This window comes from Dendrobates tinctorius, unplaced genomic scaffold (assembly GCF_039654945.1).
Source record: "Dendrobates tinctorius isolate UK_male_01 unplaced genomic scaffold, ASM3965494v1 ptg000276l, whole genome shotgun sequence".
Classification (NCBI taxonomy): Eukaryota; Metazoa; Chordata; class Amphibia; order Anura; family Dendrobatidae; genus Dendrobates; species Dendrobates tinctorius.
In genome coordinates this window covers 4,528,704-4,650,599 of record NW_027361943.1, presented here as the reverse complement: position 1 = coordinate 4,650,599, position 121,896 = coordinate 4,528,704, and the positions used below count along the sequence as shown (strand labels likewise).

Sequence of the window (121,896 nt, the reverse complement as noted above, 5' to 3'; positions counted from 1 at the left end):
ATCATATAGGAGGCAGACTGCTGTATACATCACATTGGAGACAGAATGCTGTATGCATCATAGAGGAGACACTGGGGCACATACATAACAGGATAGGCTGGGGCTTGTGCTGTTGTCGGTGGGACTGGAGTGCAGAGTGCATTGACTCTGCCCACAAAGTATGTCCTGATGCAGGATGAAATCATTTAGGCCTCTTTCACACTTCTGTTTTTGACAATCAGTCAAGATCCGCCGATTTGGAAAAAAAACGGATCCGCCATTTTTTTTGCGGATCCGTTTTTTTCCCCATTGACTTTCATTATTGGCGGATCTTGACGGATTGCCGTCCGTTGCATCCGTTTTTGTGCGGATCCGCCAAAATGTTGGTGTCCGTCAACATCCGCAAAGATTTCCAAATGGAGCTTGCAACTTTTTTTGGGCGGCGGATCCTCCAGACACTGATTTAACCCGAAATTCTGTCTGGGTGCCGGATAAAAAAAAAATTCTCTCTCTCATTCTCTCTCTCTTTCCCGGCCAGCAGTTCCTTTAAATTTCCTCATTCTGCGGATCCGTCCAAAAACGGATCCTGTGGCATCCGTTCACATCTGTTAGGAACGGATCCGCTTGTCCGCCTTTTTGGCGGATTTTAACTGACACAAAAAACAAGTGTGAAAGAGGCCTTAGTCCACACACCAAAGTAGTGAAATACTGCATGCAGTGTCAGGAGCAATTTAAGGGCCAGCGTTTTGACAGCTACTGGCCCAAGCACTGTGATCCGTGGTCCGATAACTGCGGTCCCTGGGAATCTGCCAGGGGCCAGAGAAAAGAATGTTACGAGCCTTAAAGGGCCTGTGGCTGGATGTACCACACCCATGAGCTAAAAAGTGAATTTGCTGGAGATAGATGCTCCTGATTCATTACGAGGCATACATGAATCCAGAGTGGCATGCGCCTCGCCACAAACGCTTACTCCAGAGGCCACTGAACAACAGTCGATCAGATACATGTATTACAGCCGCGATCTACAAGCAGCAAAACACTGGAGGTCAAGTGTTGGCTATGCGTCCATAAGAAATCAACCATTAACCGTATTTTTTTTCAAACCTTTTATTTACACTTTTGGTCGTGGCTTTTTTTGCGGGTCCCTTCCCCCCTAACAAAGCTTAGTTCTTGGTGTGTTTTTATATGGTTCCTCCCCCCCCAGTCATTATAAAAAAAAAAAAAATACTACACATACATTTGTAAAAAGATAAACAAAACACATTAAAATCAGTGATTTTACGTGACAGAAAAGAAAGTGGAATAAAAATAGTGTGTGAGAGAAAGACTTTACTGGACCTTTATTGTCTCTACAATCTCAGAAAACCATGTAGCACGAATTCTTTCATTAACTGACTGGTTGCCAGAGTGGTAAAAAAATACTAAAACCATCAAATACAGGCAAAACCAAAATATATCAATGTTTTTGAGAAGTCTTACCACGCATGTAATGTAGCACCAGCATTATACGGAGTCTGTCTCCAGGTTTATGCAACATAATCGGAGAGCACCATAATGAGACCCTGATAGAGGGATGTGTCACTTATTGGGCTGCTTACTATAGCATTGATCATATTCAAATGAAAAGTAATATCACTAGAGGACCAGTAAACCTGCTACCGTGCAGTCATCCATATTCAAGAGCTCTGTATATCCCCAGTCTTACCAATGATTAGCAGTTTCTGCCTGTGCACAGTGTATATAGAAAACTGCCTATCAGTGGTGTGGACAGATTTACAGAGCTCAGCTTTCAGAGAACTGCAGCAGATAAAACAAGCGATTATCAAAACTACAGCAAGCAGCCCAGTAAGTGATGCATCCATGAACTCAGGGTCTCTCTCCCTACATAATGCTGGTCTCCGATAGCAAAAAACCTGGGAACAGATTCTCTTTTAAAAGAAAGTCAAATGTAAAACATTTACTAACTTATCAGTGTTTTAAAGATACACTCACTATCGCAATAGGGGAATTCTACACGATTACCTAGTCCATTTTGGATTCCACGAGTGACCACAGTCTTGTAAGTATTAGTTATGTCTCAGCTCAAAACCCACAAAACATTCTGATTCTAAGAGTATCTGAACCTACACGGACTCTTCAGGGTGAAAATACTGTGGCCTGCTTTGGGGACAATTTTATTATTTGATTTAAATGCATGCATTTCAAGCTAAATCATCAGTTTTGCAATTGTGATACACTAAACATTTTGCACCGTTCAGTTCTTTGTTTCCCGCTATACTTTGATGTGGTCTACGAGTGGAGAAAAACAAGAAGAGTTAAACTCTCCTAACAGACCAAAAGTATGAGCTCACTGACCGATTCTTACTTAACTCATTCTACAGCCAGCAACAGACAGTGGCAAAAAAAATCTTATGAAATCCAATTGCAAAAAAGATTTTTTAGGACAAAATACAAGTACAGTATTTACTCGTGGGAGCAAGTTGTAGTACATGTAGTATGTTTTACCTTTATGCCCTATTTGAGCAGTAATGTAGTAAAAAAAAAAAAAAAACAACCATTTAGTGTCATCTTCAGGAAGACATTTATGGGTGATCAAGAAAGGTCTGTGCTTCTGCAATGCACTCATATTACTTTTATATGTACTTTCTGGCAACAACTAAACATACCATTATATTTAGCGACTGCAAGAGGTTGTTCCATGCTAAAATAAGGTTTGGTTTTCTACTTTCACAATAATTTTGTGATAAAGACACAAAACAGTCCATTATATGTACATGACAATAGAATGCCTTTATCTGCAGATCAACTAGGCCTTGGTGAGATGGATGGAAAGGGAGCTTGGTTATTGTAGGGTAAAACTATTCACATCACTGTAGAGAACCATGTCTATGTCCATCATGTTTATGATCCAAACAACCTGAAAGGAAGAAGAGAGGAGAATTAATACATGTCATTTATTCTCAGACACACATTACAGTGCAATAAAGTCACTTGTGGCTTAGTACACATAGAAACAGGTTATTACCGGGGTGGGCAGCTAGGTTTTAAAGTATATGGATACCTTGAGGGGCAATTTTTCCCCACTTCTATACCTGTATTTTTGGCTGAAAGTTATTTTTTGCAACTGGGTTTACTTAAAAATGCTGCAAAAACTGCACACATACAATCACTGTGCTGTTTATTGCTGACTGATTTTTCTGAGAATCAGTCAGCGAGCTTGCTGGCTGGTGGGAGCGGTTGTAACAGTTATCTTCCAACTGATTTATAACTACAAAGTTCAGTTAAACTTTCTTGTGATAAAAAAAAAAAAAAAAAAATCAGCTGAAAGGAACTCAGAAAACAAAATTTAACCATTAAGAATTCTCCCATCAGAACGAGCTCACTGACAGATTCTCTGCTAACTCATTCTGTGACAACAAACTGCAACACAAAGGCTATATTTCTATACAGAATGTGCAAAGTTTCTAGGAAACTGTTAAGAAAAAGCAATTGCAAAAATGATCCTTAGACAAAAATACATGCATTTAAGGAAAAAAAAATACATGAAAATCTGCCCACAAAGATGTTTGTGTCTTTTAAAGGGGTTGTCCACCCCTGAGGGAACTGTACACTGTTGGGATTTGGCTTTGCTTGCCGGATGAGAACAGGGCGCATGCAAAGTCTAACGTTAACGCACCGGAGACACGGATGTAATAAAATTCGAGAATATCCCAGCTCGTCACCGTGTTAGCCGGTTGTCAAGAACATGCCCGACAGCTAGCACATGATGTGAAAATCCCAATTCTCCGCCTTCGGGTAGGGTCACACGGCTGTTTTCTCTCCATCTGATTCTGATCAGAATTCTCCATCCTCAGTCCATGAAAATCGGACCATCCTCGGGTGTCATTAAGTGTGGTCCGATGTCTATGGTGCAGTCCCCTACACTTGCTTTGCCAATTTTGATCAGAGACTCGGATAAAAAAAAAAAGTGGCAAGTCTCCGATTTTTCCCTTGGACTGGACGTGTGCACAACCCATTAGCACTCGTACTCATAACATTCGTGGTTTTCACAGAATAGCACTCGGCCAAGGTAACTGGTCATGTGCCCTTCCAAAGAGATTCTACATTAGCAATCATTATGATCTCATGGACATTGTAAGATTAAATGCAGACTTGTGCCAAGAGACAGAGCTGGTCACAACTAGTGATGAGCGAGTATACTCGTTGCTCGGTTTTCCCGAGCATGCTCGGGTGTCCTCAGAGTATTTTGGTGTGCTCGGATATTTCGTTTTCGTCACCACAGCTGCATGATTTGTGGCTACTTGACAGCCTGAATACATGTTGGAATTCCCTAATAAACAGACAATCCCCACATGTATTCAGGCTGTCAAGTAGCCACAAATCATGCAGCTGCAGCGACAGAAACTAAATCTCCGAGCACACCAAAATAATCGGTGGACACCCGAGCAACGAGTATACTCGCTCATCACTAGTCCCAATCTACTAGCCCAACACTGTACCTATTGAGCAGCGCAGCACATAGATCTGATGGGGACACCGCTTGGCAGTCAAATATTGGTCTATGCCACTGCTACATAATGCAGGTCAATCAGAAGGTGCTGCAAGGAAGTTGGAAAATACAGAACCAGTTGGGATTCTTGGCAACTTGCTGGTCACTGTACTTTGCCAGGTGCAATACGACCCCATTCAGCTGCACTGGAATTTTTGGCTGCCTGATCCGTGTTGCCGGCCAAAAGCGCTGTCTGGCCCCAGCCTAACTCTAATCAGAAATTCATTTATAAATTATTACAGTAAACAAGTGCCTTCTAAAATGTTGGAAAAAAAGAAACCCTACTTACACAATCATACAAAACATCATAAATATGTTCCACATGGCAATAAAAATTCTGAAGTAGCGTAAACTGAGAAGAAATTCTCGAATATTGTCACCTGAAAAAAAAGAAAAACATTATTAGTTTGAAGTGGCACACATACATGAACTACTGTAAGTGTATATACAGAACATGCCTAAATCAAAATTCGTGCGACTCCTGGGACTCCCACCGATCCCAAGAATGGGTCTCTGTATTGCACCATCACTCCATTTATCCTCTATTGGACTGCCAGCAATAGCGGCAGTCCGCTATATCCAGCAGTCCCATGGAAAATGAATGGAGTCCTGGTACAGGTTTCAGGAGCAGCTCCCGTTCTTGGGTTCCTATTGATAGAAGATCATGTCTAAATAGTAGTCCAACCCCATGAGTAAACCTCATTTTACTAATCCCCTACCAGTTCTGTATGGATGCATAAAAATAAGCAAGCAAATCAAGCTTTTGCCATAAGCATAAGCCATTGAAACAGAATCCTGCAAAAGCAGTGCCAAAACCATAAATCCACGGCTCGTGTATGTCAGGCACATGGTCAGGTGTCCATCCAAGCATGACGCAAGGCTGTATAGCTGCCACCTCTTCCCACCATACATACGGGTATACTCAGTGCACATATATGGTGTTTTACCACTCACCAAATGTGCCTAATACAGGAACGTGGCACCGGCTTATCAGAGAAGGACCAGCCGGCTGTGGAGATCTTCCAAATAGGATTATGTTAAGCATGCTTACATCTCATCTGTGAACATCCACTTAATGCTGCAGATGGAAACTGATTTGTAGCAAATACATAATGTGGGAGAGCTGGGAATCAGTCACACAAATGGAGTCAGGAAGCCAAAATGTGATGTATTCCGCCATTGCTTAAGTATTAGAGCATTTATTGATGATCAGTACAATCACGTTGGAACCGCACATCCTCAGTATAGATGATAATTATTGGTTGTACAGGAAGTTTAGGAGAGTAAGGGGTATGTGATCAGAAAATCACCAAGGGGTTTATGTTCAATGTCGTTTTGCAAATGTTGGATTTTTTTTACTGGCATATCACCATCTACTTGGCCATAGGCTGCATGACTGAGTTATGCAGGAGAGCTGTCTTGCCATCCTCTGGCCTGGGGAAAGGTCATTGTGAAGGAGCAGGGTCAGCTGTGACATCGCCCATTGTTATCAGCTGTTTGTAGAGATGTCACCTGGCATTATAATCCTGTCTGTCTTCATAATAAGAAGGTTCTGTACACAACAAAGTTTTGTGATGTACAGTACACACACAAGAAAATTTTGCACATTTTGCACATTTTCCAAGCTACAAAGAATGGAGAGTTCTGAACCCTTCAGGTTTTCAGACAAATCAAAAGACAAATGATTCTTCCATAGGATGAACGTTAACAATTGTCCTGGCTGAACCTGCCAAACTGGTGTTATGCAAGATCTATGAGGACATATCCGAAACTGCAGGTAGATGTAGGATCTCCAGTCCTGTGTGTAAGGCAGAGCTATAAACAGAAACAAATTCACATAAACTACATCAAGCTATTACAATCCCTTTAACAACTTATGACGTACTATGTCCATCATGTGTTGCCTCCCTGCCTTTAATGCGGGCTCGCAACCTGAGCCTGCTTCTTTCCCAGCAGATAAATGCTGAAGAATTCAGTTATCTGCCTTTAACAGCCACTGACAGACTGCAATTTATGCCACATACAGCAATGCTGTGGCGTTGCTGTATATAGTACAAGCTATCAGACGATCGCAGGTTCAAGTTCCCTTAGGGGACTAATAGATGCTAAGCATATACTGCCAGATTTACAAGATTATAAAAAAAAAAACTAGATCCAGTCCAAGATACAAATAATAAATCAGATTATTAGAGAAAAGTCACTTAATTTGAACAGATGTCCCAGCCATATAAGATGGATCGCTCACTAGATGCAGGAAAGAATAAGCTGATGGCATGCGTTCCTATGGTCAGATGTTCTATAGTCAGAGAATAAGCTGCATTCAGACCGGAGCTGCAGAATGCGCAAGTTAGAACCGGTGAGTAACCCAAAGTGGATGTAGACGTTTACCAACATATTTCTGCACACCCTCTGTTAGGCCTGTTTCACATGTCCTGATATTTCCGGTACCGGAGATATCCATGTTCATTTATCTGTGTGCATAATACCAGTGGCACACATGTGGAAACCATATGCCGCATCGGTACCACACACACCGGCTCCTACGAAAAAGCAGTACAGTTAGAGCTGTTCCCTGTTGATGAAGACTGCTCTCATCATTCTCCCCTGCGATTCTGGCAATCAGCATGAGCAGAGGAGAATGATGAGAGTTATATTCAAGTGATAACAATGAGAGCAGGCGGTGGCTGATGGGACTATTACTCCCATCAACCTACTGCTAATAATAGTAAGAGCAGAAGCGGCTGATGAGAGTATTCCTCAGCCGCTGACTACGATATAAATAAAAAAAATCCAGCGTGGGTTCCCTTGTATTTTCAGCCAGGCAAAACTGACAGCTGGGAGCTGCAACCCTCAGCTGTCATCTTATGCAAGGCTGGTTATTCAAGAATACAGGGGTCCCTACGCTTTCTTTTAAATTATTGAAATAACTTAAAAAGCAGTGTGGGGTCCACCCCCACTTTTGACAAGCCAAGGTAAAACTGACAACTGGGGGCTGGTATTCTCAGGCAGGTAAGGGGCCATGGATATTGACCCCCCCCAGCTTAAAAATAGCAGTTCACAGCCACCCAGAAAATGCGCATCGATTAGATGTGCCAATTATGGTTCTTTGCCCAGCTCTTCCCACTTGCCCTGGCAAATGGGGTTCATATTTGTGGGGTTGATGTGACCTTAGTATTGTCAGATGATATCAAGCCCACAGATTACTTATGGAGAGACATCTATAAGACACCCATCCATTACTAATCCTATAATTATACGGTAAATAAAGACACAGCCAGAAGAAAGTCTTTATTTGAAATAAAAACAAAACACAGTTTTCCGTTTTTATATAACTGTTTATTTTTAAACTCACCCACCGCCTAATTACACTGAATCCCTCGTCTCCTGCAATAAAACAAAAATAAAAACAACAATATCCCTCACCTGTCCTTCTTTCTGTCCCATGCCGTAATGCATGTCTGGGGGATAGTTTTCAACCTGGACAGTGCCAAGTTGCAACCGTCCAGGATGAGAACCACCGGTGAATGAGCTGTTGCGAGCGCAGCCTCAGTGACCGGCGGTGACATCATCAAGGATACCGCCGGTCACTGAGGCTGTGTTGCCAACCAGGCTGAACTCAGCGACTTTTTCCCACGGTGCTCTCACTGTTATCACTTGAATAGAACTCATCATTCTATCCTGCTCCTGCTAATAGCCGGCAAAGCAGAAGAGAATTACGAGAGCGGTCTTCAGAACCCGGCACTGGGGAACAGCGCTCACTGTACCGCTGATTCTCAGGCGCCGGTACATGTCACACGGATGACATCCCTGTGTGTCATCTGTGTGCACGTGTGCGAGACGTTTTGCAGCCCGTACTGCCAGTAAAAGAAAGACATGTCAGTGTATTTTGCCCACAGACACAAGGTCCAAGGAAACACACCGACATGTGCACAGAACCACTTGAATGGGTCTATGTGTGTAAGTGTCTCCCGTATGTATGGCGACTGTCACACATACCGGATACACTGACGTCTGAAAGAGGCCTTAAACATATCACAATAGGAACACTGCCATGAACAAATACTGTTCACTATATTTATCGAGTGATCCATCATATTTGGCTGGGACATTGGTTCAAATGTAAGGATTTTCTATTTTTCAGTTTTAATTTTTATATTTTTCCAAAACCTTTTTAACATCTTGAGAGTCGGCACACAATTTACTAGACTGGAAATCATAGAAATTACCAAGAAAAGCCCATAACAATCATGTCACGACTCAGCTGTCGGGTGACCCAGGACAAGGGGCTCCTTCCTTGTCCGTAACACTAAGGGGCACCCTAGCTTGCGCTATTCCCCGGGATACTTCTGAAGGTGAAGATGTCAAAGGCACGTACTTTGCCTTAGCTCCTGAATCCGATCTCAGTTTGTACCCTTCCCTCACCCATGGAAGTAGTGTACTGTAATACACCAACCAGATTAACAAGGTAATATGAACAGGGGTAACAAAAATTCCCAAACATACAAATATACACACACATAACAGAGGAATGCACCGTGGAGTGGAGGATGGTGTTAAACCAAAGTAGGAGAAGAAAGGGAATTATCACACTCAAAACCAAGCAACAGTCACAGATAACAGTCTCCTTTCTTTATCTCCTGTATCAGCCCTCAGTCTGTACTATTCTCCCACCCAGGGAAGTGGGGATCTGCCGTGCACCGCAGTACACCAACCCGACAAACAAGGCAACACAAACGAGGGTACCTGGGATCCTAGGGTCAGCCATCGTGGAGCGGGGCGCCACAACGTTCCCCCCTAGGGTGCCAACCTCTGCAGTCAGGAAGGCGACAGCCTAGTTGACGTAAGCGGGACTTCTAGCTTACCCATTTTAATTGGTATTTTTGGAACACAGTTTCGTTTGTGTACTTTTTTTGCTGTGAACTATTGAATATGGTTTATTAATCAATAAAGAAAATTTGTAGGGATATATATGATCTAAAGGAAGGGAATCACACTTTCAAACCCAAGCAACAGTCACAGATAACTCCTCCAAACTCCTTCTCATATAAACAACTCTCCTCCAAGCCATGTAGCATAAGCTAGCTCTGACATGGGTTTCAATCACGACCCAGATTATGAAGGGGATGGGAGTAGATAACCGAGCTCAGACTCCCAGAGCTTTCACCATGGCCGATTAACCCCTGTTCTGCCAAAAGAAATAAACACTAATTAAAAAAGGAGGTGATGTGCTTCTTTTCAGCGCAGGAGTAACAGCAATCAGACGCTGCGGTCTTCTGGCTCCTTTCTGTTGCGGTAACCCCGTGACAGATCAAATTAGACAGGTATACAATCATGAACGAGTCTTCCTGCGTACGTTCATTTCCCAATTATTGGCCTACTGGGCAATGCTTGTTTGTTAGGTGACAAGATTCAAGCGTAACCTTCACTTTAATTTATATTTCATAATCAACATGGAAGTAAGCAAATTTGTAATACTTGTGAATACTTTCCCATTACGGAGATAGGAGATGGCGGCTGTTACGGATGAGATTCTATGAAAACCAAAAGCAAAACACAAAACAAATATCCTGGAATAAAAAAGTAAAAAAATATATTGCAAAAATTGCATGAAGGTAGTAATAATAGTAATAATAATAAGGGTATTTAGTTAACATAATTTTGATCAAAATAATGTAGAAGCCATCCCGCCACGTCACGGCAACCCTTGTGGGACAGTCCTAACTCTTGTATTTAAAACCTTTCCACTTGTCAAGTGACGTAAATGTGAACAAGGACAGAGGGACTGAACCACCAGTAATAGTATAGGCCAGACAGGATGGATTTTCCAACTCAGAAACAGGGCGGTCACACCCTTATATGCACAGAATGCACAATGAAACAATTGAGAAACTGGGTCTGAGCAGAAAAAGTAAATTAATGTGCATGCAAAATGTAATTGCATATGAACACATGACCTTTACACAGAGAAAACCAAAAGCAAAACACAAAACAAATATCCTGGAATAAAAAAGTAAAAAAATAAAAAAACATATTGCAAAAATTGGATGAAGGTAGTAATAATAGTAATAATAATAAGGGTATTTAGTTAACATAATTTTGATCAAAATAATGTAGAAGCCATCCCGCCACGTCACGGCAACCCTTGTGGGACAGTCCTAACTCTTGTATTTAAAACCTTTCCACTTGTCAAGTGACGTAAATGTGAACAAGGACAGAGGGACTGAACCACCAGTAATAGTATAGGCCAGACAGGATGGATTTTCCAACTCAGAAACAGGGCGGTCACACCCTTATATGCACAGAATGCACAATGAAACAATTGAGAAACTGGGTCTGAGCAGAAAAAGTAAATTAATGTGCATGCAAAATGTAATTGCATATGAACACATGACCTTTACACAGAGAAAACCAAAAGCAAAACACAAAACAAATATCCTGGAATAAAAAAGTAAAATACTATTACTGGTGGTTCAGTCCCTCTGTCCTTGTTCACATTTACGTCACTTGACAAGTGGAAAGGTTTTAAATACAAGAGTTAGGACTGTCCCACAAGGGTTGCCGTGACGTGGCGGGATGGCTTCTACATTATTTTGATCAAAATTATGTTAACTAAATACCCTTATTATTATTACTATTATTACTACCTTCATGCAATTTTTGCAATATGTTTTTTTACTTTTTTATTCCAGGATATTTGTTTTGTGTTTTGCTTTTGGTTTTCTCTGTGTAAAGGTCATGTGTTCATATGCAATTACATTTTGCATGCACATTAATTTACTTTTTCTGCTCAGACCCAGTTTCTCGGATGAGATTCTATGTAGACAGAGGGGGAAGAGATAGGAGGAGCTCTGCTTTAAGCTTCTCCCTCCTTCCATGAACATAAAATTGTATGTGTAATTTCAAAGAAATATCATCGTTCTTGGCTGCACATCAGTCTGTGTAAACAGGGCATATTCTTCCAAGAACATGATGTTCTACTGAAACAGAACGATCATCTAAACGAGACAATACAGTCGTGCCGCCTAGTTAGCCCTAAGTCCTGGGAAATATGGTGGCCAGTCCTTAGGCTTGCAGAGAAATGGCCTAACTCTCAGTCTCTACAATAGTGGTCTCCAACCTGTGGCTCTCCAGATGTCGTAATACTTTAAAAGTGTAAACATTTCTACTAAATGGAAAAAATATGGGGCCCAGTAGTCAGCCTGGAGGACTACGTGGGGCCCAGTATTCAGCCCGGAGGACTACGTGGGGCCCATTATGTGTGGGGATCACAGTTGGGACATCAAACTTTGTTGGAGTCACCATACTTTGCTGGGGGAGTTAAAGGGTTGGGGAGGGGGGTACAGTAGGGTCATCATACTATGCATGTACTTGGTTCATGGGACAACCCCTTTAAAGTTTGTTTCCATATGAAAAGGTTCATTATATTTGATAAGGAAAAACTTCCTCAATTGTATACATTTTAATAAATTTCAAGATTGGCCTGCGATTTTATCCAAGTTTCTAACTTTGACCCTCTGTGTCTCGGAGTTTGACATCCCTATGTTAGAGCATTCTCAGCATTGTGGTTTTGCAGCAATTAGACAGTGACAAAGTGAAAATCTCAGTTATAGAAGAACTTGGAATGTTTCTTTATACATTAAAAGGATTGCATCAAATAATACCCATCACTTAAATCTGGTTTTGTTAAATTTATTTTTGAAACTTTTTTGGAGATTTTTTTTTTTTACCACATCACACAGAAAGAAACAAACTATAAAAAAAAAAAAAAAAAAAAAAAGTTTAAAACTTGCAATTTTCCATTAACTACTAGGGATATTTTAGCATCAATGACTTTTCAGCAGTCCCATTTTCTTCACAGACTGGATTACAAAGACAGCTAACGCCTCTATACATAGGATCCACCAGTCACAATAGGGGGTGTCACCGCTGCACAATGACCTTTGCACATGCTGATTAGAAGTATCAATACATTGACTGGGTCGAATCTGTTCATTGTGGATCTCCTGAAACAAGTTTAAAAATAAAAACTTGATTCAAACAGGCAGCCATCTTCTGATGACACATTCCCTTTAATGGTGGCTGGACAGCACAGCTTCCAGAGGGTCGTAGCAGTCTAGTGCCAGTATATCCTTATCAATGTGACTACATAGTATTTTCTGCTACTAAGAAAACCATTTTAGAATAATCTTAGGACCTTTCCACCATGTGTGATGCTCCTCATGGAGAGTGCATTTGTGGCTTTGAAGCTGCACCTTCAACATCACTCATTTTAGGCTGCCTCGACAATTTAGGCTCACCAAACGAATTAATGATTAGATTTGATGCTTTCCATGAGCACTCACTGTGTAGAATATGTTTGGGAACTTGTACACACCTGTAGTTGCTTCTGAGGGATCATCTCCAAATCCCTGGGAATCTTTCTTCTTTCTGTGATTAGAAAGGGTGAAAACATTGTGTGAACAAGTAATAAAGTTCCTATCATTTATCAGAAATCTTCACCCTTCATGATAAGCTGTGCTGCTGTGCAACAATGCCAGACAAGCCATATGACATGCATGGTGACTAATGCGACACATAGCCATAGGTCACAGTATGGCAATGCTGCATCACAGCACCATGTCAATTAATATGGGCACATTGCTGGAAATATGACATGCAAGTAACACCCTAACATATCTGATGGCTAGGGTCTCCCACTGCAAAATACAATGATTCCATTAGTGGGGTTTATTAAACAGGGAGCCGTAGAAGTGATCAGTCTTTTAATTGGGTTTTAGAAGATTTCTCCATTCACTGCCATAGAAAGCTTAAAGGGAATCTGTCACCCTTTTTTCGAATATGAGCTGCTGGCACCGCCATCAGGGGCTTATCTACAGCATTCTGTAATGCTGTAGATAAGCCCCCAACATAACCTGAAAGATAAGAAAAAAAAGAGTTAAGGCCCCGTCACACATAAAGATGCACCAGCGATCCCAACAAAGATACGACCTTGTCAGGATCGCTGATGCATCGCTACATGATCGCTGGTGAGCTGCCAAACAGGCAGCTTCACCAGCGATCAGCACGAGTGAGGACGCTGGTCTCTAAGGTAAATATCGGGTTACTAAGCGGCGTGCATGACTTAGTTACCCGATGTGTACCTTAGAAACCTGCATGCTCGCGCCGGGAGCTGCCAGCACGCAGGTTTCTAAGGTACACATCAGGTAACTGTGTGACTCGCGTCGCTTAGTAACCCAAAATTTACCTTCGATACCAGCTCCCAGCGCCTGCTTAGAGTGCTGGGAGCCTCGCTGATCGTTGGCTCCCGCCGCCACACGCAGCAATGCGCGCTGGCCAGCGGGAGACCAGCGATCAAAAAATGGCCCAGGCCGATCGAGCACGATCAGCGATACCCGGCATCTTCATACGATGACATCCTCTTCTTTCTTTCCTGTTGTGGCTCCGGCACAGGCCCACTGCACTGACCTGTTGAGGGCAAAGCAGAATACTGCAGTGCGCAGGCGCCGGACCTCTCCCAGCACTGCAGGACTCTGCTCTGCCCTCAACAGGGCAGAGCAGTGCGCCTGTGCCGGAGCCACAATAGGAAGGAAAGAAGAGGATGTCATCGCTACAAGATGGGAGGTGCCGGACCGGACCGCAACACCCATCGGACCAGACCGCCCCCCCGGTGAGTATAATCTAACTCTTTTTTCTTGTCTTTCAGGTTACATTGGGGGTTTATCTACAGCATTACAGAATGCTGTAGACAAGCCCCTGATGTCGGTGCCAGCAGCTCATATTCGAAAAAAGGGGTGACAGATTCCCTTTAAAGGCATATTTCCATAGGAAACACTTATGGTATATTGACAGTATGTGTTATAAATGTCTGACAGTTAAACCAGCACTCCTCCTCCCATCAAAGTTTTTATCTTCGTAACCCCTTCATGACCCAGCCTATTTTGACCTTAATGACCTGGCCATTTTTTGCAATTGACCAGTGTCCCTTTATGAGGTAATAACTCTGGAACGCTTCAATGTATCCTAGCGATTCTGAGATTGTTTTTTCGTGACATATTGGGCTTCATGTTAGTGGTAAATTTAGGTCGATAATTTTTGCGTTTATTTGTGGAAAAAAATCAGAAATTTGGCGAAAATTTTGAAAATTTCGCAATTTTCAAATTTTGAATTTTTATTCTGTTAAACTAGAGAGTTATGTGACACAAAATAGTTACTAAATAACATGTCTCACATGTCTACTTTACATCAGCACAATTTTGGAAGCAAAATATTTTTTTGTTACGAAGTTATAAGGGTTAAAAGTTGACCAGTGATTTCTCATTTTTACAACAAAATTTACAAAACCATTTTTTTTTTAGGGACCACCTCACATTTGAAGTCACTTTAAGGGGTCTATATGGCAGAAAATACCCAAAAGTGACACCATTCTAAAAACTGCACCCCTCAAGCTACTCAAAACCACATTCAAGAAGATTATTAACCCTTCAGGTGTTTCACAGCAGCTAAAGCAATGTGGAAGGAAAAAATGGACATTTTAATTTTTCCAACACAAATTTTCTTTCACCATCAATTTTTTCATTTTCACATGGGCAACAGGATAAAATGGATCCTAAAATTTGTTGGGCAATTTCCCCTGAGTACATCGATACCTCATATGTGGTCATAAACCACTGTTTGGGTGCACGACAGGGCCCGGAAGGGAAGGAGCGCCATTTGACTTTTTGAATGGAAAATTAGCTCCAATCGATAGCGGACACCATATCGTGTTTGGAGATCCCCTGTGTGCCTAAACACTGGAGCTCCCCCACAAGTGACAACATTTTGGAAACTAGACCCCTTAAGGAACTTATCTTGATGTGTAGTGAGCACTTTGAACCCCCAAGTGCTTCACAAAAGTTTATAATGTAGAGCAGTGAAAATAAAAATCATTTTTTTTCCTCAAAAATGATTTTTTAGCACGCTATTTTTTATTTTCACAAGGGTAACAGGAGAAATTGGACCACAAAAGTTGTTGTCCAGATTGTCCTGAGTACGCTGGTACCCCATATGTGGGGGGGCCACTGTTTGGGTGCACGGCAGGGCGCAGAAGGGAATGAGCGCCATTTGACTTTTTGAAATGAAAATTAGCTCCAATCGTTAGCGGACACCATGTCGTGTTTGGAGAGCCCCTGTGTGCCTAAACTTTGGAGCTCCCCCACAAATGACCCCATTTTGGAAACTAGACCCCCTAAGGAACTTATCTAGATGCATAGTGAGCACTTAGAACCCCCAGGTGATTCACAGAAGTTTATAATGCAGAGCAGTGAAAATAAAAAATCATTTTTTTTCCCCAAAAAAAATTTTTTAGTCGGCAATATTTTATTTTCACAAGGGTACCAGGATAAATTGGACCCCAAAAGTTGTTGTCCAGTTTGTCCTGAGTACGCTGGTACCCCATATGTGGGGGGGAACCACTGTTTGGGCACACGTCGGGGCTCGGAAGGGAAGTAGTGACATTTTGAAATGCTGACTTTGATGGCATGGTCTGCGGGCGTCATGTTACATTTGCAGAGCCCCTATGTGCCTAAACTGTGGAAACCCCCCACAAGTGACCCCATTTTGGAAACTAGACCCCATAAAAAACTTGCCTAGATGTGTGGTGAGCACCTTGAACCCCAAAGTGCTTCACAGAAGATTGTAACGCAGAGCCATGAAAATAAAAAAATCTTTTTTTTTCCTCAAAAAATGAATTTTTAGCTCGCAATTTTTTATTTTCACAAGGGTAACAGGAGATATTGGACCCCAAAAGTTGTTGTCCAGTTTGTCCCGAGTACGCTGATACCCCATATTTGTGGGGGAACCATTGTTTGGGCACATGTCAGGGCTCGGAATAGAAGTAGTGACATTTTGAAATGCAGACTTTGATGGAATAGTCTGCAGTCGTCATTACGTTTGCAGAGCCCCTGATGTGCCTAAGCAGTGGAAGCCCCCCACAAGTGACCCCATTTCGGAAACTAGACCTTCCAAGGAACTTATGTAGACGTATTGTGAGTACTTTCAACCCCCAAGCGCTTCACAGAAGTTTATAATGCAGAGACGTGAAAATGAAAAAAACATTTTTTTTCCACAAAAATAATTTTTTAGCCCCCAATTTTTTATTTTTCCAAGGGTAACAGGAGAAATTAGTCCCAAAAAGTTGTTGTCCAGTTTGTCCTGAGTACGCTGATACCCCATATGTTGGGGTAAACCACTGTTTGGGCACACGTCGGGGCTTGGAAGGGAGGGAGCACCGTTTGACTTTTTGAACGCAAAATTGGCTGGAATCAATGGTTGCACCATATCGCGTTTGGAGAGCCCCTGATGTGCCTAAACAGTGGAAACCCATCAATTCTAACTTCAACCCTAACTCCAACACACCCCTAACCACAGCCCTAACCCCAACACATCTCTAACCCTAATCCCAACCCTAGCCATAACCCTAACCCCAACACACCCCTAACCCTAATCCCAACCCTAACCATAACCCTAACCCCAACACACCCCTAACCACAACTCTAACCCTAATTCTAACCCTCTTTCCAACCCTAACCCTCTTTCCAACCCTAACCCTCTTTCCAACCCTAACCCTCTTTCCAACCCTAACCCTCTTTCCAACCCTAACCCTCTTTCCAACCCTAACCCTCTTTCCAACCCTAACCCTAACCCTCTTTCCAACCCTAACCCTAACCCTAATGGAAAAATAAAAATAAAAATATTTTCTTTATTTTATTAGTTATGCCTACCTATGGGGGTGATAATCGGGGGGTTAATTTACTTTTTATTTCATTTTGATCACTGTGAGAGTGATCAAAATGAAATAATGGAATCTGCAGCCGGCAGATTCGGGCGGGCGCACTGCGCATGCGCCCGCCATTTTCCAAGATGGCGGCGCCCATGAACCGGACCCGCCGGACACCGGGAGCGACAGGGGGACATAGAAGGTGCCGGGGGGGTGAGAAGGGGGGAGGGGGTTATCGGAAGCTGGCGGGGAGCGGAGGGAATGGGAGGGGGGGCAGATGACAGCGGCGGCAGATCGACGCTGTCATTCAGTGGCGGGGGGCGATCGAATCGGTGTCTTCAGCCATGTCCGATGCTACTGCAGCATTGGCCATGGCTGGATTCTAATATTTTGTCAATTTTCATTGATGAAATATTACTATCGCTCTGATTGGCTGTTTCACTTTTAACAGCCAGTCAGAGCGATCGTAGCCACGTGGGGGCGAAGCCACGCCCCCTGTGGTGAATTACAAAGCCCCGTGTATCTGCGGGTCAGGTGACCTTTCACTGACCCCGGTCATCCGACCCGCAAGGGGGCTTTGAATTCATGACACAGGGTATGCGTCATAGGTCGGGAACCGGTTAATATATTGCAGTCATCACATTATATAGCACTGTGTACTTACAATTGCTCATTCTGGCTTTCTACCCAGTAAAATCTTCTCTTTTCCATTAGATCTATAACATCAGATAAATAAAAACTGCCTAGCTGAATCCTTCTAATCTCTATGTAGAAACAGGAGGTGAATTTTTCCTGTATGAGTCATGAGTCAGTGCAAAAGTCCCATGAGGAGGGAGAAGCTGGGTCAGGAGGTGAAGATGGGAATGATAAATGGAGAGACAAGAGACTTCCTGTCGCTACATAGAGCAGAGAAAAAGAGAAGAATTATCTGGCAGAAAGGCAAAATAAGCAATTTTAAGTACACACTGTTATATAATAGGATGATTGCTTCCATGCTTGACGATAGGGTATCCTGCTTCCCCGTCAGACACACGCACACGGGACGCTTAAAATGAATCTGTAACCAAGTGTGTGCTACCCAATCTGAGAGCAGCATACAGACCCCCAGTTGGACATTTAGTACATCACATCTAATGTGGTGTACATAATTATTTGTACCAAGTGTTCAACTGGGGGTCTGTGTTGGAGACCAGGCAAAAACTGAGAACAAGGATGAATTCTCATCACCACACAATAAGAAAAAAAAAAAGAATGGATCTACCTGTGGCAAAACATTTTTGTATTTCCGGTCATAGTATCATAGACATTAAATTACTTGCACTAAAACGTAACTTCAAGTCTCAGAGAGACAGGAAGGTCTGGGAGTATAAATTTATGACAACCTTTGACACGCAGGAATGAATGCGTCGCATGGATTTATGTCTTTTTACATTAATTAAGGAATTTGCTCCTAAGACCTTGTGGGGGCATCACAACACAGAACCAGACCCCAATCAGAGGACTATAAAACATTCACACTGCTTATCTATGAACTGTTCCAATATTTATGTTTATCTCTCTCCCATAATGACAATTCTGCTTCACGTCACTTGTCTATTGCGTTATTTCTGTACAGTGTTGTGTATAAATGTGATTCTTCAGATGTTGTATTAGTCATTGCCTGATGAAGAGACCTGAGTAGTCTCGAAAGCTTGCAATTTGTTACCATCTTTTCAGTTAGCCATTATAAGGTATCAACCACTGAGGACGCTCAATCCTGAATATTATACTTATGCACATTACTCCTGGCAGATTATCTATGATGAGAACTTACAATTTGAAGTTCAGCACCGCTCCAGCATTCACCAACAGTGTCCTGTAATAGAGGAAAGACAAAAAGGACAGATTACTATAGTATGCACAAGCCCAGTATTATAATAATAATAATGTTTATAATACAGGTAATGAAGGTTTTCAAACATATAAGTCATTCTTTATCTCAAGACTTCTGCCTCAACGGAATTTTGTGACATCAGAAAATGACCTATTGTTTAAAAAGAACCCGTCAAAAATGGTTACCCTACACCCCTCTCCAGATCCTATCCTAAACCAATAATATAATTTCGTAGCCCTTTATAAGATAATAAGGCAGTCCATTTCTTTATGACTCCAGAAGCAAAAAAATTACATTTTGAAGAAGTTGTAGCTGGAAGTGCACTGGGGTGTGATGGTGCACTTACAGTTTCTCAGCTTCCACTATAGTGCATACATGGAACACTCGCTCCTGGATGATTGACAGGTCTTAAGCGCTGGAACACTGGCCACTAACCTGTCAATCAGCTGGGGCAGAGAGAGTGTCGCTATGTAGGAAATATAAACTGCCGAAACTTGTAATCCCAGTGAGTGTGTCCCATAAGGCACTGTATAAATCAAGAAAACCAAAAACCAGTATGGGTCAGGACAAAAATGGCGTCTCCAATTAGTAAAGCATAATAAGCTTTATTAAAACTATTGTGTGTCTGTATTGCTGAGATTATTTATACCAGTTGTTTTGATGAACTGTATTTAATAAAGTTTATTAGGTCTTAATAATTGGAAGCGCCATTTCTGTCCGACACATACCGTTTTTGATCTATGTAGAAAATCTAGCTGAGGCCGAGCAGCTGTAAGTGCATCATCAAGCCTCAATGCACTTTCAGACGCCTGTATATACAGTGCCTTGCAAAAGTATTCGGCCCCCTGGAACTTTTCAACCTTTTCCCACATATCATGCTTCAAACAAAGATACCAAATGTAAATTTTTGGTGAAGAAACAAGTGGGACACAATTGTGAATTTGAATGAAATTTATTAGTTATTTTAAATTTTTGTGGAAATTCAAAAACTGAAAAGTGGGGCATGCAATATTATTCGGTCCCTTTACTTTCAGTGCAGCAAACTCACTCCAGAAGTTCATTGTGGATCTATGAATGATCCAATGTTGTCATAAATTGCTAATGATGATAAATATAATCCATCTGTGTATAATCAAGTCTCCGTATAAATGCACCTGCTCTGTGATAGTCTCAGGGTTCTGTATGATGCACAGAGAGCATCATGAAGACCAAGCAACACAACAGGCAGGTCCGTGATACTGTTGTGGAGAAGTTTAAAGCCGAATTTGGATACAAAATGATTTCCAAAACTTTAAACATCCCAAGGAGCACTGTGCAAGTGATCATATTGAAATGGAAGAAGTATCATACCACTGCAAATCTACCAAGACCCGGCCGTCCCTCTAGACTTTCATCTCAAACAAGGAGAAGACTGATCAGAGATGCAGCCAAGAGGACCATAATCACTCTGGATGAACTGCAGAGATCTAGAGCTGAGGTGGGACAGTCTGTCCATAGGACAACAATCAATTGTACACTGCACAAATCTGGCCTTTATGGAAGAGTGGCAAGAAGAAAGCCATTTCTCAAACATATCCATAAAAAGTGTCGTTTAAAGTTTGAAACACCTGGGAGACACACCAAACATGTGGAAGAAGGTGCTCTGGTCAGATGAAACAAAAATAGAACTTTCTGGCAACAATGCCAAACGATATGTTTGGCGTAAAGGCAACACAGCTCATCACCCTGAACACACCATCCCCACTGTCAAACATGGTGGTGGCAGCATCATGGTTTGGGCCTGCTTTTCTTCAGCAGGGACAGGGAAGATGGATAAAATTGATGGGAAGATGGATGGAGCCAAATACAGGACCATTCTTAAAGAAAACCTGTTGGAGTCTGCAAAAGACCCGAGACTGGGACGGAGATTTTTCTTCCAACAAGACAATGATCCCAAATATAAAGCAAAATCTACAATGGAATGGTTCACAAATAAACGTATCCAGGTGTTAAGGCCCCGTTACACATAACAATGTCCCAGCGATCCCACCAATGATCCGACATGGATGGGATCGCTGGGACATCGTTAGACAGCCCCTCCAGCGATCAGGACTAGCGAGCAAGCTGGTTTCTAATGTAAACATTGGGTATCCAGGAGTCGCAACTTTTGGATACCCGCTGTTACCTTTGAAACCGGCGTACACGCTGGTTTCCAAGGTAAACATCGGGTATCTAAGAGCTGTGCGGCTCCTGGATACCCGAGGTTTACATTAGAAACCAGCGTCGTTGATCGCTGGTCTCTCGCTGCCACACGCAGCGATGCGTGCTGGCCAGCGGGAGACCAGCAATCAAAAAATGGCCCAGGCCGATCGAGCACGATCAGCGATACCTGGCAGGGGGGCCAGTCGCTGATCCCCGTCACACACAGCGATCTCACTGGCGAGATCGCTGTGGCATCACAAAATCAACGATCTTGTTAGCAAGATCGCTGTGTGTGACGGGGCCTTTAGAATGGCCAAAGTCCAGACCTGAATCCAATCGAGAATCTGTGGAAAGAGCTGAAAACTGCTGTTCACAAACGATCGCCATCAAACCTCACTGAGCTCGAGCTGTTTGCCAAGGAAGAATGGGCAAGAATTTTAGTCTCCCGATGTACAAAACTGATAGAGACAAACCCCAAGTGACTTGCAGCTGTAATCGCAGCAAAAGGTGGCGCAACAAAGTATTAAGTTAAAGGGGACAAATAATATTGCACGCCCCACTTTTCAGATTTTGAATTTCCACAAAAATTTAAAATAACCAATAAATTTCGTTCAACTTCACAATTGTGTCCCACTTGTTGATTCTTCACCAAAAATTTACATTTGGCATCATTATGTTTGAAGCATGATATGTGGGAAAAGGTTGAAAAGTTCGAATGCTTTCGCAAGGCACTGTAGTACTTCAATATGTGATTTCTCGCTGCTGTTGCCTCATTTTGGGGTCATTTTTAAAGGGCTACAAAGTTAGGCCCCCTTCATATGTCCATATTTCCAGTACGTGTGGTTTTTTTTCCCTTTCTCCATGAAGGCCGCATATACCCATTATAACCCATGCTGCTATGCACATGTCTGTGTTTTTCCAGCAGCACGAATGACAAGAGCTAATAAAAATATATGGGTCCGTGACAAAAAACATACAGCATCTGTGTGCTGTATGTGTATAACATTGCAAAGGATAGGAGAAGCTTTGTAATTTAATTCTTTCTGTAAAGCGAACCTGCCTCCACTTTGTCCCATATGAGATACGGCCGCCACCTTTCAACCTCAATATACAGCATTCTATAATACTGTATATAAGCCCCAACCCGACGTGAAAGAGAAAAAAAGAACTTTATTATACTCATCCGGGGGGAGGTCCGGCCCGAGCGGTGTCAATGTTCTTGGTCCGGCACCTCCCTTCTTCTTGCTTCGTGTGGATGTTGCGTCCCTGCGTCATCCATGTGACGTTCAGGAGCGGACAACGTCCAAGAGTGGACCCTCTGGGTCGCGGATCTGGAGCCCCTGGGCCGAGCACGCCAGGTGATGACCGACCCCTATACAGGGATCGTTAGGGGCAGGACCGCAGAAGTCAGAACCGCGACAGCCGGTACCAAGAGGGACGGCTCACAGGAGGTACAGATGAGTGAAAGGTACAGGACTGAGGATAGAATGCAGAACGGGGTAGGAAGTGCAGGTCAAGGTATAGAACGGAGACACGGAGTACAGGACTGGGTGCTGGAGTACTGGACAGAGATACGGAGTACAGGATTGGGCACTGGAGTACCGAGTGAAGACACTGAGTACAGGACAGGGCACTGGAGTACAGGACGGGGATACAGAGCACAGAACTGGGCACTGGGGTACAGGATGGGGAGCGAGCACCAGACGGGAACAAGGCAGGAATAGGAGGAAGGTTACAGGAAGGCTCCTGCAACCCGGCCAGAGCACCGCAGGCAAGGCACACGATAATCAGGCGTCTCTACCATCTTGGAGACGCCTGATATAGCCTGTGCACAGCTCTCATTGGTGGCCTCACAGCTCTGGGCGGGCGCTGCAGGGTTAAGGAACCCTCAGGGCACGCGCCCGCGCCCTAAAGCGAGTGCACATGGCCCGTCGGCACCAGGAGGACGGGAGAGAGGAGGAGGCGGAACCAGCGCGAGGGGAGGACGGGTGAGTGCTGGCAGCGGCGGGCGCCGCCGCTGCTGGAGCGGCGGCGGCTGCCGCCGCAGCCGTGACAGTACCACCCCCCCTTTACGTCTCCCCCTCCTGAGGTTGGACAAAAACTTCTTTAAAAGAAGAGGAGCATTAACATTCTCTCTGGGTTCCCAAGACCTCTCCTCAGGACCAAAACCCTTCCAATCGACAAGGAAGAAGGTTCGCCCCCGAACTCTTTTCATGGCCAAAATATCTTTTACTTCAAAGATATCATCGGCCCCTACAGGTTGAGGAACGGGAGGTGGAAGCGGGCGATACCGATTAAGAACAACAGGTTTAAGGAGCGAGACATGGAAGGCGTTAGGAAGCCGGAGTGAAGCAGGCAACCTCAATTTGTAAGACACGTTGTTAATGCGTCCAAGAACCTCGAATGGACCAATGTACCGGGGACCCAGTTTGTAAGAAGGCATCCTCAGGCGGATATGCTTAGTTGACAACCAGACTTTGTCACCAGGTTGGTATGGCGGAAGGTCCCTGCGTCTCTTGTCTGCATGTTTTTTAATCCGGATGCTGGATTTTTCCAGTGCTTCTCGAGTCTCCCTCCAGACTTGAGAAAACTCAGAAAAAAGGGCATCCGCAGCGGGAACACCAGAAGGCGAGGAGAGCGGTAGCGGAACACCAGGGTTCTGGCCAGAAACTACGAAGAACGGTGTTTTGGTGGTAGACTCGTTGGGGTGGTTGTTATGGGCGAAGTCTGCCCATGGCAGAAGGGACACCCAGTTGTCCTGATGGGCGTTGGAAAAATGGCGCAGGTAAGCTGCTAGTACCGGATTGATCCGCTCCACTTGCCCGTTGGACTGAGGATGATAGGCAGAAGAGAAGTCCAGAGATATCCCCATGAGTTTGCTGAGTGCCCTCCAGAACCGGGAGGTAAATTGGACCCCTCGATCGGAGACAATACGTCGAGGGAGTCCATGCAGCCTGAAGATCTGGTGGATAAAGACCTTGGCTAACTCGGATGCCGTGGGTAAACCAGCCAACGGGATAAAATGGGCCATCTTGGAGAAGCGGTCGACCACCACCAAGATAGTGGTACATCCAGAAGAGCGAGGTAAATCGGTAATGAAGTCCATACCAATCTGTTGCCAGGGGGCGTCAGGAGGAGGCAGAGGATGAAGCAGGCCGGATGGCAGACCCCTCTTGGTACTTTGTTCTGGGCACAAGTCGTGCAGGAGGCTACGAAATCTGTCACATCCTGATGAAGAGAAGGCCACCAGTAGTAGCGAGAGAGAAGGCAGAGAGTTTTCTTGACCCCAACGTGGCCCGCAATCTTGGAGGAGTGCCCCCAGTCTAGGATTTCCGACCTCTTACTCAATGGAACGAAGGTCTTGCCTGGCGGAGCGTGGGAGAGCGTCACGGGTGCCACAGGATCACTTTGGCAGGCTCAATGATATATGAATGAGCCTCCTCAGAATCTGGTGATTGTAAGGACCTGGATAGGGCGTCCGCCTTGGTATTCCTATCCCCAGACCGAAAACGGAGTTCGAAGTCAAAGCGGGAAAAATACAGCGACCACCTGGCTTGCCTGGAGTTGAGTCTTTGTGCGGACTGAAGGTACGCCAAATTCTTGTGGTCCGTGAAGATTGTGAATGGATGGACTGCCCCTTCCAGAAGATATCGCCACTCTTCCAATGCCATCTTAATGGCCAGTAATTCACGATCTCCGATAGAATAGTTGCATTCTGCGGGGGAAAAGGATTTAGAAAAGAAACCGCAAGGCACCAAGTGACCAGAAGACGACCGCTGAGAGAGGACCGCCCCGGCTCCAACGGAGGATGCATCCACCTCCAAGGTGAAGGGCCTATTAGCTGTCGGCCGATGTAAAATCGGGGCGGAGGCAAAGGATCGCTTCAAGGCAAGGAAGGCCTCTTCGGCCTCTGGTGGCCAGGCATTTGCTTTGGACCCTTTTCAGGTCAGGGCAGAGATGGGCTTGGTCACAGAAGAAAAGTGGGGAATGAACTGCCTGTAATAATTTGCAAAACCCAAGAACCGTTGGATAGCTTTTACTCCGACCGGACGTGGCCATTTGAGTACTGCCGACAGTTTCTCAGGGTCCATCTTCACCCCGGAGTCCGAAATAATGTACCCTAAGAAGGGTAATGAGGTTTGCTCGAACCGGCACTTCTCCAATTTAGCATAGAGTTGGTTCTCCCGTAGGCGTTGCAGAACCAGTCGAACACTCCTCCGGTGGGTGGATAAATCAGGTGAGAAAATGAGGATGTCATCAAGATACACGACGACACAGGAGTATAGTAGGTCTCGGAAGATTTCGTTAACGAACTCCTGGAAAACCGCCGGGGCATTGCAGAGACCGAAAGGCATAACCAAATACTCGTAATGGCCGTCCCGAGTATTGAACGCCGTCTTCCACTCGTCCCCGGCACGGATTCGGATCAAGTTATAGGCTCCTCGCAGATCCAACTTGGTGAAGACCCGGGCTCCTCTCAGACGGTCAAAGAGCTCAGGGATCAGTGGAAGAGGATACCTATTTTTGACTGTAATGCTGTTAAGACCTCGGTAATCAATACATGGTCGAAGGGATCCGTCTTTCTTCCGGACAAAAAAAAGAACCCTGCTCCGGCAGGGGATGATGACTTCCGAATGAACCCTCGAGCCAAGTTCTCCCGAATGTAGTCTGACATGGCCGTGGTCTCTGCTGGAGATAATGGATAAGTTCTCCCCCTGGGGGGATTAGCTCCTGAAATCAGCTCAATTGGGCAATCAAAGGATCGGTGCGGCGGTAGGGTCTCTGCCTCCTTCTTACTGAGGACATCGGCGTAAGAGTGGTAAGCCGAGGGAAGCCCCGGGAGATCGAGAGGAGCATGCCGAGGTCCAAGACGAGGTACCGATAGTAAACAATTCTCCTGACAGGAGTGTCCCCAGCGTAGAATCTCCCCGGAACGCCAGTCCAGAACAGGCTCATGAGAACGTAACCATGGTAGGCCGAGAAGCACGGCATGGGACAGATTAGGCAGGACATAAAAAGCGATCTTTTCCCGGTGAAGAGCTCCAACTTGTAGTTCCACTTCGACAGTGGCCATGGTGACGGGTTCTGGTAGCGGTTTGCCATCCACGGAGGCGATACTGCGAGGATTTTCCAGAGTCACCACCGGAATTCGGAACTGGTCCACTTCCCTAAGCCGGATGAAATTACATGCCGCACCCGAGTCCACATACGCCTCCACAGATCTACGCTCCCGACCTGCAACAATTAGAACAGAAATGGTAAGGGGCAGAGAGGAATCGGTATCACCTAGGGAGGCCTCTCCTACCTGGCCTAGGTGGAAGCGTTTCCCGGCTTCACTGGGCAAGTACGCACAAAATGATTGGCCCCGCCACAGTAAAGGCACAACCCTTGCGTTCTTCTCTCCCGGCGTTGCTGCTCGGTCAACTTTACACGGTCCACCTGCATGGGCTCCGGGACGGAGCTACTAGGAGAGGCCGGAGAGCGGGGAATAGGGCTTGGTATAGCCTAAAGGGTCTCCTCTCCCTAACTGACTCCCGAGAGCGTTTTTGAAACCGTAAGTCAATACGGGTGGCTAGAGATATGAGATCCTCCAGGGTGGTAGGAGTATCTCGCCCGGCAAGCTCATCTTTTATTTTGCCTGAGAGTCCCCTCCAAAAGGCCCCAACCAAAGCCTCATTATTCCACCCCAGCTCCGAGGACAGCGTGCGGAAGCGAATGGCATACTGTCCTACGGTGAGAGGACCCTGACGCAGATTGAAAAGAGCCTCGGTGGTGGAGGCCACGCGTCCAGGCTCATCAAATACCTTGCGGAAGGTGTCGAGAAAGTTCTGTATGTTAGACACCACGGGGTCATCTCTCTCCCATAAGGGATTGACGCAAGCCAAGGCCTCCCCTTCAAGATGGGACACAATAAATGCCACTTTGGCTCGATCAGAGGGGTATTGCTGAGGCAGGAGCTCAAAGTGCAACCGACACTGATTCAAGAACCCCCGACACAACTTGGGGTCTCCGCTGAATCTGGGAGGTTTTCCCAAGCGGGGTGGCGGGTGAGATACTGGATCCCGTGGTTGAGCTGAAGCGGCTGCAGCAGACTGCAGGGACAGAAGGCGATCATCCACGGATGCCATATAGCTCAGAATATGGGACTGGGCGTCACGCTGCTGCGCGAGCTCCTGCTGGAGCCCAACTAGCAACGGGGCGTTCCATGGGTCAGCAAGTTTGTAAGGCGGAGAGACGAGTATCCATGGATTTCATGAAGGACATTATTCTAGTCTGGTTCTCACGTAAAAAGAGCAACTCTTTTTGTGTGGCCGCCGAGGCACTAGCGGGGTCCATGGCCTGATTATACTGTGACGTTCAGGAGCGGACAACGTCCAAGAGTGGACCCTCTGGGTCGCGGATCTGGAGCCCCTGGGCCGAGCACGCCAGGTGATGACCGACCCCTATACAGGGATCGTTAGGGGCAGGACCGCAGAGGTCAGAACCGCGACAGCCGGTACCAAGAGGGACGGCTCACAGGAGGTACGGATGAGTGAAAGGTACAGGACTGAGGATAGAATGCAGAACGGGGTAGGAAGTGCAGGTCAAGGTATAGAACGGAGACACGGAGTACAGGACTGGGTGCTGGAGTACTGGACAGAGATACGGAGTACAGGACTGGGCACTGGAGTACCGAGTGAAGACACTGAGTACAGGACAGGGCACTGGAGTACAGGACGGGGATACGGAGCACAGAACTGGGCACTGGGGTTCAGGATGGAGAAACAGAGTACAGGACAGGACACTGAGTACAGGACGGGGATACGGAGCACAGAACTGGGCACTGGGGTACAGGACGGGGAGCGAGCACCAGACGGGAACAAGGCAGGAATAGGAGGAAGGTTACAGGAAGGCTCCTGCAACCCGGCCAGAGCACCTCAGGCAAGGCACACGATAATCAGGCGTCTCCACCATCTTGGAGACGCCAGATATAGCCTGTGCACAGCTCTCATTGGTGGCCTCACAGCTCTGGGCGGGCGCTGCAGGGTTAAGGAACCCTCAGGGCGCGCGCCCGCGCCCTAGAGCAAGTGCACATGGCCCGTCGGCGCCAGGAGGACGGGAGAGAGGAGGAGGCGGAACCAGCGCGAGGGGAGGACGGGTGAGTGCTGGCAGCGGCTGGCCCCGCCACTGCTGGAGCGGCGGCGGCTACCGCCGCAGCCGTGACAATCCACACAGTCTACTCAGCTTTGCGCTCCTGCGCAGGCGTACTCCTCAGCGCCTGTGCACTGAAGAGCAAAGTACTGCAAGTGCGCAGGCGCCGGGAAAGGCCCAGTACATGCGCAGGGAGCAAGGAGGAGGACAGCATCACGAGAAGAGAGGACTGCCTCACAGGTGAGTATAAAAGCCCTTTTTCTTCTCTCTCACGTCGGGTTGCGGGCAGATGCACAGCATTATAGAATGCTTTATATTAGGGCTGAAAGGCGGTGGCCTTACCTCATAACGGCGGTGACAGGTTTCCTTTGACCACAATGGAAAAACAGCAATGGTAAACACCGATACTGGTTTTTCAAGTATGTGTTTAAACACAGGTGTGTGTAGGAGGCCTTACACCAATGTTTTGGCTGGCTAAAGTTTCTGATAGGTTCCCTTTAAATCAGGATTTTGTGTTACATGTTTAAAGGAGTTGTCCAAATTTAGCACATAAATCTTCTTCAGTCACTAAATGACTGCAGATCTGTGACTCCTCCTATCACACACAGCAATATATAGAGATATGCATACTCCCGGCCACATTGCAACTAGACATGCAGGGGTTTGCTCAATACAAGTAAAGTGAGCAAGGCTGCACACTTCTAGTCGGAATGTGGCCAGAAGGATGCATATCACATACTTACAGTCCCATGACCCCAGAGAGTCCTGACAGTGTAAGAATTCACATGTCTGCCAAACTTGGACAACCTTTTTCATATCACAAACCTTATTAAAAGGTTTAAAATTTTCACATTGGCCACTAGACCTTTTTTTTTTTAGCTTTAGGCTATGTGCCCACGTTGCGTTTAAATCCAGACACTGAAAACCGGACTCCTTCCCAGAAATCTCGCGTTTTTTTCAGCGCGATTTTACCGCGATATTCAAGCACTTTCCAAGAGATTTGAAGCATCGCTTGGAAAGTGATTGACAGGTTGGTCACACTCATCAGACATAGTGTTTGACAAGTGTGAGCAGCTTTTTACTATTGAGGCCGCCTATGCAGCATCAATAGTAAAAGATAAAATGTTAAAAATGATAAAAAAAATAAAAAAATCGGGGTATATTTACCTTCCGACGTCCCACGCTGCATTCCCGGGCCTCAGCGTTCCCAGTAATGCCTTGCGAGACCTGTGATGACGTTGGTCTTGCGTTGCTATAGCGATCTCGCGAGACTACGTCATCACTGGACCTTGCCGCAAGGCATTACTGGGAACGCTTAGGCCGGGAATGCAGCGCGCGACACCGGAAGGTAAATATACCCCGATTTTTTCTTTTTTTTTTACAGGGGTATGGTACCCAGGGCCTGGAGGACAGTCTCCTCTCCTCCACACCGTGGGTACCAACCGCACATGAGACGCTTAACTTCCCGCATGGTGGGTATAGCCACATGCGGGAAGTAAGCGATTCTCATGCATTCCTATGGGTGCCAATTCTTTGTGAGTCCGCACAAAAGAATGAGCATGCTGTGATTTTTTCCGCGATGCGATTCCGCCGCGGAAAAAAGCGCAGCATTAGCACAACATGTGCAGAATGCCATAGGAATGCATGGGGGGGCGTTCTGTACAAGATTTTTAAACGTTTTCGTGCCGAAAATCGCGGCAAAAACGCTTAAAAATCGCATCGTAGGCACATAGCCTTATACTTCCTGTCCCTTCAGGAAGCACAGGCTCCTTATCAGTGACAGGTAATACCGCTACACACCGTTGATAACTCAGGATCCACAACTTACAATAGACAGTGTCACAGCTGCCCCTGCTCCCCTCCCTTCACAATCACCTGTGCACACACTTATAAGAGGCTTCAGTTATTTCCTGAAACTACGTTAGAGTCTAAAAACACCCAAGTGGGCAGTGTCAAAAAATTGTATGATTTTTTTCTAATTTTTAATAAAGATTCTGATATGGAAAATAAAATTGCCCAAAATGTTTTTAAGTGTCAGAGTTCTCTGAATAAAGTAAGAATAGTTTATAGTCATCTCCAGCACCAATGCTGTTCCAGTGATTGTTATGTCACGTGAAAGCCACAGTCAAATCAGCGTGTCAGTGACTGTGGCGCTCATGTAACTGGATAATATCACGTGAGGGCTGGGAGATCAGACATCTGTGCTCATACAAAGGTTTCATTCATTCAAAGTTTCTGTACATTCACAGTAATAAAAGGGAACCTGACATGAAATTCATTGTCTAAACGGGTGAGAACATAAATCAGAGTCTAGCTTCGTGACTAGCCACAGTAGGTATGTTTTCTCTGAAGAGCCCCTGAATTTCTGAGAAAGCAGTTTAAGAAGCCAGCCGGGGTCTATAGGGAGCGAGCTAACCAGTCCGATGATGCCCATGGACAGCTTCACCCCGCCGCAGCTGATTTGACAGGTCTCTATCATGCACTTACATAGGTAGAGACCTTTCAATCACCTGGAGAGAGGAGGGGAGAAACCAGCCAGAGACGTCAAATTGTCAGGTCTCTCCCTATAGTAAAACTAGGGGTCCTATGAACCACCACAGCGTTTCAGAAAAAGGGGGCCAACATAGATTGGGAAGGTGTTGTCCTAGTAGTGGATAACCCCTTTAAAAACCCTTTGTTCTCAAGAATGGAGAAAGTTTTCATTCACTCTATAGTAGCTTACAACTTGTTGTCCTTGCCTTTGTTTTCTTTTTTTTTAAATGCAGACTATCAGTCTCTTGGGCATGTGCTTACAAGGTCTTTGCTCGGCAGCATGTAGGTACAGAGCTGGCTGTTAAAAGGTTGGGTCACACAACCAAGCTCTCCATTCAAGAAAAACAGGGCGATAATTCTGATCAGAGTGGCATCAGTTTTTCTCAAAAGATGGAAAAAATCCCCACATCTCCACCTTCTCCATTACGTCAGTACGTGTGCACTCTGATGTTTTCCACGGACCCATAGACTTGTATTGCAGATATCCATCCAAAACTCAAATCAATACCAGGTCAGAGGCCAAAAAAATAAAAATAAAAATAATCAGACATGTGCATAGCTCTATAGAATATCATGGGTATAAAGGCTATCGGTCAAATCCACTGATAGCATGTGTCTGATACAAGCAGTCGTTTACATGAGCCCAAACAATGAGCTGGGGAGGGATTAAAGGGAATCTGTCACCCTTTTTTTTGGCTTTGCAGCTGCTGGCATAGAGATTGGGGGCTTATCTACAGCATTCTGTAATGCTGTAGATAAGCCTCCGATGTAACCTGAAAGATAAGAAAAACACGTTATATTATACTCACCACGGCGGGTGTTGCGGTCCGGTCCGGCGCCTCCCTTCTTCATGCGATGATGTCCTCTTCTCCCGTCCTGTAATGGCGGCCTCCCTCCTTCATGCGATGATGTCCTCTTCTCCCGCCCTGTAATGGCTCCGGCGCAGGCGCACTGCTCTGCCCTGTTGAGGGCAGAGCAGAGTCCTGCAGTGCGCAGGCGTCGGGAGAGGTCTGGCGCCTGCGCACTGCAGAACTCGAGTATAAGCTGACACGAGTATAAGCCGAGGCACCTAATTTTGCCATGGAAAACTGGGTAAGCTTACTGACTCGAGTATAAGCCGGCAGTGGCGTATCTAGGGGGGGCAGCCGGGGCAGTTGCCCCGGGCGCAGCCAGCAGGGGGGCGCAGTCGGGCCACCTAATGCAGCGGTCCGCAGTGTCCTCCCTGGCGGCTGCGTTCTGCCGCCCCCCGCCTGAGAGTCGGCGGTTCTGTGTCAGCTGTCAAGCTGACAGCCAGGGCAGAGGAGGCCGCGCCGGCTCCCAGGGAGCAATTGTACTGGCGTCTATACAGACGCCTGTACAATTGAAGCTCTGACCGCCGGGCCAGAGCGACGTCAGCAGCGTGATCAGGTCATGTGATCACACTGCTGACGTCACTCCCCGGCGCCCAAAGCAAACGCTGGTGGTAAGTGTGCTCCTCTGTGGAGCTGAAGAACCACCGAAGATGGGAGATAATGAGTGGAGATGGGGGGGATTTGTAGAGGGGATGGCGGTTAATGTGTGGGGGTATTTAGAGTGGGGATGCCATGGGGTTAATGAGTGGGGATGCCATGGGGTTAATGTGTGGGGGTATTTAGAGTGGGGATGGGGGTTAATGAGTGGGGATGCCATGGGGTTAATGTGTGGGGGGATTTAGAGTGGGGATGGGGGTTAATGAGTGGGGATGCCATGGGGTTAATGTGTGGGGGGATTTGGAGTGGAGATGGGGGTTATTTAATGTGATGGGGGTTAATGAGTGGGGATTGGGTTAATGTGTGCGGGGGTTAATGAGTGGGGATTGGGTTAATGTGTGCGGGGGTTAATGAGTGGGGATGGGGGTTAATGTGTGTGGGGGTTAATGAATGGGGATGGGGTTAATGTGTGGGGGTATTTGGAGTGCAGATGGTTATTTAATGTGTGGGGGGATTTGGAGTGGTGATGGGGTTAATGAGTGGGGATTGGGTTAATGTGTGCGGGGGTTAATGAATGGGGATGGGGGTTAATGTATGGGGGCGTTAATGAGTGGGGTTGGGGTTAATGTGTGGGGGTATTTGGAGTGCTGATGGGGGTTAATGAGTGGGGATTGGGTTAATGTGTGGGGGGAATGGGGATGGGGGTACTTAATGTATGTGGGGGATTGGGGATGGGGGGATTTAATGTGTGGGGAGATTTGGAATGGGGATGGGGGTACTTAATGTATGTGGGGGATTGGGGATGGGGGGATTTAATGTGTGGGGAGATTTGAGGACACAAAATAAAGAGTATGTATGAGGAAACAGTATGGGGGATTGGTGCAGACAGTATGGGGAGCGAATGGGTTAATGTGAGTGGACACAGTATGGGGAGTCGGGGATATGTGTGAGCAGACAGTATAGAGAGTGGGGGGGTAAATATATGAGGAGACAGTATGGTGAACAGGTGGGATGCTAGAGGGGAATAGTGTGAGGGGACAGTATATTGCAGACATTTTTTATTTAGGAGCATTATAATGACACTTCTATCTTTAAGGGTGTCGTGTGGAGATTTGCTGCAGAAGACCGGAGAAGATGGAAGTCTACAGAGATGGCTGTGGATGAGAAAACTCATCATGGGGTCTAGAAGAAAAGGAGACTGACTGCAGAGACGACGTCATCTATAAGGTACCTGGATGTAAATGTTATTTGTGATACTGACTTATTCTCATGTTTTTATTTGTTAGGAACATTAAAGGGGTTGTCCAGGTTTGTACGGAGTCTGCTGTCATTCTATGTGACTGCAGACGTCTGAATTCTCAGTGCTCACTGAACGCTGTTAGGATTCTCTCATGCCGGTAATTTACATACATGTGGTCACATGCTGACTAGACATGTGTGGCCTCACTCAATGAAAGTGAACGGAGCGAGGCCGGGCACGTCTAGTCGGAATGTGGCCAGAAGTATATAAATCACATGCTTGTGCTGACATGACTGTACATCGGCAAGGGAGAATCCTAAATGTGTGCAGTGCATTCGTTGTGAGAATTCAGAAGCTGCAATGTCAGGATTCAGCGCTGCAGGTTCCAGTAGTCATCACATGGACACTTCACTCATGTGCGATTTTCATACTTGACAATGAGCTTCTCTTCCTGCTTCTCTCAGTTTTTTACTGAACATTGAGAGCATTAGGAGCAGCTCGTGGGTACATGGCTAAGTGTGCAAGTCGCATATGTACTTGGGGGGGGGGGCGCCGAGCCGAATTCTTGCCCCGGGTGCCAGAGAGCCTAGATACGCCTCTGTAAGCCGGGTATGCATGGCTCTCTCGTCCCTGTAATTGTATTCATGGCTCCCCGATCCCTGTCCTGCTATTCATGGCTCCTTATCCCCTATCCCAGGGTTCCCCAACTCCTCAAGGCCCACCAACAGGTCAGGTTTTCAGGATTTCCTTAGTATTGCCTAGATGATAATTGCATCACCTGTACAATACAAGGGAAAGTCTGAAAACATGAGCTGTTGGTGGGCCTTGAGGACCAGAGTTGGGGAACCCTGCCCTATCCTACTCACCCACCAGTGTGCCCTTGCAGCATGTCGGTGGTCCTGGCATCTTCATGGATGTGGCTTCCAGCAGCTCTTCCGGCACGATCACATTGAGCAGGGGGTTGGACATGATGACCCTTAAGGTCCCTTCCAACTCTAACTTTCTATGACTAATTTTCACATAGGCCACTTAGGGTTTTTTTTTTTTGTTTTTTTTGACTCTTTTGTCCTGTCCTTTCAGGATGACAGGAGGAGTTTTCAGCAGGCTATATATATTTTCGAGTATAAGCCGAGATTTTCAGCACTTTTTTTGTGCTGAAAACGCCCTCCTCCTCGGATTATAAATGAGTCAGACATCAATACTCAACCTCCGTCGCTGGATCTCCATCCCTGCATCTCCGTTGCCTGGCAGTTTCTTCCTGTGCTGAGTGGTCACATGGTACCGCTCATTAATGGAGTGATGGTCTATCCCATTTTTTTCAGAATGTGATTGCGTGGAATCTAGAATATACAGTGGATAGCTTTTCTCACTAATCCTAGTGATCATGTCCAATGCTTACATGACAGCGTCTGTGATGTCTGAACAGTTCCTCCTAAGGCGCAAAAAAAATGGCCTTTAGGCATTTCCTTTTTCAAAGGGGTAGGGTGATGGCTATCCCACTTTAGTAGGTTGTTGGTGCTTGAGGGCTAGCGATACATCATTGGGCCCAAAGTGCCATCCTACTCGTTTTTGATTAGTACAGCCAGGAAAGCAAATTGACAAAGATTAAGTTCTGCTGTGAATCAGATGTATTTAATTGACATTTAGCTCACTGACGAACTCGAGAAACTGGTGACTAGTCCCAGACCAAATGCTAAAAATGTGGCGAATATTCCATAGTCCAATGAATAGGTGCCAGCACATATGCTCATCCCCAAAAACAGCAGTGCCTTTCCACCAGTCCAGGGATAGGTTAGTGTACGACGAGGTACGTGGGCGCTCCATTGCAGTTCCCCTGAAGCTGGTGGAAGAAGGGTATGTGGGCGCTCCATTGCAGTTCCCCTGAAGCTGGTGGAAGAAGGGTATGTGGGCGCTCCATTGCAGTTCCCCTGAAGCTGGTGGAAGAAGGGTATGTGGGCGCTCCATTGCAGTTCCCCTGAAGCTGGTGGAAGAAGGGTATGTGGGCGCTCCATTGCAGTTCCCCTGAAGCTGGTGGAAGAAGGGTATGTGGGCGCTCCATTGCAGTTCCCCTGAAGCTGGTGGAAGAAGGGTATGTGGGCGCTCCATTGCAGTTCCCCTGAAGCTGGTGGAAGAAGGGTATGTGGGCGCTCCATTGCAGTTCCCCTGAAGCTGGTGGAAGAAGGGTATGTGGGCTCTCCATTGCAGTTCCCCTGAAGCTGGTGGAAGAAGGGTATGTGGGCGCTCCATTGCAGTTCCCCTGAAGCTGGTGGAAGAAGGGTATGTGGGCGCTCCATTGCAGTTCCCCTGAAGCTGGTGGAAGAAGGGTATGTGGGCTCTCCATTGCAGTTCCCATGAAGCTGGTGGAAGAAGGGTATGTGGGCGCTCCATTGCAGTTCCCCTGAGCTGATGAAAGAAGGGTATGTGGGAGCTCCATTGCAGTTCCCCTGAGCTGATGAAAGAAGGGTATGTGGGCGCTCCATTGCAGTACCCCTGAGCTGATGGAAGAAGCGGCATGCAATTATTCAGGACATATACCATAGCCATCTATTACCCTCTGATGGTCTTTTGTGTCATACGGTGTACTGCGGGATGCAGCTGGCCCCATAAGTGTATTCATGAGAGGCATTTAGGCACAATAAGGTTCTGAGGGACAGCAGCTGGTGAGCGGGGCACCACCATCGCTAACACTAGGGTGCTACCGCCGCGGCTCGGCAGTATCAGACCGTGTGGGTGCAGCGTTACGGTAGAAGAGGACTTGTGCTATTCATTCAGCATGGTCTGGTTTCATCAACTTTCGGGCCACAACAAGGCACACCGCGGCGTGGGGTCTTCAGAAAGTGGCTTTTTCTTTATGCATTGGGGGTCCATGTGTTTAATGCATACGTAACAAGTGTGCAATATTTTATAGAGGGGTTTCATGTTAGCATTATAGCTTCGGACCCCGCTGACAGACCCTGCTGCACCATCTCCTATGAAGACAGCCGGGGGTTCTGCCATATAACAGTCTGGAAAGGTAAAATTTGACAAAACAAACACCCCACAACATACCTGGTATTTCCATACAATCCAGATGTATGAACATGCAGTAAATAATGGCGCAGACGAAAGACAAAATTGTATTTTTGTGGTAACCGAAAAATGGAAATCTGACCGTCATGTACACCGAGAGTGGCACCAACAAACCCTGCCTGGCGAGCTGTGGACAAGCACCGGAAAAACGACAGGATAACGGCCCCGTACAGCGCCACCATTACAGGAATTATGGGTATATGACGAACTGGGGCTGGAACGGGTTAAGGATTGCAGGACACGGCTGTACGGAACCGTGTGCTACGTCACAGCTGCCATCTTCCTGTGTAGAGACGTGACGTCATACAGAGCCTGGGGTCCCAGCCCGCTCTTACCCGAACAGCAATAGGTCCCCGATCATCCTGCCACAGTAGGGTAGCGTCTAGTTTGGAGTTGAATTCTTGTGGGGGGAGGAGTGATTTGTTGAAACCATGACGTCACCGGAAGGGGCGGGACCTCCGCACTCCGGCCGGCGCGTGCAGCAGTGCTCACCTTCTGGCGGGACAGGAGGACTGTGTGCAGGATGCTGGTGTTCCTGAGTTGTGCTGTGGACTCTGAGATTCCTGCACTGAGCTGTGTGCAGCAGCGAGTGCTCTGGGGAGACTCTGCTGAGGAGCTGTGCTCAGCGGTTTACTGTGAGGACTGATCCTGGGCTCGTCTGCACTGAGGTGGGGAGACCATGGGAATAAATGTTATTGAGGCACCCAGGGGGCTGTGTGAGGAGGTATGGGGTACGCAGAGGTGGGGAGACCATGGGAATAAATGTTATTGAGGCATCCAGGGGGATGTGTGAGGAGGTATGGGGTACGCAGAGGTGAGGAGACCATGGGAATAAATGTTATTGAGGCACCCAGGGGGCTGTGTGAGGAGGTATGGGGTACGCAGAGGTGGGGAGACCATGGGAATAAATGTTATTGAGGCATCCAGGGGGCTGTGTGAGGAGGTATGTGGTACACAAAGGTGGGGAGACCATGTGAATAAATGTTATTGAGGCATCCAGGGGGCTGTGTGAGGAGGTATGGGGTGCACAGAGGTGGGGAGACCATGTGAATAAATGTTACTGAGGCATCCAGGGGGCTGTGTGAGGAGGTATGGGGTACGCAGAGGTGGGGAGACCATGTGAATCAATGTTGTAGAGGCATCCAGGGGGCTGTGTGAGGAGGTATGGGCTATGCAGAGGTGGGGAGACCATGTGAATAAATGTTGAGGCATTCGGGGAGCTGTGTGAGGAGGTATGGGGTACGCAGAGGTGGGGAGACCATGTGAATAAATGTTGAGGCATTCAGGGGGCTGTGTGAGGAGGTATGGGGTACGCAGAGGTGAGGAGACCATGTGAATAAATGTTGTTGAGGCATCCAGGGGGCTGTGTGAGGAGGTATGTGGTACACAAAGGTGGGGAGACCATGTGAATAAATGTTATTGAGGCATCCAGGGGGCTGTGTGAGGAGGTATGGGGTGCACAGAGGTGGGGAGACCATGTGAATAAATGTTATTGAGGCATCCAGGGGGCTGTGTGAGGAGGTATGGGGTACGCAGAGGTGGGGAGACCATGTGAATAAATGTAGAGGCATCCAGGGGGTTGTGTGAGGAGGTATGGGGTACGCAGAGGTGGGGAGACCATGTGAATAAATGTTATTGAGGCATCCAGGGGGCTGTGTGAGGAGGTATGGGGTACACAGAGGTGGGGAGACCATGTGAATAAATGTTATTGAGGCACCCAGGGGGCTATGTGAGGAGGTATGGGGTACACAGAGGTGGGGAGACCATGTGAATAAATGTTATTGAGGCACCCAGGGGGCTGTGTGAGGAGGTATGGGGTACGCAGAGGTGGGGAGACCATGGGAATAAATGTTATTGAGGCACCCAGGGGCTGTGTGAGGAGGCATGGGGTACGCAGAGGTAGGGAGACCATGGGAATAAATGTTGAGGCATCCAGGGGGCTGTGTGAGGAGGTATGGGGTACGCAGTGGTGGGGAGACCATGGGAATAAATGTTGAGGCATTCAGGGGGCTGTGTGAGGAGGTATGGGGTACACAGAGGTGGAGAGACCATGGGAATAAATGTTATTGAGGCATTCAGGGGGCTGTGTGAGGAGGTATGGGGTACACAGAGGTGGGGAGACCATGTGAATAAATGTTGAGGCATCCAGGGGGCTGTGTGAGGGGGTATGGGCTATGCAGAGGTGGGGAGACCATGTGAATAAATATTATAGAGGCATCCAGGGGGCTGTGTGAGGAGGTATGGGGTACGCAGAGGTGGGGAGACCATGTGAATGAATGTTGTTGAGGCATCCAGGGGGCTGTGTGAGGAGGTATGTGGTACACAAAGGTGGGGAGACCATGTGAATAAATGTTATTGAGGCATCCAGGGGGCTGTGTGAGGAGGTATGGGGTGCACAGAGGTGGGGAGACCATGTGAATAAATGTTACTGAGGCATCCAGGGGGCTGTGTGAGGAGGTATGGGGTACGCAGAGGTGGGGAGACCATGTGAATCAATGTTGTAGAGGCATCCAGGGGGCTGTGTGAGGAGGTATGGGCTATGCAGAGGTGGGGAGACCATGTGATTAAATGTTGAGGCATTCGGGGAGCTGTGTGAGGAGGTATGGGGTACGCAGAGGTGGGGAGACCATGTGAATAAATGTTGAGGCATTCAGGGGGCTGTGTGAGGAGGTATGGGGTACGCAGAGGTGAGGAGACCATGTGAATAAATGTTGTTGAGGCATCCAGGGGGCTGTGTGAGGAGGTATGTGGTACACAAAGGTGGGGAGACCATGTGAATAAATGTTATTGAGGCATCCAGGGGGCTGTGTGAGGAGGTATGGGGTGCACAGAGGTGGGGAGACCATGTGAATAAATGTTATTGAGGCATCCAGGGGGCTGTGTGAGGAGGTATGGGGTACGCAGAGGTGGGGAGACCATGTGAATAAATGTAGAGGCATCCAGGGGGTTGTGTGAGGAGGTATGGGGTACGCAGAGGTGGGGAGACCATGTGAATAAATGTTATTGAGGCATCCAGGGGGCTGTGTGAGGAGGTATGGGGTACACAGAGGTGGGGAGACCATGTGAATAAATGTTATCGAGGCATCCAGGGGGTTGTGTGAGGAGGTATGGGGTACGCAGAGGTGGGGAGACCATGTGAATAAATGTTGTAGAGGCATCCAGGGGGCTGTGTGAGGAGGTATGGGGTACGCAGAGGTGGGGAGACCATGTGAATAAATGTAGAGGCATCCAGGGGGCTGTGTGAGGAGGTATGGGGTACAGAGGTGAGGTGACCATGTGAATGAATTTGGAGGCACCCAGGGGGCTGTGTGAGGAGGTATGGGGCACGCAGAGGTGGGGAGACCATGTGAATAAATGTTTTAGAGGCATCCAGGGGGCTGTGTGAGGAGGTATGGGGTACACACTGGTGGGGAGACCATGTGAATAAATGTTATTGAGGCATCCAGGGGGCTGTGTGAGGAGGTATGAAGTACACAGAGGTGAGGTGACCATGTGAATGAATTTGGAGGCATCCAGGGGGCTGTGTGAGGAGGTATGGGGTACGCAGATGTGGGGAGACCATGTGAATAAATGTTATTGAGGCATCCAGGGGGCTGTGTGAGGAGGTATGGGGTACGCAGAGGTGGGGAGACCATGTGAATAAATGTTATTGAGGCATCCAGGGGGCTGTGTGAGGAGGTATGAGGTACGCAGAGATGGGGAGACCATGTGAATAAATGTTATTGAGGCATCCAGGGGGCTGTGTGAGGAGGTATGGGGTATGCAGAGGTGGGGAGACCATGTGAATAAATGTTGTAGAGGCATCCAGGGGGCTGTGTGAGGAGGTATGGGGTACGCAGAGGTGGGTAGACCATGTGAATGAATGTTGTTGAGGCATCCAGGGGGCTGTGTGAGGAGGTAAGGGGTACACAGAGGTGGGGAGACCATGTGAATAAATGTTATTGAGGTATCCAGGGGGCTGTGTGAGGAGGTATGGGGTACGCAGAGGTGGGGAGACCATGTGAATAAATGTTGAGGCATTCAGGGGGCTGTGTGAGGAGGTATGGGGTACGCAGAGGTGGGGAGACCATGTGAATAAATGTTATTGAGGCATCCAGGGGGCTGTGTGAGGGGGTATGGGCTATGCAGAGGTGGGGAGACCATGTGAATAAATATTATAGAGGCATCCAGGGGGCTGTGTGAGGAGGTATGGGGTACGCATAGGTGGGGAGACCATGTGAATGAATGTTGTTCAGGCATCCAGGGGGCTGTGTGAGGAGGTATGGGGTGCACAGAGGTGGGGAGACCATGTGAATAAATGTTATTGAGGCATCCAGGGGGCTGTGTGAGGAGGTATGGGGTATGCAGAGGTGGGGAGACCATGTGAATAAATGTAGAGGCATCCAGGGGGTTGTGTGAGGAGGTATGGGGTACACAGAGGTGAGGTGACCATGTGAATGAATTTGGAGGCACCCAGGGGGCTGTGTGAGGAGGTATGGGGTACGCAGAGGTGGGGAGACCATGTGAATAAATGTTATTGAGGCATCCAGGGGGCTGTGTGAGGAGGTATGGGGTACGCAGAGGTGGGGAGACCATGTGAATAAATGTTGTAGAGGCATCCAGGGGGCTGTGTGAGGAGGTATGGGTTACACACAGGTGGGGAGACCATGTGAATAAATGTTGTAGAGGCATCCAGGGGGCTGTGTGAGGAGGTATGGGGTACGCAGAGGTGGGGAGACCATGTGAATAAATGTTATTGAGGCATCCAGGGGGCTGTGAGAGGAGGTATGGGGTACGCAGAGGTGGGGAGACCATGTGAATGAATGTTGTTGAGGCATTCAGGGGGCTGTGTGAGGAGGTATGGGGTATGCAGAGGTGAGGAGACCATGTGAATGAATGTTGTTGAGGCATTCAGGGGGCTGTGTGAGGAGGTATGGGGTATGCAGAGGTGAGGAGACCATGTGAATGAATGTTGTTGAGGCATTCAGGGGGCTGTGTGAGGAGGTATGGGGTACGCATAGGTGGGCAGACCATGTGAATAAATGTTGTAGAGGCATCCAGGGGGCTGTGTGAGGAGGTATGGGGTACACACAGGTGGGGAGACCATGTGAATAAATGTTATTGAGGCACCCAGGGGGCTGTGTGAGGAGGTATGGGGTACGCAGAGGTGAGGAGACCATGTGAATAAATGTTGAGGCATTCAGGGGGCTGTGTGAGGAGGTATGGGGTACGCAGAGGTGGGGAGACCATGTGAATAAATGTTGTTGAGGCATCCAGGGGGCTGTGTGAGGAAGTATGTGGTACACAAAGGTGGGGAGACCATGTGAATAAATGTTATTGAGGCATCCAGGGGGCTGTGTGAGGAGGTATGGGGTGCACAGAGGTGGGGAGACCATGTGAATAAATGTTATTGAGGCATCCAGGGGGCTGTGTGAGGAGGTATGGGGTACGCAGAGGTGGGGAGACCATGTGAATAAATGTAGAGGCATCCAGGGGGTTGTGTGAGGAGGTATGGGGTACGCAGAGGTGGGGAGACCATGTGAATAAATGTTATTGAGGCATCCAGGGGGCTGTGTGAGGAGGTATGGGGTACACAGAGGTGGGGAGACCATGTGAATAAATGTTATCGAGGCATCCAGGGGGTTGTGTGAGGAGGTATGGGGTACGCAGAGGTGGGGAGACCATGTGAATAAATGTTGTAGAGGCATCCAGGGGGCTGTGTGAGGAGGTATGGGGTACGCAGAGGTGGGGAGACCATGTGAATAAATGTAGAGGCATCCAGGGGGCTGTGTGAGGAGGTATGGGGTACAGAGGTGAGGTGACCATGTGAATGAATTTGGAGGCACCCAGGGGGCTGTGTGAGGAGGTATGGGGCACCCAGGGGGCTGTGTGAGGAGGTATGGGGCACGCAGAGGTGGGGAGACCATGTGAATAAATGTTTTAGAGGCATCCAGGGGGCTGTGTGAGGAGGTATGGGGTACACACTGGTGGGGAGACCATGTGAATAAATGTTATTGAGGCATCCAGGGGGCTGTGTGAGGAGGTATGAAGTACACAGAGGTGAGGTGACCATGTGAATGAATTTGGAGGCATCCAGGGGGCTGTGTGAGGAGGTATGGGGTACGCAGATGTGGGGAGACCATGTGAATAAATGTTATTGAGGCATCCAGGGGGCTGTGTGAGGAGGTATGGGGTACGCAGAGGTGGGGAGACCATGTGAATAAATGTTATTGAGGCATCCAGGGGGCTGTGTGAGGAGGTATGAGGTACGCAGAGATGGGGAGACCATGTGAATAAATGTTATTGAGGCATCCAGGGGGCTGTGTGAGGAGGTATGGGGTACGCAGAGGTGGGGAGACCATGTGAATAAATGTTGTAGAGGCATCCAGGGGGCTGTGTGAGGAGGTATGGGGTACGCAGAGGTGGGTAGACCATGTGAATGAATGTTGTTGAGGCATCCAGGGGGCTGTGTGAGGAGGTAAGGGGTACACAGAGGTGGGGAGACCATGTGAATAAATGTTATTGAGGTATCCAGGGGGCTGTGTGAGGAGGTATGGGGTACGCAGAGGTGGGGAGACCATGTGAATGTTGAGGCATTCAGGGGGCTGTGTGAGGAGGTATGGGGTACGCAGAGGTGGGGAGACCATGTGAATAAATGTTATTGAGGCATCCAGGGGGCTGTGTGAGGAGGTATGGGGTGCACAGAGGTGGGGAGACCATGTGAATAAATGTTATTGAGGCATCCAGGGGGCTGTGTGAGGAGGTATGGGGTATGCAGAGGTGGGGAGACCATGTGAATAAATGTAGAGGCATCCAGGGGGTTGTGTGAGGAGGTATGGGGTACACAGAGGTGAGGTGACCATGTGAATGAATTTGGAGGCACCCAGGGGGCTGTGTGAGGAGGTATGGGGTACGCAGAGGTGGGGAGACCATGTGAATAAATGTTATTGAGGCATCCAGGGGGCTGTGTGAGGAGGTATGGGGTACGCAGAGGTGGGGAGACCATGTGAATAAATGTTGTAGAGGCATCCAGGGGGCTGTGTGAGGAGGTATGGGTTACACACAGGTGGGGAGACCATGTGAATAAATGTTGTAGAGGCATCCAGGGGGCTGTGTGAGGAGGTATGGGGTATGCAGAGGTGGGGAGACCATGTGAATAAATGTTATTGAGGCATCCAGGGGGCTGTGAGAGGAGGTATGGGGTACGCAGAGGTGGGGAGACCATGTGAATGAATGTTGTTGAGGCATTCAGGGGGCTGTGTGAGGAGGTATGGGGTATGCAGAGGTGAGGAGACCATGTGAATGAATGTTGTTGAGGCATTCAGGGGGCTGTGTGAGGAGGTATGGGGTATGCAGAGGTGAGGAGACCATGTGAATGAATGTTGTTGAGGCATTCAGGGGGCTGTGTGAGGAGGTATGGGGTACGCAGAGGTGGGCAGACCATGTGAATAAATGTTGTAGAGGCATCCAGGGGGCTGTGTGAGGAGGTATGGGGTACACACAGGTGGGGAGACCATGTGAATAAATGTTATTGAGGCACCCAGGGGGCTGTGTGAGGAAGTATGAGGTACGAAGAGATGGGGAGACCATGTGAATAAATGTTATTGAGGCATCCAGGGGGCTGTGTGAGGAGGTATGGGGGTATGCAGAGATGGGGAGACCATGTGAATAAATGTTGAGGCACCCAGGGGGCTGTGTGAGGAGGTATGGGGTATGCAGAGGTGGGGAGACCATGTGAATGAATGTTGTTGCTTTCAGGGGGCTATGTGAGGAGGTATGGGGTACGCAAAGGTGGGCAGACCATGTGAATAAATGTTGTAGAGGCATCCAGGGGGCTGTGTGAGGAGGTATGCAGAGGTGGGGAGACCATGTGAATAAATGTTATTGAGGCATCCAGGGGGCTGTGTGAGGAGGTATGGGGTATGCAGAGATGGGGAGACCATGTGAATAAACGTTATTGAGGCACCCAGGGGGCTGTATGAGGAGGTATGGGGGTATGCAGAGATGGGGAGACCATGTGAATAAATGTTATTGAGGCACCCAGGGGGCTGTGTGAGGAGGTATGGGGTATGAAGAGGTGGGGAGACCATGTGAATGAATGTTGTTGAGGCTTTCAGGGGGCTGTGTGAGGAGGTATGGGGTACGCAGAGGTGGGCAGACAATGTGAATAAATGTTATTGAAGCATCCAGGGGGCTATGTGGGGAGGTATGGGGTACGCAGAGGTGGGCAGACCATGTGAATAAATGTAGAGGCATCCAGGGGGCTGTGTGAGGAGGTATGAGGTATGCAGAGGTGGGGAGACCATGTGAATAAATGTTATTGAGGCATCCAGGGGGCTGTGTGAGGAGGTATGAGGTATGCAGAGGTGGAGAGACCATGTGAATAAATGTTATTGAGGCACCCAGGGGGCTGTGTGAGGAGGTATGGGGTACGCAGAGGTGGGGAGACCATGTGAATAAATGTTGTAGAGACATCCAGGGGGCTGTGTGAGGAGGTATGGGCTACGCAGAGGTGGGGAGACCATGTGAATAAATGTTATTGAGGCATCCAGGGGGCTGTGTGAGGAGGTATGGGGTACGCAGAGGTGGAGAGACCATGTGAATGAATGTTGTTGAGGCATTCAGGGGGCTTTGTGAGGAGGTATGGGGTATGCAGAGGTGGGGAGACCATGTGAATGAATGTTGTTGAGGCATTCAGGGGGCTGTGTGAGGAGGTATGGGGTATGCAGAGGTGGGGAGACCATGTGAATGAATGTTGTTGAGGCATTCAGGGGGCTGTGTGAGGAGGTATGGGGGAGACCATGTGAATGAATGTTGTTGCTTTCAGGGGGCTGTGTGAGGAGGTATGAGGTATGCAGAGGTGGAGAGACCATGTGAATAAATGTTATTGAGGCACCCAGGGGGCTGTGTGAGGAGGTATGGGGTACGCAGAGGTGGGGAGACCATGTGAATAAATGTTGTAGAGGCATCCAGGGGACTGTGTGAGGAGGTATGGGGTACGCAGAGGTGGGGAGAACATGTGAATAAATGTAGAGGCATCCAGGGGGCTGTGTGAGGAGGTATGGGGTACGCAGAGGTGGGGAGACCATGTGAATAAATGTTATTGAGGCATCCAGGGGGCTGTGTGAGGAGGTATGGGGTACGCAGAGGTGGGGAGACCTTGTGAATGAATGTTGTTGAGGCATTCAGGGGGCTGTGTGAGGAGGTATGGGGTATGCAGAGGTGGGGAGACCATGTGAATGAATGTTGAGGCATTCAGGGGGCTGTGTGAGGAGGTATGGGGTACGTAGAGGTGGGGAGACCATGTGAATAAATGTTGTAGAGGCATCCAGGGGGCTGTGTGAGGAGGTATGGGGTACACACAGGTGGGGAGACCATGTGAATAAATGTTATTGAGGCATCCAGGGGGTTGTGTGAGGAGGTATGAGGTACGCAGAGATGGGGAGACCATGTGAATAAATGTTATTGAGGCATCCAGGGGGCTGTGTAAGGAGGTAAGGGGTACGCAGAGGTGGACAGACCATGTGAATAAATGTTATAGAGGCATCCAGGGGGCTGTGTGAGGAGTTATGGGGTACGCAGAGATGGGTAGACCATGTGAATAAATGTTATTGCATCCAGGGGGCTGTGAGAGGAGGTATGGGGTATGCAGAGGTGGGGAGACCATGTGAATGAATGTTGTTGAGGCATTCAGTGGGCTGTGTGAGGAGGTATGGGGTACGCATAGGTGGGCAGACCATGTGAATAAATGTTGTAGAGGCATCCAGGGGGCTGTTTGAGGAGGTATGGGGTACGCAGAGGTGGGGAGACCATGTGAATAAATGTTATTGCGGCACCCAGGGGGCTGTGTGAGGAGGTATGGGGTACGCAGAGGTGGGGAGACCATGTGAATAAATGTTGTAGAGGCATCCAGGGGACTGTGTGAGGAGGTATGGGGTACGCAGAGGTGGGGAGAACATGTGAATAAATGTAGAGGCATCCAGGGGGCTGTGTGAGGAGGTATGGGGTACGCAGAGGTGGGGAGACCTTGTGAATGAATGTTGTTGAGGCATTCAGGGGGCTGTGTGAGGAGGTATGGGGTATGCAGAGGTGGGGAGACCATGGGAATAAATGTTATTGAGGCATCCAGGGGGCTGTGTGAGGAGGTATGGGGTACGCAGAGGTGGGGAGACCATGTGAATGAATGTTGTTGAGGCATTCAGGGGGCTGTGTGAGGAGGTATGGGGTATGCAGAGGTGGGGAGACCATGTGAATGAATGTTGAGGCATTCAGGGGGCTGTGTGAGGAGGTATGGGGTACGTAGAGGTGGGCAGACCATGTGAATAAATGTTGTAGAGGCATCCAGGGGGCTGTGTGAGGAGGTATGGGGTACACACAGGTGGGGAGACCATGTGAATAAATGTTATTGAGGCATCCAGGGGGTTGTGTGAGGAGGTATGAGGTACGCAGAGATGGGGAGACCATGTGAATAAATGTTATTGAGGCATCCAGGGGGCTGTGTAAGGAGGTATGGGGTACGCAGAGGTGGACAGACCATGTGAATAAATGTTATAGAGGCATCCAGGGGGCTGTGTGAGGAGGTATGGGGTACGCAGAGATGGGTAGACCATGTGAATAAATGTTATTGCATCCAGGGGGCTGTGAGAGGAGGTATGGGGTACGCAGAGGTGGGGAGACCATGTGAATGAATGTTATTGCATCCAGGGGGCTGTGAGAGGAGGTATGGGGTATGCAGAGGTGGGGAGACCATGTGAATGAATGTTGTTGAGGCATTCAGTGGGCTGTGTGAGGAGGTATGGGGTACGCATAGGTGGGCAGACCATGTGAATAAATGTTGTAGAGGCATCCAGGGGGCTGTTTGAGGAGGTATGGGGTACGCAGAGGTGGGGAGACCATGTGAATAAATGTTATTGCGGCACCCAGGGGGCTGTGTGAGGAGGTATGGGGTACGCAGAGGTGGGGAGACCATGTGAATGAATGTTGTGGCATTCAGGGGGCTGTGTGAGGAGGTATGGGGTACGCAGAGGTGGGCAGACCATGTGAATAAATGTTATTGAGGCATCCAGGGGGCTGTGTGAGGAGGTATGGGGTATGCAGAGATGGGGAGACCATGTGAATAAATGTTATTGAGGCACCCAGGGGGCTGTGTGAGGAGGTATGGGGGTATGCAGAGATGGGGAGACCATGTGAATAAATGTTATTGAGGCACCCAGGGGGCTGTGTGAGGAGGTATGGGGTATGCAGAGGTGGGGAGACCATGTGAATGAATGTTGAGGCACCCAGGGGGCTGTGTGAGGAGGTATGGGGTACGCAGAGGTGGGGAGACCATGTGAATAAATGTAGAGGCATCCAGGGGGCTGTGTGAGGAGGTATGGGGTACACAGAGATGAGGTAACCATGTGAATGAATTTGGAGGCACCCAGTGGGCTGTGTGAGGAGGTATGGGGTACGCAGAGGTGGGGAGACCATGTGAATAAATGTTATTGAGGCATCCAGGGGGCTGTGTGAGGAGGTATGGGGTACGCAGAGGTGGGGAGACCATGTGAATAAATGTTGTAGAGGCATCCAGGGGGCTGTGTGAGGAGGTATGGGGTACACACAGGTGGGGAGACCATGTGAATAAATGTTATTGAGGCATCCAGGGGGCTGTGTGAGGAGGTATGGGGTACGCAGAGGTGGGGAGATCATGTGAATAAATGTTATTGAGGCATCCAGGGGGCTGTGTGAGGAGGTATGGGGTACGCAGAGGTGGGGAGATCATGTGAATAAATGTTATTGAGGCATCCAGGGGGCTGTGAGAGGAGGTGTGAGGTACGCAGAGATGGGGAGACCATGTGAATAAATGTTATTTAGGCATCCAGGGGGCTGTGTGAGGAGGTATGGGGTACGCAGAGGTGGGGAGACCATGTGAATGAATGTTGTTGAGGCATTCAGGGGGCTGTATGAGGAGGTATGGGGTATGCAGAGGTGAGGAGACCATGTGAATGAATGTTGTTGAGGCATTCAGGGGGCTGTGTGAGGAGGTATGGGGTACGCAAAGGTGGGCAGACCATGTGAATAAATGTTATTGAGGCACCCAGGGGGCTGTGTGAGGAGGTATGAGGTACGCAGAGATGGGGAGACCATGTGAATAAATGTTATTGAGGCATCCAGGGGGCTGTGTGAGGAGGTATAGGGTACGCAGAGGTGGGCAGACCATGTGAATAAATGTTGTAGAGGCATCCAGGGGGCTGTGTGAGGAGGTATTGGGTACACACAGGTGGGGAGACCATGTGAATAAATGTTATTGAGGCATCCAGGGGGTTGTGTGAGGAGGTATGAGGTACGCAGAGATGGGGAGACCATGTGAATAAATGTTATTGAGGCATCCAGGGGGCTGTGTAAGGAGGTATGGGGTACGCAGAGGTGGACAGACCATGTGAATAAATGTTATAGAGGCATCCAGGGGGCTGTGTGAGGAGGTATGGGGTACGCAGAGATGGGTAGACCATGTGAATAAATGTTATTGCATCCAGGGGGCTGTGAGAGGAGGTATGGGGTATGCAGAGGTGGGGAGACCATGTGAATGAATGTTGTTGAGGCATTCAGTGGGCTGTGTGAGGAGGTATGGGGTACGCATAGGTGGGCAGACCATGTGAATAAATGTTGTAGAGGCATCCAGGGGGCTGTTTGAGGAGGTATGGGGTACGCAGAGGTGGGGAGACCATGTGAATAAATGTTATTGCGGCACCCAGGGGGCTGTGTGAGGAGGTATGGGGTACGCAGAGGTGGGGAGACCATGTGAATGAATGTTGTGGCATTCAGGGGGCTGTGTGAGGAGGTATGGGGTACGCAGAGGTGGGCAGACCATGTGAATAAATGTTATTGAGGCATCCAGGGGGCTGTGTGAGGAGGTATGGGGTATGCAGAGATGGGGAGACCATGTGAATAAATGTTATTGAGGCACCCAGGGGGCTGTGTGAGGAGGTATGGGGGTATGCAGAGATGGGGAGACCATGTGAATAAATGTTATTGAGGCACCCAGGGGGCTGTGTGAGGAGGTATGGGGTATGCAGAGGTGGGGAGACCATGTGAATGAATGTTGAGGCACCCAGGGGGCTGTGTGAGGAGGTATGGGGTACGCAGAGGTGGGGAGACCATGTGAATAAATGTAGAGGCATCCAGGGGGCTGCGTGAGGAGGTATGGGGTACACAGAGATGAGGTAACCATGTGAATGAATTTGGAGGCACCCAGGGGGCTGTGTGAGGAGGTATGGGGTACGCAGAGGTGGGGAGACCATGTGAATAAATGTTATTGAGGCATCCAGGGGGCTGTGTGAGGAGGTATGGGGTACGCAGAGGTGGGGAGACCATGTGAATAAATGTTGTAGAGGCATCCAGGGGGCTGTGTGAGGAGGTATGGGGTACGCAGAGGTGGGGAGATCATTTGAATAAATGTTATTGAGGCATCCAGGGGGCTGTGTGAGGAGGTATGGGGTACGCAGAGGTGGGGAGATCATGTGAATAAATGTTATTGAGGCATCCAGGGGGCTGTGAGAGGAGGTATGAGGTACGCAGAGATGGGGAGACCATGTGAATAAATGTTATTTAGGCATCCAGGGGGCTGTGTGAGGAGGTATGGGGTACGCAGAGGTGGGGAGACCATGTGAATGAATGTTGTTGAGGCATTCAGGGGGCTGTATGAGGAGGTATGGGGTATGCAGAGGTGAGGAGACCATGTGAATGAATGTTGTTGAGGCATTCAGGGGGCTGTCTGAGGAGGTATGGGGTACGCAAAGGTGGGCAGACCATGTGAATAAATGTTATTGAGGCACCCAGGGGGCTGTGTGAGGAGGTATGAGGTACGCAGAGATGGGGAGACCATGTGAATAAATGTTATTGAGGCATCCAGGGGGCTGTGTGAGGAGGTATAGGGTACGCAGAGGTGGGCAGACCATGTGAATAAATGTTGTAGAGGCATCCAGGGGGCTGTGTGAGGAGGTATTGGGTACACACAGGTGGGGAGACCATGTGACTAAATGTTATTGAGGCACCCAGGGGGCTGTGTGAGGAGGTATGGGGTACGCAGAGGTGGGGAGACCATGTGAATAAATGTTATTGAGGCACCCAGGGGGCTGTGTTAGGAGGTATGGGGTACGCAGAGGTGGGGAGACAATGTGAATGAATGTTGTAGAGGCATCCAGGGGGCTGTGAGGAGGTATGGGGTACGCAGAGGTGGGGAGACCATGTGAATGAATGTTGTGGCATTCAGGGGGCTGTGTGAGGAGGTATGGGGTATGCAGAGGTGGGGAGACCATGTGAATGAATGTTGAGGCATTCAGGGGGCTGTGAGAGGAGGTATGGGGTACGCAGAGGTGGGCAGACCATGTGAATAAATGTTATTGAGGCATCCAGGGGGCTGTGTGAGGAGGTATGAGGTATGCAGAGGTGGGGAGACCATGTGAATAAATGTTATTGAGGCATCCAGGGGGCTGTGTGAGGAGGTATGCAGAGGTGGAGAGACCATGTGAATAAATGTTATTGAGGCACCCAGTGGGCTGTGTGAGGAGGTATGGGGTACGCAGAGGTGGGGAAACCATGTGAATAAATGTTGTAGAGGCATCCAGGGGACTGTGTGAGGAGGTATGGGGTACGCAGAGGTGAGGTGACCATGTGAATGAATTTGGAGGCACCCAGGGGGCTGTGTGAGGAGGTATGGGGTACGCAGAGGTGGGGAGACCATGTGAATGAATGTTGTTGAGGCATTCAGGGGGCTGTGTGAGGAGGTATGGGGTATGCGGAGGTGGGGAGACCATGTGAATGAATGTTGTTGAGGCATTCAAGGGGCTGTGTGAGGAGGTATGGGGCACGCAGAGATGGGCAGACCATGTGAATAAATGTTGTAGAGGCATCCAGGGGGCTGTGTGAGGAGGTATGGGGTACACACAGGTGGGGAGACCATGTGAATAAATGTTATTGAGGCATCCAGGGGGCTGTGTGAGGAGGTATGAGGTACGCAGAGATGGGGAGACCATGTGAATAAATGTTATTGAGGCATCCAGGGGGCTGTGTGAGGAGGTATGGGGTACGCAGAGGTGGGCAGACAATGTGAATAAATGTTGTAGAGGCATCCAGGGGGCTGTGTGAGGAGGTATGGGGTACGCAGAGGTGGGCAGACCATGTGAATAAATGTTGTAGAGGCATCCAGGGGGCTGTGTGAGGAGGTATGGGGTATGCAGAGGTGGGGAGACCATGTGAATAAATGTTATTGAGGCATCCAGGGGGCTGTGTGAGGAGGTATGAGGTATGCAGAGATGGAGAGACCATGTGAATAAATGTTATTGAGGCATCCAGGGGGCTGTGTGAGGAGGTATGGGGTACGCAGAGGTGGGGAGACCATGTGAATGAATGTTGTTGAGGCATTCAGGGGGCTGTGTGAGGAGGTATGGGGTATGCAGAGGTGGGGAGACCATGTGAATGAATGTTGTTGAGGCATTCAGGGGGCTGTGTGAGGAGGTATGGGGTACGCAGAGGTGGGGTGACCATGTGAATAAATGTTATTGAGGCATCCAGGGGGCTGTGTGTTGAGGTATGGGGTACGCAGAGGTGGGGAGACCATGTGAATAAATGTTGCTGAGGCATCCAGGGTGCTGTGTGAGGTGGTATGGGGTATGCAGAGGTGGGGAGACCATGTGAATAAATGTTATTGAGGCATCCAGGGGGCTGTTTGAGGAGGTATGGGGTACGCAGAGGTGGGGAGACTATGTGAATAAATATTATTGAGGCATCCAGGGGGCTGTGTGAGGAGGTATGGGGTACGCAGAGGTGGGGAGGCCATGTGAATAAATGTAGAGGCATCCAGGGGGCTGTGTGAGGAGGTATGGGGTACGCAGAGGTGGGGAGACCATGTGAATAAATGTTGAGGCATCCAGGGGGCTGTGTGAGGAGGTATGGGGTACGCAGAGGTGGGGAGCCCATGTGAATAAATGTTGAGGCATCCAGGGGGCTGTGTGACGAGTTATGGGGCACACAGAGGTGGGGAGACCATGTGAATAAATGTTGAGGCATCCAGGGGGCTGTGTGAGGAGGTATGGGGTATGCAGAGGTGGAGAGACCATGTGAATAAATGTTGTTGAGGTATCCAGGGGGCTGTGTGAGGAGGTATGGGGTATGCAGAGGTGGAGAGACCATGTGAATAAATGTTGTTGAGGCATCCAGGGGGCTGTGTGAGGAGGTATGGGGTATGCAGAGGTGGAGAGACCATGTGAATAAATGTTGTTGAGGCATCCAGGGGGCTGTGTGAGGAGGTATGGGGTACGCACAGGTGAAGAGACCATGTGAATGAATTTGGGGACTGTGTGAGGAGGTATGGGGTACGCAGAGGTGGGGAGATCATGTGAATGAATTTGAAGGCATCCAGGGCGCTGTGTGAGGAGGTGTGGGGAGACCATGTGAATGAATTTGGAGGCATCCAGGGGGCTGTGTGGGGAGACCATGTGAATGAATTTGGAGGCATCCAGGGGGCTGTGTGAGGAGGCATGGGGTACGCAGAGGTGAGGAGACCATGTGAATGTATTTGGAGGCATCCAGGGGGCTGTGTGAGGAGGTATGGGGTACGCAGAGGTGGGGAGACCATGTGAATGAATTTGGAGGCATCCAGGGGGCTGTGTTAGGAGGTATGGGGTACGCAGAGGTGGGGAGACCATGTGAATAAATGTTGAGGCATCCAGGGGGCTGTGTGAGGAGGTATGGGGTACGCAGAGGTGGGGAGACCATGTGAATGAATTTGGAGGCATCCAGGGGGCTGTGTGAGGAGGTATGGGGTACGCAGAGGTGGGGAGACCATGTGAATGAATTTGGAGGCACACAGGGGGCTGTGTGAGGAGGTATGGGGTACGCAGAGGTGGGGAGACCATGTGAATGAATTTGGAGGCATGCAGGGGGCTGTGTGAGTAGGCATGGGTACGCAGAGGTGGGGAGACCATGTGAATATATTTGGAGGCATCCAGGGGGGGGTGTGAGGGGGGGGTATATGTAGAGGGGCATCCAGGGGGCTGTTTAAGGGGGCATGTGGTATGCAGAGGTGGGGAGACCACGTGAATAAATGTTGTGGCATCCAGGGGGCCTTGTTGAGGGGGCATGCAGACGTGGGGAGACCATCGGAATAAATGTTGTAGAGGCATCCAGGTGGCCGTGTGAGGGGGCATGGGGTATGCAGAGTTGGGGAGACCAAGGAAATAAATGTTAAAGCATCCAGGGGGCTGTGTGAGGGGGCATGGGGTATGTAGAGGTGCTGTGTGAGGGGGTATGGGGTATGCAGAGGTGGGGAGACCATAGGAATTAATGTTGAGGCATCCAGGGGGCTGTGTGAGGAGGCGTGGGGTATGCAGAGGGGCATCGAGGGGGCTGGTGTGTGGGGGAATATGCAGAGGGGCATCCAGAGGGCTGTGTGAGGGGGGGCATGGAGTATGCAGAGGGGCATCCAGAGGGCTGTTGTGAGAGGGCATGGGAAATGTAGAGGGGCATCCAGGGGGGCTGTTGTGAGGAGGCAATGGGAATGTAGAGGCATCCAGGGGACTGGTGTGAGGAGGCATAGGGTATGTAGAAGTGCATCCAGGGGTTGGCTGGTGTGAATGGGGCGTGGGATATGTACAGGGGCATCCAGGAGGCTGTGTGTCTGGTGTGAGGAGGCATGGGGTATGTAGATGACCATCAAGGGGGCTGGTGTGAGGGGGGCATGGGGTATGTAGATGGTAAATGCTAGACTGTATGGGCTCCTTCCAGGTGTGATGTCATTTCTGTCACTTGTGGGCTTCTATTTTAGCAAGGCGTGAAGCATCACGCCGTTACCTTGCAAATCACCATGGCACATAGAGGTTAGTGTTTCAGGGTGAAAAACGTGTGACCCTCTTTTGGTTTTAGGGTGAAAAACCTGCTACCCTGTGGTGGAGTTTTGGGGGTGACCCGCAAAAACGTGCGACCCTGTCGTGGAATTTGGGGGTGAGGGTTTTGGGGGTGACCAGCGTGTTCTGTTTTAGCAAGTTGCAGCACGCTATTACTATAGGTGATGGGGTTTTGGGGGACCCATGTGGTGGCACTTGGGGATGATCTGCTATTGGGGGGATCCCTGTTGCGTGGTGACCTGCTGCTGGCTATTGGGGAGGACCACTGTGGTGGGGCGACCTGCTGCTGGCTATTGGGGGACCCTTATGGTGGGGTTTGGGGGAGGCGACCTGCTGCTTACTGGGTGTACCCCTTTTAGTGGGGGGTGACCTGCTGCTGGCTATTAGGGGGACCCCCTGTGGTTGGATTTGAGGGCGATCTGCTGCTGGCTATTGAGGGGACGGGGACCCCTGTGGTGGGATTTGAGGGAGGCCTGCTGCTGGTTATTGGGGCCCCTGTGGTGGGATTTGGGGATGACCTGCTTGTGTTTGGGGGGGGCCTCCTGCTGCTGGTTATTGGGGTACCCCTTTTAGTGGGGGCAACCTGCTTGTGTTGCGGTGGGGGGGCTGTGGTGGGGTTTGGGAGGGACCTGCTGCTTGCGGAGGGACCCATTTTAGTGTGGGGCAACCTGCTGCTGGCTATTGGAGGACTTCTGTGGTGGGGTTTGTGGGCGACCTGCTGCTGGCCACCCCTAGACCCTTGTGGTGGGATTTGGGGGTGACCTGCTCTCGGGGGGTACCCCTTTTAGTGGGGGGGCGACCTGCTTGTGGTGGGGTTTGGGGGGGTGACCTGCTGCTAGCTATTGAGGGTCACCTGTGTGTGGGATTTGGGGGTGACCTGCTGGCTATTGGGGGACCCCTGTGGTGGGATTTGGGGGTGCCCTGCTCAATGGGGACCCATTTTAGTGGGGGGTGGCCTGCTTGTGGTGGGGTTTGGGGGGTGATCTGGGTGGATGAATGCATGCTTTTGGAGTCTTGTTGGGCCCTGGGAGAGGGTTAATACATGCTTGTGGGGTCTGGTTGGGCCCAGGGGGGAGATAATGCGCACTTTCGGGGTCTGGGTGGGTTTATGCATGCTTGCGGGGTCTGGTTGGCCCCAGGGGGTTAATGCATGCTTGTGAGGTCTGATTGGGCCCCGGGGTTTAATGCACGTTTGCGGGGTCTGGTTGGGCCCTATGGGGGAGATAATGCACACTTGTGGGGTCTGGTTGGCCTCGGCGGGGGTTAATGCACGCTTGCAGGGTCTGGTTGGGCCCTGGGGTTAATGCATGCTTGCGGGGTCTGGTTGGGCCCCGGAGGGGGAAGAGTTAATGCACGCTTGCTGGGTCTGGTTTATGCTGGGGGGGGTGGACGTCCGATGGGGCTTTATTCTGGGGGGGTGGAAGTCCGATGGGGAGTTATGCTTGGGGAGGGTGGAAGTCCGATGGGGTTTTATGCTTGGGAAGGGTGGAAGTCCGATGGGGCTTTATGCTTGGGGAGGGTGGAAGTCCGATGGGGCTTTATGCTTGGGGAGGGTGGAAGTCCGATGGGGCTTTATGCTTGGGGAGGGTGGAAGTCCGATGGGGCTTTATGCTTGGGGAGGGTGGAAGTCCGATGGGGCTTTATGCTTGGGGAGGGTGGAAGTCCGATGGGGCTTTATGCTTGGGGAGGGTGGAAGTCCGATGGGGCTTTATGCTTGGGGAGGGTGGAAGTCCGATGGGGCTTTATGCTTGGGGAGGGTGGAAGTCCGATGGGGCTTTATGCTTGGGGAGGGTGGAAGTCCGATGGGGCTTTATGCTTGGGGAGGGTGGAAGTCCGATGGGGCTTTATGCTTGGGGAGGGTGGAAGTCCGATGGGGCTTTATGCTTGGGGAGGGTGGAAGTCCGATGGGGCTTTATGCTTGGGGAGGGTGGAAGTCCGATGGGGCTTTATGCTTGGGGAGGGTGGAAGTCCGATGGGGCTTTATGCTTGGGGAGGGTGGAAGTCCGATGGGGCTTTATGCTTGGGGAGGGTGGAAGTCCGATGGGGCTTTATGCTTGGGGAGGGTGGAAGTCCGATGGGGCTTTATGCTTGGGGAGGGTGGAAGTCCGATGGGGCTTTATGCTTGGGGAGGGTGGAAGTCCGATGGGGCTTTATGCTTGGGGAGGGTGGAAGTCCTATGGGGCTTTATGCTTGGGGAGGGTGGAAGTCCTATGGGGGCTTAATGCTGGGGAGAGTGGATGTCCAGTGAGGGTTTATTCTTGGGGAGGGTGGAAGTCCGATGGGGCTTTATGCTGGGTGGAGTGGATGTCCAGTGAGGGTTAATGCTGGGGGGAGTGGATGTCCGATGGGGTTTATTCTTGGGTGGGGGGTGGCGTCTGATGGGAATAATGCTTGGGGGGTGGGGTGGACGTCCTATGGGGGTTTTTGAGTTTATGCTTGGCGTCGGTAGACGTTCGATGGGGTTGATGAAGCGTTGAGGCGTCCAATTGGGGGATTTGTTTGGAGGCAGTTTGATGGGATGTACATTTGGGGTCAGGGGGCAGCATGGGGATTTACGCTTGGGGAGGGAATGTCTGGTGTGCTTTGTTGGGTTTATATTGTGGGGTCCACTGATTAGTGTCAGGTTGAGGTTTATGATTGGGGGAGCGGTGTTATGTTGTGTGGCCCTCTGTTGTCAACTCATTTTCTGGTTTACCTCTGGTGAGGGTGGTGGAGCTGGCTGTGTTGACAGAGGAGTCGTGAGTTCTCCATCCGGGCTTCCTCTGGTGGTGACAGTAGGTAATGAAGCTGATCTAAATGGCAGAGACCTGCCACCTGAGGAGGACGACTGTGAGTGGACATCAGGAGTCTGACTGGATTTAAGACAGCCGACTCCCTAATTTTGTGCTGGTGATTTTTCCTGCCCTGAGGTTCTGGTTTCCAGTTCTGTTCCTGCCTTCTCAAGCTAAGTGTGCTCTGCTATTTTTTCACATAAGATTTGGTCTGGTTTACTCAGTTTTTGTGGTCAGCCAGCCCCTGCTGGGGCTGTGCTGAATTTCCATTCTTATGTCTCTGTTTATGCCAGTTTGCTTTTTTGTCCCTGATCAGATTGGTCTCTTTTTGCTCTGTCTTCAGAATATACCAGAGTGCTGATATAGGGAATTGAAGTCTAGCGACTTCAGGGTTTTTGTTATCAGAAAGTGTTGGACATTTTTTGGCAGGGTTTTTTGTGGGTGATTGCAGACAGCGTCTTTCCTTTCCTGTCCTTTCTAGTTAGTGTAGGCCCCATCGTTTGCTCAGCCTATTTTTCTATCTGTGTTTGTGTTTTCATCTTGTCTCACTGACAATACATGTTTGGGGGCTGTCAATTGCTTTGGGGTCTGCTCTGGGGCAGTTTAGATTTCCCCTTTTCTTGCTTTAGGCTTATTTAGTTCTCCGGCTGTGACGAGGCATCTAGGATCATCGTAGGTACGCTCCATGGCTACTGCTAGTTCTGTGGATAGGATCAGGGGTCTGCAATCCGCTTAGTTACCAACCTCTCTGGTTTTCTGTGGCTTAGCTTGTTTTTCCTCCTCGGTGACTCATTCATAACAGCCCTCTGGTTGGTGTGGGGGGTTATGCTGTGTGGCCCTCTGGTTGGTGTGGGGGGGGGGGGGGGCTAATGCTTCATTGGGGTACACAAAACATGGGTGTATGCTGCTTATGCTATGCAAAGTAAAAAATGTAGGTCCCCCCAGAGGAGGGTACACCACCAACTGGCACAAAGCTAATCCGTTTTACCTTAGTGTCAGTAGGAGGCAGACATGGGTCCGGACCGCCCAGGCCAGTTTCTGCCTTAGGTTTTTTTTTATTAATGAGTTTCTTTTTTCTTTCAGATACATCTTTTGAGGGCGACAGAGTGAAATTGTCACTCTGCTCTCCCACCTAGAATTGTCACTATCGTATCATCTGTGGTCTACAAGGCAAGGCCCTAACAGATCAAGTGTTTGGTGTTTGTTCCACGGAGGACTGTCCTTGCCACTAATCCCCGACCCTCTTGCCCCCAGAGCCAGATAGAGTTGGAAAGAAAGACAAATCGGTTACCTGCCAGCCACCCGAAAGTCTGCATCCTGGATTTTCCAAGGCCATATTCATCACCGGTCTGCAAAGACGGCTTTGGGATCTTCAGGACAGATATATCCTACCAACCAGTGAGGGGGCTCCGTTTAAAAAAAGGAAGGGACAGGACAAATATGTTGCAGGTTTCCCCTGAGCAATATGGATGTCTCCTGGGGAAGCATTGCTATTCATGTGGCCTCTACGTTTTTCAGAGGCTCCTGCGACCCTGCTCTTAGGAAAAAAAAAAAAAAAAAATCTAGGCTCTGGTCTGGGCCTTCTCTGTTGGCCGGGCCACAATGCCAGTGCCCTGAACAATCACGCACGCCGACTTTCTAGTGCTCCCTGCTCTGCACTTATCTAGGTAAGAGTACTTTGCTTCTGGAACATAGGACTAAACTCCGCCTCCCAAGAGATGTACAGTTCAATTTTGGTTGTTTTGGAAATATTCTGTCCAAAAAAGCAACAGACGGGCCAACTGTCTGACCTGCCAGGAAAAGACAAGACGTTCCTTCAGGCCAACCCCCTCCTGGCATCCACAAACCCACCAGCCCTGGTCTGCTAGGCCTGGATCTAGCAGACTCTCTTCGGCATGATGGGGCGTTCCCACCTTGGATGTTTCTCGGGCTGCCGTCTCCTTTACTATTCAAGTCAGGTATTATGATCTCTGGTCCGGGACACCGAAACCTCAGACACCAAAAGCAGGCCTGGGGGGGGGGGCAGAGCTGCAGACCCTCCCAACAGTCCTGCCTCCATGCACCAACAGCATATTACAGTTTTACAATACATAAATGCTTAAAATGAAACAAGCGAAGGCATAAAGTTTTCAATGCAAAAAAATGCACTTTTATACATAATGTCAAAATGTTATTTATCCAATATTTCTATGTCTGTGATTTCAGTGAATGTAAATAAAACATTGCTGTGGTTAAGTCTCCATGTTGCATTTTTAGCCTTTCATTTCATGCATAGGGCAGGACAAGCTGCTTAGCCCCTTTAGTGACGGGCCCAATTTTTTAACCCCTTCCCGACCCATGATGCCTACGTAGGCGTCATGAAAAGTCGTGCCAAAACGCCCCCGTAGGCGTCATGCTATAAATAGCGCTCCTGCGGGTCGGGTGACCGGGGTCAATGAAAAGTCACCCGACCCGTACACAAAGGACCCTTTATGCTTCACCACAGGGGGGGTGACTTAGCCCTCACGTGGCTACGATCGCTCTGATTGGCTGTTTCAGTTTCAACAGCCAAATCAAAGCAATAGTAATATTTCATCAATGAAATTTGATGAAATATTACAATCCAGCCATGGCCGATGCTGCAGTAGCATTGGACATGGATGGAGACACTAACTTAACCCCCCCACACACCGGCTGGCGGGGCAATTGGCCCCCACCATGGACTGACAGCAGCGATGGGCCGCTGCTGTCACGATCTGCCCCCCTCCCCTTCCCTCTGATCACCCTCCCCGGTACCTGTCACGTCCGGCTCCTGGTGTCCCGCCGTCCCTCCTGCATGGGAGCCACCATCTTTGCAAATGGCGGGCACATGCACAGTACGATTGTAATATTTCACCAATTTGGTGAAATATTACAATCGGTCCTTGGCCGATGCTGCAATATCATCGGCCATGGCTGGAGACAGCAATCAGACTCCTCACCCACCAACTGATGGCGCCGATCGGCTGCCGCCACCGACTGACGGCAGCAATCAGACGCCGCAGTCATCATCAGGTCCCCTTCCCTCCGCTCCCCCCAGCCTTCTGCTCCCCCCCCCACCGACCCCGGTACCTCCTGGCTGTCCCGGTGTCGTGCGTCATGGCCGCCGCCATCTTGGAAAATGGCGGGCGCATGTGCAGTGCGCCGGCTTCAGATTCATTCATTTATATCACTGTGAGAAACAATCACAGTGATCAAAATGAAAATAAACCCTCCCTTTATCACCCCCATAGGTAGGGACATATAATAAAATAAAGAAAATATTTTTATTTTTCCATTAGGGTTGGAATGAGGGTTAGGGTTGGAATGAGGGTTAGTGGTGGGTTGGGATTAGGGTTAGGCTTGTAGTTAGGGTTAGTTGGGATTAGGGGTGTGTTGAGGTTAGGGTTATGATTAGGGGTGTGTTGGGGTTAGGGTTGGAGTTAGAATTGAGGGGTTTACACTGTTTAGGCACATCAGGGGGTCTCCAAACGCGACATGGCGCCACGATTTATTCCAGCCAATTTTGCGTTTAAAAAGTCAAACCGTGCTCCCTCCATTCCGAGCCCCGATGTGCGCCCAAACAGTGGTTTACCCCCACATATGGGGTATCGGCGTACTCAGGAAAAATTGCACAACAACTTTTGGGGTCTAATTTCTCCTGTTAGCCTCACTGGTGTGCATGGTGTTTGCTATAAGAAACTTTTAAGAACCACCATATTTTTAAGTTGTCCAATAAAGCTTTGTAAATTGCGGCCGCCTCCATCTCAAGCTGGATCACTTTTTTTTTTTTTTTCTCTTGCTCCAAACTGGTTTATGACCACATATGTGGTATCGGTGTACAGTCATGGCCAAAAGTTGAGAATGACACAAATATTAATTTTTACAAAGTCTACTGCTTCATTTTTTCTAATGGCAATTTGCATATACTCCAGAATGTTATAAAGACTGATCAGCTTAACAGCAATTACTTGCAAAGTCAATATTTGCCTAGAAAATGAACTTTATCCCCCAAAACACATTTCAACATCATTGCAGCCCTGCCTTAAAAGGACCAGCTAACATAGTTTCAGTGATTGCTCCATTAACACAGGTGTGGGTGTTGATGAGGACAGGGCTGGAGATCAATCTGTCATGGTTAAGTAAGAATGACACCACTGGACACTTTAAAAGGAGGCTGGTGCTTGGCATCATTGTTTCTCTTCTGTTAACCATGGTTATCTCTAAAGAAACACGTGCAGTCATCATTGCACTGCACAAAAATGGCCTAACAGGGAACAGTATCGCAGCTAGAAAGATTGCACCTCAGTCAATCTATCGCATCATCAAGAACTTCAAGGAGAGAGGTTCCCTTGTTGCCAAAAAGGCTCCAGGGTGCCCAAGAAAGACCAGCAAGTGCCAGGACCGTCTCTTAGAAGTGTTTCAGCTGCGGGATCGGGCTACAAGCAGTGCAGAGCTTGCTCAGGAATGGCAGCAGGCAGGTGTGAGTGCATCTGCACGCACTGTGAGGCGGAGACTCTTGGAGCAAGGCCTGGTCTCAAGGAGGGCAGCAAAGAAGCCACTTCTGTCCAGGAAAAACATCATGGACAGACTGATATTCTGCAAGAGGTACAGGGAGTGGACTGCTGAGGACTGGGGTAAAGTCATTTTCTCTGATGAATCCCCTTTTCGATTGTTTGGGACATCTGGAAAACGGCTTATTCGGAGAAGACCAGGTGAGCGCTACCACCAGTCTTGTCTCATGCCAACTGTCAAGCATCCTGAAACCATTCATGTGTGGGGTTGCTTCTCAGCCAAGGGAATGGGCGCTCTCTCAGTCTTGCCTAAAAACACAGCCATGAATAAAGAATGGTACCAGAATGTCCTCCAAGAGCAACTCCCAACCGTCCCAGAGCAGTTTGGCGATCAACAATGCCTTTTTCAACATGATGGAGCACCTTGCCATAAAGCAAAGGTGATAACTAAATGGCTCAGGGAACAAAACATAGAGATTTTGGGACCATGGCCTGGAAACTCCTCAGATCTTAATCCCATTGAGAACTTGTGGTCAATCATCAAGAGACTGGTGGACAAACAAAAACCTTCAAATTCAGACAAAATAAAAGCATTGATTTTGCAAGAATGGACTGCTATCAGTCAGGATTTGATCCAGAAGTTGATTGAGAGCATGCCAGGGAGAATTGCTGAGGTCCTGAAGAAAAAGGGTCAACACTGCAAATATTGACTTGCTGCATTAACTCACTCTAACTGTCAATATAACCTTTTGCTACTCATAATATGATTGCAATTATATTTCTGTATGTGATAAAAGCATCTGACAAACACATAAAAACCAGAGGCCAGCAGATCATGTGAAAATATAATATTTGTGTCATTCTCAAAACTTTTGCCCATGACTGTACTCAGAAGAAATTGCCCAACAAATTTTAGGATCCATTTTATCCCATTACCCATATGAAAATGATGCTAAAAGAAAATTTTTGTTGGAAAAATTAAAATGTCCATTTTTTCCTTCCATGTTGCTTTAGTCCCTGTGAAGTACCTGAAGGGTTAGTAATCTTCTTGAATGTAGCTTGAGGGGTGCAGTTTTTAGAATGGTGTCACTTTTGGGTATTTTCTGCCATATAGACCTCTCAGTGACTTCAAATGTGAGGTGGTCCCTAAAAGAAAATGGCTTTGTAAATTTTGTTGTAAAAATGAGAAATCGCTGGTCAACTTTTAACCCTTATAACTTCCTAAGAAAAAAAAAATTTTGTTTCCAAAATTGTGCTGATGTAAAGTAGACACGTGGGAAATGTTATTTATTAACTATTTTGTGTCACATAACTCTGGTTTAACAGAATAAAAATTCAAAGTTTAAAAATTGTGAAATTTTCAAAATTTTCGCCAAATTTCCATTTTTTCCACAAATAAACGCAAAAATTATCGACCTCAATTTACCACTAACATGAAGCCCAATATGTCACGAAAAAAACAATCTCAGAATCGCTAGGATGCGTTGAAGCATTCCTGAGTTATTACCTCATAAAGGGACACTGGTCAGAAATGCAAAAAATGGCCAGGTCATTAAGGTCAAAATAGGCTGGGTCATGAAGGGGTTAAAATATGACCGCTCTCAATTTATGTAGTAATAACTCTGGAACGCTTCAACATAATATCCCAATGATTTTGAGATTTTCCAGGACGTCCCCCTGACAGCACCATGGAGGACGTCCTCCTCCTCCTTACAGGGACAGGAAAGCACACCCCTCTTCCCTCAGTGTCTTTCCTGTCCCTGCATGGAGGGACATACGAGAGGAAGATCAAGCTTACCGAAGGGCGCAGGGGGATCGGGCGGCCAGTACAAACCTTCCCCCTGCTGGGATGCCCAGGGCCGACACTTCCCGGTGTGGAGTCCCTCTGCCCCAAAGACAGGAGCAGGACGCACTCCTGGAGGGAGCCGTTCCTCCCGGTGGGAGGCTCCAGGCGGCGCCGCAGTGGAGCAGAGTCCCTGCAGGCAGCGGGCGGTGCAGGCGCCGGCCTCACAGGCGCAGGAAGCCGGATCCCCGCAGGCGGGCGCCGCCATTCCAGAACGCCCGGGGCACGTCAGATCCAGGCAGGAAGCGGCATCAGGGAGGACCTGAGGCGCGGCGGTGACGTCATGCGCTGTCTTTGAATCAGCGCGCCAGCAGCCTGGGCACGCCAGCAAGCCGAGTGCAGGCCAGCAGGCTCAGCGCATGCCAGCAGCATCTTTGGTGATGGACTCAGGCACCAGCCGACAGAGGGGTAAGTGCGCTTGGCGCAATCCACCCCCCACACCGCCTTCCCCGCAGCCCAGGAAGATTGACCCGACTATCCCTGTTCTGTACCATACAGGAGAAGGGTACCCCGGCAGACGCTAAAGATCCGGCAAAGGCCACATCTAAGTCTGTCAGATGCCGGTCTGCAGGGTAAAGCTGCCAGACACCCACGTCAAAACTTTGTGGACCCTGCACCGCAAGGGTCGTAAGAGATGAGCAACTGTCCCTCCTGGCGAGATGCGTTCCCTGATCCGGGAGGAAGTACAGGCCTCCAGATCCAGCCTCTCACGGCCCCAGTCCGAGGCCAGGCCGGAAGCGCCCGAGGTGGGAGATGGAGCTAGCTTCGGAAACGAGCTCACCTGAGGGGTCAGACCTCCGTGACTCGGATCCCGAGGAAGAGGGCGAGATCCCGACTGACAGGCGGGACCAAGGCAGGAAATACCTGTTTAGACTAGAGGACACTGAGGACTTGGTGCAGGCGGTAAGGAACACCATGCAAATTGAGGAGGTTTCTAAGCCGCAGTCCGAGAGAACCTGATGTTTGGGGGACTGGTTGCTCGGAGACAGACTGTGTTCCCTGTGAGTGAGCACATTAAGACAATGGTCCTAGAAGAGTGGAAGGAGGCAGAACGTCGACTCGTGCTGTCCCGGGACTTTAAGAGCCGATTGCCTTTTGACCCAGAGGAAACTCGATTGTGGGAGGAAATTCCTAAGATCGATGTTCCTGTAGCTAAGGTTACCAAAAAGACCGCCATCCCCTTCGAGGACTCGTCAGGTCTCCGAGACCCGATGGACAGGAAGGCGGATGTCCTGTTAAAGAGAACATGGGAAACGGAGGCGGCCCTCACTAGGGTTAACGTAGCAACTACCTCGGTGGCCAGGTCCATGTTGCTATGGGTATGGGTGGGGCAGTTTGAAAAACACTTAACCAACAAAACCCCTAGATCCGAGATCCTAGCTTCCCTCCCCCTGATGAAATCAGCCACGGCATTTCTCTCAGGTACATGAGCCGAATCAGTAAGATTCGCAACCAGAAACAGCTCCCTTTCCAATGCAGCTAGGCGAGCGGTTTGGCTAAAGTCCTGGTCGGGGGATAATGCTTCAAAGGCGAAGCTTTGCTCCATCCCCTTTTCAGGCTCAAGGGTGTTCGGACCAGCTCTAGATAGCATCTTAGAGCAGGTGTCTGACAAAAACAGGGTTTCCAGAGGAAAAACCCAAGCGTCCCCAGTCCTTTCGGAGGGGGCCCTTTTTCCAGAGACAGACCGAATTTAGGAGCCAGGGTAGATCCAATAGAAGCTCCTTTAGAAATGTGCAGAGCCAAGGGGGGAGAAGCAAAGCCCCTTTTTTTGCATCAACCTCCATGTCCAGAAGGCAACGACGCCATAGGCGTCGGGGGAAGACTGCGACACTTTGCAGAGAGGTGGGGCCAGGTAACGCACAACCAGTGGGTCCTTCAAACCATCACAGAAGGTTACAGCATAGAATGTTGTTCCTCTCCACCCGTCAGATACATTGCCCCCACTATAGTCCCGGAAGGCACTGCCATGTGGGCAGACCTACAGAACATGCTCAGGTCAAAGGTCATTGTGCCAGTTCCACAGTCGGAAAGGGGAAAGGGTCACTACTCCTCCCTGTTCTCCATTACAAAACCATCCGGCGAGGCCAGAACTATCATAAACTTGAAACCTCTAAATGCCTGGGTGGTATACAAAAGGTTTCGGATGGAATCAATACGTTCGGCAATTCATCTTATAGACAGGAATGCCGTTATGTGTACCCTCGACCTGAAGAGTGCGTATTATCAGGTCCCCCATCCATCCCTCATCTCAGAGCCTGGTAAGATTCGCAATCAGACTACCAGCCCGGACCTGCCACTTCCAGTTCCAATGCCTTCCATTCGGGCTGGCTTCAGCCCCCCGAATATTTACAAAGCTGGTAAGAGGTAGTGGCCTACCTGAGAAACCAGGGGGTCACTATAATACCATACCTAGACGACTTTCTCCTAGTCGCAGGATCAGAAGAGAGGCTCATTCAGGACAGGAGCCGAACGATCAGAACATGGAATATCTCGGCTGGCTTATCAACAATCAGAAGTCGGAGCTAAAGCCAGAAAGCAGGAAAATCTTCCTGGGAGTCCTTCTAGACTCAAGAAGCAGAGTATCCCTGCTTCCAGAAAAGAGGCAGTGGATCATTCAGGACAGAGCCAAGAGCCTCCTAAAACATCGCTCCTCCATAAGAGGGGCAATGGAGGTCCTGGGCCTGATGACGGCCTGCATTCCGTGCGTCAGATGGGCCCAGTTCCATTCGAGGCCCCTGCAAAAAGAGATCCTCGCAAGATGGGACAGACGTCAGGATTCACTAGACGGGCCCATATCATTGCCAGATCCAGTAAGAAAATCTCTACGGTGGTGGATGCAGCCCAGAAACTTACAGATGGGCGTGCTATGGATAACCTTGCCATACGTGGTAATCACTACAGATGCCAGTACGTGGGGGTGGGGAGCCCACGTAGAAGGAAGAATTTTCCAGGGAAGATGGCCAGCCAGCATCAGAAACAGATCCTCCAACTTCAGGGAGCTCTATGCGGTCTGGGAAGCCCTGCTTCAGAACCGGTCGGTAGTGAGAAATCGACACGTCCGAATACTCTCCGACAACACAACGGCAGTCTCGTTCCTGAAGCACCAGGGAGTCCCAAGACATCGACTGCTCCAGGCACTAGCAGGACGAATATTCGCTTGGGCAGAAAAAGTTGTCCTCTCAGTAACGGCAATCCACTTGGAGGGTTCTCAGAAAGTGGCAGACTACCTAAGCAGACAGCAGGTCTGCCCAACAGAGTGGGAACTAAACAGAGAGATCTTTCATCAACTATGTCAGCGTTGGGGAACCCCCAGTATAGATCTGTTTGCAAACTCCAAGGTTGCCAGATTCTACTCCCTGAACCCGGCGGACCACCCGGACGGAGTGGATGCTCTGAGCCAGGCCTGGAAGGAACCTCTCCTGTACGCATTCCCACCACTGGCGCTTATACCGGCGGTACTCAGGAAGATCCGCGAGGACCGCGCGACGGTGATGATGATAGTGCCATACTGGCCAAGGAGGAGCTGGTTTCCGCTGCTAGGGGCCATGGCAGTAGGAAACCCAGTCGAGCTACCCCTGAAGGAGGACATCATCCACCAGGGCCCGATCCGCCACCCAGATCCAGCAAGACTACACCTCTCGACATGGATCCTGAAAGGAACATCTTGAGAGCAAAGGGCTTATCCGATCAGGTCATATCCACTCTAATGGCCAGCAGGAAGCCGGTAACATCCGCAATCTACCGGAAGATATGGAAGAGATACTGCCTGGAAGGTGACAGGTCCGACCTCCTGGCAGGTACCCCCGACCTCCCTAGTGTTCTAGACTTTCTACAGTCGGGGTATAAGGGCCTTAAACCCATCACGTTAAAAGTCCAGATTTCAGCCTTGAGCTCCTTCTTTGACTACCCCTTAGCTTCCCATCCTTGGGTGGTAAGATTCATAAAGGCCACGCAGCGTCTTCGCCCCACAATTAGGCAGCTCACCCCGCCATGGGACCTCAGCCTGGTACTCAGATCTTTATGTAGGGACCCCTACATCCCTAGTGAAAGGATGACCATTTCAACCCTCACTCGGAAGATGGCCTTCCTTGTAGCCATCACCACGGCCAAAAGAATAGGGGAGATCCAGGCCCTGTCCACCAAGGATCCATATCTCCAGATCAGAGAAGATCAGATAATCTTAAGATTAGATCCGGCATTTATCCACAAGGTAGCCTCTTACCAGAATATAAATCAGGAGATAGTGTTACCATCCTTCTGCAGCAATCCCCGCAATGGGAAGGAACAGCGTCTCCACTCTCTAGACGTAAGACAGGCAGTCATAACATATTTAGAGGCCACTAATGACTGGTGTATTGACCCAAACCTGTTCATCCTCTTTGGGGTAGAAATAAGGGGAAAAAAGCCTCTAAGGCATCCATCGCAAGATGGATTACCTCGGTAATTTTGGATGCCTACCAGTCGGAAGGCGCTAGCCCGCCAGTCTCCTTAAGGGCCCACTCTACCAGGGCAGTTTCGGCCTCCTGGGCTGAGCGCGCAGGCGCCTCAGTTGAGCAAATCTGTAGAGCAGCAACCTGGGCCAGCCTTAATACATTTTGCAAACACTACAAGCTTGATGTGTTATCAGGCCAACATACTGCATTTGGGAGAAAAGTTCTCCAGGCAGTGATCCCACCCTGAGGAGGTGCTTTGGTACTCTCCATGGTGCTGTCAGGGAGACGTCCTGGAAAATAGGTATTAAACCTACCGGTAATGACGTTTCCAGGAGTCCATCCTGACAGCATGGGTAGTTCCCTCCCTGTTATGTTATGTTTTGTTATGCTAGGTCATATGATGTAATATGATGGTATCATTTAAAGAATTATTGCATTATCCACGCTGTGGTACTTGTTAAATCACTGAGGGAAGAGGGGTGGGCCGGGGCCTTTTAACCTCTCATGTGCTTTCCTGTCCCTGTAAGGAGGAGGAGGACGTCCTCCATCGTGCTGTCAGGATGGACTCCTGGAAACGTCATTACCGGTAGGTCTAATACCTATTTTTTCCAGGACGTCCCCTGACCGCACCATGGACGTCTTCCTCCTTGCAGGGATAGGAAAGCACACGAGAGATTAAAAGGTCCCACTCCACCCCCTTTTCCCTCAGTGTTTTTCCTGTCCCTGCATGGAGGGATACATGAGAGCAGCGTTGCGCAGCTTGCCAAAGTGCTCAGGGGGATCGTGTGGCTGGTCCAATATCCTTCCCCCTGTCAAGTGGCCCAGGGCCGAAACTCCCAGGTGAGGAGTCCCTCTGCCTCGGAGACCAGTGAGCAGATGGGCTCCTGGGTAGAGCTGCTCCAACCGGTGGGAGGCTCTCGGTTCAGGCGCCATCTTCTCGGGCCAGCAGGTCCAAAGATCGGAGGTCAGGGGCGTCTGGGAGCATGCGTTCCACATCGTGGAACGCTGAAGCAGCCGCCAATAGACTGCAGAGCAGGGCAAGCGTCACACTTCCGATGACATTGGCGCCCGGAGCCAGCGTGTGTTCCAAGCATGGAATGCGGAAGCAACCTCGGGGGACTAGAGGATGTCCGCCTCCGGCGACACCTCACACGGGGATAAGGGCAGCGTGCATTCGAGGTTGACGAAGGCAGGCGCTGCGCTGGGAGCCAAGCAGCTGACAGGCTCCTTGATGCCCGAGGAGAAGGAGTGCGGTAACATGGAGGACAGGAGTGAGGACGCAGGGGTAAGTGTGCATAGCGCAGAACCCGCACCCCTGACACTCAGTTCCTAGTCCTGACTATCCCCATTCTTGTGCCATCTAGGTTAAAGGCACCCCTACCCACGGCTAAAAAGTCAGGCAAGGCCTCGGCGAAATCCAACTGATGGCCCATATGCCATGTCAAGTTGCCGGATACTTAACGCAAAACCCTCTGTGGCCCCTGTACATCCAGAGTTGTAAGGGAGGAACAGCTGTCCCTCCTGTCTGAAATGAGGACCCTGATCTGTGAAGAGGTGCAGGCCTCCCTGTCCACTATCGCACAACAGCAACTCCCCAGTCCAGGCCCAAGTCATAAGAGGCCTAGGTGGGAATCAGAGCAAAGAGAATTTGAACTAGGCTCACATGAAGGCTCAGACATGCAGGGCTCAGAGCAGGAGGAGGGCGAGCTCTTGCTAGAAAACCAGGAACATGGCAGGAAGCACCTATTCTCAGTCGAGGATACCGAAGAACTGGTACAGGCTGTGAGTAATACCATGCAAATAGAAGAGGTCCCTCAGCCGTAGTCCAGACAGGACATAGTGTTTGGGGGCCTTACATCCCAGAAGCAGACGGTGTTCCCAATAAGTGACCATATTCGGACAAAGATATTACAGGAATGGAAGGAGGCAGAATGTAGACTAGTGATGTCCTGAGACTAGATGACATCAAAACGTGGGAAGAAATTCCTAGGATTGACGTACCAGTGACTAAGGTCGCAAAAAAAATCGTTTATTCCATTTGAGGACTCGTCAAGCCTGAGACCCCATAGACCAGAAGGCGGACATTCTTCTGAGACGGGCTTCAGCGGCCCTGATAAGAACAAACAGCGGCCACCTCTTTATTCAGGTCCATGTTCCTGTGGATGGGACAATTGGAGGTACATTTAGCCAACAAGACCCCTAGCGCAGAGATAATAGCCTCTCTACCCCTTATGAAATCCACAAGGGTCCAGAGTATTCGGGCAGGCTCTAGACATCTTAGAGTTTGCGTCCAATAGCAAAAAAGGGTTGACAGAAGACAGACCCAAAAGATTTCAGCCCTTTTGGAGAAGGGCGCCCCCTCTCAAACAACCCGACTATAGAAATCAGGGAAGATCCAGCAGAGGAACCTATGGAAGTTCCTATAACCAGAGCAGGAGGGGCAAGAGCTCCTTTTTGGATCTAGAAGGCAATGACGCCATCTGTATCGGGGTCAGGCTCAGTCTCTGCAGAAAATTGGAGACAGGTCACCAAAACAAATGGGTCCTAAGGACCATAGCAGAGGGCTACGGAATAGAGCTTACCTCTTCCCCGCCCCAGAGATCACACCTACTACCATAGCAGCAGACTCTACGATGCTTGCGGACCTTCAGGAGCTAATCAGCTCGGAAGTCATAGCTCTGGTCTCCCCATCAGAGATAGACAAGGGCCACTACTCCTCCCTATTTTCAATCATGAAGCCTTCAGGGGAAGCACGCACAATCATAAACTTAAAACCGTTAAATCTATGGTCAGATACAAGAGGTTCAGGATGGAGTCTATAAGGTCGACGGTCCATCTCTTAGACATGGATTCGGTGATGTGCACTCTCGACCTGAAGAGTGCTTATTACCAGGTCCCGATCCATCCAGCCTCACAGGAACTTCTGAGATTCGCAGCCAGCAGGAAACCGGTAACCTTGGCTATCTACTACAAGATCTGGAAGAGGTTGTCTGTCTGGAAGGTGGCAGGTCCGACGTCGTAGCAGGGGTCCCTGATGTCCCTCGGGTCATGGATTTTCTCCAGGCAGGGTTTAATATGGGTCTTAGATGTAGCACCCTTAAGGTCCAGATTTCGGCACTGAGTGCCTACATGGACTACGCCCTTGCTTCTCACCCATGGGTAGTTAGGTTTGTAAGAGCTAGCCAGAGACTGCGCCCTACTATCAGGCATTTAACCCCTCCCTGGGACCTAAACCTGGTCCTCAGAGATCTTTGTAAAGAACCCTATGCTCTGGAGGGAGACATGCCTATTTCAGCCAGCACTTGGAAGACTGCATTCCTGGTGGCCATTACCACAGCTAAGAGAGTGGGGGAGATTCAGGCCCTGTCCACTAGAGACCCATATCTACTGATTCGGGAGGACCACATAGTATTAAAGCTTTTATACCCAAGGTAGCATCCGGCCAGAATCGGAATCAGGAAATCGTGTTACCCCCTTTTTGCGAGAACCCCTCAAACGAAAAAGAGCAGGCTTTGCACTCTCTGGACATTAGCTGGGCAGTAATTGACTACATACCTGTAGGCCACTCCTAGCTGGGGAAAGAACCCTAACTTGTTTATTCTGTTTGGGGGTAAAAACAGGGACAAAAGAGCTTCCAAAGCATCCATTGCAAGGTGGATTACCATTGTAATTTCTAAAGCCTATACATCAGAAGGGGTAGACTGCCCAGTTGGGATATAGGCCCATTCTAACAGGGCCGTTTCAGCGTCTTGGGCGAAACAAGCAGGAGCATCTCTAGAGCAGATCTGCAGGGCCGCGACATGGGCCAGGGTAAACACGTTCTGCAGGCACTACAAACTAGACGTGTTATCCGGCCAGCAGATGGCTTTTGGCAGAAAAGTTGTCCAGGCAGTAATCCCACCCCGAGGAGGTTTCTTTGGTATTCTCCATGGTGCTGTCAGGGGGACATCGTGGAGAATGGTATTAGACCTACCGGTAATTGGGTTTCCAGGAGTCCATCCTGACAGCACGGTTAGTTCCCCCCTATGTGTACTATATCATATGCTGTAATATGACTTGGTTAATAAAAATTGTCACTTGCATCTATCCATGTTGTGGTACTTGTCAAAACACTGAGGAAAAGGGGGTGGAGTGAGACCTTTTAACCTCTCGTGTGCTTTCCTGTCCCTGCAAGGAGGAGAATGACGTCTATGGTGCTGTCAGGATGGTCTCCTGGAAACCGAATTATCGGTAGGTCTAATACACGTTTCGTGACATATACTTTATGATAATGGTAAACTTAGGATGATATGTTTTGCTTTATTTTGTAAAAAAAAAATCAGAAAATTTACAAATTTAAAAAAAATTGAAATTTTCAAATTTTGAATGATTATCCCTTCAATCCAGATGGTCATGCCACACAAAAGCATTAATAAGTTACATTTCCCTCGGCTTTACATTACCATTTGTAAAAAGTTGTTTTATTTTCTTAATGTTTTAGAAGGTTTAAAAATGTAGCAGCAAGTTTTCATTTTTTCAAGGAAATTTCCAAAATTTATTTTTATAGTGAACTATTCAGTTTCGGAGTGACTTTTAGGGTCATACATATTGGAACCCCCCAAAGGGATACCATTTTAAAAAGCGCACCCTGCAACGTATTGAAAATAACTTTCAGGAATTAATGCAGTGTGGCATAACAGGAATGAAGAAGTTTATTGTTAACTCCAAATGTCGCTGTTAAGGAAATTATGTCAGGAGGAGGTGGGTGGGTGAAGTGCGTGGGTGTGGAGGGGTTGGAGGGTGGGTGGAGAGTGGTTGGGTGGAGTGTGGGTGCATGTGGAGGGTGAGTGGAGAGGGAGTGTGTGGGTGGATGGTGGATAGGGAGTGTGTGGGTGGAGAGGGAGTGAGTTTGTGTGGTGGAGGGGGTGGGGGTGGAGAGTGTGTGCATGGGTGGAGGGTGGGTGCATGGAGTGTGTGGCTGGCGGTCTGTGTATCCATGTGACGAACAGCCCATAGTGATTGTACTTAGGCTTCATCTGATGGGACTACTACTCCCATCCGGTTATGTCTGCTGTCGCATATAACAGACCGCATGAGCCGGTGATGGGAGAGTAGTCCCATCTACTGGCGCCTGTGTTCAATTGTAAAAAAAAATATAAACATTTACATAATTACATACATATTCACATACAAAATGCATACTCACCAAACCTCTAATCCCAATGCCCATGTCTCCTGCAAGCAATCAAAAATAATAAACCAACATATACTCCCTGTCTGCCGTAGTCCATTTAATACCGAGTTTCCTATGGCGAGCTCACGTGTAGAACAGTCACATCGGGAGATGTGAAAAATGAGGATGAATGAACTCATGGAGATCAACATCCAACACTGCGGAGACACCATCACATGTTTCTCAACGCAGTGATGCTAGAGCATTGCTCCTACTAGCCAGTTTCCTACTCCACACTGATGAGGGGCAATACCCCGAAACAGCTGTCTGTGGATGGATAACATGTTTTGGCATAGGTGGTTTCCTTCATTGGAGACTGCCCTTCCCGTGGATGTTCCTTCCCGGTGAAAGACCTGGCTAGTCATTGCTTGCGTTGAGAAACGTGATGGTGTCTCCGCGGCTCTTGATTTACATGTTTTTGCATATTTCCCATAAGGGATGGGGGCATTGCTCTAGCATCACTGCGTTGAGAAACGTGATGGTGTCTCCGCAGTGTTGGATGTTGATCTCCATGAGTTCATTCATCCTCATTTTTCACAGTCTTTTACTAGGCATTGCTCCTTCTAGCCAGTTTCCTACTCCACACTGATGAGGGGCAATACCCCGAAACAGCTGTCTGTGGATGGATACCATGTTTTGGCATAGGTGGTTTCCTTCATTGGAGACTGCCCTTCCCGTGGTTGTTCCTTCCCGGTGAAAGACCTGGCTAGTCATTGCTTGCGTTGAGAAACGTGATGGTGTCTCCGCGGCTCTTGATTTACATCGGGAGATGTGACTGCTCTACCCGGCCTCTGACGATACACTGACAGGGGGTAATCGCTCCCGCAGTCCATCACTGTGCTGCCATGAGAGTTCACTGGAGTTCATCAGCTCTGGTGCTCTCACTTGCGGCACCGCTGTGTGAGAAAGATCTCAAGCAGCGGTGCGTAAATGAGAGCATCGGAGATTATGAACTCTTGTTCTACATGTGAAATTGCCCTGGGACACTCGGTAATGGACTACGGCGGACAGGGAGTATATGTTGGCTTAATTTATTTTTGTTGCAGGAGACGAGGGCGTCAGGATTAGACGTTCAGCAAGTATGGTAAATTTAGATTCAATGAAGGAGTCTGTAATTTCAAATAAAGGACTTTGTTCTGGCTGTGTCTTTATTTACCATGTAACTATGGGGTTAGTAATGGATAGATGTCTGATAGACGCCTCTCCATTACTATCCTGTGGGCTTGATGTTACTTGACAATAAAAAGGTGACATCAACTCCATAAATTTGAACCCTACTTGCCACCGCTACAGGGCAAGTGGGAAGAGAGAGGCCAAGTGCCAGAATTGGCGCGTCTAGAAGATGCGCCATTTCTAGGACGGCTGATGTTTTTAGACCTTGCGCGCTTAGTTACCCGCTGTTTACCCTGGATACCAGCTCCCAGCGTCTGCTTACAGCGCAGGGAGCTCGCTGATCGTTGGTCTCCCGCTGCCACACGCGATGCGTGCTGGCCAGCGGGAGACCAACGATCAAAAAATGGCCCAGGACATTCCTGCACAATCAGCGATACCCGTTGGGGGGGGGGGGGGGGGGGAGTGGTCGCTGATGCATGCCACACACAGAGATTGTTGGAGAGATCACTGTTGCGTCACAAAATCGGTGACGCATCAGCGATCTCGCTTAGTGTGAAGTACCCCTAAGGACGTTACTAGATTGTGCTCGCCGTGCATCAGACCACACGTGAAGAAATTACTAGATTGTACCTGCCGTGTCTCAGACCACACATAAGGACGTTACTACACCGTGTGCAGAATTATTAGGCAAGTTGTATTTGAGAGGATTCTTATTATTGAATAGCAACTATGCTCTCAATCAACTCAAAAAGACTCAGATATCAAAGCTTAACATTTTTGGAAGTTGGAGTGGTTTTTTTTTTTAGATTTGGCCATCTTAGGAGGATATCTGTTGGTGCAGATAACTATTACAGTGCAGAATTATTAGGCAACTTAATAAAAACCAAATATATACCCATCTCACGTGTTTATTTTCACCAGGTAAACCAATAGAGCAACACAAAATTTAGAAATAAACATTTCTTACATTCAAAAACAAAACAAATCAGTGACCAATATAGCCACCTTTCTTTACGATGACACTCAAAAGCCTTCCATCCATAGATTCTGTCAGTTGCTTGATCTGTTTACGATCAACATTGCGTGCCGCAGCCACCACAGCCTCCCAGACACTGTTCCGAGAGGTGTACTGTTTTCCCTCCCTGTAGATCTCACATTTTATGAGGGACCACAGGTTCTCTATGGGGTTCAGATCAGGTGAGCAAGGGGGCCATGTCATTATTTTTTCTTCTTTTAGACCTTTACTGGCCAGCCACGGTGTGGAGTATTTGGATGCATGTGATGGAGCATTGTCCTGCATGAAAATCATGTTTTTCTTGAACGATACCGACTCCTTCCTGTACCACTGCTTGAAGAAGGTGTCTTCCAGAAACTGCCAGTAGGTCTGGGAGTTGAGCTTCTCTCCATCCTCAACCCGAAAAGGTCCCACAAGTTCATCTTTGATTATACCAGCCCATACCAGTACCCCACCTCCACCTTGCTGGCGTCTGAGTCAGAGTGGAGCTCTCTGCGCTTTACTGATCCAGTCTTGGGCCCATCCATCTGGCCAATCAAGAGTCACTATCATTTCATCAGTCCATAAAACCTTAGAAAAATCAGTCTTAAGATATTTCTTGGCCCAGTCTTGATGTTTTATCTTATGTTTCTTGTTGAAAGGTGGTCGTTTTTCCAGCCTTCCTTAGCTTGGCCATGTCCCTGAGTATGGCACACCTTGAGCTTTTTTGATACTCCTCCAGTAACGTTGCAGCTCTGAAATATGGCAAAACTGGTGGCAAATGGCATCTTGGCAGCTTCACGCTTGATTTTCCTCAATTCATGGGCAGTTATTTTGCGCCTTTTTTTATCAATACGCTTCTTGCGACCCTGTTGGATATTTGCCATGAAACGCTTGATTGTTCGGTGATCACGCTTCAAAAGTTTGGCAATTTCAAGACTGCTGCATCCCTCTGCAAGACATCTCACAATTTTTGACTTTTCAGAGTCCGTCAAATCTTTCTTCGGACCCATTTTGCCAAAGGAAAGGAAGTTGCCTAATAATTAAGCACACCTTATATAGGGTGTTGATGTCAGTAGACCACACTCCTCCTCATTACAGAGATGCAAATCACCTGATTCATATAATTGGCAGTTGGCTTTCAAGCCTATACAGCTTGGAGTAGGACAGCATGTATAAAAAGGATGATGTGATCAAAATACTCATTTGCCTAATAATTCTGCACCCAGTGGAGATTGTGCTCACCATGCATCAGACTACACGTGATCACATTTCTAGAATGTACCTGCCGTGTCTCAGACCACAGGTGAGGACATTCCTACATTATGCCTGCCATGCCTCAAAGTGCCACAGAAACACAGAAAACAGAGCAGAAAGTTGGTCATTGTCTTGTAAGTCACTACCTGTGGGGTATACTTACTGTATATACAGGGGATGTGGTGAGTACATCTAATATATAATTGCCAATCGGCACTGTCACAGCTTCCGGCGATTGTGTCGCTATCCCACAATCCACCGCGGACAGAAGCTGTGACAAAAACGGCACCGCCATATTGGAACACCCAAGTTATGGGTATTCCGATATGGCGGCTGGGATTCAATGAGCAGAGTGGGATTTAAATCCCCCGTTGGCTGAGCCAATGAGCGTTGCCATGCAGGATTTGAATCCACGCCAAGCCGCGTGGCTCTGCTCATTGTCTGAGCCGGCTGAGGCTTGGCGGGGGATTCAAATCCTGCGTGGCACTGCTCAATGGCTCAGCCGGCGGGGTGCGGGATAACATACCTGACTGGGAGGAGTGTTGCTGCTGCACTTCTCACCGGAGACTGGGGCAGGAGTGCGGTGTTGGAATAGCGCATGCGCATAGTGCTATCCGACGCCATTTTACTGAAGACACATTTGCAGTGTGCCTTCAGAAATATGGCGCCGGACAGCGCGGTAATGGGCATGCATGTACTTTGGCGCCACACTCCTCCCCCGGCTTCCGGCAGAACGTGACAGTGCTAGAGCACAGAGAAGAAAGGTAAGTATAAATGTTTTTTTTTGTATGTGTGCAGTTCAATAAGGGTTAGAGGACCATACATACCAGGATAGGGGGGTGAGGGGACCATGCCTATCAGGATTGGGGGGCGAGAGGACCATGCCTACCAGGATAGGGGGTGAGCGGACCATGCCTACCAGGATAGAGGGGTGAGAGGGCCATGCATGCATTCAAATCCTGCGTGGCACCGCTTATTGGCTCAGCCGGCGGGGCAGGGGGATTCAATTCCCCCGCCAAAGCCGTGTGGCACTGCTCATTGACTGATCCGCCCGCCAGATGTTCATTTCACCGCACTCCCGATACAATAGTATCGGGCCTATTTCTAGTACTTCATAAAGCTCTGTGTGACCCTGTACTGTACAGTGATGTGAAAAAGTTTTTGCCCCTACTGATTTTTTACTCTTTTGCATGTTTGTCATACTTAAATGTTTCAGAGCAACAAGCAAATTAAAATATTTGACAAGGTTAGCACAAGTAAACACAAAATTCAATTTGTAAATGAAGGTCTTTATTATTAATGGGGAAAAATAGTGATTGCCCCCTACTTTATGTTTTAATTGTGGTTTGTCACATCTTTGAAAAGCGGAGTTCAGTTTCCCTAGCCACACCCAGGTCTGATTACTGCCACACCTGTTCTCCATCAAAAAATCACTTAAATAGGACCTGTCTGACAGTGAATTAGACAAAAAGATCCTCTAAAGCTAGACATCATGCTGCGATCCGAAGAAATTCAGGAACAAATGAGAAGCAAAGTAATTCAGATCTATCAGTCTGGAAAAGTTTATAAAGCCATTAATAAAGCTTTGGGACTCTAGCGAACCACAGTGAGAGCCATTGTTCACAAATGGACAAAACAAGGAACAGTGGTGAACTTTCACAGCAGTGGTCTGGTCATTAAAGCGAAAAAATGCTGGTGGGATAAAAAAGGTTATAGAAATTTACATTTTATCAGTTGTATTTTTATTTTATATGAAAAAAACTTATATGTTCTTCAACTGTACAATATACAAAGAGAGATGCATTGTACATAGCAATGTATCTCTGTGTACCTATGTCATCTGCTTCTGAACTCACAACCTGCAATACAGCTCACTGTTAACACAGGTTGCAATCTTTTTTCAGTATGGGCTGTGGATCACAGATAAAGCTGTTACCTGTGGGCGTTATTTTTATTGATTTTAATATGGCTTGAATAAAGTTCTTAGATTATTTCCATTTTTTAATGGTGATGCAGAGTTTTTTCTATCTCTCTATATGCTCCATTCCGATGTTATCACTACAATATACCTACCAGGAGCCCATACATTCTGATATCATCACTAATATATACCTGACAGGACCCATACAGTCTGTATCTACAATAATATATACCTGACAGGAGCCTGTACAGTCTGTATCTACAATAATATATACCTGACAGAAGCCCGTACAGTCTATATCTACAATAATATATACCTGACAGGAGCCATACAGTCTATATCTACAATAATATATACCTGACAGGAGCCTGTACAGTCTGTATCTACAATAATATATACCTGACAGGAGCCCGTACAGTCTATATCTACAATAATATATACCTGACAGGAGCCCGTACAGTCCATATCTACAATAATATATACCTGACAGGAGCCCATACAGTCTATATGTACAATAATATATACCTGACAGGAGCCCGTACAGTCTGTATCTACAATAATATATACCTGACAGGAGCCCGTACAGTCTGTATCTACAATAATATATACCTGACAGGAGCCCGTACAGTCTGTATCTACAATAATATATACCTGACAGGAGCCCATACAGTCTGTATCTACAATAATATACACCTGACAGGAGCCTTACAGTCTGTATCTACAATAATATATACCTGACAGGAGCCCGTACAGTCTATATCTACAGTAATATATACCTGACAGGAGCACATACAGTCTATATCTACAGTAATATATACCTGACAGGAGCACATACAGTCTATATCTACAGTAATATATACCTGACAGGAGCCCATACATTTTGATATCATCACTAATATATACCTGACAGGAGCCCGTACAGTCTATATCTGCAATAATATATACCTGACAGGAGCCTGTACAGTCTATCTTCAATAATATATATATCTGACAGGAGCCCATACAGTCTATATATACAATAATATATACCTGACAGGAGCCCATACAGTCTGTATCTACAATAATATATATCTGACAGGAGCCGTACAGTCTATATCTACAATAATATACAGTCATGGCCAAAAGTATTGACACCCCTGCAATTCTGTCAGATAATACTCAGTTTCTTCCTGAAAATGATTGCAAACACAAATTCTTTGGTATTATTATCTTCATTTAATTTGTCTTAAATGAAAAAACACAAAAAGAATTGTCCTAAAGCCAAATTGGATATAATTCCACACCAAACATAACAAAGAGGGTGGACAAAAGTATTGGCACTGTTCGAAAAATCATGTGATGCTTCTCTAGTTTGTGTAATTAACAGCACCTATAACTTACCTGTGGCACCTAACAGGTGTTGGCAATAACTAAATCACACTTGCAGCCAGTTGACATGGATTAAAGTTGACTCCACCTCTGTCCTGTGTCCTTGTGTGTACCACATTGAGCATGGAGAAAAGAAAGAAGACCAAAGAACTGTCTGAGGACTTGAGAAACCAAATTGTGAGGAAGCATGAGCAATCTCAAGGCTACAAGTCCATCTCAAAGACCTGAATGTTCCTGTGTCTACCGTGCGCAGTGTCATCAAGAAGTTTAAAGCCCATGGCACTGTGGGTAACCTCCCTAGATGTGGAGGAAAAGAAAAATTGACAAGAGATTTCAACGCAAGATTGTGCGGATGTTGGATAAAGAACCTCGACTAACATCCAAACAAGTTCAAGCTGCCCTGCAGTCCGAGGGTACAACAGTGTCAACCCGTACTTTCCGTCGGCGTCTGAATGAAAAGGGACTGTATGGTAGGAGACCCAGGAAGACCACACTTCTTACCCCGAGACATAAAATAGCCAGGCTGGAGTTTGGCAAAACTTACCTGAAAAAGCCTAAAACATTTTGGAAGAATGTTCTTTGGTCAGATGAGACAAAAGTAGAGCTTTTAGGGCAAAAGCATCAACATAGAGTTTACAGGAGAAAAAAAAAGAGGCATTCAAAGAAAAGAACACGGTCCCTACAGTCAAACATGGCGGAGGTTCCCTGATGTTTTGGGGTTGCTTTGCTGCCTCTGGCACTGGACTGCTTGACCGTGTGCATGGCATTATGAAGTCAGAAGACTACCAACAAATTTTGCAGCATAATGTAGGACCCAGTGTGAGAAAGCTGGGTCTACCTCAGAGGTCATGGGTCTTCCAGCAGGACAATAACCCAAAACACACTTCAAAAAGCACTAGAAAATGGTTTGAGAGAAAGCACTGGAGACTTCTAAGGTGGCCAGCAATGAGTCCAGACCTGAATCCCATAGAACACCTGTGGAGAGATCTAAAAATGGCAGTTTGGAGAAGGCACCCTTCTAATATCAGGGACCTGGAGAAGTTTGCCAAAGAAGAATGGTCTAAAATTCCAGCAGAGCATTGTAAGAAACTCATTGATGGTTACCGGAAGCGGTTGGTCGCAGTTATTTTGGCTAAAGGTTGTGCAACCAAGTATTAGGCTGAGGGTGCCAATACTTTTGTCCGGCCCATTTTTGGAGTTTTGTGTGAAATGATCAATGTTTTGCTTTTTGCTTCATTCTCTTTTGCGTTTTTTTATTTAAGACAAATTAGATGAAGATAATAATACCAAAGAATTTGTGTTTGCAATCATTTTCAGGAAGAAACTGAATATTATCTGACAGAATTGCAGGGGTGTCAATACTTTTGGCCATGACTGTATACCTGACAGGAGCCATACAGTCTATATCTACAATAATATATACCTGACAGGAGCCCGTACAGTCTGTATCTACAATAATATATACCTGACAGGAGCCCGTACAGTCCCTATCTACAATAATATATACCTGACAGGAGCCCATACAGTCTATATGTACAATAATATATACCTGACAGGAGCCCGTACAGTCTATATCTACAATAATATATACCTGACAGGAGCCCGTACAGTCCATATCTACAATAATATATACCTGACAGGAGCCCATACAGTCTATATGTACAATAATATATACCTGACAGGAGCCCGTACAGTCTATCTACAATAATATATACCTGACAGGAGCCCGTACAGTCTGTATCTCCAATAATATATACCTGACAGGAGCCCGTACAGTCTGTATCTACAATAATATATACCTGACAGGAGCCCGTACAGTCTGTATCTACAATATACACCTGACAGGAGCCTTACAGTCTGTATCTACAATAATATATACCTGACAGGAGCCCGTACAGTCTATATCTACAATAATATATACCTGACAGGAGCCCGTACAGTCTATATCTACAGTAATATATACCTGACAGGAGCACATACAGTCTATATCTACAGTAATATATGCCTGACAGGAGCACATACATTTTGATATCATCACTAATATATACCTGACAGGAGCCCGTACAGTCTATATCTGCAATAATATATACCTGACAGGAGCCTGTACAGTCTACAATAATATATATATCTGACAGGAGCCCATACAGTCTATATCTACAATAATATATACCTGACAGGAGCCCATACAGTCTGTATCTACAATAATATATATCTGACAGGAGCCGTACAGTCTATATCTACAATAATATATACCTGACAGGAGCCCGTACAGTCTATATCTGCAATAATATATACCTGACAGGAGCCCATACAGTCCATATCTACAATAATATATACCTGACAGGAGCCTGTACAGTTTATATCTACAATAATATATACCTGACAGGAGCCCGTACAGTCCATATCTACAATAATATATACCTGACAGGAGCCCGTACAGTTTGTATCTACAATAATATATACCTGACAGGAGCCCATACAGTCTATATCTACAATAATATATACCTGACAGGAGCCCATACAGTCTATATCTACAATAATATATACCTGACAGGAGCCCATACAGTCCATATCTACAATAATATATACCTGACAGGAGCCCGTACAGTCTATATCTACAATAATATATACCTGACAGGAGCCCGTACAGTCCATATCTACAATAATATATACCTGACAGGAGCCCATACAGTCTATATCTACAATAATATATACCTGACAGGAGCCCATACAGTCTATATCTACAATAATATATACCTGACAGGAGCCCATACAGTCTATATCTACAATAATATATACCTGACAGGAGCCCATACAGTCTGTATCTACAATAATATATACCTGACAGGAGCCCGTACAGTCTATATCTACAATAATATATACCTGACAGGAGCCCATACAGTCTATATCTACAATAATATATACCTGACAGGAGTCCATACAGTCTGTATCTACAGTAATATATATCTGACAGGAGCCCATACAGTCTATATCTACAATAATATATACCTGACAGGAGCCCGTACAGTCCATATCTACAATAATATATACCTGACAGGAGCCCGTACAGTCTATATCTACAATAATATATACCTGACAGGAGCCCATACAGTCTATATCTACAATAATATATACCTGACAGGAGCCCATACAGTCTATATCTACAATAATATATACCTGACAGGAGCCCGTACAGTCTGTATCTACAATAATATATACCTGACAGGAGCCTATACAGTCCATATCTACAATAATATATACCTGACAGGAGCCATACAGTCTATATCTACAATAATATATACCTGACAGGAGCCCGTACAGTCCATATCTACAATAATATATACCTGACAGGAGCCCGTACAGTCTGTATCTACAATAATATATACCTGACAGGAGCCCGTACAGTCTGTATATACAATAATATATACCTGACAGGAGCGCATACAGTCTATATCTACAATAATATATACCTGACAGGAGCCCATACAGTCTATATCTACAATAATATATACCTGACAGGAGCCCGTACAGTCTGTATCTACAATAATATATACCTGACAGGAGCCCGTACAGTCTACAATAATATATATCTGACAGGAGCTCATACAGTCTATATCTACAATAATATATGCCTGACAGGAGCCAGTACAGTCTATATCTACAATAATATATACCTGACAGGAGCCCATACAGTCCGTATCTACAATAATATATACCTGACAGGAGCCCATACAGTCTATATCAACAATAATATATACCTGGCAGGAGCCCGTACAGTCTGTATCTACAATAATATATACCTGACAGGAGCCCGTACAGTCTGTATCTACAATAATATATACCTGACAGGGGCTCATACAGTCTTCACTGTGTTCCAAATTATTAAGCAAATGATATTTTTCTCTGATTTTCCTAAATAGTCGGTACAAATGACAGTCAGTCTAATAAAGGTCATCACCGGTTAGCGTATACATCAAATTTTATTGAAGAAACCTCCCAATGATAACAGTATAATCTCCAAAATGAATAAAAACTCAAATTGTACTGTTCCAAATTATTAGGCACATTAGAATTTCTAAACATTTGATATGTTTTAAAGAACTGAAAATGCTCATTTGTGGAATTTGCAGCATTAGGAGGTCACATTCACTGAACAAAAAAGCTATTTAACTTCAAAACATTCCTAACAGGCCAAGTTACATGTTAACATTGGAACCCTGCTTTGATATCACCTTCACAATTCTTGCATCCATTGAAATTGTGAGTTTTTGGAGAGTTACTGCTTGTATTTCTTTGCATGAAGTCAGAATAGCCTCCCAGAGCTGCTGTCTTGATGTGAACTGCCTCCCACCCTCATAGATCTTTTGCTTGATGATACTCCAAAGGTTCTCCATAGGATTGACGTCAGGGGAAGATGGTGGCCACACCATGAGTTTATCTCCTTTTATGCCCATAGCAGCCAATGACTCAGAGGTATTCTTTGCCGCATGAGATGGGGCATTGTCATGCATGAAGATGATTTTGCTCCTGAAGGCACGTTTCTGCTTTTTATATCATGGAAGACAGCTGTCAGTCAGAAACTCTATATACTTTGCAGAGGTCATTTTCACACCTTCAGGAACCTTAAAGAGCCCTACCAGCTGTTTCCCCATGATTCCAGCCCAAAACATGACTCCTCCACCTCCTTGCTGACGTCGCAGCCTTGTTAGGACATAGTGGCCATCCACCAACCATCCACTACTCCATCCATTTGGACCATCCAGGGTTGTTCGACACTCATCAGTAAACAAGACTGTTTGAAAATTAGTCTTCATGTATGTCTGGGCCCACTGCAACCATTTCTGCATGTGAGCACTGTTTAGGGGTGGCCGAATAGTAGATTTATGCACCACAGCAAGCCTTTGAAGGATCCTACACCTTGAGGCTCGAGGGACTCCAGAGGCACAAGCAGCTTTAAATATCTGTTTGCTGGTTTGTAATGGCTTTTTAGCAGCCACTCTCTTAATCCAATGAACTTGCCTGGCAGAAACCTTCCTCATTCTGCCTTTATCAGCACAAACATGTCTGTGCTCAGAATCAACCACAAATCTCTTAACAGTACGATGATCACGTTTAAGTTTTTGGGAAATATCTAATGTTTTCATCTCTTGACCAAGGCATTGCACTATTTGATGCTTTTCAGCAGCAGAGAGATTCTTTTTCTTTCCTAAATTCCTTGAAACCTGTGCAGTGCTTAATAATGTGGAACATCATTCTTAAGTAGTTTTCCTTTAACCCCTTTCTGACATCAGACGTACTATCCCGTCCATGGGACCTGGGCCCCTATGCCCATGGACGGGATAGTACGTCTACCGCGATCAGCGGCGCCCACGTGGTGAGCGCCGCTGATCCCGGCCGGGTGTCAGCTGATTATCACAGCTGACACCCAGCACAATGTGTCAGGGGCGGTCACGGACCGCCCCCGACACGTTAACCCCTTGCACACCGCGATCAAACACGATCGCGGTGTACCGGGGGTTAAAGGGAAGCATCGGCAGGGAGGGGGCTCCCTCCGTGCTTCCCTGAGCCCCCCACGGCAGCGCAATGTGCAGCGCTGCTGTGGGGGGCTCCTTTACTGCAGGCCCCCGAATCCAAGAGGGCGACGGGGGCCTTCAGGGGCCTGCAGGAAGCTGGCTTCCTCAGTGCCTGCAAAGCGCAGGCAAGAGGAAGTCTTCTTCAATGCCTGTGACAGATTGCTGATCTGTCACAGTGATCTGCGTTGTGACAGATCAGCGATCTGTCACAGGACAGTGATGGCCCACCTGGGACTATTTAATAAAGTTAAAAAAAAAAAAAAAGTGTTAAAATAATTAAAAATATATATATATATATATTCCCCCAAATAAATCCATTTTTTGGAAATAAAAAAAAAACAATAAAAGTACACATATTAGGTATCGCCGCGTCCGTAACGACCCGCCCTATAAAACTGTCCCATTAGTTAACCCCTTTAGCGAACCCCTTAAAAAATAAAAAGCGAAGCAAAAAATAATGATTTATTATCATACCGCCAAACAAAAAGTGAAATAACGCGCAATCAAAAAGACGCATATAAATATCCATGGCACCGCTGAAAACGTCATCTTGTCCCGCAAAAAACGAGCTGCCACAAAGCATCATCAGCGAAAAAATTAAAAAGTTATAGCTCGCAGAATAAAGCGATGCAAAAATAATTATTTTTTATGTAAAATAATTTTCATTGCATAAAACCGACAAAACATAAAAAAAGACCTAAATGAGGTATTGCTGTAACCGTACTGACCCGAAGAATAAAACTGCTTTATCAATTTTACCGCACGGGAAACGGTGTAAACGCACTCCCCCAAAAGAAATTCATGAAACGCTGGTTTTTGTTCATTCTGCGTCCCAAAAATCGGAATAAAAAGCGATCAAAAAACGTCACGTGCCCAAAAATGGTTCCAATCAAAACGTCAACTCGTCCCGCAAAAAATAAGACCTCACATGACTCGGTGGGTCAAAATACGGAAAAATTATAGCTCTCAATATGTGGTGATGCAAAAACTATTTTTACAATAAAAAGCGTCTTTTAGCGTGCGACAGCTGCCAAACATAAAAACCGCCATAAATAGTAAATCAAACCCCCCGTTATCACCCCCTTAGTTAGGGAAAAATAAAAAAATTAAAAAAATGTATTTATTTCCATTTTTCCATTAGGGTTAGGGTTAGGGCTAGGGTTAGGGCTAGGGCTAGGGCTAGGGCTGAGATTAGGGTTAGGGGTGTGTTGGGGTTCAGGTTGGAGTGAGAATTGGGGGTTTCCACTGTTTGGGCACATCAGGGGCTCTCCAAATGCAACATTGCGTCTGATCTCAATTCCAGCCAATTCTGAGTTGAAAAAGTCAAATGGTGCTCCTTCCCTTCCAAGCTCTGCCATGCGCCCAAACAGTGTTTTACCCCCACATGTAGGGTATCAGCGTACTCATGACAAATTGGACAACAACTTTTGGGGTCCAATTTCTCCTGTTACCCTTGGGAAAATGAAAAAATTGGGGACTAATTGATCATGTTTGTGGAAAAAATACGATTTTTTTATTTTCATGCCCGGACATTCTAAACTTCTGTGAAGCCCTTGGGGGTTCAAAGTGCTCACCACACATCCAGATAAGTTCCGTAGGGGGTCTAATGTCCAAAATGTGGTCACTTGTGGGGAGTTTCAATAGTTTAGGTAGATCAGGGGCTCTCCAAACGCACATGACACCCGCAGACCATTCCATCAAAGTCTGCATTCCAAAACGTCACTGCTTCCCTTCCGAGCCCCGACGTGTGTCCATACAGTAGTTTTCTCCCACATGTGGGGCGTCAGCGTACTCAGGACAAATTGGACAACAACTTTTGGGGTTCAATTTCTCCTGTTACCCTTGAGAAAATAAAAAATGGTGACTAAAAGATCATGTTTGTGGAAAAAATACGAATTTTTTATTTTCACGCCCGGGCGTTATAAACTTCTGTGAAGCACTGGGGGGTTCAAAGTGCTCACCACACATCTAGATAAGTTCCTTAGGGGTTCTAGTTTCCAAAATGGTGTCATTTGTGGGGGGTTTCCACTGTTTTGGTACATCAGGGGTTTTCCAATCGCGACATGGTGTCCGATCTCAATTCCAGCCAAAAACGTCAAATGGCGCTGCTTCCCTTCCGAGCTCTGCCATGCTCCCAAATAGTGGTTTACCCCCACATGTGGGGTATCAGCGTACTCAGGACAAATTGCACAATAACTTTTAGGGTCCTGTTACCCTTGGGAAAATAAAAATTGAGGGTGAAAAGATCATTTTTGTGGAAAAAAATATGATTTTTTAATTGTACCGCTGTACGTTATAAACTTCTGTAAAGCCCTTGTGGGTTCAAAGTTCTCACCACATATCTAGATAAGTTCCTTGGGGGGTCTAGTTTCCAAAATGGGGTCACTTGTAGGGGGTTTCCACTGTTTAGGTACATCAGGGACTCTCCAAACGTGACATGGCGTCCGATCTGAATTCCAGCCAATTTTGCATTGAAAAAGTCAAACGGCGCTCCTTCCATTCTGAGCTCTGCCATGCGCCAAAACAGTCGTTCCCCCCCACAAATCAGGTATCAGCGTACTCAGGACAAATTGCACAATAACTTTTGCAGTCCAATTTCTCCTGTTACCCTTGGTAAAATAAAAAAAATTGAACCTGAAGTATTTTTTTTGTGAAAAAAGTTAGATGTTCATTTTTTTTTAAATATTCAAAAAAATTCCTGTGACGCACCTAAAGGGTTAATAAACTTCTTGAATGTGGTTTTGAGCACCTTAAGGGGTGCAGTTTTTAGAATGGTGTCACTTTTGGGTATTTTCTATCATATAGACCCCTCAAAGTGGCTTCAAATGTGATGTGGTCCTAAAAATAAAATGGTGTTGTAAAAATGAGAAATCGCTGGTCAACTTTTAACCCTTATAACTTCCTAACAAAAAAAGTTTGGTTCCAAAATTGTGCTGATGTAAAGTAAACATGTGGGAACTGTTAGTTATCAAGTTTTTTGTGTGCCTTATCTCTGTGATTTAAGGGCATAAAAATTCAAAGTTGGAAAATTGCGAAATTTTCAAAATTTTTGCCAAATTTCCGTTTTTTTCACAAATAAACGCAAGTTATTTGAATGAAATTTTACCACTAACATGAAGTACAATATGTCACGAGAAAACAATGTCAGAATCACCGGGATCCATGGAAACGTTCCAGAGTTATGACCTCATAAAGGTACAGTGGTCAGAATTGTAAAAATTAGCCCGGTCATGAACGTGCAAACCACCCTTGGGGGTGAAGGGGTTAAATGAGCTCATCTTGTAAACTAATTATCACAGGCATTTGAGATTGATTTCAGTGATCCAAAGAGCCCTGATAAACTCATAGATGGTATTGTGTATTTGAAAAACAATAAATTACATCTTTAGGACACTTAAATCCAATTTGCATAATAATTTTTAACACAGTGTATATCTACAATAATATATACCTGACAGGAGCCCGTACAGTCTATATCTATAATAATATATACCTGACAGGAGCCCATACAGTCTGTATCTACAATAATATATACCTGACAGGAGTCCGTACAGTCTGTATCTACAATAATATATACCTGACAGGAGCCCGTACAGTCTATATCTACAATAATATATACCTGACAGGAGCCCGTACAGTCTGTATCTACAATAATATATACCTGACAGAAGCCCGTACAGTCTGTATATACAATAATATATACCTGACAGGAGCCCGTACAGTCTGTATCTACAATAATATATACCTGACAGGAGCCCGTACAGTCTATATCTACAATAATATATACCTGACAGGAGCCCGTACAGTCTATATCTACAATAATATATACCTGACAGGAGCCCATACAGTCTGTATATACAATAATATATACCTGACAGGAGCCCGTACAGTCTGTATCTACAATAATATATAACTTTACAGATTGGAGGCTACAAGGAGATCCTCAAAAAACCCACTCCAATCTAGATGGCTCACTAATGAATCAGCTAGAATGGAGTTGCTAAAATGAGGTCCTCAAAAAATCCACTCCGATCTAGACGGCTCACTAATGAATCAGCTAGAATGGAGTTGCTGAAATGAGGTGTTCAAAAAATCCACTCTGATCCAACGTTATAAATTATGAGGACTCTGCTGCGCTCTATTCTGCTTCTCCCTGCAAATCCCCACTCACTTTTTGAAAATCTTGATTCCAGCCACCTCAGCAGCAAACTGTACAGATTGGAGGCTACAAGGAGATCCTCAAAAAACCCACTCCAATCTAATGAATCAGCTAGAATGGAGTTGCTAAAATGAGGTCCTCAGAAAATCCACTCCGATCTAATGTTGTAAATTATGAGGACTGTCGGACACACTCTGTTTTGTTTTTCCCAGTGAGGCTACAACTACTCTTTAAGAACCTCAATTCCTGTCACATCAGCAACAAACTGTACAGAATGGAGACTATATGGAGATCCTCAAAAAACCCATTCCGATCTAGACGGCTCACTAATGAATCAGCTAGAATGGAGTTGCTAAAATGAGGTCCTCAAAAAATCCACTCTGATCTAACGTTATAAATTATGAGGACTGTGTTGCTGCGCTCTGTTCTGTTTCTCCCTGCAAAGCCCCACTCACTCTTCTAAAATCTTGATTCCAGTCACCTCAGCAGCAAACTGTACAGAATGGAGGCTACAGGGAGGTCCTCGAAAAACCCACTCCGATGTAGACGGCTCACTAATGAATCAGCTAGAATGGAGTTGCTAAAATGAGGTCCTCAGAAAACCCACTCTGATCCAATGTTGTAAATTATGAGGACTGTTGACGCGCTCTGTTTTTCCCCTTGAGGCTCCGCTCACTATTCCAATGTCGGAGCTGCGGCCAGTACTGGTGGAAATACAGTAAAAGTAAACTTCAGGCAAAACTGAACTATCAGCGCTATGTGTAATTATTTATATTACAAAAAGCGATAGTAAAATGCAAGTTTGATTTAATCATGATAAAAAATTTTTTTGCCCTTTGAAAATACATAATAAATATAACAGTTTGAACAAGTACCTAAAAACATTAAATCATTACAATCATAAAGCTGATTATATATATATATATATATATATATATATATATATATATATATATATATATATATATAATGTATGTTTACATTCCAATTCCACTACATTGCAGTCTATGAGGATCCTGGAATCAGCTCCATTCTGGACACTGGAATGGATTTTTTGAGGAACATCACTGTAGAATCTGAACTGTCTAGAATGGAGAAGCTGCAGAGAGATCATCCAAAAATCCACTCCGATCTAGTCACCTCACCGGTGAGTCAGCTACAGTGGAGTTGATAAAATGAGGTTCTCAAAAACAACTAACTAGTGGGATTTGGGTGCTTGTCTGGGAGCTGTTGGGCTCCTGGAGGGGAGGGGGGATTAATACAGGCTGGTGGGGTCTGGTTGGGTCTGTGGGGGTTAATGCATGCTTACGGGGTCTATTTGGGGTCGGGGGGGGTTAATGCACGCTTGTGTGTTCTTTGGGTAGGGGTTAATGCACACTTACAGGGTCTGGAGGGGTTAATGCTTGCTTGTGAGGTCTGCTTGGGCTCCCAGGGGGGTTAATGCACGCTTACAGGTCTGTTTGGGGTCCGGGGGGGTTAATGCATGCTTGTGGGGTCTGTTTGGGGCAGGGGGCTTGGGGTATAATGCACAATTGTGGGGTCTGGTTGTACTTCGGGGGTACTAATGCATGCTTGTGGGGTCTGGTTGGGCCAGGGGGGTGGGGAGTTAATGCACGCTTGTGGGGTCTGGTTGTACTTTGGGGGGTTCTAATGCATGCTTGTGGGATCTATTTGGGGCAGGGGGGTGGGGGTTAATGCACGCTTACGGGTCTGGTGGGGTCCGGGGGGGTTAATGCATGCTTCTGGGGTCTGGTTGGGGGGTTAATGCATGCTTGTGGGGTCTGGTTGTACTTCGGGGGGTACTAATGCATGCTTCTGGGGTTTGTTTGGGGCAGGGGTTGGGGGTTAATGCACACTTTGGGGGTCTGTTTGGGGCTGGGGTGTGGGGGTTAATGCACGCTTGTGGGGGTCTGGTTGTACTGAGGGAGGGTTACTAATGCATGCTTGTGGGGTCTTTGGGTTGGGGCACGCTTGTGGGGTCTGGTTGGGCCCTGGGGGAGTTAATGCACGTCTGAGGAGTCTGGTTGGGTCTCCGGAGGGGTGTTAATGCACGCTCCCGGGGTCTGGCTGGGTACCGGGGGGGTTAGTGCACGCTTGTGGTGTCTGGTAGTCCCGGGAGAGGGGGGTTAATGCACGCTTGTGGTGTCTGGTAGTCCCGGGAGAGGGGGGTTGATGATGCACGCTTGTGGTGTCTGGTAGTCCCGGGAGAGGAGGGTTGATGATGCACGCTTGTGGTGTCTGGTAGTCCCGGGAGAGGAGGGTTGATGATGTACGCTTGTGGTGTCTGGTAGTCCCGGGAGAGGAGGGTTGATGATGCACGCTTGTGGTGTCTGGTAGTCCCGGGAGAGGGGGGTTAATGATGCACACTTGGGGTGTCTGGCAGTCCTGGGAGAGGGGGTTAATGAAGCACGCTTGGGGTGTCTGGCAGTCCCGGGAGAGGGGGTTAATGATGCACGCTTGGGGTGTCTGGCAGTCCCGGGAGAGGGGGTTAATGATGCACGCTTGGGGTGTCTGGCAGTCCTGGGAGAGGGGGGTTAATGATGCTTGCTTGTGGGGTCTGGTTGGGGGTTAATGCACGCTTGTGGACTCTGGTTGTACTTCGGGGGGCACTAATGCATGCTTGTGGGGTCTGCTTGGGCTCCCAGGAGGGTTAATGCACGCTTGCCGTGTCTAGTTGGGTCCCGGGGGGGTTAATGCACGCTTGCCATGTCTGGTTGGGTCCCGGGGGGGGGTTAATACATGCTTGCCGTGTTTGGTTGGGTCCAGGGGGGGTTAATGCAAGCTTGCCATGTTTGGTTGGGTCCCGGGGGGGAGGTTAATGCACACGCTTGCAGGGTTGGGTAGTCCCGGGGGGGGTTAATGCACGCTTGTGGGTTCTGTTTGGTTCCCGGGGAGGGGTGGGGGTAATGCACGTTTGTGAGGTCTGGTTGGGCTCCCGGGGGATTAATGCACGCTTATGGGTTCTGGTTGGATCTCAGGGGTGGTTAATGTACGCTTGTGGGTTCTGTTTGGGTTTCCAGCGGGATTAATGCATGCTTGTGGGGTCTGGGTGGGCTTCTTACTGTGGGGGGGATTAGTGCATGTTTTTGTGGTTTGGTTGGGCTCCAAGGGGGGGTTAATGCACGTTTTCGGGGTCTGGGTGGACCCTGCATTAACCCACCCCAGAAGCTCACCAGATCCCACAAATGTGGAGGGTTTAATGCACGCTTGTGTGTCTGGTTGGGCTCACAGGGAGGGGGTTAATGCATGCTTTTGTGGTCTGGTGGGCTCCTTGGGGGTCTAATGCAGGGCCCAACCAGACCTCTCAAGCGTGCACTAACCCTGCCCCGGGGCCCTACCAGACCCCACAAGCATGCGTTAATCGACCCCCAGAAGCCCAACCAGACCCCACGAGCGTGCATTATCCCCAGTAGGGCCCCCCGGGGACAAACAGACCCCACAAGCGTGCATTAACTCCTCCTGGGCTGGTTGGGATCTTGGGACGGGGGGATTTAATGCACAATTGTGTCTGAGTGTCTTGGGGACTTGATGCTTGAGCAACGGGTCCTGTCTGCATCTGTTGTGACTTGAAAGGGGTGGATTGATTTTTGGGGTAGGCGCTCGACTGGTAGGGCTTTTTGTTTGGGGAAGAGGTGCCATCTGGTGGGGGTTTATACTTGGGGGGGGGGTCAGGGGTGGACGTCCGATGAGGTTTTATGCGGGGGTGAATGTCCAATGACGGTTTTATGCTGGGAATGGCATCCAATAGGGGCTTATGCTTAAGGGGGGTGGACATCCGGTAGGGGCTTAGGCTTAAGGGGGGTGGACGTCCGATGAGGGTTTATGCTGGGAGGGGGAATGTCCGATGGCGGTTCATTCTGGAGGGTGGACGTCTGATAGGGTTTTATGCTCTTGGGGGCATGTGGAAGTCCGATGGGGGCTTATGCTTGGGGGCGTGTGGACGTCCGATGAGGGCTTATGCTTGGGGGCGTGTGGACGTCCGATGGGGGCTTATGCTTGGGGGCGTGTGGACGTCCGATGGGGGCTTATGCTTGGGGGCGTGTGGACGTCCGATGGGGGCTTATGCTTGGGGGCGTGTGGATGTCTGATGGGGGCTTATGGGTTTATGCTTGGGGGCGTGTGGATGTCCGATGGGGTTAATGCTGTGGGAGAGGGGCGTCCAATGGGGGGTTTAAACTGGGGTGGCATCCGTTGGGGGGTTTTGCTTGGGGTTGGAGGGTGCATGATGGGGATTTGTTATGATTGAGTCACCGTAGGAGGCAAAAACAGAAATGCTAGCTAAGTCCTGAAAACCAGAGAAGTTGGCAACTATCAGATTGCAGACCCCTGAACCTATCAACAACAACTAGCAGTAGCCGTGGGGGGTTCCTACGATGACCTAGACCCCTCCATCACAGCCGGAGAGATACATAGGCCTAAAGAAGGAAAGGGGAAATCTAACTGCCCCAGAGCAGACCCCAAAGCAATAGGCAGCCCCCCACATATAATGACGGTGAAGCAAGATGAAAACACTTACACAGACAGAAAGACAGGCAGAGCAAAGACGGGGCCCAAAAACTACCTAGATAGGAACGGATAGGAAGGCTGCTGTCTGCAATCTGCCAAAACCCTATCAGAGACAAAAGCCAACAAGCTGATATAAAAATGGCCCTGAAGCAACTAAGCTTCAAAAACTAAATCAGCACTCAGGTACTTTCAGAAGACAGAGCTCATGGAACACTGCACACTCCAGCAGGGAGTGGCAGAATCCAAAAAGCAAGAAAAACAAAAACAAATCTTAGATGCAAAAAGGCAAAACAGAAAACTTAGCTTTAGGAGAGCAGGAATCAGACTGGTGTCCAAGAGTCCACAGAGAAATCACCCGCAGGGCAGAAAGGGCGTAGGCTGCCTTAAATCCAGTCAGTGACTCCACTCAGCCAATCATCTTCATTAGTCCCAGGTGCCTGATAATCAGGCTCACTACCTTCCTTCACTAGAATAGGGAGTTCACCAGGCCTCAGTGACGGAGGGGAAAATGAACTCACAACAGGGATTTATGCTTGAACGGGCATCTGATGGGGATTTACGCTTGGGGGAAGGGAGCATTTGGGCTTTGATGGGTTTATCCTGTGGGGTCCACTGATTAGTGTGAGGTGGAGGTTTATGATTGGACAGGGGGGGTTACCCTGTGTGGCCCTCTGGTTGGTGTCCGGGGTGGTTAATGCTTCATTGGGGCACAGAAAAATCTATGGTTGTATGCTGCTTATGCTAGGAGGGTACACCACCAACTGGCATGAAGCTAATCCATTTTAGCTTAGTGTCAGTAGGAGGCAGACATGGGTCCGGACCACCCAGGCTGGTTTCTGCCTTAGGTCTTAACTTTTTTTTTTATTAACGATTTCCCTTTTTCTTTCAGATAAGGCTTTTAAGGGTGACAGAGTGTAGTTATCACTCTGATCGCCCACCTAGAATTGTCACTACCATATCATCTGTGGTCTACGAGGCAGGGCCCCAACACATTAAGAGTGTTTGCGGTTTTCCGGCGGACGGTCCATGCCACTAATCCCCTACCCTCTCGCCCACCCAGAGCCAGATAGAGTAGGGAGGGAAATCAAATCCGTTACCTGCCAGTCGCCAGAAAGTCTGTGTAAAGGTTAGGATTTGAAATCTTCAGGACAGGTATATCCTACCAGGCATTGATGGGGCTCCATTAAAAAAATGAAGGGACAAGACAAATATGTCCTAGTTTTCCCCCGAGCAATATGGACATCTCTTGGGGAAACCTTCCTATTTATGCGGCCTCCATGTTTGACAGCGGCTCCTGCGACCCTACTCTTAAAAAAAAAAAAAAATCAGGCTCTCGTCTAGCCTCTGGTGGCCGGGCCACACCGCCAGCGCCCTGAACAATGATGCACCCCAACTTTCTAGTGCTTCCTGCCCTCTACCTATCAGAGTCAGAGTACTTTTCTTCTGCAACAGAAGACTAAACTTCTGCTTCCCAAGAGGTGCACAGTCCAATTGTGGTTGTTTCGGAAATGTTCAGTCCAAAAAAGCAACCAACAGGACAACTCTCCTACCCGCTAGGAAAAGAAACCTTCCTTCAGGCTCAACCCCCTCCTGGCATCCACAAACCCATCAGCGCTGGTAGTAACGCCTGGATCTAGCAGACTCCCTTTGGCATGACGGGGCGTTCCCACCTTGGATGTCTCTCAGGGTTGGCTGCCGTCTCCTTCACTATTCAACGCTGGTATTATGATATCTGGTCCTAGATACCGGAAGCAGGCCACGGGGGGCCGAGCCACAGACCCTCCCATTAGTCCTGCCCGCATGCACCAACAGCATATTACAGTTGTACAATACATAAGAAATGCATTACATGAAACAAGCAAACGCTTTCAATGCAAAAAAATGCACTTTTATAAAATTAGAAAGGTTTCTTGTATAAGAATGTTATTTAGGCAATATTTCTGTAAGGCTGGTTTCACATTAGCGTTGAAACAACGCTGCGCACTGCGTCGGTAAGCCCCGCCCCGATCCGGCTCCCTGCCTGCCCCATCCGGGATCACCGCCTACTATCGCATTTGCACGCATGCGATCGGCGCGCCCTATCTTTAGCATAGGGTGCGCAGATCATGCGCTGCCAGTGTTAAAGTAGCGTGCTGCGCACTTTTGACGGTGCGCCGTGCGCGCCGAAATGCAGCATGTTGCATTTCGGCGCGCGTGGCGCACCGTCAAAAGTGCGCAGCACGCTACTTTCCCACTGGCAGCGCATGATCTGCGCACCCTATGCTAAAGATAGGGTGCGCCGATCGCATGCGTGCAAATGCGATAGTAGGGGGTGATCCCGGATGGGGCGGGCAGGGAGCCGGATCGGGGCGGGGCTTACCGACGCAGTGCGCAGCGTTGTTTCAACGCTAATGTGAAACCAGCCTAAGTAAAAGTCTGAGATTTCTGTGGGAAATCTTAATTTGTTCCTCTTAAACTGGTTCTGAATGTAAATAAAACATTGCTCTGATCTCCATGTTGTAATTTAGCCTTTTATTTCATGCATGGACAAGCCCATGATAATAATAATAATAATAAATTATTTTTTATAGCGCCGACATATTCCGCAGCACTTTACATTTCAGAGGGGATTTGTACAGACAATAGACATTACAGCATAGCAATAATCACATACAGTAGATTATAACAAATACCAAGAGGAAAGAGGGCCCTGCTCGCAAGCTTACAGTCTATGAGGAAAGAGGTAGACACGAAAGGTGGGTGGTAACAGTTGCCCTGATTGTATGGACCAGCCATAATGTTAGGTGTGTGACAGTACGGACACAGAGGGCTAATGGATGCATAAAGCATGTGGGAACATGATGCGGGAAATCTGGTTATGGTAAAACTTTAGGCTGTGCCACACAGGGATAGATTAGGTTAATGTGTTGAGGCGATAGGCCAGTCTGAATAAATGCGTTTTCAGGGCACGCTTAAAATTGTGGGGATTGGGGACTAATCGTATTGACCTGGGAAGTGCATTCCAAAGAATTGGCGCGGCACGTGTAAAGTCTTGGAGACGGGAGTGGGAGGTTCTGACTATTGAGGATGCTAACCTCAGGTCATCAGCAGAACGGAGGGCGCGGGTAGGGTGGTATACTGAAACAAGGGAGGAGATGTAGGGTGGTGCTAAGCCACGGAGGGCTTTGTGGGTGAGGGTAATAAGTTTATACTGAATTCTGGAGTGGATGGGTAGCCAGTGTAATGACTGGCACAAGGTAGAGGCATCGGTGTAACGATTGGTGATGAATATGATCCTGGCTGCAGCATTCAAGACAGATTGGAGAGGGGAGAGTTTGGTAAGAGGGAGACCGATTAGAAGAGAGATACAATAGTCGAGACGAGAATGAATAACAGAAACAGTAAGAGTTTTTGCAGAGTCAAAAGTAAGAAAAGGTCGAATTCTAGAAATGTTTTGAGGTGCAGATGACAAGAGCGAGCCAGTGATCGAATGTGGGGGGCAAAGGAAAGCTCGGAATCAAGTATGACCCCAAGACAGCGGGCCTGTTGCTGGGGAGTAATAATGGAACCACCCACAGAAATGGCAATGTCGGGTATAGGTACATTAGTAGAGGGAGGAAACACCAGGAGTTCAGTCTTTGACAGGTTCAGTTTCAGATATAGTGAGGACATGATATTAGACACAGCGTTTAGACAATCGCCGGTGTTTTCTAGAAAGGCTGGCGTGATGTCAGGAGAAGAAGCGTATAATTGGGTGTCATCAGCATAGAGATGGTACTGGAAACCAAATCTACTGATTGTTTGACCAATAGGGGCAGTGTACAAGGAGAAGAGGAGGGGGCCTAGAACCGATCCTTGGGGGGACCCCAACAGTAAGGGGAAGGTGAGAGGAGGAGGAACCGGCAAAAGATTCAGTAAAGGAGCGGTCGGAGAGATAGGAGGAGAACCAGGAGAGAACGGTATCCTTGAGGCCAATGGAACGGAGCATAGTGAGGAGGAGCTGATGATCCACAGTGTCGAATGCTGCAGAGAGATCCAAGAGAATTAGCATGGAGTAATGACCATTTGATTTAGCTGTTAGCAGATCATTAGAGACTTTAGTGTGGGCAGTTTCAGTGGAGTGTAAAGAGCGGAAACCGGATTGGAGAGGGTCGAGAACAGAGTTTTCTGAGAGATAGCGGATAAGACGGGAGTGGACCAGGCGTTCCAGGAGTTTAGAGATGAAGGGAAGATTAGAGACAGGTCTATAGTTAGCGGCACAGTTTTGGTCGAGGGATGGTTTTTTAAGTAGTGGATGTATGATGGCATGCTTAAATGAGGAGGGAAAGACACCAGAAGAGAGAGAGAGGTTAAATATTTTAGTTAGGTGAGGGGTGACAGCAGGGGAAAGGGACTGGAGGAGATGTGACGGAAATGGGTCACTGGTGCAAGTAGTTGGGCGAGAAGATGCAAGGAGCCTGCTTACTTCTTCTGTGACTGGTTCAAAATCAGAGAGTGAGCTAGATGCAGTGGGGGAGGGAGGACAGTGCATGGTATGAGGTGATTGGGAGATAATTTCCTGTCGAATCTGGTCAATTTTTTCTTTGAAGTAATTGGCCAGATCGTCAGCTCGGAGCTCCGTGGTTGGGGCCTGTACTCTTGGATTGAGTAGAGAATTAAAAGTGTCAAAGAGACGTTTCGGGTTATTGGACAGTGAGGTGATGAGGGTGTTGAAATAGGTTTGTTTTGAGAGGTGAAGGGCAGTGTTGTATGTTCTAAGCATAAACTTAAAATGGATGAAATCTTCGTGTAGACTGGATTTTCTCCACAGACGTTCGGTGCACCTGGAGCACCACTGCAAGAAACGTTTTTGCACCGTGTGCCAGGGTTGTCGCCGTCTGCGTTGTGGTGTTCTATTTATAGGGGGTGCAAATTCATCCAGGGCACTTTGAAGAGTTTCATTGTAATGCTTCAATGCAGAATCAGGACATGAGAGGGAGGAGATAGGGGCCAATGAAGACTAAGTTCTTCATAAGTTTCTGGGTGTTAATGGCCTGTATGTTTCTATAAGTATGGACAGTGGGGGTGACCTGAGCAGCCTGGCAGATCTTGATAGAGAATGAAAGAAGATTGTGGTCAGAGAGTGGGAGAGGGGAGTTTGCAAAATCATCCACTGCACAAAGCCGAGAGAAGACCAAGTCGAGGGAGTTACCGTCTTCATGCGTTGGAGAATTAGTAAGCTGCGAAAGGCCAAATGAGGAGGTTAGAGATAAAAGGTGAGTAGCAGATGAGAGGGGAAGAGCAATGGGGATGTTGAAATCTCCCATGATGAGGGTAGGGATGTCACAGGAGAGAAAATGTGGAAGCCAAGTGGCAAAATGATCCAGGAACTGATGGGAGGGGATGGGAGGACGATACACCACCGCCACTCGCATGGAGAAGGGGGTGTAGAGTCTGACGGCATGGACCTCAAAAGAAGGGAAGACAAGTGAGGGTACTTGAGGGATAACCTGAAAGGTACATTTTGGTGATAGGAGCAGACCAACGCCTCCACCTGCTCTATTGTCTGATCTTGGGGTATGAGAGAAGTGTAGCCCCCCGTATGAAAGAGCAGCAGCAGCGGTAGTGTCTGACTGCTGGATCCAGGTTTCAGTAAGAGCCAGGAGGTTAAGAGAATTAGAAAGGAAGAAGTCATGGATGAAGGAGAGCTTGTTACACACTGAGCGAGAATTCCAAAGTGCACAATTAAGAGAGACAGATGGCATGCAGGGAATATTAATAAGATTAGAGGGGTTTCTAAGTGTAGCAGTTGGGGGGTTTGACTTTCCATAACATGGGGGACCAGGGTTGGGAGCAATGTCTCCTGCGACTAGGAGAAGGAGGATAGAAAGAATGAGCAGATGGTTAAGTGATTTGTGAGAGTGTCTCTGATGTTGAATGGTGGGACTGACTGGGTCTGTGCAATTTCAGAATGTGAAAAGAGCGTGAGTGCTATACATAGGAGAGGAAAGGAGTGAGGGGCCAATATGGATGGAGTGTAGAGAGTTAATGTCAGGGCGGTGGATGTGTGTGAATGCAGCGGCCAGAATAAAAATTACACAAATGCATATGGTATATATTTGTTGTATTCCAAATGTACAGGGAGTAGATGTATATAAATGTCTTACCTGTCTCCTGCCCTGTCTAACTGCCATGTTATAACTGCCAGTAGTACTTTGATACATGTACTTAGATTACATGTGCATAAATGCTCCCCCTAGCTAGGTCTCAATATATAGGAGGTTAAGGCTAAGATTTTTTTTTTTTTTTTTTTTGCTCTCTCTCTTCTCGTTAATCAATCACACTAAATTGAGACACCAGGACCCAAAAAAGTGTTGTGGTCAAATAAACACATGTCCAGCACTACATGGATCATAAAGCACTTTGAAAAGTTTCTTGACCTCACAACATAAGGGGACAAGCAGAGTAAGTTGAAAAAAAAAACAAAACTATATACCAGATATAAGCTTGCATAGTTGAAAACACATAGATAGCATTCAGGATTAACTGCTTGCTGACATTGAATGGAGACACAGGAGTGGATTCAGAGCAGAGATTGGAAAAGCTGGTTACCAGATATAAGCTTGCATAGTTGCATGATGCATCTGTGTAACACATGGAAGGTGCTGTAATAACTGGGTTAGACTAGTTTCACACTAGCGTATCTACACGCAGCGCATGGCGCCCCCTCCGGTCATCTCCTCCTACTATCGCACATCGCTGCATGCGATCTGCGCACCCTATCTTTAGCATAGGGTGTGCAGACCGTGCTCTAGTAGGATTTTGCGTGCGCTGCGCTCTTTTGACAGTGCGCTGAGCATCCCAAAATGCAACATGGTGCGTTCGGCGCACCGTCAAAAGGGCGCAGCGCACGCAAAATCCTACTAGCGCACGGTCTGTGCACCCTATGCTAAAGATAGGGTGCGCAGATCGCATGCAGCGATGTGCGATAGTAGGAGGAGATGACCGGAGGGGGCGCCGTGCCCTGCGTGTAGATACGCTAGTGTGAAACTAGCCTTAGGTAAACCACTTTTGAGACAGTGAAGTTCACTTGTACAAGCTGCATAGATGTAAGCCTGCCTAAAGGGAACATGTCACCAGGATTCCCCATAAAAACCAATACAATCTGGTGTGCATGGAGTGTGTAAGCGCACGTTCACACTGGCCACTGAACAGAAAAAAAAACACAAACATGATTGAATACCCTGCAGTAAATGGCATAGTGCATGAAAATAATATAGGGGATTTAGTTAACATGTTCTTTATTAAAAAAGCCAAAGCCATCCCACCACTTCACGTTGACGTAACTGGGACAGTCCTAACTAATATTAAAAACCTTACCGCTTTGTCCTGTGTCTTGCATGTGGATAAGGACTGAGAAGGATTAGGCCCAAATAGTGGACACACAGGAATGGGAAACCACATCAATATATAAAGATTTTTAATATTAGTTATCACTGTCCCAATTAGGGTCACTGTGAAGTGGTAGGATGGCTTATGGCTTTTGCTTTTTTTTTTTTTTTTTAAATCGAGCGTGTTAACCAAGTACCTTATATTTTCATGCATTATTGCTGTTTATTTACTACAGGGTATTCAATCATTGTTTTTTATTAGATTTGCCTGCGGGGCAGCCCCATCCAATGGGTTTCGCTAGTCTTAATCCGGTGCCTCCTCCTATCCTTCTTTGAGTCGACGACGCGTCCTAAGTCCATCCACACAGTGTCTTCCATCGCGCTCCGGTGCAGACTTACTTCTCTCTGCGCTTTGCAATACTTTGCTTTGTGATCGGCAGGGCAGAGACGTGTTCCTGCACAGAAGCGTCATGGGGGAGGTTGTGTGGATGATGTAGGATGCATCATCCACGGGAAGGAGGACTGTACTGGAAGAACAGTGACAAACATAATACCAGACCGCCCCGTAGGTGAGTATAAGATGTTCACATTTGCCTCAGACCACAAGTGAGGACGTTTTGACACCGTGCCTCAGACCACAAGTGAGGACGTTTTGACACCGTGCCTCAGACCACACGTGAGGACGTTTTGACACCGTGCCTCAGACCACACGTGAGGACGTTTTGACACCGTACCTGCCAGACCACACGTGAGGACGTTTTGACACCGTACCCGCCAGACCACACGTGAGGACGTTTTGACACCGTACCCGCCAGACATCAGACCACACGGGAGAACGTTCCTACGTTGTGTCTGCCATGCCTCAAAGTGGCACAGAAAGCAGAGTAGAAAGTTGGTCATTGTATTTTAACCCCTTCATGACCAAGCCTATTTTGACCTTAATGAACAGGCCATTTTTTTGCAATTATGACCAGTGTCCCTTTATGAGGTAATAACTCTGGAACACTTCCAGCAGATCCTAGCAATTCTGAGATTATTTTTTCGTGACATATTGGGCTTCATGTTAGTGGTAAATTTAGGTCGATAATTTTTGCGTTTATTTGTGATAAAATCAGAAATTTGGCGAAAATGTTGCATTTTTCAAATTTTGAATTTTTATTCTGTTAAACCAGAGAGTTATGTGACACAAAATAGTTACTAAGTAACATTTCCCACATGTCTATTTTACATCAGCACAATTTTGGAAACAAATTTTTTTTTGTTATGAAGTTATAAGGGTTAAAAGTTGACCAGTGACTTCTCATTTTTACAACAAAATTTACAAAAAAAACCCATTTTTTTAGGGACCACCTCATATTTGAAGTCACTTTGAGGGGTCTATATGGCAGAACACACCCAAAAGTGACACCATTCTAAAAACTGCACCCCTCAAACTTCTCAAAACTACATTCAGGAAGATAATTAACCCTTCAGGTGCTTCACAGGAACTAAAGCAACGTGGAAGAAAAAAATGGACATTTTAATTTTTCCAACAAAAATTTTCTTTTAGCATCAATTTTTTTTTTTATTTTCTGATGGGCAACAGGATAAAATGGATCCTAAAATTTGTTGGGCAATTTTTCCTGAGTACATGGATACCTGTTTGGGTGCTCAGAAGGGAAGGAGCGCCATTTGACTTTTTCAATGGAAATATGCTTGAATATTTGGCGGTTGCCATGTTGCGTTTGGAGAGCCCCTGTGTGCCTAAACATTGGAGCTCCCCCACAACTGACCCCATTTTGGAAACTAGATTCCCCCCCCCCAAGAAACTTATCTAGATGCATAGTGACCACTTTGAACCCCCAGGTGCTTCACAAATTGATCCTTAAAAAAAAATACTTTTTTTTCACAAAAATTTTCTTTTAGCCTCAGTTTTTTCATTTTCACATGGGCAACAGGATAAAATGGATTCTACAATTTGTTGGGCAATTTCTCCTGAGTACACGGATACCTCATATGTGGTCATAAACCACTGTTTTGGTGCACGGAAGGGAAAGAGCGCCACTTGACTTTTTGAATGGAAAATTAGCTCCAATCGTTATTGGACGCCATGTCACGTTTGGAGAGCCCCTGTGTGCCTAAACAGTGAAAACCCCCCACATTCTAGACCATTTTGGAAACTAGACCCCTTAAAGAACGTATCTAGATGTCTGGTGAGCACTTTGAAACCCCAAGTGCTTTACAAAAGTTTATAACACTGAGCAGTGAAAATAAAAAAAATTTTTTCCTCAAAAATGATTTTTTAGCACGCTATTTTTTTATTTTCCGAAGGGCAATAGGAGAAATTAGCCCCCCAAAGTTGTTGTGCAATTTTTCCTGAGTACGCTGATACCCCGTATGTTGGGGTAAACCACTGTTTGGGCACACGTCGGGGCTTGGAAGGGGGTACGCACCGTTTGACTTTTTGAATGCAAAATTGGCTGGAATCAATGGTGGCACTATGTCGCGTTTGGAGACCCCCTGATGTGCCTAAACAGTGGAAACCCCTCAATTCTAACTCCAGCCCTAATCCCAATACACCCCTAACCACAACCCTAACCCCAACACATCCATAATCCCAAGCCTAACCCTAACCCCAACACACCCCTAATTCTAACCCTAATTCCAACCCAAACCCTAGTTGCACCCTAACCATAATTTCACCCTAACCCTAATTTCAACCCTATTTCCAACCCTAACCCTAATTCTAACCCTAATGGAAAAATAAAAATATTTTCTTTATTTCATTATATGTGCCTACCTATGGGGGTGATAAAGGTGGGGGGGTTATTTACTTTTTATTTTACTTTGATCGCTGTTAAAGTTTATCACAGTGATCAAAATGAATCAATGAAATCTGCAGCCGCAGATTCTGGCGGGAGCACTGCGCATGCGCTCGCCATTTTCTTAGATGGCGGTGCCCATGATCCCGGACACCGGGAGCGGCACTCAGAAGGTACCAGGGGGTGGGAGGGGAGGTGATCGGAAGGCGGGGGGGGAGCAGATGATGACAGCGGCAGCCGATCGCCGCTGTCTTTCAGCGGCGGGGGGCAGATCGCCCCCGTTAACATGGCTGGAGATCGGTGTCTCCAGCCATGTTTGATGCTACTGCGGCATCGGCCATGGCTGGTTTGTAATATTTCTTCAAATTTCATTGATGAAATATTACTATCGCTCTGATTGGCTGTTAAAAGTGAAACAGCCAATCAGCGATCGTAACCACGTGGGGGCGAAGTCACCCCCCTGTGGTGAAGTACAAAGCCCCCTGTATCTGCGGGTCAGGTGACTTTTCATTGACCCCGGTCACCTGACCCGCAGGGGGGCTTTAAATCCATGACACAGCATATGCGTCATTGGTTGGATTGGCACCGACTTTCATGACGCATACGCTGCCACTGGTCGGGAAGGGGTTAAGTCACTACTTATAGGGGGTCATTACTGTATATACAGGAGATGTGGTGGGTATATACTTCATATAAAAATCTGTGTGGCCCGGTAGTGTACAGTGATGTGAAATACTCTTTGCCCACCCCTCCTGATTTTTTACTCTCTTGCATGTTTGTCATACTTAAATGTTTCAGAGTAACAAACAAATTAAAATATTTGACAAAGATAGCACAAGTAAACACAAAATTCAATTTGTAAAAGGGTGGGGGAACAAGAGGCGCAATAGTGCCCTATCACTAGTGACACTACGATGTGAGTGGTGTAATGCAGTTCCACTCACCTATTCCAGTTGTGTGACCCACAACTGGCTTGAAGACATAGCACAGTATCAGCTGCTGCAGGACCTCCACCGACCACTCCAATGTGGAAAAACTGCCAGAGAATATGGGAAGCAAGGTGTGCCACAGTCCGCGCTGCTGAGTCCACAAAATCACCTGGGATGCAAGATGTTGTAACAAAGTACTTCTTTATTCCTTCCTACGTGTTTCGGCGCCCTTCCTGGCACCTTCCTCAGGGATATTACACCAGCCATAGGAGCAGGGAATTTATAGCCCCTTCCATTAGCAATTATGGGTGTGTTCTGTTTACATATGATGTCATAATGGTCATCACTGGGGGAGGGGCCAGCATTTTTGGCACAATTTCACACAAATAACATAATAAAACAAGAAAATCCTTCAAAATACTTGCTAAAATGTACATAAAAATCCTACCAGTAAAATGATATGAAGACCTTCATAAAAATTGCAGCGGAAACATTGCCAAAGTATCCAGACTGTCAATGCAAAAACAAAAATTTTTTTTTAAAAAGCGTTATCTCACGACTTTCAGGGTAGTAGAACCCATGTGTTTACTGGTTTCATTGTTTTCTCTTGTGACTTATGTTGAGCGCCACCGTCCTGCTGGTATCAGTGCCTTTGGAACATAGGTTCTATGAACTATTTTTTCACAAAACTATCCTGTTTTATATGTGATACTATGGTTTGTTAAAAAATTATTATAAAAAATTGCAATGAACAATTTTCTTTATTTTTGTTTTGTAGGAGGGAATCAAGGAGCAATGCCACTATTAAATAAACTTCATAAAATAGATTATTTCTAAAATTAACTGCTTTTAAAAAACTTTTATTTTTATTTTCATTTTTATTTTTATTATTTATTATCAATAAAGAATTATCTAAAAATTACTATTATATAATCGTATTATTAAAAATGGCCTGAAAAATGTGTCTATCATCTTCCGTGTAGTTATGGCCACTATTTTATATATTAATTGTGGTGGTGTCACCCATGAAACGTGTGTCTGTTAGTCTAGTCCCCAGGAAAGTCACAGGTCTCCATGCAGGCATAAATGACATAGTACAAGGGACAATCAGGAAAAATTATAAATTGTTGTGAGCTTATGCATATTAAATTAGGGAATTGTGAAATTCTAGATAGGATACCAACTTTGATATATATTTAAACAAAATAAATGTGTCATTAGGTGTATGTGAGACATTAAGTGTTTAGATATACCCGTGCGATCAAGAAAGTAGTCAGACGAAAAAATAAATAAAATAAAAAAAGATAGAATGAAAAAATAAAGTGAAGTTTGCTTAAGTGTGTAACGTAACGATACAGGAATTCCTCCTACTATGGTGTGCCTTTCTTACCCACTCAGAATGTGACCAAGAGAGGGGGGGGTTGAGGAATTATAATTTATATTAGTTCTGAAATTATGTTTAGCCCTCTCGGTTTTAATGTATCCAGTTTAAACATCCAATATTTTTCACGTTTTTTGAGCAGCTCGAATCTGTTGGGTATATTCACTGCTATATGATCGATCGGGGTTATCTTGATTGCTGTTGCATCTCTGTTATGATACGTGTCATAATGGAATGACACTCCATGTGCTCTATACCCACTCTTTATATTTGAACGATGTTTGTTTAGCCGCTCATGAAGTGGTCTGATAGTTCTGCCAACATACTGCATGCCACATGGACACTCAAGCAGGTAAATTACAAACTCTGTAGAGCAATTCATGTCATGTTTAATGGTAAAGGATTCATTCGTTGATGCGGATTTAAAGCTGCTTGTCTGTTGGATGCTCCGACAACAAAGGCATCTATTTTTTCTACATTTTGATGTCTTTTTCTGCAGTACTTTGGCATAATTCGTGGTTGTCTTCTGTTTGAGCCTACTAGGAGCTATTATCCCTTTAATGTTTGGCGCCCTGCGGAAAGTAATTCCTGGTCTATCAGGTACAATGGATTTTAATATTGGATCACTTAGAAGTAAGTGCCAGTGTGTATGAAGGCATTTTTTGATTGACTTGTGACAATTATTATAAGTCGTTATAAAATTGAATGCTTTGTTCTTCTCTGTCCCTTTTCTGTCTTTCTGTATAAGGAGGGTTTCTTGCGGGATTTCTCCACTGTGCTTTTGTGTGCTAGATATCAATTTTTTGGGGTATTCTTTCTCTAGGAATCTTTTTCTGAGTATTTCAGATTGAGAAGCGTAGTCATCCTTGGAAGTGCAATTCTTCTTTATCCTTCTAAATTGATTGGCCGGTATATTACGCAGCCATTTTGTGTAATGTCCACTCCTGAAATCAATATATGAATTCCTGTCCGTAGGCTTAAAGTATGTTTTTGTATATATCCTTGTGCCATCAGAGAAAATTGTTAGGTCCAGGAAATTGATGCTTTCTTCATGTATTGTTCGTTCAAAATTTATCCCCCAGTGGTTATTAATTATGTCACTGAAAAACTCCTCCATGTCGCCAACTTCCGTGTCCCAGATCAGGAATAAGTCATCAATAAACCTTTTATATAAAACCAAGCCATTCTTGTATTTGTTTCCATATATATGTATGTCTTCAAAAAGACCCATAAAAAGATTAGCGTACGAGCAAGCTGTTTTCGAACCCATAGCTGTACCATACTTTTGATGGTACATGTCCAAGAGTGGGACTGAAAAATTTCGTTATATTTTGATTTGTTACGTTTACAGCGGCTAAAAAAGGAACTATGCCATTATTTTGATTTTTTGAGTTGTCTAGTATAACCTTTTGTGTAGGGATATTGCTACCTGTTTCTATAGGTGTTGGTGTTACTATACTGATTAAATCCTCCTGGTTCTGATCAGTTTCTGTAATAATCATTAAGTCGGGTACAAGGTTTTTATTGTTTTTCAATGGCTTATTATTGTCATGTAATATGATTGGGTCTAGGGGCCTCTCTCTGTTGATTCTATCGATGAGTTCTTTGATTTTGTTAAGATGTTCAGAAACATTAACTGTTCCAGTTCCAACAGGTTTTGGATCCTCTGCATTATTATGTACTTGTGCTACAGTAATGACTTGATTGCTGCTAGCTGGCTCGTTATTGGATGCTTCTTTGTTTATATTCCTATCCCCATTGATTAATCTTGTCATGCTGCTAGGTAATTTTTCTATCACGATGAAACCCTCATCATCAAATATTTCATCTGGAAAAAGGCTTGACTCCTCTTTACTATCTATTTCCTCCTCATCCATTGTCTCAATTTCATTAGTGCTCACAGTCACTGTGGATCTTAGGCCACAGTATGTATGAACACACTGTTGAGTATTTTATGTGATAAAAGGTCAAAACTTGCAGATGCTGCAACAGAAGAAATTAACATAATCAGTGCAAGCTTGAATAGGTTTAATGCATGTACTAAATTTAAAAGAATATATTCTAAGCTAGGGGGAGCTAGTATGCAGGGGTGGCATTTATGCACATGTAATCGAAGTACCTGTATCAAAGTACTTCTGGCAGTTATAACATGGCAGTTAGACAGGGCAGGAGACGGGTAAGACATTTATATACATCTACTCCCCGTACATTTGGAGTACAAGAAATACAGTCATATGTAAAAGTTTGGGCACCCCTATTAATCTTAACCTTTTTTCTTTATAACAATTTTGGTTTTTGCAACAGCTATTTCAGTTTCATATATCTAATAACTGATGGACTCAGTTATATTTCTGGATTCAAATGAGGTTTATTGTACTAACAGAAAATGTGCAATCTGCATTTAAACAATATTTGACCGGTGGAAAAGTATGGGCACCCTTATCATTTTCTTGATTTGAACACTCCTAACTACTTTTTACTGACTTCCTGAAGCACTAAATTGGTTTTGTAACCTCAATGAGCTTTGAACTTCATAGCCAGGTGTATCAAATCATGAGAAAAGGTATTTAAAGTGGCCACTTGCAAGTAGTTCTCCTATTAGATTCTCCTATGAAGAGTGGCATCATGGGCTCCTCAAAACAACTCTCAAATGATCTGAAAACAAAGATTATTCAACATAGCTTTTCAGGGGAAGGATACAAAAGTTGTCTCAGAGATTTAACCTGTCAGTTTCCACTGTGAGGAACATAATAAGGAAATGGAAGAACACAGGTACAGTTCTTGTTAAGCCCAGAAGTGGCAGGCCAAGAAAAATATCAGAAAGGCAGAGAAGAAGAATGGTGAGAACAGTCAAGGACAATCCAAAGACCACCTCCAAAGACCTGCAGCATCATCTTGCTGAAGATGGTGTCACTGTGCATCGTTCAACAATACAGCGCACTTTGCACATGGAGAAGCTGTATGGGAGAGTGATGCGAAAGAAGCCGTTTCTGCAAGCACGCCACAACAGAGTTGCCTGAGGTATGCAAAAGCACATTTGGACAAGCCAGTTACATTTTGGAAGAAGGTCCTGTGGACTGATGAAACAAAGATTGAGTTGTTTGGTCATACAAAAAGGCGTTATGCATGCGCTGTATTGTTGACCGATGCACAGTGACACCATCTGCAGCAAGATGATGCTGCAGGTCTTTGGAGGTGGTCTGTGGATTGTCCTTGACTGTTCTCACCATTCTTCTTCTCTGCCTTTCTGATATTTTTCTTGGCCTGCCACTTCTGGGCTTAACAAGAACTGTACCTGTGTTCTTCCATTTCCTAACTATGTTCCTCACAGTGGAAACTGACAGGTTAAATCACTGAGACAACTTTTTGTATCCTTCCCCTGAAAAGCTATGTTGAATAATCTTTGTTTTCAGATCATTTGAGAGTTGATTTGAGGAGCCCATGATGCCACTCTTCATAGGAGAATCAAATAGGAGAACTACTTGCAAGTGGCCACCTTAAATACCTTTTCTCATGATTTGATATACCTGGCTATGAAGTTCAAAGCTCAATGAGGTTACAAAACCAATTTAGTGCTTCAGGAAGTCAGTAAAAAGTAGTTAGGAGTGTTCAAATCAAGAAAATGATAAGGGTGCCCATACTTTTGCACCGGTCAAATTTTGTTTAAATGCAGATTGCACATTTTCTGTTAGTACAATAAACCTCATTTGAATCCAGAAATATAACTGAGTCCATCAGTTATTAGATATATGAAACTGAAATAGCTGTTGCAAAAACCAAAATTGTTATAAAGAAAAAAGGTTAACATTAATAGGGGTGCCCAAACTTTTACATATGACTGTATATACCATATGCATTTGTGTAATTTATATCCTGGCCGCTGCATTCACACACATCCACCGCCCTGGCATTAACTCTCCACACTCCATCCATATTGGCCCCTCGCTTCTTTCCTCTCCTATGTATAGCACTCACGCTCTTTTCACATTGTTAAATTGCACAGATCCAGGCAGTCCCACCATTCAACACCAGAGACGCTCTCACAAATCACTTAACCATCTGCTCACTCTTTCTATCCTCCTTCTCCTAGTCGCAGGAGACATTGCTCCCAACCCTGGTCCCCCATGTTATAGAAAGTCAAACCCCTCCACTGCTACACTCAGAAACCCCTCTAATCTTATTAATATTCCCTGCATGCCATCTGTCTCTCTTAATTGTGCACTTTGGAATTCTCGCTCAGTGTGTAACAAACTCTCCTTCATTCATGACTTCTTCCTTTCTAATTCTCTTAACCTCCTGGCTCTTACTGAAACCTGGATCCAGCAGTCAGATACTACCGCTGCTGCTGCTCTTTCATATGGGGGGCTACACTTCTCTCATACCCCAAGATCAGACAATAGAGCTGGTGGAGGCGTTGGTCTGCTCCTATCACCAAAATGTACCTTTCAGGTTATCCCTCAAGTACCCTCACTTGTCTTCCCTTCTTTTGAGGTCCATGCCGTCAGACTCTACACCCCCTTCTCCATGCAAGTGGCGGTGGTGTATCGTCCTCCCGGCCCCTCCCATCAGTTCCTGGATCATTTTGCCACTTGGCTTTTCTCTCCTGTGACATCCCTACCCTCATCATGGGAGATTTCAACATCCCCATTGCTCTTCCCCTCTCCCCATCTGCTGCTCACCTTTTATCTCTAACCTCCTCATTTGGCCTTTCGCAGCTTACTAATTCTCCAACGCATGAAGACGGAAACTCCCTCGACTTGGTCTTCTCTCGGCTTTGTGCAGTGGATGATTTTGCAAACTCCCCTCTCCCGCTCTCTGACCACAATCTTCTTTCATTCTCTATAAAGAACTGCCAGGCTGCTCAGGTCACCCCCACTGTCCAGACTTATAGAAACATACAGGCCATTAACACCCAGAAACTTCTGAAGAACTTGCAGTCTTCATTGGCCCCTATCTCCTCCCTCTCATGTCCTGATTCTGCATTGAAGCATTACAATGAAACACTTCAAACTGCCCTGGATGAATTTGCACCCCCTATAAATAGAACACCACAACACAGATGGCGACAACCCTGGCACACGGTGCAAACACGTTTCCTGCAGCGGTGCTCCAGGTGCGCCGAACGTCTGTGGAGAAAATCCCAGCTACACGAAGATTTCATCCATTTTAAGTTTATGCTTAGAACATACAACACTGCCCTTCACCTCTCCAAACAAACCTATTTCAACACCCTCATCACCTCACTGTCCAATAACCCGAAACGTCTCTTTGACACTTTTCATTCTCTACTCAATCCAAGAGTACAGGCCCCAACCACGGAGCTCCGAGCTGACGATCTGGCCAATTACTTCAAAGAAAAAATTGACCAGATCCGACAGGAAATTATATCCAAATCCCCTCATACCATGCACTGTCCTCCCTCCCCCACTGCATCTAACTCACTCTCTGATTTTGAACCAGTCACAGAAGAAGAAGTAAGCAGGCTCCTTGCATCTTCTCGCCCAACTACTTGCACCAGTGTCCCATTTCCGTCACATCTCCTCCAGTCCCTTTCCCCTGCTGTCACCCCTCACCTAACTAAAATATTTAACCTCTCTCTCTCTTCTGGTATTTTTCCCTCCTCATTTAAGCATGCCATCATACATCCACTACTTAAAAAACCATCCCTCGACCAAAACTGTGCCGCTAACTATAGACCTGTCTCTAATCTTCCCTTCATCTCTAAACTCCTGGAACGCCTGGTCCACTCCCGTCTTATCCTCTATCTCTCAGAAAACTCTCTTCTCGACCCTCTCCAATCCGGTTTCCACTCTTTACACTCCACTGAAACTGCCCTCACTAAAGTCTCTAATGATCTGCTAACAGCTAAATCAAATGGTCATTACTCCATGCTAATTCTCTTGGATCTCTCTGCAGCATTCAACACTGTGGATCATCAGCTCCTCCTCACTATGCTCCGTTCCATTGGCCTCAAGGACACCGTTCTCTCCTGGTTCTCCTCCTATCTCTCTGACCGCTCCTTTACTGTTTCTTTTGCCGGTTCCTCCTCCTCTCACCTTCCCCTTACTGTTGGGGTTCCTCAAGGATCGGTTCTAGGCCCCCTCCTCTTCTCCTTGTACACTGCCCCTATTGGTCAAACAATCAGTAGATTTGGTTTCCAGTACCATCTCTATGCTGATGACACCCAATTATACGCTTCTTCTCCTGACATCACGCCAGCCTTTCTAGAAAACACTGGCGATTGTCTAAACGCTGTGTCTAATATCATGTCCTCACTATATCTGAAACTGAACCTGTCAAAGACTGAACTCCTGGTGTTTCCTCCCGCTACTAATGCACCTATACCCGACATTGCTATTTCTGTGTGTGGTTCCACTATTACTCCCCAGCAACATGCCCGCTGTCTTGGGGTCATACTTGATTCCGAGCTTTCCTTTGCCCCCCACATTCGATCACTGGCTCGCTCTTGTCATCTGCACCTCAAAAACATTTCTAGAATTCGACCTTTTCTTACTTTTGACTCTGCAAAAACTCTTACTGTTTCTCTTATTCATTCTCGTCTCGACTATTGTAACTCTCTTCTAATCGGTCTCCCTCTTACCAAACTCTCCCCTCTCCAATCTGTCTTGAATGCTGCAGCCAGGATCATATTCCTCACCAATCGTTACACCGATGCCTCTACCTTGTGCCAGTCATTACACTGGCTACCCATCCACTCCAGAATTCAGTATAAACTTATTACCCTCACCCACAAAGCCCTCCATGGCTCAGCACCACCCTACATCTCCTCCCTTGTTTCAGTATACCACCCTACCCGCGCCCTCCGTTCTGCTGATGACCTGAGGGTAGCATCCTCAATAGTCAGAACCTCCCACTCCCGTCTCCAAGACTTTACACGTGCCGCGCCAATTCTTTGGAATGCACTTCCCAGGTCAATACGATTAGTCCCCAATCCCCACAATTTTAAGCGTGTCCTGAAAACGCATTTATTCAGACTGGCCTATCGCCTCAACACATTAACCTAACCTATCCCTGTGTGGCAGAGCCAAAAGTTTTACCATAACCAGGTTCCCAGCATCACGTTCCCACATGCTTTATGCATCCATTAGCCCTCTGTGTCTGTACTGTTACACACTTAACATTATGGCTGGTCCATACAATCAGAGCAACTGTTACCACCCACCTTTCGTGTCTACCTCTTTCCTCATAGACTGTAAGCTTGCGAGCAGGGCCCTCACTCCTCTTGTTATTTGTTATAATCTACTGTATGTGATTTTTGTTATGCTGTAATGTCTATTGTCTGTACAAATCCCCTCTGAAATGTAAAGTGCTGCGGAATATGTCGGCGCTATAAAAATAAAATTATTATTATTATTATTATTATATTATTCTAATATCAGCACTAGTTTGACGCAAATCGAACACGATACAGTAATTAGGAAGTCCAGGAAGCTCAACAGAGATAGACAGGACTATTCCCAGTACAAACCTGATATGGAGAATAATACATATAGGAGGAATAGAACTCCCACACACCACAAAGAGCATAGAGGAAGGAGTTTCTCCAACAGCTCCAGGAGGGGTAAGACCCCTGGTGAGAGAGACACAAGAAATAACACTAGTAATAGTCAAGACAGTCAAAACACTATAGATTTTAGGAAGAATAATATGGAGATAGTACCTACCGGGAACAAAATGCAGACAGAGACAAAAACAGTGTCCAGGCACGGCCCTGAAAAATCCAGCACACAGGGACTGAACCTAAGATCCACAGTGACTGTGAGCACTAATGAAATTGAGACAATGGATGAGGAGGAAATAGATAGTAAAGAGGAGTCAAGCCTTTTTCCAGATGAAATATTTGATGATGAGGGTTTCATCGTGATAGAAAAATTACCTAGCAGCATGACAAGATTAATCAATGGGGATAGGAATATAAACAAAGAAGCATCCAATAACGAGCCAGCTAGCAGCAATCAAGTCATTACTGTAGCACAAGTACATAATAATGCAGAGGATCCAAAACCTGTTGGAACTGGAACAGTTAATGTTTCTGAACAAAATCAAAGAACTCATCAATAGAATCAACAGAGAGAGGCCCCTAGACCCAATCATATTACATGACAATAATAAGCCATTGAAAAACAATAAAAACCCTGTACCCGACTTAATGATTATTACAGAAACTGATCAGAACCAGGAGGATTTAATCAGTATAGTAACACCAACACCTATAGAAACAGGTAGCAATATCCCTACACAAAAGGTTATACTAGACAATTCAAAAAATCAAAATAATGGCATAGTTCCTTTTTTAGCCGCTGTAAACCTAACAAATCAAAATATAACGAAATTTTTCAGTCCCACTCTTGGAAAAAGAAAAAAAGGGGAAAGAGAGGAAGAGGAAATAAAGAAAAAAGCAAAGATCACTTTCCGGGATTGAAACAGATAACGGTAACTAATAATAATGTCATTAATTTATCAGACTATTCATTGACAGAAGAAGAAAAGGAGCTTCTGAATAAGGGCTTACTTTTCTGCCCCACGAACCAACCAGACGATTTTAAACTTTTTATAGATGTGCATCAGTATATTAGGAGGTTGACTCTCAAAAGGCATTTCTTATTAAAGCCAGATGACACGAAAGATAACAAAAGTGAAGCACCATCTGACCCTACTCTGAAAACAAAATCCAATTTCTATCCCTTGGAAAGTAGGGGTCACATACTAGAGACGTTCCAAGACTTACTATTAAAAGATCTTAAAAAGGACACCTTAATGAAGAAAGCCGGCAATATAAGGGGGGATAAGAATAATCTCACGAAGAAAGAGAGAGAAGCCCTGAAAAATTTGGGTAAGAATAGTGAAATAGTGATTCGGGCAGCCGATAAGGGGGGCGGCATAGTGATACAAAACACCAATGATTATAAAAAAGAAGCATTAAGATTATTGTCGGACACTAAATACTATGAGAAAGTAAAAAATAACCCGTACCCCACATTAACAAAAATACACAATCAAAAAATAAACATGGCATTCCAACAGGGGATAATCAATAAGGACTTAAAGAAGTTTCTAATAAAAAGGCAACCCCCCATTCCTTTCCTATACCACTTGCCCAAGATTCATAAAAGCTTGGACAATCCCCCTGGGCGACCAATAATCTCAGGAATTGATTCCCTGACAAGTAACCTTGCCACCTACATTGATAGAAATTTACAGAAATACGTGGTGAAATTAGAAAGCTATATTAAGGATTCTACGGATATGATCAGGATTTTGGGAGGAATCACATGGAAAAAATCATATAGATTTGTCACCATGGATGTTACATCATTGTACACGAATTTAGGTCATGAAATAGGATTACTCTGTATTGAATACTATTTAAAAAGAGACATACAATTGGATATAAGGAACATCAACTTCATTCTGGATGGCCTAAATTTCATATTAAACAATAACTTTTTCACCTTTGATGGTGACATGTACCATCAAAAGTATGGTACAGCTATGGGTTCGAAAACAGCTTGCTGGTACGCTAATCTTTTTATGGGTCTTTTTGAAGACATACATATATATGGAAACAAATAAAAGAATGGCTTGGTTTTATATAAAAGGTTTATTGATGACTTATTCCTGATGTGGGACACGGAAGTTGGCGACATGGAGGAGTTTTTCAGTGACATAATTAATAACCACTGGGGGATAAATTTTGAACGAACAATACATGAAGAAAGCATCAATTTCCTGGACCTAACAATTTTCTCTGATGGCACAAGGATATATACAAAAACATACTTTAAGCCTACGGACAGGAATTCATATATTGATTTCAGGAGTGGACATTACACAAAATGGCTGCGTAATATACCGGCCAATCAATTTAGAAGGATAAAGAAGAATTGCACTTCCAAGGATGACTACGCTTCTCAATCTGAAATACTCAGAAAAAGATTCCTAGAGAAAGGATACCCCAAAAAATTGATATCTAGCACACAAAAGCACAGTGGAGAAATCCCGCAAGAAACCCTCCTTATACAGAAAGACAGAAAAGGGACAGAGAAGAACAAAGCATTCAATTTTATAATGACTTATTATAATTGTCACAAGTCAATCAAAAAATGCCTTCATACACACTGGCACTTACTTCTAAGTGATCCAATATTAAAATCCATTGTACCTGATAGACCAGGAATTACTTTCCGCAGGGCGCCAAACATTAAAGGGATAATAGCTCCTAGTAGGCTCAAACAGAAGACAACCACGAATTATGCCAAAGTACTGCAGAAAAAGACATCAAAATGTAGAAAAAATAGATGCCTTTGTTGTCGGAGCATCCAACAGACAAGCAGCTTTAAATCCGCATCAACGAATGAATCCTTTACCATTAAACATGACATGAATTGCTCTACAGAGTTTGTAATTTACTTGCTTGAGTGTCCATGTGGCATGCAGTATGTTGGCAGAACTATCAGACCACTTCATGAGCGGCTAAACAAACATCGTTCAAATATAAAGAGTGGGTATAGAGCACATGGAGTGTCATTCCATTATGACACGTATCATAACAGAGATGCAACAGCAATCAAGATAACCCCGATCGATCATATAGCAGTGAATATACCCAACAGATTCGAGCTGCTCAAAAAACGTGAAAAATATTGGATGTTTAAACTGGATACATTAAAACCGAGAGGGCTAAACATAATTTCAGAACTAATATAAATTATAATCCCCCCCCCCCTCTTGGTCACATCCTGAGTGGGTAAGAAAGGCGCACCATAGTAGGAGAAATTCCTGTATCGTTACGTTACACACTTAAGCAAACCTCACTTTATTTTTTCATTCTATCTTTTTTCATTTTATATATTTTTTCGTCTGACTACTTTCTTGATCGCACGGGTATATCTAAACACTTAATGTCTCACATACACCTAATGACACATTTATTTTGTTTAAATACATATCAAAGTTGGTATCCTATCTAGAATTTCACAATTCCCTAATTTAATATGCATAAGCTCACAACAATTTATAATTTTTCCTGATTGTCCCTTGTACTATGTCATTTATGCCTGCATGGAGACCTGTGACTTTCCTGGGGACTAGACTAACAGACACACGTTTCATGGGTGACACCACCACAATTAATATATAAAATAGTGACCATAACTACACGGAAGATGATAGACACATTTTTCAGGCCATTTTTAATAATACGATTATATAATAGTAATTTTTAGATAATTCTTTATTGATAATAAATAATAAAAATAAAAATGAAAATAAAAATAAAAGTTTTTTAAAAGCAGTTAATTTTAGAAATAATCTATTTTATGAAGTTTATTTAATAGTGGCATTGCTCCTTGATTCCCTCCTACAAAACAAAAATAAAGAAAATTGTTCATTGCAATTTTTTATAATAATTTTTTAACAAACCATAGTATCACATATAAAACAGGATAGTTTTGTGAAAAAATAGTTCATAGAACCTATGTTCCAAAGGCACTGGTACCAGCAGGACGGTGGCGCTCAACATAAGTCACAAGAGAAAACAATGAAACCAGTAAACACATGGGTTCTACTACCCTGAAAGTCGGGAGATAATGTTTTTTAAAAAATTTTTTTTGTTTTTGCATTGACAGTCTGGATACTTTGGCAATGTTTCCTCTGCAATTTTTATGAAGGTCTTCATATCATTTTACTGGTAGGATTTTTATGTACATTTTAGCAAGTATTTTGAAGGATTTTCTTGTTTTATTATGTTATTTGTGTGAAATTGTGCCAAAAATGCTGGCCCCTCCCCCAGTGATGACCATTATGACATCATATGTAAACAGAACACACCCATAATTGCTAATGGAAGGGGCTATAAATTCCCTGCTCCTATGGCTGGTGTAATATCCCTGAGGAAGGTGCCAGGAAGGGCGCCGAAATGCGTAGGAAGGAATAAAGAAGTACTTTGTTACAACATCTTGCATCCCAGGTGATTTTGTGGACTCAGCAGCGCGGACTGTGGCACACCTTGCTTCCCATATTCTCTGGCAATTTGTAAATGAAGGTCTTTATTATTAATTGGGAAGAAAATACAGGGCCCTGTGTGAAAGTTATTGCCCACTACTTTTTTTAACTGTGGTTTGTCGCATCTTCGAAAAGCAAAGTTCAGTTTCCATAGCCCTACCCAGGCCTGATTACTGCCACACCTATCCTCAATCAAAAAATCACTTAAATAGGACCTGCCTGACAAAGTGAAGTAGAAAAAAAGATCCTCAAAAGGTAGACATCATGCTGCGATCCGAAGAAATGCATGAACAAATGAGATGGAAAGTAATTCAGATCTATCAGTCTGGAAAAGGTTATAAAGCCATTTCTAAACCTTTGATATTCCAGCGAACCACCGTGAGACCCATTATCCACAAATGGAGAAAACATGGTACAGTGGTGAAACTTCCCAGGAGTGGTCTGGTCATTAAAGTTAAAAAATACTGGGGGGATGAAAAGGTTATTGAAATTGTCATTTTTTTAAGTTTATTTTACATGAAAAAAATATTTTCTCCAACTGTACAATATAGGAACATAGAGATACATTGTACATATATCCTCTGCTTCTGAACTCACAACCTGCAGTACAGCTCACTATTAACAAATGTTGCAATATTTTTTCAGTGTGGGCGGGAGATCACTGATAGAGCTGTTACCTGTGGGCATTATTTTTCATGATTTTAATGTTTTGAATAAAGTTTTTAGTTTATTTCTATTTTGTAATGGTGATGCAAAGTTTTTTTTCTCTCATTATATATACTCCATTCCGATGTCATCACTGATACAATTGTGCTCAAAAGTTTACATACCGCCATAGAACTTTTGCTTTCTTGACCTTTTTTCAGCGAATATGATTGATAACATCAAAACTTTTTGGTGGTCAGAGTGGTCAGCTTTACCATCTGAGAAAATAAAGAACCTTATCCATAACTACCACAAATGACTTCAAGTAGTCAATTGATATTAGAGGGGGCAATACATGGTATTACAAAAAATGTGGTATGTAAACTATGATTAGGGTGATTTGGATGTTTTGGGTTGTCATTATAATTTAAAAAAAGAGAAAACAGTAGTATGACAATAAATGGCTTCACCCAAACACTAACCATCAGTGGAGAAAAAGTTTTGATGTTATCATTCATATTCTCTGAAAAAAGGCGAAGAAAGCAATAATTCTGCCGGGCTATGTAAACTTTTGAGCACAACTGTATACCTGACAGGCCCATACATTCTGATATCATCACTAATATATACCTGACAGGGGTTCATACAGTCTGTATCTACAATAATATATACCTGACAGGGGCTCATACATTCTGTATCTACAATAATATATACCTGACAGGAGCCATACAGTCCATATCTACAATAATATATACCTGACAGGAGCCCATACAGTCTGTATCTACAATAATATATACCTGACAGGAGCCCATACAGTCTACATCTACAATAATATATACCTGACAGGAGCCCGTACAGTCTATATCTTCAATAATATATACCTGACAGGAGCCATACAGTCCATATCTACAATAATATATACCTGACAGGAGCCCATACAGTCTACATCTACAATAATATATACCTGACAGGAGCCCGTACAGTCTGTAACTACAATAATATATACCTGACAGGAGCCCATACAGTCTGTATCTACAGTAATATACACCTGACAGGAGCCCGTACAGTCTGTATCTACAATAATATACACCTGACAGGAGCCCATACAGTCTACATCTACAATAATATATACCTGACAGGAGCCCGTACAGTCTGTATCTACAATAATATATACCTGACAGGAGCCCATACCGTCTACATCTACAATAATATATACCTGACAGGAGCCCGTACAGTCTGTATGTACAGTAATATATTCCTGACAGGAGCCCGTACAGTCTATATCTACAATAATATATACCTGACAGGAGCCCGTACAGTCTATATCTACAATAATATATACCTGACAGGAGCCCGTACAGTCTATATCTACAATAATATATACCTGACAGGAGCCCGTACAGTCTATATCTACAATAATATATGCCTGACAGGAGCCCGTACAGTCTATATCTACAATAATATATACCTGACAGGAGCCCGTACAGTCTGTATCTACAATAATATACACCTGACAGGAGCCCGTACAGTCTGTATCTACAGTAATATATACCTGACAGGAGCCCATACAGTCTGTATCTACAATAATATACACCTGACAGGAGCCCGTACAGTCTGTATCTACAGTAATATATACCTGACAGGAGCCCATACAGTCTGTATCTACAATAATATACACCTGACAGGAGCCCATACAGTCCATATCTACAATAATATATACCTGACAGGAGCCGTACAGTCTGTATCTACAATAATATATACCTGACAGGAGCCCGTACAGTCTGTATCTACAGTAATATATACCTGACAGGAGCCCATACAGTCTGTATCTACAATAATATATACCTGACAGGAGCCCATACAGTCCATATCTACAATAATATATACCTGACAGGAGCCGTACAGTCTGTATCTACAATAATATATACCTGACAGGAGCCCGTACAGTCTGTATCTCCAGTAATATATACCTGACAGGAGCCCATACAGTCTGTATCTACAATAATATATACCTGACAGGAGCCGTACAGTATGTATCTACAATAATATATACCTGACAGTAGCCCGTACAGTCTGTATCTACAATAATAAATACCTGACAGGAGACATACAGTCTATCTACAATAATATATACCTGACAGGAGCCCATACAGTCTGTATCTACAATAATATATACCTGACAGGAGCCCATACAGTCTATATCTACAATAATATGTACCTGACAGGAGCCCATACAGTCTATATCTATAATAACATATACCTGACAGGAGCCCATACCATCTACATCTACAATAATATATACCTGACAGGAGCCCGTACAGTCTGTATCTACAGTAATATATTCCTGACAGGAGCCCGTACAGTCTATATCTACAATAATATATACCTGACAGGAGCCCGTACAGTCTATATCTACAATAATATATACCTGACAGGAGCCCGTACAGTCTATATCTACAATAATATATACCTGACAGGAGCCCATACAG

The 121,896-nt window shown here is 46.5% G+C and overlaps 1 protein-coding gene and 1 long non-coding RNA gene across 4 annotated transcripts; one reads left to right on the top strand and one right to left on the bottom strand.

Moving 5' to 3' along the window:
• Positions 1-1,165: 1,165 nt before the first annotated feature.
• Positions 1,166-37,228, bottom strand: SMIM7 (small integral membrane protein 7). 3 transcript variants are annotated; one of them, XM_073559849.1, is made up of 5 exons: positions 37,092-37,228; positions 19,096-19,137; positions 12,903-12,955; positions 4,818-4,908; positions 1,166-2,896 (listed from the first exon to the last, which is right to left on the bottom strand). In XM_073559849.1, the coding sequence occupies exons 1-5, from the start codon at positions 37,115-37,117 to the stop codon at positions 2,881-2,883; spliced, it is 228 nt and encodes a 75-aa protein (XP_073415950.1). In that variant the 5' UTR covers positions 37,118-37,228; the 3' UTR covers positions 1,166-2,880. The 3 variants fall into 3 exon arrangements, with proteins under 3 accessions (XP_073415950.1, XP_073415948.1, XP_073415949.1); XM_073559847.1 differs by lacking the exon at positions 37,092-37,228 and adding an exon at positions 36,736-37,038; XM_073559848.1 differs by lacking the exons at positions 1,166-2,896; positions 4,818-4,908; positions 37,092-37,228 and adding exons at positions 12,202-12,531; positions 36,736-37,084.
• Positions 37,229-37,285: 57 nt separating this feature from the next.
• Positions 37,286-59,628, top strand: LOC141072569 (uncharacterized). The gene is made up of 2 exons (XR_012226702.1): positions 37,286-37,424; positions 58,472-59,628. It is a non-coding gene; the product is annotated as an uncharacterized lncRNA (long non-coding RNA).
• The last annotated feature ends 62,268 nt before the right edge of the window (positions 59,629-121,896 follow it).

Excerpts from the sequence above, each read along its gene's own strand:
- SMIM7 (XM_073559847.1), bottom strand. The coding sequence starts at position 36,938 with ATGGTGGCGCTGTACGGGGCCGTTATCCTGTCGTTTTTCCGGTGCTTG. Across the intron at positions 19,138-36,735 it reads GGATTGTATGGAAATACCAG|GACACTGTTGGTGAATGCTG; the intron begins GTATGTTGTGGG and ends CCTCTATTACAG. Across the intron at positions 4,909-12,902 it reads TCCCTCAGAAGCAACTACAG|GTGACAATATTCGAGAATTT; the intron begins GTGTGTACAAGT and ends CTTTTTTTTCAG.